Source organism: Lycium barbarum, chromosome 5 (assembly GCF_019175385.1).
Source record: "Lycium barbarum isolate Lr01 chromosome 5, ASM1917538v2, whole genome shotgun sequence".
Taxonomy (NCBI): Eukaryota; Viridiplantae; Streptophyta; class Magnoliopsida; order Solanales; family Solanaceae; genus Lycium; species Lycium barbarum.
The window spans coordinates 22,242,473-22,386,651 of record NC_083341.1 but is presented as its reverse complement, the minus strand read 5'-3'; the positions used below and the strand labels follow the sequence as shown (position 1 = coordinate 22,386,651).

The 144,179-nt window shown below is 38.2% G+C and overlaps 3 protein-coding genes, 1 non-coding gene and 1 pseudogene across 4 annotated transcripts; 1 reads left to right on the top strand and 4 right to left on the bottom strand.

Annotated features, from left to right (window-relative positions):
• Positions 1-28,172: 28,172 nt before the first annotated feature.
• Positions 28,173-30,105, bottom strand: LOC132639316 (putative late blight resistance protein homolog R1B-16; annotated as a pseudogene).
• Positions 30,106-52,699: 22,594 nt separating this feature from the next.
• Positions 52,700-53,632, bottom strand: LOC132639315 (uncharacterized). The gene is made up of 2 exons (XM_060355769.1): positions 53,335-53,632; positions 52,700-53,238 (listed from the first exon to the last, which is right to left on the bottom strand). The coding sequence occupies exons 1-2, from the start codon at positions 53,630-53,632 to the stop codon at positions 52,700-52,702; spliced, it is 837 nt and encodes a 278-aa protein (XP_060211752.1).
• A 441-nt stretch (positions 53,633-54,073) lies between these two features.
• On the bottom strand, positions 54,074-54,727 carry LOC132639314 (uncharacterized). The gene has a single exon (XM_060355767.1). The coding sequence runs from the start codon at positions 54,725-54,727 to the stop codon at positions 54,074-54,076; it is 654 nt and encodes a 217-aa protein (XP_060211750.1).
• A 14,458-nt stretch (positions 54,728-69,185) lies between these two features.
• On the bottom strand, positions 69,186-72,593 carry LOC132640715 (amino acid transporter AVT1I-like). The gene is made up of 3 exons (XM_060357443.1): positions 72,062-72,593; positions 70,860-71,467; positions 69,186-69,968 (listed from the first exon to the last, which is right to left on the bottom strand). Exons 1-3 carry the CDS (start codon positions 72,180-72,182, stop codon positions 69,450-69,452), a joined length of 1,248 nt encoding a protein of 415 aa, XP_060213426.1. The 5' UTR covers positions 72,183-72,593; the 3' UTR covers positions 69,186-69,449.
• A 17,832-nt stretch (positions 72,594-90,425) lies between these two features.
• On the top strand, positions 90,426-90,531 carry LOC132643093 (small nucleolar RNA R71). The gene has a single exon (XR_009583539.1). It is a non-coding gene; the product is annotated as a small nucleolar RNA R71 (small nucleolar RNA).
• The last annotated feature ends 53,648 nt before the right edge of the window (positions 90,532-144,179 follow it).

Genomic DNA, 144,179 nt, shown 5'->3' with positions numbered 1-144,179 from the left:
AAGGAATTGAAGAAATGGTTAAGAAATTTCTCGTTAAAGTGCTCCAATATTCTCCTCGAATGGTGTGGTTGATGAACCCTAGCTTCCAAGTCTTGTAAAAATGGCCAAAGATGAAAATAATTTCTCCAAAGTCATGCTCTTATAGCTCCCCAATATTTCCACATCAAAATATGACCAAAACAGCCCCATATTTTCCGATTTGCAAATCTGGCCTATTTTTGCATTTTTAGCCACTTTTTCATTTTCTTGAATTGAGCCTCTTTTGACTTGGAGGGGGGGGGGGGGGGGGGGGTTCTTGCATCTTTCATCCAACGTTTTTTGGGAAACTAAAATGTTTTTGAAAAAATTATGACTTTCAAAGGAGATAGATACACTCCCCCACTCGCACCACACGCAGTGAGAGATGTAATCACGAAAGGATAGCTCAAGGGTATTGAGGTAATATCGCATCCATTTTGACGTCCTTAATAATTTTTTCTTGGTGTCAAACAACGTCCATAGTTAAACAACGTTGATTCTTCTTAGAAACTTCTAAACATAGAATAAGAATATGCTTCAATTATTTTGTTATGGCTACAACCCATAGCTAGTAGAAAAATTGTATAGGAAATAAAGATTTATTCTTAATTCTTTATTCATATACTTGTATAAAATACAGAGTTCTTGTACAGAAATATACACAGATAAAAATTACTAAATCGCTCTTGAGTATTTCTACGTGGTATCATAGCTGCTGCTTCTTCTTCTTCGTAATGTTAATCTCAAATGTAATGAAATCGACACCTCAATTTGCAAAGGATATATACAATCTTTATGGTATATAAAAATTTTGTGGCATGAGCTCAAAATAAGATTCTCATCCAACCTAATTATGACTATTTTATTTTTCTATTTTATAAATTTTTCTCTTTAACTGTTCTTTCTTTATTGAATTAGCAAAATAATTAAATATTTTTAGGTGCTCATCATCCTTTTCCTCAAGGAAGAATACATATGGTGTTAAGCTGTGTTAGATTTGTTGGAAATTTTATTAAATATAAAATATATAAATAATCAAAAACTTATAAATTGCTACAATTAATGGCACCATATGCGAACAAAAACTCATGTATAGCCTCGGAAATTGTCGCAGTTAATTCATATTTAAAACGAATAATAACCATAAATTTGAGGTGTGAGGGACTTGCATGAGGGCAATATGAATGATTGGAACATGGTATTAGGAGAATAAGTGTTGCAGAAGTGATTTATGGTCTATGGAAATCCTTATAGCCAAGACAAGTTGGAAACAACTCTACAAACTAAAGTTCCAAACATGCGAAACAAGACCTAACTTCAAAAGTATACACCTCCCCATATATAAAGAATTTAGACATAGCTCCTTAATGGAAGTTGTAGCCCCTTGAAGTCTAGTTTCCGACAAATCAAATCCTTCGTATTTGGACATTCCGAAGAGAATTATATACAATTACTGAAGGGCATCAAAGCAGAAGCACGGCAGCGAGGCACGAAACTTAGCACCAACAATTAGCTAGCTAGGCAGAAATTTTGGTGAAGCATGCCCACTAGTGCAAAACTCTACTTGAACTATATAAAAAATACGAGAGGAGAGAAATTAGTTTCACTTTTTAAATATAAGATTTTTTTCTCAAGTCGTCCAAGGTCTCTCCTACTACCAAAGGTAAGTTTCTAACCCGTGTAGGGTTGAATTGTTATTCGTAAACATCGATTCTATTAAGATTATACTTATGAATTGTTAGATTTCCATCAACAATTCAAGAACAAGGTTCTCTCTACAAGTTAGGGTTCTGTGATGCAAGGTACACTTATAACTCGAACTGAACTGCGATTATTTAATTGGTAAGACCAATAGTTTGCATTAGTTGACAGAATCACCACGAAAAATCTGGATGAACTACGAGGTTTAAAAAATAAAAATTAAGAGAATAAAATATAGATTTGTTTAAATTGAAAATAAGTAAAAACGTTAGAATTAATACGAAAAAAATTGTAAAAAAAAGTTGTGCCCACCCGTGAAGGATCGCCATTTAGGGTTTGTGCCGCTGGGTAACTTGATTATTAATTTCCAAACCTAAGGATTATTAGATTGCTCACACAGCATTAGCCGGTAACCCTCAGTACAAATCTTTCATATTAATATTCACCAATTAATTGGTGATTAACCGGTGTGGTAGAATCAGTTGAGTTCTTTGGTCTGTGTGTAATAAAATTAATATATATAAGAATCCTTTTAGCTCCTTTTTTGGTCATCTTTTTCTTGATTGCTTCGTTAGCTGTTTGCTAATAGTAATACTCGGGATGAACAAAAATTTGTACGTTGAATTTATACTCTCTTCGTCCCATTTTAACTGTTTCTTTAGCCTTTTTTACGCTCATTAAAAAAATACAAGATGTATAAACTAAGTTCCATATTTATTAGATTTTTTTTAGAATTGAGCAATATAAAAAAGAGTTACTCCTTCCATCCCATTTTAATTGTTGATTTAACTTTTCACACTTCCACTAAGAAAAATAATAAATACAAGATTAAGTTATCCCTACTTTATAGAGGTAGACTGATTTTTCCTCTTAAAGATTGTGCATATTTCTTTGATATTAAGGGTATAGTTGGAAATAACTGTCAACTTTACTCTTGAATTCCTAAAGTGACAGTTATTCTGGGAGTGATGTTTTGAGCTAAAATGACAGTTAAAATGGAACGGAAGGAGTACTTCTTTAATGTTAAGGGTATTTTTGGAAACAATTATCAACTTTAGACTTGAACTCCTAAAGTAACAATTATTTTGAGTTAAAGCGGCAGTTGAAAAGAATAGCAGAGAGTATTAATTACTATCACAAATTACCAATTAAATAGGCTTAAGGTACAAATCTAAACTACTCAAAAATCTAGTTGTTTTGTATACCAAACAATTGTAATTAAAAAGTCATTTATTATAATTAAAGTTAATTACACTAAACACTCTTATATATCTTATAGCCTGTTTGGTCAAGCTTATTTTTCTCCAAAAGTACTTATTTTTCTCAAAAAGTGCTTATTTTTAAAAAAGTGAGGTGTTTGGCCAAGTTTTTAGGAGAAAATAAGTACTTTTGGGAAATAGCAGAAGCAGTTTTTCATAAGCTAAAAAAATTAGTTTTTCTCCCAAAACACATTTTTGAAAAGCACTTTTGAAGAAAATACACTTAAAAACACTTTTTTAAAGCTTGACCAAATACTAATTGTTGTTCAAAAGTACTTTTTAAATTAATTAGTCAAACGCAAACTACTTCTCACAAAAAGTACTTTTTTTAAAAGCACTTTTGAAAGAAAAGTGTTTTTCAAAATAAGTTGATTTTAAAAGTTTGGCCAAGCTATTACTTAGATTCGAGTACAACCTTCGTATTTTAACATCAAACTTTTTTTTATGAATGTACATAAAAATAAATACACAATTTTTTATTTACTATTTAAATTATATTTTATTACTATATTATAATATACTTAATATAATTATGTTATGATCATCAGTTGCTTTCAAATGCTTAGGTTTCCTGTATTTTAAAAAATGAATTGATTTGTGATGCATTGGCTATTTGCCTACCGCATCAACTTTCCAGGAGTTAATATATATTACTCCCTCCATTTCAATTTGTGTGATTTTTTTTCTTTTTTAGTCAAATCCCAAAGAGAACGATTTTAAACTTCTCACTTTACCTTTTAATAAAATGATTTATAGTCACTAAAATATCTATGACTTATTCTAGATCATAAATTTCAAAAATCTTCTAATTATTCTTAAACTTCGCCAGTCAAACACCTTTCAGTATTATTTGATTCCATATATTGTAATTATATTAAAATAAAATATATAGATCCTAATAAAATTGGGACAGAGTGAGTATAACCTTTAATTGTACTTATTAATTATAGTGAAGTAGTATGATTTGATGTAAATATCATATGCAAATAAGTTTTGACTTTATTAAATGGTGAATAATAATAATACAACAATAATCTCACAAGCGGGGTCCGAAGAGGGTAGGATGTATGTAGCCTATCTTTGTTGGGTAGAGAGACTGTTTCCGGTAGACCCTCGACTCAAAAGCAAAGAAAATCAAAGCAAGGTTGCAAGAAAAAATAGCAGTACAATTGCAAGATACAAAGCAAATAAAGTAAGATACCAAGACAGACTAGAAAGAAAAATAACGGCAGCAAAGTGACATGATAAATATTGCCAAAGAAGCAACAGGTAACAATAATAACCAAGTAGAAGATACTACGCAAGTGTTAAATGGAATACCACTACTAAGACGAGATGGAGAAAAGAAGACTAGACCTTGTCTCTCCCACATATAGGTGCTACAATGCACGACTACCTACTAACCTTCTACCTTAATTCTCGACCTACAAATCTTCCTATCTAGGGTCATGTACTCAGTAAGCCGGAGGAGTGTCATGTCATGCCGAATCACCCTCCCCCATTTCTTCTTTGACCTACTGTTACGCCCTATTTTGAACGGGTCCAAGATAGATTGCAACTTCCCGGTTCTTCTAACTGGTTTTAAGAAGGTTGAGTCGCCACCTTATTTTTTAGGAAAATCAGGTAACTTATATGTATTTGTGTGTCTACTCCATTTTAGTCCACGAAACGTATGAGATTCTAGATAAGGGTTTTATTTACCCCAAGAGAAAGGTATTAAGCATCCCTCAGAGCCTGTCCGAAAGCAGTCCTTAAACTTAGTTTAACTCAACACTAGAGGGGGATTATTTATCTGTTTATCATTATTATTACTTGTTTTCCAAATGCTGTGATTTCATGAAAAGCTACACTAGGTGATAATATGCTAAGTGTATACAGTGTATAAAAAATGTATGTATATCAAGTATCAAGAATTTATGAAGAATGTATATCAATATGAATGTACAAAGGAGTGTAAAGAAAACATACCTCGTTCGTATGGTAGTGTATTTGTTAGTAAAAACAAGTGTATATCTATTGGCACAAAAGGTATATCAGTTGGTGTAAAGAATATAAACAACTATATAAAAGATGTATAAAATATATGAGAGTATGTAAAATAGGTATATCAAGTATATAAAGAATGTGTGTCTATGTATTAAAAGAATGTATGTATATTAAACATATAAAGAACATATTTCAAGTAGAAAAGAGTATATATCAAACATAAAATGTCTAAAGAATTGTATAACTAGGTATATTAGTGCATAAAGAATGTAAAAAATAATCTACGAATATTCATTGGTGTAAAGAGTTTATATAACAAAATTATTAAGAAAAGTGAAGTTGATTTGACTTGTTTCTACCATTTAGTTAAAAAGGTGTTCATTTAATGTATATTCTATCAAAAGAATAAGAAACAAAAGGATAGTAAAACATTTTGGTAAAAAATAAGTATAAGGAATTATGTATTAAAAAATGAGTGAAAAAGATATAATGCCTTTAAAGAATGAAAGATTTGTAAATGGACGGCCTAGTATTTACCTAGCGTAAAAAATGTGGATTTAACTTAACTAAAATATGTATTAGTGTATACGAAACAATATAAAATGTGTGTTGTATTAAAAGTGTATAAATAATATAAAATAAAGGATGGACTAGTATTTTTTCCTAAACGTCAAAAGTGTGAATTTAATTAACAAAATATTTATATAGAGTCAATCTAATCAATTTATGAAAGTGTAGACGGCCTAAGTCTTGTCTAAAGCGAATAACGAACTTTAAATTAAACATATAAGCGACAAGTAGTTAAATATCCGAAGTAATTAAATATCCCCGCCCAACATTAAAGTGAAGTTTTCACTACTCCGAGTTTATGTTTTGTACAATTTTAAATAACGCGCAAAAGTAAATACAAACAGGGATTCGATGAAGTCTTCCGGTTCCTTTCGAGTGTCATCTTCGGGATGTGTCTCCGAATACCTGTATAAACACTTAGTAAAAGTGTTAGTAAGAGAATAAATAACTATCGAATAAATTAAAGAAATAATGAACAAACTTAAAATAAAAACCCGTCTTTTGTACATGGGAGGCCTTAGCAATCGACGGAAATTTATTCATCGGCCATTTGGGTTTAGTATTCGCCCAAATGAATTTAAATAAATTTGACAAAACATGTAACGGTACAGTTGGCCGTCGGAAGTATTTTCCAGGCACAGAACCAACAATGATAGTTGTAAAAATAATATAAAATGTGTAAAATCAGTCCAAACAATTAGCAACAATGCGACAGTAGTAAAACCATTGGAAAAATGATAGAGGTTGTCTGGGAAGTGTCACAAAATAGTTAAAGGAAAATAAAATCAATCCCTTGTGGAGCAACCATCAATCAAACAGAATAACAACAACCCAACATTAACACCAATAGGCAGTAACGAAAATAATAGCAAAACAAATCAGCAATGGTAATACTTGGAGCAAAAATAATCACAAACAAAACTTGAGGATCGTCGGAGAAATTGGAGCTATGCCGGAGCTTTATTCTGTCCGGCCAGATCTGAGTTTTCAAGGTGGTGACTACCATTTTTTAAGGCGTAAACGAGATGGGGGAGAGGGAAAAAAGGGTTGCTCGTAGGTGTTTTATTTCGGTTGCTGGTTGTGTGTGGGTTGTGTTGGTGGTGTTGTTGGTGGAGTTCACCGGAGCTCGGAGCTCTGGCGTGGATGGGTTGGCAGTGGCGAGAGAAGCAAAGGGCGGTGGTGTGGTGGTGTTTGGGGGTCTGTTTGTTGGCTGCTCCGTCGTGGTTTGGTCGGAGTAGGGGTAGCGATGGGAGGAGGTACCAGAAAGTGAGGGAGGAAGAAGCAGTGAGGTGGGGAAGCGAAGTGGGAGCTGTGGTAGTGGTGGTTCGTGGGGTGAAGTTCGCCGGCGTTGGTGGTTGGTAGTGATGGTGGTGACGTGATGGGGCAGTGGTGGTTGATGGAGGTGTTGTCGTGGTGGTATGGTTGGGGGACGAAGAAGGAGGTGTGGTCAGCGTTCACCGGAGCGCGGAGCTCCGGCGTGGCAGGGCTGGCGGCGGCTGTGGGTGAAGAGGAGGAAGGGAAGAGAAATAATATATTAGGAGAGAAGAAGGGAAAAAAAATCTGAAAATTATTGTGTATGGAATAAAAGGCCCTTCCCTTTTCTTTATAGTATAAAATAGTCCCTACTATTGTCCAAAAAATAAAAAAATGGACCCCCTTGTCCCCTTTACCTCTTTTAACTAATGTTTAAAAATGTATTAACCAATGGATCAAGAACCCAACCTATCACCTCAAATGTCAACTTTTGAAAAGGTGACGAGACCTTGACTTGATTGAATTTTTGTTCTGCGTTTAAAAATTAATTGCTCCGATTTTCTCTGCACTGACGAATTGTACTAAAATATAGTTAAATAATAATGTAAGTATAAAATATAAATATTAATGTATAAGATATAAAAAATGTACTGCTATAAAATAAAGAAACAATTATTAATTGCACAAAATGGTAGTATTACGCTGTACATGTGCAAAAATAATGATTCTTAAAAATGACAATAAATTGATAAAATTCCTAAAATAAGGATAATCATCAATAAATTGTCGAAAAATGTAAAAATGTGTAAAAAGCTATTTTGTTCTCTTTAACGAATCAAGACCACCTGAAACGTTAATTTTAAGCACGTCGAGCCAAAATTAGGTGTCAACACCTACCTCTATCTCTCTTGACACCCACTATGGCCAACCTCTCACACCTTCTCACTAGTGCATCCGAACACCTATTCTTCACGTGCCTAAACCATCTCAACCTCATTTTTCTCATCTTGTCCTTCACAAAGGCCACTTTCACCTTGCTCAAATAGCTTTGTTCCTAATACTATCTCTCCTAGTATGTCCGCACATACATCTGAGCATTCTCATCTCCGCTAGCTTCCTTTTAAACACGTGTGTTCTTGAGTGCACAACACTATGCCCCATACAACAATAGGTCTAATCACTGCTCTGTAGAACTTACCCTTAAGCATTGGAGACACATTCTTATCACAAAGGACCCCGAAAGCGAGCCTCTATTTCACCTATTCCGCTCCAATACAGTGCACGACATCTTCATCGATCTCCCCGTTATCTTGTATTATGGAGCCAACATACTTGAAACCTTTTGTCCTGAATATAGCTTGTGTATCAATCTTCACGTCTAACTCCGCTCTGTGCGCTATGTCACTGAGCTTACACTCCAAGTGCTCAGTCTTAGTCCTGCTTAACCCAAAGTCATTACATTCTAAGGTCCATCTCCAAATTTCTAGCCTATGATTTACTCCCCCGCGCCTCTCATCAATCACTACTATGTCACCTGCGAATAATATACACTATGGCACCTTCGCTATATATGTCGTGTCAACTCATCTATTATTAAGGCAAATAAAAACGGGCTAAGGGTTAAGCCCTGATATCCAACCTCATCACGATCAAAAAGTGTTATAAGTCTCCTTCAATTGTTTTTACTCGGGTCTTGGCGCCATTGTCCATGTCTTAATTTCGCTAATGTAAGCCACGGGTACACCTCTAGAATCCAAACATCCCCGCAAAATCCCCTCTAAGGACTTTATCATAAGATTTTTCCAAATCAATAAAGACCATACGTAAGTCTTTCTTTCTACCCCTGTATTGCTCCAACAGTTTCCTTACAAGGTGAATGGCTTCTGTAGTCGACCGTCCCGACATGAATCCGAATCGACTTTCAGAGATGAGCACACGCCTCCTCATCCTCATCTCCACCACCCCCTCCTAAACTTTCATAGTGTGGTTTAGTAGCTTGATACCCCTATAGTTGTTGCAATTTTGGATTGATATTACCCTTGTTCTTGTACAACGGAATCATTATACTCCCATTCTATCCTTCTGGTATTCTAGACGTCTCAAGAATCACATTAAACAAATTAGTTAGCCACTTCATACCTACTTCTCCTGCGTTCTTCTAAAAATTTCACCAGGATATCTTCCGGCCTAGTCGATCTTCCCCTCATCATCTTACCCATTTCCCCCTCGACCTCTGCATACTTTATGTGCCTATAATACCTAAAATTTCTACGACTCTAGGATTGTTCTAACTCTCCCAGGTCAATATCCCTGTCCCTTCCTCCCAATTCAACTAATACAATTTTTTTTTTCATATTATATCTTGAAGGGTGGAACTAATGGGAGAGGCAATAGGGTCCAATTGAATCCCTTTCACTGGTACAATACATATAAGGTAAAACTATTTTTTGTTACATATGAAACTGTGAAATCCCTTTGATTTAAGAGAAAATTCTAGTTTCGTGACAAATGGGGTGTCATGCCCCCGAACTAGCGTGGGACGTGATTGACACCGAACCCTCACTACCCGTTGAGTGAACACTGTACTAACTAAATGAAGGTCGAAACTGATCTCAGTAATATAAATAAAACCAACGTCTTGATTAAACATTGTCAAGAAAACTAAATAAGGAGCATAAAATTCAAAGTGTCGATAAAGCTAACCTACTGCCAAGTCATGAGCCTCTAACTGAAATCTAAATACATAAAGCTTTGAGGCATCCTCGAGAATAATGTAGATGTCTAAAAGTAGATAAAAGAATGGAAAGGATCTCCTACCGCTGGGATGAATCAACGGAGCCTGCTAACCGAGTCTAGAACATCTGCCTCTAGCCACGTGCTTTGTTACCTGCATACTCAACACCTGCCACACGACGTGGAAGGCCCAAACGAGCTAAGTATCTCCAACGGTACCCAATAAATCTCATAGACTACTTCCTCTGAAGGTGGAGCTAGACTTTTTGGGGTAAGAACGTAATAAACAAGGAAAAGCCCATTTCACAAGAAAGCGTGTAAATCATATAAAGTCTTGAAAACTAACATAAACTGATAACTAAAATTGTAAACTGATAACTGAATGGGAAACAAAGTCTGAATCTAATAACTGAAACTGAAGCTAAAATCTGAGTTATTTTAAAGTAGAAGTAACTTTTCTGAGTAAAAAGAAATTTTCACATAATGGCCCTACGTACATGAGGATCTAGCAACACGCATGGGAGAGTATCAGTCTATCTCCGCAGCAAACAATAGCCACTACGAGCGTGTGGGTAGCTAACCCTGGCAGTCGTGGCACACACGCAAGGAGAGGTCGGCTAGCTCTCCCGTCTGAGCCTGGATGTGATCACACCAATAACTGAACATATATTGAGCATATAATTTGCAATCAATTGCACATAAACATGGAGTGTAACACGTAAGCATCCATTTTTAAAAATTGAGTCTACAAATCATATAGCATATACAAGACATCAAGCAACACGTTAAAGTATTCTTGCACTACTATGTATGACCATAATGAATAAGAACGGATTGGACTGAGTACTTAATGACAAGAATTCTTCTTAGGACGTTTTATCGAACACATAGGTTCTACTAGAATTTCTTATTAGAAAAGTCAGCCTTAACTTACCCGTGAAGCTTAACCCAATGCACACCTTCCTTACTGATTTTCTTGTTCTACGTCAGTCAAGCTCCTCCAATCTCATTGCTAGGAAATGTGTATTGAAATTCCTCTGAAAGTAGGTAGCACCAATCTACTGTAACGTGTCTAGGCTTAGTAGTTCGCGTTCAGCTCCTTAATCTCTTAGTTGAAAAACATCTTGATTCAAATTGCTGGAGAATCATTAAAGAATATGACCAGCCATTGATTGCTCACACTATATCATCATATAACATGCTTCTTAGACTTAAAGGTGGATTCTTGATCCACAACGCAATCAAATACTAGAACCAGCAATTCCTATAAGGATTGGAATAAGATGCCTTACTGAAATATGTCACCTCTCTCTATGCATTACAATTGATTTGAGAACTACCATAGCCGTGCCAAATTCTCCATGTTCCATACCTCTTTTTAAATTATCAGCGGCTCTTGTCGAACTAATGTACATATGCTATTAACCCTTTTATTTTCTTTTTCTTTCGGGCCTTAGCACACCAACTCTTCCTCATTATTTGTTGGCTTTTCTCTTGGGCCAGTTTACTATTTCAACCCATTCTAATTCAACCAGGTATATATTGATATATCACAATACTTTGTTAAGACCATATTGATGCATATATCTATTGGGTCGCCTAAATTACGTCATTAAGCTTGTTATTATTGAAGTTGTAAGCCTATAAACTTGCAGTGCTTTACAGGGGGTTCAAAATTATGGTAGATAGCATGTTTAAATCCCAGGCGTGATACTTAATACTTTTTCGGATCCTCTCATATGAATTTCTAGCTTCATCACTGTATCTCACATAAAGTGAAAAATATATTTCCTCATAACTTATTACATGTACGAATTAGACACGTTCTCTTTTATACATTTTCAAAATAAAATTAGTATCATGATTTTCGTGAAACTAGATCATAAGTTTAATGACTTTCCGTGTGATTAACTAGGTGTGTGTCTGCTAGAAGCAAATGAAAAAAATACTTGCAAGTAGAGGTGTACAAAGGAAACTGACAAACCGCACCAAATCGAGAAAAAAAACCCGACTAGTGGTTTGGTTTGACTTAGTTTGATTTTAAAAAGAAAAACCCGACCACCATTGGTTTGGTTTGGTTTTAATTAAAAAAAGTCAACCGAACCGAATCGAACCAACCCAACCCGACATTGCATGTATAAAATTTCAAAAATATTTTATACATAAAAATATTTATGATAATGTAATTTATAAATATTTCTTAAACTTTTTCATAATGTTTTATCTTTTAACATATTATTTCAAGTTTGAATTTAGAATTTTTAATGGTCCAATAAGTTTTATCGTCATAGATGTTAGTAACTCAAAAATAAAACCCAACAAAAATCAAATCAATACTAATGCTAACACAAGAAATTAAGTTCTAACACTAGGAACGACAATAATGTTGGTTATCTATTCTTTAGTTTTATATTGGTTTAGATAGTGAAATACATAATTAAATTTTATTTTTTCTTTAATATTTAGTTGTGTAATTTGTACTTATTAGCCGTACTTATTTTAGCATGACTTAATACTTTTAGATTATGATCATTTTCTATATGCCTTATAAATTTGGTGTATTTATTATAGCATGACTTAGTACTTTTAGATTATGATCATTTTAGTTTATCCAATTTCATTACTTTTTTTGTTGAATATATTAGTACAATGTCATCTCTCATCTCATTTTCTTAAAAAAAATACCTTTATTAGATAGTCGTATCTTCTAGGACTAAAGAAATATTTGAAGTACAGTTCTATGTTTTATATGAAGACTTGACCGAAAAAAAACCCAAAAACCCGAGCAACCCGAAAAAATCGAGAAAACCTGGGATTGAAAAACCCGACTTTTATTGGTTTGGTTTGTAGATTTGAAAATCCGATATAATTGGTTTCGTTTGGTATTTGAAAGCCCCGAACTAATCCGGTCCATGTACACCCCTACTTGCAAGTATAGAGTGGAATTCTAACGAGAGAAAAAAACATACACACAAATGTGTGTGTATATGTATGTTTATGATATGAAAAAATACAAATTGATACAAACATTTTCAATATTTGCTTAAATACGCAGACCTTACCCTACCTTTTGACAGGTAGGGAGGCTGGTTCGATAGACCTAGCTCAAGGAATTTGCTTAAATAATCAAAAAATAATCGGACGTTATTTAGATCGAATTTTGCACCAAATTAAAGAACGCATCCGTTTTATCAAAGCCGATTTGAGTAGTTCAGCCTAAATAGACACCGCGTGTATTAATTGTTCAGAAGTCAGTTTTAACAAGAAAAGATAATTTTCTCTCATTCCCACTAAATTATCTTCCAAATTTCCATTTTGATATTTCTTCTAATCTATCAGCACTGATTATTTAGTCAATTGAAATTAAACCCTTTGATTAACATGTGTTGAAGCCTAACTAAAAGTTGGAGTAGAAAACCTAATTTGTTTAGCACTTATTTGCTAGTTTTTTTGATTAATGTCTGAATAGGTTTTGTAGTCAAATTCATTTAGAAACAGGTTTTTCAATTTCTAGTCAAAGTAGGTTTTGACCTATTATCAATAGAGGTGTTACTGCCAATTTTCATGTGTATTATTTTTTGGAAAGTCGTCGGACAGTTTCTTCAATGGCTGATATCAAACCACATTCTTTTACAAATTCATCCCATCAAAAGCTGAAGAAGAAGCGTGTGAAGTTAACAACACTCCATGTGTAGCGACTCGAGAACTAATAGAGACACAGGTCGTATACCCCGCCCCAAAAATTCATCTGGAAAACCCGTGGCAGATCAAGGAAAAGATTACCCGTGACGAGGTTGTTGTTGGAAAGCTGGTGATTCCATTTTTCGAGACGTTTGAGTACATTCTTCGATACTGGAAGTTTGAAGAGGCCAAAAATTTGGCCAACGGGTACGGTGTTTGTGTTGACATGTGGGATGTAACTGAGGAAAATGACCCTAAGAAGTATGAAGGTGAAAGCGTTTGTTTTAGGAAGCTGCGTAATGATGACTATTCTCTATCGTGCATGGAATTGTTCAATGATCGTGGATTGGATGTTGGTGATGAAATTGGGCTATATTGGGATCCTAGGAATTCAAGTTTTATGTTCAAACTACTTTCTAAGATTAATGCTTAATGGAACTTTATAAATGGTTCAAGAACTAGGACCAAGAGTAACATACCAGTTTTTTTCTTATTATTAATTATTTGATCTCCATTTAATAGTATTTTTTCTTTTATGACATTAATCTCTTTTCACATTTATTAGAATAAGGAAAAAATGAAAAAGTAATTAAATTCTATCTTATTTTAATATATAAGTCTTTACGTATAGGAACTGTAATTGAGAAAAATAATGATTAAATTCTGCATTAGGGGCTAATTCTTGCATTTCCAAATTCGGTATGCTTAAACTGATTTTTATTCTTGAATTTTCATTCCCAAGTTGTTATTGTAGTGCTCTTTAAACAGATGATTTTGGTTCATCCATTCACTTTCTGTTAAATATCTAGCTGATAATAAAATATCTTGGTTTTCCGAAGTCTTTTGTTTTGTGTCGATCAACAAACTTCTTAAAATATAGCTTTGAATGTCTTGGCTCTGACTTTTAACATTGTTGGATGAAGCGTTTCCTCTGTTAAACTAATGTAGCTTTATGTACTCCTATGAAATAACTGTAATTGATTTGAGATAGGCAAGTCTTTTGGTGAGGGATTTTCCATTAGGAAAATATTAATCCTACATCGAGAAGAATGATGTGTTAGTGCAGATGTACAACAACATACACCGTGTAATCTCACAAGTGGAGTATGGAGAGGGTAGAGTGTACACAGACCTAACCCCTATCTTGTCAGGTAGAGAGGTTGTTTCCAATAGACCCTCGACTGAAGTAAAGCAGAAATATAGAAATTTTTGTAAATTGCATATTTTGATACCAGAATAGTTCAGAATTTAATTCGAATGAATAAGGAACTGAAACTCCAAACCGTTCGTGTACAATTTTCCCAACACCTGTACTAAAAAGTCTTTTAATATCGTACTTTAAAGTTCTTACAGCAAGAATTATTTTTATCAGTTTGAATAATTCTTTCGATAGAATCTCGTGTGCGTTTTTCCTACAAGATAATCATTGGCCTCATAATTCTCGATCTGCTGCTCTTAATTTGCCTTGTACTTAAATTTTAGTAACTAACTGTCTGCTCCAAGCACTAGTCATTGTAGTTTTCCACATTCACTTAGCACAAAATGCAGAGCAATTACATCAATAATTAGTTGTCCATTTTGCTGTTTCTGAGCTAGTGACAGCACTAAATGTTTTTGTTAAGTACACTTCTGAGTTTTGAAACAGCAAGCAGATTCATATTTTTTCTTGAAAATGGTTTTTGGGTCATACTATCTAGATGTTGTGCATGACATTGGAAGAAAAATAAAGATGTGAGTAGATTTAAAGACATCACAAAAGGCAAAGTTTTAATGGTCACACTTCGAGAGTAAGGAATTACTTTGCAGAATCTCTATTCTCGGCTAAACAACTCAGATTCAAGAACTCACTATTGCTTATATCTAAGTTGATGTGTGTACAATAGTTACAGCAGGTAAAGTTTAGTAACTTCCGTAATAGTGAGTAAAGTTCAGTTACTTTAATGTGACAAGCAATAGTTTCGTGACTTCACTGTTATAGCAGGTAACGTTCAATGACCATATATAAAATTTGAGCCTTTCGCTGGTTTCTGAGATAAAACCAAAGAATGTTGCAGCTATTCAAAGGAGCTTGTGTTCTGTGCACTGGTAGTGTAAAGAATTTAAAATAGTCTAGCCTTGTTGACACTAAAACGTTCTATCCTGAATCAATTGTATGTATGTGAGGCAAAAGGAACAGAAGCTTCGTCCTGAAAGGTTAGTTCGATGGTCAAAATTCCAACTCGATCATGTATCAATAGCTATATATGTGAGGAAAATGGAACAGAGTTTCTTCTTGCATGAATTATCCATTTGGCTAAAATAATACAGCTACAGCACAAGAGTCACAAGCTTTAGCAGAGCATCTTTACAAAGAGCACGTAAATGAAAAGCACGCGGACAATATCTGATCCATTCTACTAAAGAATGCAAGTGTCAGTTGTTACTAAAATGCACTTCCAAAGTTCATTCAAGAAAATATTGGACAGAAATTGAAATGAAGTCCTGGTAACAATTGATAAAAAGCGCTATCAGTTATTAACCACAATGTTATGAATCAACGAAATGGATAGAAACTGCTGGAAGACGGCATAAATGTCTTGAGGATCGGTCCCTCATTTAAACCCTTTACAGGTTGAAGTTCTGGCCAACTTTTATATGCTCTCTGTAAGAAGATCATACAAGTTAAAGTGATTAGGAAAAAAAAGTATAAAAGGAACTTAATGTGACAAAGATGCTCACAGAAAATGCCTGGAGATGTGTACCTAAGATGACTCCACTTCGCACACCAACTCACTATGTGAGGATTACCTCAAGCTTGTCTTCTCCCATTGTTTCTGCAACATCTTCATTTATCTTTAGGACTGAATCTTTAAGATGGTTGTGTTATGATCCTAACCATGGTGCTGATAATTAGAAGGATAAATAGTGCAGTTGTGGGGAATCGAAGGCGTGTCTGAGTGGTTTTATGCATTTCGTGAATGGGAGAATGGACGATCGAGATTAGAAGTTAATTAATGAGAGGGAAGGGCTGAGATCGTGCCACCTCAACAAGTTGGTTATATATATCTGACAGAGGACAACGACCTCATTATTCAGTATCTGGTAAAATCTAAATTCTCTCCCACTACTCTTCTATTCTTCATCTCTTCTACACTTCTTCTCTTTCTTCCTCATCTAAATCTGATCTTCTTTTTCTTTTCTGCAAATCTCAGCTAGCAAGGAGACTTTGTGACTATCTTAATTTTAGTCAAATGGATAGTTTAATTTCTCTGTAATTGCAATTTCATTTCGTTGATTATAATAGAAAATTGTCCCAAAAAATTGTTGTGTTTTCATTCCATAAATTCAGAAAATCAAATTAAATAATTAAATCGTGACAATTGGTATCAGAACCTTCGATCTTAACCCCTACAATTAAGCAATGGCTGAAGGAACTAGACTACAAACAATGGATGCTAAGTTGACTCAACATGATGAAATACTGGTTGAACTAACAGTTGGACAACTAGCTATGCAATAGACCCAGTTGGGTATTCAAAGAACATTGGAGCTTATTCTCAATGGATTGACTACACTTGAGAAACCACCTGCCAGAGCTCCAGATCTGTGCTATCATAATGGTGGAGGATTACTTCCACTACCACAAGATGGAAGGAACAATAGGCTAGCGGGATTTCCAATTCCTCCTCCAAAATGGGAATTATCTAGTTTTGAAGGCAAGGACCCAAAGGTATGGCTCAGGAAGTGTGAAAGGTTATTTAATCTATATAAGACTGCTGATAATTTGAAAGTGGAGGCTCTTAACTTGAATGGTATAGCTGAAATTTGGTTTAATTCATTATCATTGAGTAAAGATGTGGTGACTTGGGATGCATTTAAGACTGAATTATGTATTAGATATGGAGAAACCTACCAGAAGATGTTGTTGAGGAGTTTAATAAGCTCCAACAGACTCGGTCAGTAGAAAAATTTCTGAGCAAGTTTGAGGATCTCAAAGCTCACATGCTAATTAGGAATCCTGCCCTAGATGAGTCAAATTTCTTGTCTAGTTTGGTGGGAGCAATTAGATTTGCTGTTAAACTATTAAAACCTACTACACTAAGTGGTGCTATTGAGCAAGCAAGATTGCGGGGACAAGCACTTGAAGCTGTGCTAGAAAAGGATAAATCAGAAGTTAAACCTGGTCCCTCTCATGCTAATGCTAGGACTACAGTTGCTCTAGCTAATTCAAAAGCTGCTAATGCTAGAAACCCTGTCAACCCTGCAAATAGAATCAATACCTATAGATTGAGTCCTAAGATGTATGAGAACAGGAAAACCAATCTGTTGTGTTGTAGGTGTGGAGAAAAATACACACCTGGCCACAGGTGTAATAATAGACAACTGAATTGCATTGTTAGAGATATTGAAGAACTGGTGGAGGCTGTAATTGAGGATTCTGAATTAGGTGATATAGTGATAGAAGGTGAGATCCAACAAGAGATACAAGAGGTTGTGTATTTGAGTGCTCTATCTGGAAACTCTTCACGAGTAAACTCAATACTAATGTTTAGCTGGAAAATAGGGGGGGGGGGGGGGGGGGGGGGGGAGTTATTCAAGGAAGACTTGAGGATATTAAGCTTGGTGGATGTGATTTGGTATTAGGCAATGACTGGATGAAAAATACAATCCTTCTAAGTTTGATCAGGAAAAGAGGTGTGCCACTATTGGCAGAAAAAGCAATAATTAAAACAATGCTGCATGCCATTTCTGAAGCTAGCAGTTTGAGCATGATTAATGGGAGTACTATGGGAAAACTACTTAAGACAGGACAGACATCACTAGCTCACGTATTCATAGTCAATGCGATCTCCACATCTGATCAAGAAGAAGTTGCTGAGCCTATTAAAACAGTGTTAGCTCAGTATCATAAAGTTTTTGTTGAACCAAAGACCCTTCCTCCTATCAAAACTCTTGATCAATCCATTCCATTGAAGACAGGAGCTTTTCCTGTCAGTTTAAGGCCCTATCGATACAATTATCATCAGAAGGAAGAATCGGAGAAACAGGTTAAAGAAATGCTCCTCAATCAAATCATACAGCAAAGCCAATCACACTTTCTTTTCACCAGCTATACTAGTTAAGAAGAAGGATGGTACATGGAGATTTCGTGTGCACTATAGGGGTTTGAATGAGATTACAATCAAGGACAAGTATCCAACTCCAATTGTAGATGACTTGTTGGATGAGTTATATAGTTCAAAAATATTTTCTAAAGTGGATTTGAGGTCTGGTTACCATCAAATAAGAAAGAGAGTAGAAGATGTGCATAAGACTCCTTTAGGAATCACATAGGACGTTATGAGTTCAAGGTAATGCCCTTTGGCCTCACCAATGGTCCTACCACCTTCCAAGCTTTAATGAATCAGCTGTTTCTACCTTTCCTCAGAAAATTTGTCTTAGTGTTTTTTTTATGACATTCTGATATATAACTAGTCATTAAAGGAACATGTGAATTATTTGTACATTGTTTTTAAGACATTAAAGGAGCGTTCTCTATATGCCAAGAGATCTAAGTGTTTTTTTGGGCAAGCTAAAGTTGAATATCTTGGGCATATCATAACTACCCAAGGGATATCTACTGATCCCAGCAAGGTTCAAGCTGTGGTCAATTGACCTAAACATACTACACTTAGGGCCCTTAGAGGTTTTCTGGGCTTAATAGGTTATTGCAGAAAATATGTAGCTAACTATAGGGCTATTTGCAGACCATTGATTGATTTACTAAAAAAGGACTGCTTTAAATGGAGTATAGAAGCTGATTCAGCATTCATGGTTCTTATGAAAGCCATGTCAACTACTCTTGTGCTAGCTTACCGGATTATACTCAAGAATTTGTAATTGAAACTAATGCTTGCCATTCTGGCATAGAAGCAGTGCTCATGAAAAATGACAAACCTATAGCTTATTTTAGCAAAGTTTTGGCATTTAAGCACAGGGACAAATCTATATATAAGAAGGAATATATGGCACTGCTTAATACCATTGATAAATGGAGACATTATTTACAGTTCAAGCACTTTATGGTAAGGACTGATCATCACAGTTTGAAATATTTGCTATAACAGGTCACTTATGCTTTGTAACAGAAGGGACTCACTAGACTACTTGGACTTGATTATGAAGTTCAGTGTAATAGAGAAGCCGAAAATAGAGTTGCTGATGCTCTATCAAGGCAATTTGAAGGACAGCAGAATTTCAGTGGTAATACTAGCATTGGACACATTCTAGCCATTAACTCATCAATTCCTGCATGGATGTTACAGATCAGTACCAGTTATGAAGATGATGCTCTAGCAATTGAAATGATTGCTAAATTGACAGTAGATTTTCAAGGCCTCAGTTATGGCACTACAACTCTGGTATACGTGGGAAATCATGGCACCTTGAGGCAACTGCTGGTACAAACCTTTCATGATTCTTCATTATGTGGGCATTCAGGACAAATCGGGACTCTCAAAAGACTAAGATAACATTTCTATTGGTCTCCCATGAAGCAGATGGTGATTCAACATGTCAATGAGTGTGATATTTGCCAAAGAAATAAGGAGGAGAACGTTGCATATCCTAGACTACTACAACCCCTGCCTATTCTAGATCAAGCTTGGAGGCATATAAGCATGGATTTTATAGAAGGGTTGCCTAAGTCTAAGGGCAAAGATGTCGTATTAGTGGTGGTAGACTGGATGACCAAATCAGCACATTTACATGGCTTTGTCTCATCCTTTTACTGCAGTGATGTAGCTAACAAGTTTTGGAAGAAAATTCACACATTACATGGAAGTCCTGAAACCATTGTCACTGATAGGGACAGGATCTTTCTCAGTAATTTTTTGCAGGCTTTATTCCAATTAAAAGGCATTCGACTGTTGTATAGCTCAGCTTATCACCCCCAGACAGATGGCCAAACTGAGAAAGAATAGATGCATTGATAATTACTTGAGATTTATAATTAGTAATAGGCCCCAGCACTGGAAAAACCGGTTGTGTTTGGCTGAGTGGTGGCACAATATGTTGGGTTTAATTGATAAGTTGAATGGGAAATGGAGGGAAAAAAAAATGAGTTGTTCCCTCTTGCTTTATGAAATAAGCATTTGTCCCTCATAGGTGGTGGAAAGAAAAGTTCTCCTACTTAAAAGTAGAAGCACTCCTTCATGTTGCTAAAAGGTCAAGAAGAGGGTCTCCCCTCGCGCCGTTGTCGTCGCTTGGCTTCAGCTTCGGTCTGATTGATTGATAATCTTTTTGGACCAAATTTCATTTAATTTTAATTAATTATTATTTAATTAATTAATTAATTGAAAATCCTTACCCGTTTCTTTCTTTCCCGGATTAATTTAAAACATTTCCCTCCGTTTTTCCAACGGAATTTTCTGAAAGGTTGCAACCTTTTCTGAAAAGTTGCAAACCTTTTCCCAAACAGGCTATATATTTCTGTTGATCCTCAGAATTGTTCCTTACGAAAAATTTCTGATATTCATCTTCTTCTTTTCTGCACTTCTTAAAAAAACTCGTGTGATATACTACCTTCGAGTGGTTCGCAGTCACCTTAATTTGTTGTACCGCTATTTTGGTGAGTAAATCGTTCTATCCTGGGAGGAAAGATTCCAAAACCTCGGGTACATTGAGGGGGATAATTTCCTTAAGGACACACTGTGCATTCAGTGGGCTCGATTTTTGTTCTTAAATATTTTCCAGACACTGTTCTTAGTTTTCCAGTTTCTGTTTTATATTTTCAGAAATTATTGTTACTGTTTTAACGTTTTTTTTTACAATACAGATTAATAACAATCTTACAACAATCTTAAGGAAATTAGTTTTATATATTAAATTGTATACTGTTTTGGAGACTAAAACCTGTGTGGTTTTCTACTCCGTATGAAATTTCGTATTCTGACTTGAAGACATAAAAAATTCGTTGGAATATTAAAGTTCATACTTGTACAACGATTTGAAGAACATAAAGCCTTCATCGTTGCTGTTGTAAAAAGTTTGATATTCTGAGTATTAAGACAGTTTGTCTATTTTGACAGTGAAAAGAAATGGCAAGTGAAACTGCTACTACTTCTGCGACTGTTGCGGCAACAAGCCGCACTGCTGTGCCACCGGCGGAAAAACCAGGGAAATTTTCTGGAGCCAACTTCAAAGGATGGCAGCAAAGGGTGTTCTTTTGGCTTACTACTCTTGGTATGCAGAAGTTCACCAACGAAGACCCTCCTGTGCCTGCTGCTGAAATGTCGGCCAATGAAAAATTTATGATTTCTGAGGCATGGAAACAGGAGGATTTTCTATGCAAGGGCTACATCCTAAGTGCTTTGGATGATGATTTGTAAAATGTCTACAGTGCTATGAAAACTTCTAAAGAATTGTGGGATGCACTTGAGAAGAAGTATAAGACTGAAGACGCATGCTTGAAAAAATTTGTGGTTGCTAAGTTTCTAGACTATAAAATGATAGATAGCAGAACCGTTGGAACCCAAGTTCAAGAGCTTCAACTTATTTTTCATGACCTTATTGCTGAAGGCATGGTAGTTAATGAAGCATTTCAAGTGGCTGCAATGATAGAAAAGTTGCCTCCTTCGTGGAGAGATTTCAAAAATTATTTAAAGCACAAGCGCAAGGAAATGAAGTTGGAAGATCTTGTGATTCGTCTCAAGATTGAGGAAGATAACAAAATAGCTGAAAAGAAGTCGCGTGGAAATTCAACGATTATGGGAGCGAACATCGTTGAAGAAGCTGCTCCAAAGAATAAGAAAAGGAAGAAACCTTTTGGAAAGAGTAAAGAGCAAAACAAGAAAAAATTCAAGGGCAATTGCTATAATTGTGGGAAAGCTGGCCACAAAGCCCCAGATTGTCGTCTCCCGAAAAAGGACAAGGGAAAGGGACAAGCCAATAAGGTGGAGAATAATGATAGCATGGATGATCTGTGTGCAATGTTATCGGAGTGCAATTTGGTTGGAAATCCAAAGGAGTGGTGGCTTGATTCTGGTGCCACTCGACATGTTTGCGCTGTAAAAGAAGCATTTGCAACCTATGCTCCCGCTGGACCCGAAGAGGAATTGTTTATGGGAAATACTGCAACAGCCAAGGTTGAAGGATATGGGAAGTTACTTTTGAAGATGACTTCCGGCAAGGTGCTAACTCTCAACAATGTTCTGCACGTTCCGACAATTAGGAAGAATTTAGTTTCAGTCGGACTACTCGTCAAAAACGGGTTTAAGTGCATGCTGGTTAGTGAGAAAATTGTAATAAGTAAGAATGATATGTTCATAGGAAAGGGCTACCTCACCGAGGGCCTTTTCAAACTCAATGTAATGGTTGTTGAAAGTATTAATAAGAATTCAACTTCGTCTTACTTATTGGAGTCAAATGATTTATGGCATGTTCGTTTAGGACATGTCAACTATAAAACCTTGCGAAAATTGATTAATTTAGAAGTATTGCTTAAATTCGAGTGTAATAAATCAAAATGTGAAATTTGTGTTGAATCTAAGTTTGTTAAACATCCATATAAGTCTATTTATAGGAGTTCAAATCCTTTAGACTTAATCCACACAGATATATGTGATATGAAGTCAATACCATCTCGCGGTGGGAAAAAGTATTTTATAACTTTTATTGACGATTGCACTCGATATTGTTATGTGTATTTGCTTAATAGTAAGGATGAAGCAATTGATACATTTAAGCAATACAAGAACGAAGTGGAAAATCAATTGAACAAAAGGATAAAAATGATTAGAAGTGATAGGGGTGGAGAATACGAATCTCCTTTTGCAGAGATATGTTTAAAAAATGGAATTATTCATCAAACTACTGCCCCCTACACACCACAATCAAATGGAATTGCGGAAAGGAAAAACCGAACATTAAAAGAAATGATGAATGCTTTATTAATAAGTTCCGGTTTACCGCAGAACTTGTGGGGAGAAGCTATCCTTACAGCTAATCGAATACTCAACAGGGTGCCCCACAGCAAAACACAAACTATTCCATATGAACTATGGAAAGGAAGAAAACCCAACTTGAAATATTTCAAAGTGTGGGGGTGTTTAGCAAAGGTTCAAGTTCCTTTGCCCAAAAGGGTAAATATCGGACCAAAAACCGTGGATTGTGTTTTTATTGGCTATGCTACAAACAACAAAGCTTGTCGGTTTTTGGTTCACAAATCGGACAATCCCGAAATTCATGTCAATACGGTAATTGAATCAGATAATGCTGAATTCTTTGAAAACATTTATCCGTATAAAACTGAATGTGAGTCATCAAGTGAGAGATCTAAACGACCGCGAGAAGAAACAAATGAAAGTAAATCAACCAAAGAGGATCCAAGGCGTAGCAAACGTCAAAGGATATCTACTTCCTTTGGACCAGATTTTGTGACATTCTTGCTTGAAAATGATCCTCAAACATTTAAAGCAACAATGTCTTCTTCTGATTCAGCATTCTGGAAAGAGGCAGTCAATAGTGAGATTCAATCAATTTTGAACAACCATACATGGGAATTGGTTGATCTTCCTCCTGGAAATAAACCTTTAGGATCAAAATGGATTTTTAAAAGGAAAATGAAAGCTGATGGCACTATTGACAAATATAAGGCAAGACTTGTGGTCAAAGGTTATAGACAAAAAGAATGCCTTGATTACTTTGACACATATTCGCCGGTAACAAGGATAACATCTATTCGGGTGTTAGTGGCACTGGCAGCCGTATATGGTCTTGAAATCCATCAAATGGATGTCAAGACAGCTTTCTTAAATGGAGAATTGGAGGAAGAAATTTACATGGAACAACCTGAGGGTTTCGTAGTTCCTGGTAAAGAAAGGAAAGTGTGCAAACTTGTTAAGTCACTTTATGGACTTAAACAAGCACCTAAACAATGGCATGTGAAATTTGACCAAACAATGTTGGCAAATGGATTTAAGATTAATGAGTGTGACAAATGTGTTTACATAAAAAATACTCCAAATCATGAAGTCATTGTTTGTTTATATGTTGATGACATGTTGATAATGAGTAGAGATATTGCCGATGTAAATGCTACGAAGCGTATGCTTGCTAGCAAATTTGACATGAAAGACTTAGGAGTTGCTGATTTGATCTTGGGAATTAGGATCCATAAAACTCCACAAGGTCTAGCATTATCACAGTCACATTATATTGAAAAGGTACTTGATAAGTTCAAGTATTTAAATTTCAATGTTGCAAAGACTCCAATTGATGTAAGTTTTGCACTTCAAAAGAATGAAGGTGAAAGTGACTCACAATTGGACTATGCATGAGTTTTGGGAAGTTTAATGTATATTATGAATTGTACACGACCAGATATAGCATGTTCTATTAGCAAGCTGAGTCGATTCACGAGTAATCCCAATCAAACTCATTGGATGGCAATGAAACGAGTCTTGGGGTATTTGAAACACACCCAAAACTATGCTTTGCATTATAATAAATATCCCGCAGTAATTGAGGGATATAGTGATGCAAACTGGATCACCGGATCGTCTGAAGTTAAATCCACGAGTGGATATGTTTTCACCGTTGGTGGAGGAGCAGTGTCTTGGAAATCATCAAAACAGACATGCATCGCCCGCTCTACAATGGAATCTGAATTTATAGCTTTAGACAAGGCCGGTGAAGAAGCTGAATGGCTCCGAAATTTCTTGGAAGATATTCCATTTTGGCCCAAACCTTTGGCACCTATATGTATACATTGTGATAGCCAAGCGGCAATAGGTAGGGCAGGGAGCGTTATGTACAACGGAAAATCGCGTCACATTCGACGGCGACACAATACTGTTAGACAACTACTCTCTAGTGGTGTTATCACTATTGACTACATAAAGTCAAGAGATAACGTATCGGATCCGCTAACAAAAGGACTATCTAGAGAGGCTGTTGAAAGATCATCGAGGGGAATGGGGTTAAGGCCTAGGACAAGTCATCATGGCGGTAACTCTACCTAGTAGACTGGAGATCCCAAGAACTAGGTTCAAAGAGATCAAACAAAGTTATGAATAGCGGTTCAACATTGTCAAATAACTCAACCCATTCTCGTGATGATGACAATGTTCAGAAACAAGGATAAAACTAAGGTTTTTTAATGAATTAATAAAGCATTGAAGGTTTTTAATGATTATCTAAGTCTGGCAGAAAATGACTAGATAGTGTTTCTATAGGACTACACGTTTAGAAATCACCTATGTGAGTGTGAAGTATAAGCCGCTTCAAGGGGAATGATGGTAAAGGCTCATTCTCTATGCATTCACGAAACCAGGCGGTGTTCATGGCTGAAACGAACACAACCATGAGAACCATAGAAGGTTGAGGGTTAATTGTGACTTATGTTGTCTAGTTGTCTAGTTATACAACAAAGCTCGACGGTTCAAAGATATCGCATCTACCGATTGATCGAGTATATCCGATATAAGTTCACTACGGAAAGTTCAAAGGGAAACCTACTTATCCAGATGCAATTAATCTTCGCTTGTATATCACACACTTATCCGTGCATTCCTTTATCTTATAGCCATTCCCCATTCATGTGGGGGATTGTTGGGTTTAATTGATAAGTTGAATGGGAAATGGAGGGAAAAAAATGAGTTGTTCCTTCTTGCTTTATGAAATAAGCATTTGTCCCTCATAGGTGGTGGAAAGAAAAGTTCTCCTACTTAAAAGTAGAAGCACTCCTTCGTGTTGCTAAAGGGTCAAGAAGAGGGTCTCCTCTCGCGCCGTCGTCATCGCTCGGCTCAGCTTCGGCTTCAGATTCGGATGGATTTGGATTTGGTCAAATGATCTGATTGATTGATAATCATTTTGGACCAAATTTCATTTAATTTTAATTATTAATTAATTAATTAATTAATTGAAAATCCTGACCCGTGACCCGACCCGTTTCTTTCTTTCCTGGATTAATTTAAAACATTTCCCTCTGTTTTTCCAACGGAATTTTCTGAAAGGTTGCAACCTTTTCTGAAAAGTTGCAAACCTTTTCCCAAACAAGCTATATATTTCTGTTGATCCTCAGAATTGTTCCTTACGAAAACTTTCTGATATTCATCTTCTTCTTTTTTGCACTTCTTAAAAAAACTCGTGTGATATACTACCTTCGAGTGGTTCGCTGTCACCTTAATTTGCTGTACCGCTATTTTGGTGAGTAAATCGTTCTATCCCGGGAGGAAAGATTCCAAAACCTCGGGTACATTGAGGGGGATAATTTCCTTAAGGACACACTGTGCATTCAGTGGGCTCGATTTTTGTTCTTAAATTTTTTCCAGACACTGTTCTTAGTTTTCCAGTTTCTGTTTTATATTTTCAGAAATTATTGTTACTGTTTTAACGTTTTTTTTTACAATACAGATTAATAACAATCTTATAACACAATACAAACTTTCACTTTAGTTTGCAAAATACACCATTTGAGGCTCTCTATGGTTTTACACCTCTTCAACTGTCTTTAGACCCTCTATTGGACACTCCAGTACCTACTGCTACTGATGTTGTTATGCAAAGACAACTGATGGTGCAATTACTCAAAGACAACTTATCAAAGGCTCAGGAAATGATGTAACTCTATGCTGATGCTAAGAGAACTGAAAGGGAATTCCTAGTAGGGACATGGTTTTTCTGAAGCTTCAATCATACAGACAAACTTCCTTAGCCTTAAGAAAGAATTCATGCTAAGCTGCAAATATTATGGATCTTACCAAGTTATTGCTAAAGTTGGTCAGGTGGCTTGCAAACTCTTTCTACCTCAAACTTCTAAGGTTCATCCAGTATTCCATGTTTTTTTTGGCCTGAGAATAAAATTGGGCAACAAATCAGTGGTACAAACAGTCTTTCCAACAACTAATGATGAAGGCCAGTTCCTGGTGAAGCCAGTCTCCATACTTCAAAGACAAATGATTAAAAAAGGAAATGCAACTGTTGTTAAGGTGTTAATTCAGTGGTCTAATCTACTTCCTGAAGATGCTACTTGGGAAGATTATAACTAAATCAAATCCTGGTTTTCTAGGTTTGTTTCTAATCCTTGAGGACAAGGAGGGTAGGGTATGTTATGATTCTAGCCATGGTGCTGAGTAATTAGAAGAATAAATAGAATAATTATGGGGAATCAAATGCGGGTCTGAGTGGTTTTACTCATTTCGTGAATGGGAGAATGGACGATCGAGATTAGAAGTTAATTAATGAGCGGTAAGGGCTGAGATCATGCCACCTCAGCCAGTTGGTTATAGATCTCTGACAGAGGACAACGGCCTCATTATTCAATAGACGGTAAAATCCAAATTCTGTCTCACTACTCTTCTCTTCTTCATCTCTTCTACACTTCTTCTCTTTCTTTCTCATCTAAATCTGATTTTTTTTTTGTATTCTATAATCTCAGCTAGCAAAGAGACTCTTTGACTATCTTAATTTCAGTCAAGTAGATAGTTTAATTTCTATAATTGCAATTTCATTTCATTGATTATAATAGAAAATTATCCCAAAAAATTGTTGTGTTTTCATTCCATAAATTCAGAAAATCAAATTAAATAGTTAGATCATGACAGGCTGCCAAACAGTGTGATAGACTTTAATGAAGAAGTATCCCCAAAGCTGTCAGGGATCTCCTTAAGCTCAGTACAATAGCGTTTAGATAATTCCTCGAGCACGAGAAATGATTCCTCTCCATTAACCTGCCAGTCAGAAAAAACACCTGTCTCAATGTTCAAATTTTGAGATGTGACTTCTTCCATGTTGCATCCCCCCCCCCCCCCCCCCCCCTCCGCGCGCGCGCGGAATTCTTGCATTGATAGACTCAAGTTTTTAAGGTTGGGTAGTGATCTCCCAATTCTTGACAGTGCATCAGAAGTCAGATCGAACCCTACAGTTGCAATATTTTTCAAGCTCAGAGAGAAGTGAAAATCCCACTGATATGCATGTATATGTTCATGGGGCCGAATGCAATTATTGCATAAACTTGTTCAAGTTCATTAAGGACATCCAATCTTGGGAAACAAATTTGCTTCGTTGAACAATCATTGGTTCACCAATGCTGAATTCGAGGTTTCGGAGATTAGGAAACCTTTTGAAAATATCTCCCGAGTGTTCTGAACAGGAAAGGTTGAGCCAATCTAATTCTCTCAAATTCTCTAATATAGTTGATTTCAATGTCCGAATCAAAGACAAAATAAATAGCGATGGACACATGTTGTAGCTTTGCAAGACTCCAAATGCAAGGTGATAGTACCATGTTTGATTCCTCATTATACATCACCAGAATATCTAAATTCAAGAGGTTTCAAAATGACAGAGGGAGAGATTCTTCATCCAAATCATCGAGCATGCTTATTTCATTCATCTAATTATCCGTCAATCTTATATCCAGCATCTCCAATCTTTTAAGAAGCCTCAAAGGTCTTAAGTGGCAGTTGTATGAAGATTAATGTAATCCAGATATGTATGTTCTATATGTACCTTCAAAGAGAGGAGATGTTTAGCATAAGGATTTTTCTTGTTCGGATTGAATAAGAAAACACTTTCGTCTGAATGATCATAATGAATGGCCATTCCTCGTGGCATCACATCTGAAGAAGATGATCACGACGAAGCACTTGAGCTTATCAAGTCAAACACCTTTAGCTTTTATAGAACAAAAATCATGCATAAGATTATGGAATTGGCAACTCGGGTCCCCACCACCTCTCTCGTGGAAAACTGTTACCAAGCTACTAGAAGTTAACTCATCCAAATAAACCTCCATTACTTCTTGCACACTCTTTAAATCAGTTGGTTCTAAAGGTCCTTCAACACTCAATAAATCTTTCAAAAGAGAGATTACAATTTTTCATCCTTTGGATAGCTTGCAAGGTAAATGAAGCACGACTTTAGGTGGTCTGATAAATGGTCATAACTTAATTGTATAGCCTTCATCACTTCCGCTTCATCCTTAAAAATAAAGGATTTCAAATTATTTAGAACTTCAAGCCATGAAGCCTTATTCTTTTCCTTGCTTGCAATGACTCCACCGATTAGATCAAGTACCAAAGGAAGCCCTTAACATTTTTGGGCTATTTCTTCTCCAACATCCAATAGTTCATCGAGGAAACTTTCTTCTCCGAATACCTTACTCTCTAATAATTTCCAATCTTCACCTTGTGTGAGTAATCGAAGATAAAGAGGTTCACTATGGCGTTTACCTTGCATAGCCACTTCCATTTTTCGGCTTGTTAAAGTAACTCTACTTCCTTTCATAACTTCAGGGAAAGGCATCATTAGCTCATCCCAAGTTGTAGTATCCCACAAGTCATCTAAGACAATAAGGTAACTTTTCTAAACAAGTGTCTCCGTAACTTATTAGCAACATCATAATCTATGTCATCCTCAATGAAGCTTCCTTTGAAACTAATAGCTTGATTGAAAATTTTTTGTAACAACTTTTTCTGATTATGCTCTTGGTCGACTGTACACCTAGCATGAACACCAAAATGATCAACGACGGACTTATCATTATATAATTTGTAAGAAAAAGTTGTTTTTCCAAGCCCTGGCATGCCAATTATGGAAATAACAAGTCTTAAGAACTTTGTCCATGAAATCTTAAGTTATAGAAGTTTCCTAGTGATATCAGTTCATTCATAATAGACATGAACCATGTGATCATCTCTAAGATTGTTTCTCCTGCTTTTATTTTAACCATTTCATAGTCAATAGCAAGCATAGCCCCTCTGAACTTAGTTACCCGACTTGTTCCTTCGTGAGCATTCACTAAGGCATCCCAAATCTGCTTTGCAGTTTTACAACCAGAGACCATGTTATACTCATCCGGTCCAAGACCACAACCAAGGAAGTTTTTTTCCTTAGCATTTTTCTCAAGTATCTTAAAATCATCTGGAGTGTACTCACTCATTTCCTTCCTCACATCATTTCCTTCAGCATCCTTCTTTATAGAAATCTTGGTCCATCGGTGATCCTATCCCATAACTCATAGTCATCAGCTTGTAGAAAGTCCTCCATATGAGCTTTCCACCTAGTATAGTACTTCTCATTGAACAATGGAGGTATATTGAGAGATTGGTCTTCACTGTGTCCAATTGGCGATGCAACATTCATCTTAATCTTTCTTAAGGTGTTAGCCTCTTAAGATAACCCGCTCTGATACCAATTGATTTTTGCACAACCAAATAACACGAGAGTGGGTGAATTGGGTTATTTCTGATTTTCACTTAAGTGATGGACCAGGTTACTTTATCTGTTTCTTAAGACTAATTTGCAGAATAATAAAGAACAGTAAAGTAACAACATAATATTTTTATGTGAAAAGCACCCGACTCACAAGGGTGAAAAATCACGACCTACACCTCCGCAAGATTTGTCCCAAACTTCATTATAACTATAAGCCTCAACAAAATTCAGGTTACAAGAAATACAATCTATGTAGACCGTTGATTTCCCTCCGAGCTGCCTTCAATGTGGAGCTGAATTTAATAAGGTTTTACCTAAAACAATGCTTCTACAAAGATGGAAATAAGTGTAACTCAATCACAATCCTCATACAAGATTTCTAAACTTGAAGACTGCTAACCATATGACTATGAAATATGTTCTTCAATCTGGTCCTTTGTATTAGGCATCACTTCAACAACTAGTCAGAGTCTCTCAAATATGCAATTGCTTATTTGCTTGATTTCTGCTTTTACTCTTAGTATAAGTGTGAGAGTCTCTTCATAGAAGACCTGCATATATGTAGCAAACTGTGAAGACAAACGGGTTATTCACAAACACTTATTGGATAGGACTTGAGGAGTGATAGTGTTTGAGATGGAGGCAACTTCTTTGCTTTCACATGGCTATAGATACGCTTGAAGAGAGTCCAAAGCTTATCCAAGATAAGTATATCTTGGACTCTAAGATCTTGTACACTTTGTCAATATTACGAGACTTCTTCATTCCAAGAGTCCTACCACAACTCGATTTTGGAACGAAACATGAAACTGCATATATACCCGGTTCATTTAGTATGGCCTACTTCTTGCATGTTTATGCACTTGGTCCAGCCCACTTATTTGGCCCATATATTTTTATCAATCATCAAAACGTACAAAGTCCAACAAAGATACTTTTAACTCCTCTCTTGTGTGCTTTGGCTCCGAGTTAAAATACTTGACCAATACTTGTGTTACGTTAAGTTGTTATTCACGCAAGAACTAGTTTTAAGGAGACTTATCTGTATATATCTTTTGGATGACTTGATAGTGTAAAAAATTATTTACACTAACAGTGCATAAAATTTGAACTCTTTTCTCAAATATATGAGTGTGTGATGGCGAAAGCTAATGTTTAGTTGATTGCTCTCCTTCAACCTCCTAATATTTTATTTAGTTTCTATATATATACATTTCGTAAACATATGATTGAGGTGAAAATTTAAAGGACAGATAACTAACACCATAAATAAACCGTTGATTGTTCAACCACTAAACGTCCTGAGATGACTCTAAGGAATTAACATCGCACGCGCGCAACTTATAATTAACACCTTCAAGGATGTGGATTTATTAACCACACATGCACGTGTTACTCCTCGGATTATATGCTTTTGGAATTGCTCCATACATGTGTTTACCGTGTTTGTTATCTACGATTATCCGGCTTGGTTTTATTTTAACTTATAGGAGATGCGGACATATTTGGATGACTTTGTTATCCCCAAATATTTTAAAGTCATTGATGTTCATAACTTAAATGATCATCAAGGAATTAACTCCTCTATATATGTCCAAAAGCGTCTCTTAAAAAGTTTCTGTTATGCATTTGGCTAGAAATAATATGTTGTTCTATAGCTAAGATTTCATGATTTATCATTATGTACGTATATTATATATTATGCCTAGATAATTAGTAAAATATGGATGTACCTGGATGACTTTCTTATATTTTCGTCGTTTTAAAGAAAATATTACGTACCAATAAATATTTCTGTCCTTTCAAGTTAATCCCTCACGTATAGGTAGAGGCAAAAGGTTCCTCTAACGTTATTAAATAGGCCAGTTTATTAAGTAGTAATTTAGTTGTCCAATTATTTTCGTTTTTTTTTTTTTTTCTTTGGTGAGTGTTACATCTCCACTATACATATACACCTTACTTCAGGAAAATTTCTGAAGGACTCAACAGAAAAAACAAATGGATCTTAAGCTTGTTTTTTGTGTTCTATATTTGAATCTCTTAATTCTGCTGTCAATTTAATTTAATTTAATTTTCACTCTATTCTCCTCAGTCTTGAATACTAGCTAGGAGTAATATTTTGTTCAATATTGGTACTACTTAGTACTATATAAATTGTGATTAAGAGCATTTATATATGTTGCTCACCTCATATGGGAGGTTGCTCAAAGGAACAGAGGCTAGGAAAATGGTCGAAAGGTATCATCAACAAGCACTAAAAGAGAAATACTTCTACCCATTTATTTATAAAGAGGGAGCTAAAATCAATCACCAGCAAGCACTAAAAGAGAAATTCGTCTTCCCCTTTATTAATAAACAGGGAGGTAAAAACAATCACTAGCAAGCACGAAAAGAGAAATCCGTCTTTCCGTTTATTTATAAATAGGGAGCTAAAAACAATCACCAGCAAGCACTAAAAGAGAAATCCGTCTTCCCGTTTATTTATAAACAGGGAGCTGAAAACGATCACCAGCAAGCACTAAAAGAGAAATTCATCTTCCTGTTTATAAATAAACAGGGAGCTGAAAACGATCACCAGCAAGCACTAAAAGAGAAATTCATCTTCCCGTTTATTTATAAACAGGGAGCTGAAAATGACCACCAGCAAACACTAAAAGAAAAATCCGTCTTCCCATTTATTTATAAACAGGGAGCTGAAAAACCAGCAAGCACTAAAAGAGAAATCCGTCTTCCCGTTTATATATAAACAGGGAGCAGAAAACAATCACCAGCAAGCACTAAAAGAGATATCAGTCTTCCCGTTTATTTATAAACAGGGAGCAGAAAACGATCACTAGCAAACACTAAAAGAGAAATCCTTCTTCCCGTTTTATTATAAACATGGAGCTGAAAATGACTACCAGCAAACACTAAAATAAAAATCCGCCTTCTTTTTTTTTTTTGGAAAGAGGGAGCTAAAAACAATCATCAGCAAGAAATAAATGTGAAATCCGTCTTCCATTTATAAAAACAGGGAGCTGAAAACAATCAGCAAGCACTAAAAGAGGAATCCGTCTTCCTGTTTGCTTATAAGCAGAGAGCAAAAAACAATCACCAACAAGCACTAAAAGAAAAATCTGTCTTCCCGTTTATTTATAAACAGGGAACTGAAAACAATCATGAGCTAAGGACTAAAAGAGAAATTAGTCTTCCCATTTATTTATAGACATGAAGCTGAAAACAATCACCAGCAAGGACTAAAAGAAAAATTCGCCTTACCATTTATTTATAAAGAGGGAACTGAAACAATCATGTGCAAGCTCTAAAAGAAAAATTTGTCTTCCCGTTTATTTATAAACAGGAAGCTGAAAACAATCACCAGCAAGCACTAAAAGAAAAATTCGTCTTCCCATTTATTTATAAATGGGGAGCTGAACACGATCATCGGCAAGCAGTAAAAGAGAAATCCGTCTTCTCGTTTATTTACAACCAAGGAGCTGAAAGCAATCATCAACAAGCACTAAAAGAAAAATGTCTTCCCGTCTATTTATAAACAGGGAGCTAAAAACAATTACCAGCAAACACTAAAAAAAAAATCCGTCTTCCCCTTTATTTATAAACAGGGAGCTGAAAACAATCAGCAAGCACTAAATTAGGAATCCGTCTTCCCGCTTATTTATAAACAGGGAGCTGAAAACAATCATTAGCAAACACTAAAAGAGAATTTCCATCAGATAATGGCTTTGAAGGAGCAGCTGCGCCATGTTGGCTGCCTTATCTGTTATGTACTAATATTTGCATGTATCTTCTTCTTATTTTTCCTTCCGTTTTTCCTGTGTGCATCTAATGTGAAGCTTTGTTTCCAGTTGTACTAGGATGTTAATAAAACAATAAGATCTGTTTTCTGTCAATATCCAAATTCAGACATGCTATTATTCATACTTAACGAACAGCTTCCTACAAAGCGAATTTTTAAACTACGTCACTGAGTAATTGCCATTGCACGTGAAGCGCTTTGAAGGAGCAGCTGCGCCATGTTGGCTGCCTTATCTGTTATGTACTAATATTTGCATGTATCTTCTTCTTATTTTTCCTTCCGTTTTTCCTGTGTGCATCTAATGTGAAGCTTTGTTTCCAGTTGTACTAGGATGTTAATAAAACAATAAGATCTGTTTTCAGTCAATATCCAAATTCAGACATGCTATTATTCATACTTAACGAACAGCTTCCTACAAAGCGAATTTTTAAACTACGTCACTGAGTAAACAAAGCACAGATAATTAACATAGTATGTTAATATCAAATATAATGTTGGATCAACCATCTGTCAATTAACATTCTACTTTTTGCTGGCTTATATAAGGAGTAGAAGGAATCTGGTGTAAAATCCTTTTCTGGTGTCCGAAAGGATCTACACCAAAAAAGGAGTTTTGCGGCCGGTTCCCACCAGAAATAGCAAAGTACGTGAATTTTAAGAATGACATACGCCTAGATTTTTGACTATTATCAGTGAAGACAACTGCATCTGCCCATGCTAGAAAAGCCCAGGTAGTCACATAGACAGTCACAATGTGACATTTGACACGACTTTGACGTGACATGTAATGTAGCAGAATGTTTGAAATACCTCCTGCCAAAAATTAGAATTGATTATGTATTTTTAAAGGATTTATTAGACTCGCTTCGAAGAAGACCAAGTTTAAGGAAAGCCGCTAGTTATGTAAGAGGGGTTTCAAGACAATTTTAGGGGTGCAAAACATGTGTTTTGCCTTATCTTTTGAGTTTAGATCTATATTGACAATCAGGGGCGGAGCTAGCCCTTCGGGCATGGATTCGGCCGAACCCAGTAGTTTTGGTCCGAACCATATATTTGTATTAAATTTTTTGTCAAATATATACAAATTATTAATTTAGAACTCCGAACCCACAAGCTTTATGATGAATTTACTCCATTAATGGAGATTGAAGCTCGAGCCGTTGAGAGAGAATGAGGAAGAAGAAGTTGAAGATTGAATCACTGATTTCATTCAACTGAAAAATGAGCTGTACATCATGTATTTATACAACTAAGATAACCATCATTAACTAACTAACTAACTCATTAATTAACTAATTTCCACTAACTGTCTAAGTTCTAGTAATTACAGTTTAGTCCCCTAAGTTCTAAATAATGTCATCATCTTCAATACTCCCCCTCAAGCTGTGATGTGCAAAGATATTTAGCACTCCCAGCTTGGACAACAGATACTCATGTTGTGGTTTTCCCAACCCCTTTGTAAGTAGGTCTGCTGCCAGCTCCTTAGTGTTTATGTATCTTGTTTCAATCAGTCCCTTTTGTATCTTCTCCCTGATGAAGTGACAATCAAGTTCTATGTGCTTTGTCCTTTCATGGAACACAGGATTTGCAGCTATTTGCATAGCTGACTTGCTATCACTGTACACTGAAATAGGAGTCTCAACTGCAACTTCTAGTTCCATGAATAGTTCCTGTAACCAAACTACTTCTGCAACTGAGTTTGCCATGCTTCTATACTCAGCCGCTGCTGAGCTCCTTGAAACAACCCCTTGCTTCTTTGACTTCCAAGATATGAGTGAATCTCCATACTTGATGAAAAATCCAGAAACAGATCTCCTTGTGTTTAGGCAAGCAGCCCAATTAGCATCACACAAAATTGTCATTTTCTTTGATGGTTCGCCGGACAACAGAATTCCCAAGCCTACCTATCCCTTGATATATCTAACTACTCTCATTGCAGCATCTAGATGAGACTGTTTAGGTTGATTAAGGAATTGACTTAGAGTTTGAGTTGCAAATGAGATATCTGGCCTGGTAACTGTTAGATAGAGTAATTTTCCTACCATTCTTCTATACACCCCGACATCCTGTAACAATTTATCTTCACTTGAGATACTTCTCTTCTCATCTTCTTCTTTGTTAGCAGCTATCATCTTATCATACTCTATTGTAGTGAGTTTGGTATTGGGATCCATAGGTGTAGAGGCTGGTCTTGCAGCACCTAAACCAGCTTCAGAAATGATCTCTAGAGTATACTTTCTTTGGTGCATAAGTATGCCTTTCTCTGATCTAGCAAACTCTATGCCTAGAAAGTATCTAAGTTCAACTAGGTCCTTGAATTTGAAAATTTTCTGTAACATTTCTTTTGTCTGAGTAATAAGATTAATATTGCTACCTGTAATAAGCAGGTCATCCACATACACAAGAAGGATGAGAATAGATGAATCAGCCTTCTTGGTAAATAAGGAGTAGTCCAAATGACTTTGAACAAAACCAAGATTAAGTAGTGCTTCAGTAAGTTTCATATTCCACTCCCTAGGTGTTTGTTTCAGCCCATAAAGGGATTTGATGAGCTTATACACAGGTTTCTCCCCCTGCACATCAAATCCAGCAGGTGGTTTAAAGCCTTGAGGAAGAGAAATGTAAACCTCATCATGTAAATCACCTTGAAGAGAGGCATTGTACACATCCATTTGATGGACATGCCACTGATGAGAAGAGGCAATAGCAAGGACTGATCTAACTGTGACCATCTTTACAACAGGAGAAAAAGTCTCCTGGTAATCAAGACCCTCTCTTTGATTAAAACCTTTGGCTACCAATCTGGCTTTGTACCTCTCTATAGTGCCATCTGCTTTATACTTGATCTTAAAGATCCACTTGCAACCAATAACTGACTTATTAGATGGTAGAGGCATAACTGACCAGGTATTATTCTCTTCCAAGGCTGAAATTTCAGTCTGCATAACTTGAACCCACCTTGGATCAAGGCTAGCTTCCTCAAAGGTACTTGGTTCAATCTCAGTAGAGGAAGCAACAACATAGGCTTGATAGGAAGGGGATAAATGATCATAGCAGATGTAGTTGGCAATAGAGTAAGGTTGTATATCAGTAGGAATGGTGGAAGAGTAAGCAGTAATGTAGTCTTTTTGCCATATTTGAGGTTTCTGCCTCTGGTGGACAGTCTAGTAGGAGGTGCTGGTGGAGAAGAGGAGGCAGGGACATTTGAAGTAGACATGATGGGAGCTACAGGTGGAGAAGGAAGGGGTGGTACTATAGGAGAACTAGTGGGATCAGGATCCTGAACAGGCTCATCAGCAGATAGGAATATTCTGAAATCTTCAGTAGAGTTAGTGCTGAAAGGGAAGGTATTTTCTCTAAATTAAACATCCCTACTGATAAAGAATTGTTTGTCTTTTAGATTATAGAGAATATAGCCTTTGGTGGTTGGACTGTATCCCATATGAACAGATGGAATACTTCTAGGTTAGAACTTGTCATTCTTAGGTAAAGCAGCAGCAAAGCAAAGACAGCCTAGAACCCTCAGGTGATTCAGAAAAGGTTTCACTTTGTGAAATGACTCAAAAGGGGATTTACCATCAAGTACTGATGTAGGTAATCTATTGATAAGATAGGCTGCTGCCAGAACAAAATGACCCCAGTATTTTAAAGGAATATGACCTTGAAATTTGATTGCCCTTGCTACTTCTAGAAGGTGTCTATGCTTTCTCTCAGCTATACCATTTTGCTGAGGAGTATGGATACAAGTTCTCTGATGAACGATGCCAAGAGAACTAAAGAGTTTTTGACATTCATGATTAACAAACTCTGTTCCATTATCAGTTCTAATGACTTTAACAGAAGCAGCAAACTGGTTTTTCACCATAGTTAGGAAATTCTGCAAGATGACCAGAACATCATATTTGAACTTTATTAAGAAAATCCATAGCATTCTAGAGCAATCATCAACAATAGTGACAAAGAACCTGTTACCATCATAAGTAGGCACTTTGTAAGGACCCCAGACATCACAATGAAGAATATGAAACACATTTGCAATTCTAGAATTGCTAGTAGGAAATGGCAATCTAGTTTGTTTAGCTAGTGGACACACAGTACATTTGTGAACTTCTTGAGTACAAGAATTGAAAGGTAAAGAGAACATATGAGTAAGAGCTTTAGAAGAGGTGTGGCCAAGTCTTCTATGCCAAAGGCAGACATCAGTAATAGAGGTGTTAGACTGAGGAACATGATGTATAGTACTAGAGTTCTGAGCAACACAAGAGTTAATGAATGAGGATCGAGTAATTTTCAGCACCAGTTAATTGCAGTGCAATTAAAACTGCTCCAGAGTTGTCAATTGAACTGAGATATAATGGATGATTGTGATTTAGGTTTTCTGGTAGTGTATTGTCCACCGCCATTGTTGTGATTTCTCAAATTGCTTCTGAGCTGTGAAAAATTGGATCGGTAATCAGTCTAGTGACTGTACCGCTCTGATACCATGATGAATTTACTCCATTAATGGAGATTGAAGCTCGAGCAGTTGAGAGAGAATGAGGAAGAAGAAGTTGAGGATTGAATCACTGATTTCATTCAACTGAAAAATGAGTTGTACATCATGTATTTATACAACTAAGATAACCATCATTAACTAACTAACTAACTCATTAATTAACTAATTTCCACTAACTGTCTAAGTTCTAGTAATTACAGTTTAGTCCCCTAAGTTCTAAGTAATGTTATCATATTCAATACTTTAAATCCTGACTCCGCCTCTATTAACGATATAACAAAATATCAACACAATATAAAATAATGTAACTATAAAAAATTACTATAATATGATATAAATAATTAATGGTTCAGAAACAATACCCCGATCACTTTGGATGGACCGATCGATAACCCTTTTGATTCTAAAATCAATGGATGGAAAAAGAAAAAAACTCTCGCCGAAAAAGGTCAAATGTCTAAATGGTGAGAACGTAATGGGCTTTCTTGAATCTAAGATCATGTAACTGCTACTCCCTATGTCTCAATCTTGGTGGCAGTTTTTGCTTCCCAAGAGTCAATTTAATTCATTTTAAGCTAAATTGGATTAGATCAATTCATAATTTGTAAATCAAAATTTATATGTTCAAAAACTATATGAAAAATATTATTGTATAAATTACAATTGTTCTCATGTCGATTAGATGAAAACATTTATTTTAAAATGTTGGTCAAACTTTACATAGTTTGAATCTCATGAATAGAGCCATATAAATTCGGGTGAGATTTCTTTGTTGTGATGGTAAGCTATTTGAATCCGGAACCTAAATGACGGGGAAAAGGCCAAATGGACCAAAATAATGGCAAAAAAAGGAGTTCCTTTTCTACCTATAGCGCAATAATTTCCTGCGCTATAGGTGTTACACCTCGGAAAAGTCCCCGTACATGTACAAGGAATAGAACGACAAGGGTATGAGTGTGGGGTGTTTTACTAAGCAAGGGGTGATGATTCGTGAATTTTTGGAAATGGAAAAGTTGTAGAATTTCATGCAGCCCAGTGGTCGTATAGTGATTTACGTCCCGTAAAGTGATTTAGGGACTGTAAACCACCATCGTCCTCCAGCCTTTCAAATTCCAACTTTCTGTTAAAGTGTGGGAATGCTTAAATACGACTTGGAATACGGCCCGTAAACTGGTTTACGGACCGTAAACCTCGATCGTAAACTGCAATATTCTTCAGCCAACTTCTCTGTTTTGGACATGCTTAAATACGAACAGGGAGGACGGCTCGTAAACCAGTTTACGGCTCGTAAACTGTGGTTTACGACCACTTTTCACCCCGACTGGAATTCATTAAAGATCAAACTTTGAGTTAATAAAAGAGACCAAAGCCTCATTTTATTTCATTTTTCATCCATACAACCTTCAAGAACACTCTAGAAGCTCTCCAAATATTCATCCACAAAATTCAAGAGATCAAAGGGAAACCAAGATCATCAACATCTAATTCATGAAAGCAAGTGCATGAGACTCTATTGGAAGTCATCTTCTTCAAGAAATCTCAAAAGGGTTGAAATAGGGTTTTGGTATAAAAAGAGTATTGTTGCTCAAGGCTTGTTCCACCATCATCCAAGGTATGTTTCATGACTATACCATATGGTTCAAGGTATTGGAAGGCTTAGATACTTGAAATGTATAAGAACATAGAAAATGGGTCTTGCATGGGTGAATAGTGGCATAATTGAATAGTAGTTGAATGGAGTCATGAATGTTGATAAGCTACGGTTGTGAATATGTTATAAATAACGTCTAGACCATGAAATAAGTATTATATACGAGAAAACGTGATAACGAGCTATAACCATGGATGTGGAGAAATTGGAGGAAAATGGTAGATTTTTCTTAAAGTGTATAAGTGATGATTGTTGAAAGTAATATTGTGAGTGTCGTTACGAATGTATGAGAGTTGAAATGAAACATGGGAAAAGTATTAGAAATGAAGGAAGTGCTATCCAATTTTCCTTAGAAATAGTAGTCCGTTCTTATAATTACTTAGCTAACGACGACATGAATTCTCTTGAAGGTATATACGAGTGCATTAGGGAGAACGAGTAAGCAATAAGAATTGTAAACGTCGAAGGTATGTGAGGCTATTCCCTTTCTTTCAAAGGCATGATCCCTAGCTTACAATTTCATAAATGCTCCCATCTTTTCCTTGCTATCAAAGGTTAAATAGTCTAAGATTCCGAAGCACGATTTCCTTCTTGATATTCCATAAATGTTTTCCAAAGTAATCCCATTTTCCAAAACCAAAGGTTGTGATTATGTGAGCGTTTATGATAACGACCATGGATATTGTTTTCAATAATAATGATGATGTCAAAAATGAGAATATTATTACGCTGACCATGATGAGAGCAAATCTTATGTTTAGAAGTTTCAAGTTTTCGATTTCAAGGACTATATGAGAACGTCGAGCTATTTACTGATTTCTCAATTTATTCATGGATGGTGACTTTATTTCTAAATCTTCCAAAGTATATGAATGGATGCCTTATGAAGTTCATGATTTTATTCTATATTTTATTTTAATGTTATTCTTCATTGATAGTCTCACCTTATAATAATTGTTCCTTCAAGGTGAGACAAAGCGACAATGATTACTCCATAACATAATCGGAGGCTTTCGACCTTACGTCACTCCGACGTACTTACAACTTTTCCTTGGGCTCTCATGTATGCGAAGTATATGGTATAAGTATATGATATGTATATGTATTCAGGGGATATCTGGAAGGTGAGGCGCTATAGACGCATAGCCACCTGGTCAGCTGGCATATCATGATTTCATCCCGGACGCGGGATATATGGGTTATGGATCGGGTCGTACGTTCCTCGGCACTAACTTATTATATTTATGGATCGGGTCGTACATTCCTTGGCACTAACATATGATGACATATGGATCGGGCTGCGCGTTCCGCAACAATTTACTATATGATGCTTTATGAGTATGCATGCATGGATCCGCCTTAAGAGGCAAGCAGTTATCGATTATCTCCTTGTACTTACTTTACTTTCTTATTCTTACTTTATTTCTTGATGTATGCCTTACATACTCAGTACAATGCTCGTACTGACATCCTTCTCTTTGGATGATGTGTTCATGCCCACAGGTAGACGGGAAAGCGGTCCAGACTGATAGGAGTCACTAGCCGAGCTGAAGAGCACTCCATCTTCCGGAGGTGCTAATTGGTTGTTCCTTTTGTGTATATATTTGTATGTCACTCAATAGAGGCTCATAGATGCTCGATGTAGGTTGTGTGGTTCCACAACGTGGGTAGTACGCATGTGTATAAGTATATTGAAATATGTTGTTGTATCAACACGTTATATTTTTGTAATGAAAAGCAAATCCTCTTTTTAAAGTTAACTGGAAATAGATGAATGATTGTTAAATGGATTAGGTAAATGATAGCACGAGCGGTGCTCGGTAGTTAGCCCCGGGTACCCGTCGCGGCCCCTAGCCGGGTCGTGACACAAGTGGTATCAGAGCAGTTCGTCCTAGGAAGTGTCTACGAGCCGTGTCTAGTAGAGTCTTGTTTATCGGGGTGTTGTGCACCACATCTCTAAACAGGAGGCTACCGGGCATTTAGGAAACATGACCATCTTTCTTCTTAATAGATCGTGCGATAGGGCTGTGTTATAAGACTATCTCTCCCCTAACGGTGCGTTGTCATTTCAGCCAAACAGATGAAGGGAAAAGCTACGACGGCCCAGAAGGGCAAGATGGTGGTTGAAGAAGGGCTTGATCGAGAGCCGTCTACGGATATGGAGGAGGGCGAACCCCAGAATAACGCCCCACTTCGATTTTCCCATACCTCTCCCACTTTTAAGGATCAGAGGGAAGCCTCGATCTTAGCTCCAGTACCCCCCGTTCCTTCGCAAGATACCACGGGCCAAGAGATGAGACAGGCCATTCTTTTACTGACTCAATTGGTAGCCGCTCAGACTCAGCGGCAGAATGCGAGTCACGATGACAGGGGTTGGAGAAAGGGAGTTAATTCCTTTGGGTCTGACCGTGAGATTAGAGATGCACCTCCACAGTTTCCCAGACCCAGATTTGATGGACCTGCTTATTCAAGCTCATAACAGAGTCTCAGAGTTTCTCGTTCTCGGGTTCAGAGTGATTCCGGTCAGAAGAGGTCACCAGTACCACGATGTATTCAGTGTCGCAGGTTACATTGGGGACCGTGTCGCCGGGGCTCGGATGTTTGTTATGCTTGTGCTAGGCGGGCCATTTAAAGCGAAATTGTCCATCGCTACATGGTAAAAGTGAGGTTCGGACTACGGGAATGGTAACGGGCTCTTCATTATCGACACGCCCTCCATGGTCAGGGCCACAGGGGCTAGTAAGCAGTGGTAGAGACCGAAGAACGCCTAGTCCAAGCGGATCCCAGCATCATACCCAGGCGTTAGCTGAACGACGGGATCCTGAGTCTTCCCCTGATATTACTCCAGGTATATTGCTAGCACCCTTTTATGATTAATGCGAATACGTGTGCAAATAAGCCATATGGTAAATGTAATGTGACTGACTAAAAAGGATAACAGGTTGAGTATGCTTGCTTCATGAGGCTACCCTATGTTATGAGCAGGTTTGCAAACGAGATCAAGAAGTGTCACTCTATAGGGTGGATTATGATCTGGGTACAATGAGCCGTAACAAGAATTGTTATGTAAAGTATAGCGAGAAGACGCCTAAGGGCATGGATGATATCTTTAGTTGGGCGTATAAGGCCGAGACTACGGTAAAGATAAATAATAAAAGTAGGATAATTAGTAGGAGGAAGGTCAACACGATAGGAGCGAGATGGGGGATGATCAGGACGGATAGAATTAGTTTTAGGCAGCAAGGGACGGATTGACACAGGTGGTGTATCCTAAAGAACAAAGCGGTACTAAGTTAAGAATATGGTTCCTTATATGAAGAGTCAAGGATCGATTATTAAGTGGGAGGAGATAAGATAGCAAAGAGGAAATGTACGAAGTACGAGTGCCTAAAGAATAGTGGCGTGGTAGTTAAAGGAGAACATATCTCCTACAAATATCCCATACTAAGTTAGAACGAGTGAAGTGAATGAGGTAAAGAGTTGAAGAGGAAAAGATGATCATGAGTTATGGGTCTACTGTACGACGATGAAGCGATGAAGTAGAGTTATAACTAATAATGATAGTGGTACAATACGGATATGAAATCGGTTCCAAGCGCAAACAAGAGTAAGAGAATAAGGAGGCATGGGGCGCATTAGCGGCGTAAGAGAGACCTAAGACCTAGGGAAACGAAGATGGCGTTACAAGCAAATTTTGAGCGCCGAAGAAGAAGGCAAGTGACATTAGATGGGTGGCATGGATAGCTAGACCCACTATTAATGTAAGCATCCCTATGGGGCAGGAAGTTGTTAATCGGAGCAGATTCAGATACAGACACATAACTACTGGATGAGCTAAGTAACGTACTATTTTGCTCGGAGTGTTATATCGGGTGCATTTCTTGGTTATAAGACTGTAAGGAGAGTACGCTAAGACTCCACGACTCCACGTATGAATTGTTATAGCCATAGACTGTAGGGGACGGAATAAGTAAGGCGTAGTGTAGCCAGGTGTACGTGGATTTGAGATTTAAAGGTACGAGTAAAACCCTTAAAAGGGGAGGAAGCAAATAGAGAGGACACCAGTGTGAAGGTTGAAATGATGAACCCTACGGGAGTGTATTGACTAAAAACGGTAGAATAAGGACACGCAAAAGCAAGAAGAAGGGGGAAGAAGAAGAGCCGTGAGTCAGCAAATATAGTAAAACAATGGTGACGGGCAGAGGTGGACCCACAATTCTCTAACATTATACCACGTCATCGTCCCTCTAAATTATAAATCTCAGATGAATTTGTAGCGAAGTATAAGGCCGATCTGTGAGACGTTGTGTCCCATAAGGTCCCAAGTGGCGCAAAACGAGGAATAAAATTGCGAAACTCTGATTGCGTGACATGGTTGGAGGAGAGTTGGAATCAGTTTAGGGAGTACTGATTAGTTACTATTACTCTTCCAGCAGAATGGAAACTCTCGTTTCTCTGTCCTTATATTGATTTAATGACTTCCGGGATTGAATACTCTTTTAGCCCAAATGAAAATATAACCCCGGAGAATGTTGTGAATATAGTGGGTGACGGTAGCCCCAAGAGGAAGGCATGCAGGCCTGAGACACAGAATAATTCATGATATTAACATGGGTCTTATTGTAAAGTTACCCCGTTCTTGAGGTAAGGGCGTTAGCGAAAAGGTCATTGAGAAGGATATTGACACTTAGATGAATATGACCATGGATACGGCATACCGATGAATATGACTATGGATGCGAAGACAGACATGGATACAGGTATATGGATGGATGGGTACGAATGTGAATCGCGCAAAAGGAGTATGTAATTCGTAGATATTTACGCGTCGCCAATGAGACCAAGTGAACACTTAGGAGAGGAGTAAGAGGTAAAGTAAGGGTGAGAGAGTCATGATGCCTGGGGTAAGTTGAAGGAGGGTATATGGTAAACGGAACTGAAATGTCGAGTTGGAATTGCTGTGAGAGACAAATGGAATAATTGCTTGGGGCATAGTATAAGTACAGGTTACATACTCACCATAGAAGCTCGAGGATATGACAACCTGCGAGAGCGATAGAATCACGGAATAAAGGGGGAGAGTTAGGTTCCGATGCATTAGATCCTATAAGATCGTATACAACAAGCAAGGTATCTTATAAATATGTTAGAACTCCCACTAGGAGCATGTCAATAAAATGATGCTCAAATGACAAGAAAGTTGATGTATGAGAAAGTACCCTTTGCCACATTAGATAGGTAAGTGCGAGGACTTCGAAATAAGGAGGTGGCTTAAATCAGAGTTTGGTGGCAAAAACAATAATCGGGAAGAAATACTAGGGAAGCCAAAGTGAATGCGGAAGCCAAGTATCCGCACCTAGTCGAATCTCCAGGAAAAGTTCATGATGGTATGTATGCTTACTTTTGACTTCTGGGACGTGTGTGACCATGGACATGTTGGTATAGTGTTATAGCCCTGTGAGGCGATGATATTATGGGTTATTGTGACAAGTTGGTAGTTCCATACGACAAAGTAAACTCCGGCAAAATTTTCTTAGAATCCCCGCTGATTTAACATTCGAGGACGAATGTTCCAAAAGGGGGGAAGAATGTTACACCTCGGAAAAGTCCCCGTACATGTACAAGGAATAGAACGACAAGGGTATGAGTGTGGGGTGTTTTACTAAGCAAGGGGTGATGATTCATGAATTTTTGGAAATGGAAAAGTTGTAGAATTTCATGCAGCCCAGTGGTCGTATAGTGATTTACGGCCCGTAAAGTGATTTACGGACCGTAAACCACCATCGTCCTCCAGCCTTTCAAATTCCAACTTTCTGTTAAAGTGTGGGAATGCTTAAATACGACTTGGAATACGGCCCGTAAACTGGTTTACGGACCGTAAACCTCGATCGTAAACTGCAATATTCTTCAGCCAACTTCTCTGTTTTGGACATGCTTAAATACGACTAGGGAGGACGGCTCGTAAACTGTGGTTTACGACCACTGTTCAACCCGACTGGAATTCATTAAAGATCAAACTTTGAGTTATTAAAAGGGACCAAAACTTCATTTTATTTCATTTTTCATCCATGCAACCTTCAAGAACACTCTAGAAGCTCTCCAAATATTCATCCACAAAATTCAAGAGATCAAAGGGAAACCAAGATCATCAACATCTAATTCATGAAAGCAAGTGCATGAGACTCTATTGGAAGTCATCTTCTTCAAGAAATCTCAAAAGGGTTGAAATAGGGTTTTGGTATAAAAAGAGTATTGTTGCTCAAGGCTTGTTCCACCATCATCCAAGGTATGTTTCATGACTATACCTTATGGTTCAAGGTATTGGAAGGCTTAGATACTTGAAATGTATAAGAACATAGAAAATGGGCCTTGCATGGGTGAATAGTGGCACAATTGAATAGTAGTTGAATGGAGTCATGAATGTTGATAAGCTACGGTTGTGAATATGTTATAAATAACGTCTAGACCATGAAATAAGTATTATATACGAGAAAACGTGATAACGAAATATAACCATGGATGTGGAGAAATTGGAGGAAAATGGTAGATTTTTCTTAAAGTGTATAAATGATGATGGTTGAAAGTAATATTGTGAGTGTCGTTACGAATGTATGAGAGTTGAAATGAAACATGGGAAAAATATTAGAAATGAAGGAAGTGCTATCCAATTTTCCTTAGAAATAGTAGTCCGTTCTTATAATTACTTAGCTAACGACGACATGAATTCTCTTGAAGGTATATACGAGTGCATTAGGGAGAACGAGTAAGCAATAAGAATTGTAAACGTCGAAGGTATGTGAGACTATTCCCTTTCTTTCAAAGGCATGATCCCTAGCTTACAATTTCATAAATGCTCCCATCTTTTCCTTGCTATCAAAGGTTAAATAGTCTAAAATTCCGAAGCACGATTTCCTTCTTGATATTCCATAAATGTTTTCCAAAGTAATCCCATTTTCCAAAACCAAAGGTTGTGATTATGTGAGCGTTTATGATAACGACCCTGGATATTGTTTTCAATAACAATGATGATGTCAAAAATGAGAATATTATTACGCTAACCATGATGAGAGCAAATCTTATGTTTAGAAGTTTCAAGTTTTCGATTTCAAGGACTATATGAGAACGTCGAGCTATTTACTGATTTCTCAATTTATTCATGGATGGTGACTTTATTTCTAAATCTTCCAAAGTATATGAATGGATGCCTTATGAAGATCATGATTTTATTCTATGTTTTCTTTTAATGTTATTCTTCATTGATAGTCTCACCTTATAATAATATTTCCTTCAAGGTGAGACAAAGCGACAATGATTACTCCATAACATAATCGGAGGCTTTCGACCTTACGTCACTCCGACGTACTTACAACTTTTCCTTGGGCTCTCATGCATGCTAAGTATATGGTATAAGTATATGATATGTATATGTATTCAGGGGATATGGGGAAGGTGAGGCGCTATAGACGCATAGCCACCTGGTCAGCTGGCATATCATGATTTCACCCCGGACGCGGGATGCCCGGACGCGGGATATATGGGTTATGGATCGGGCCGTACGTTCCTCGGCACTAACTTATTATATTTATGGATCGGGCCGTACGTTCCTCGGCACTAACTTATTATATTTATGGATCGGGCCGTACGTTCCTCGGCACTAACATATGATGACATATGGATCGGGCTGCGCGTTCCGCAACAATTTACTATATGATGCTTTATGAGTATGCATGCATGGATCCGCCTTAAGAGGCAAACAGTTATCGATTATCTCCTTGTACTTACTTTACTTTGTTATTCTTACTTTATTTATTGATGTATGCCTTACATACTCAGTACAATGCTCGTACTGACATCCTTCTCTTTGGATGCTGTGTTCATGCCCACAGGTAGACGGGAAAGCGGTCCAGACTGATAGGAGTCACTAGCCGAGCTGAAGAGCACTCCATCTTCCGGAGGTGCTAATTGGTTGTTCCTTTTGTGTATATATTTGTATGTCACTCAATAGAGGCTCATAGATGCTCGATGTGGGTTGTGTGGTTCCACAACGTGGGTAGTACGCATGCATATAAGTATATTGAAATATGTTGTTGTATCAACGCGTTATATTTTTGTAAAGAAAAGCAAATCCTCTTTTTAAAGTTAACCGGAAATAGATGAATGGTTGTTAAATGGGTTAGGTAAATGATAGCACGAGCGGTGCTCGGTGGTTAGCCCCGGGTACCCATCGCGGCCCCTAGCCGGGTCGTGACAATAGGGGCCTTAGTATCGATTGTTAAATTTATTGTGGCTCCTAAAGCACAGAAATTCCTGCGCTCAACAATTTGTATAGGTTGATCCCTCAAGCGACATAAAAGTTGACCTCAAGATATCTATAAATATTGAGGGAATCCTACAATTGACAATATTAATTGATCACGCCAAAAGATACATCCCCTAAATGTATACATACCATGAAATTTGAAAAGAACTAGAAATCTCAAGTCTTGCCGCAGGACCAAGCATCATGGGAGCGCCAACAGCCTACAAGATGCTGGAAGCTAGGATCGTTAATTCGACATCATTAGAGCATGTTGGCCCTGCATGGCAGTGGAAGCTGAGGATCATGCTTGGCGCCATGACAGCGCACCACGCTAGGGTCCTAGGGAGGAGTCTCCCAGGTTAAATAAGCTAGGAAGGGACTTCGAGAAGAGAGAAACTAGTAAAAATTGAGTTAGCACTTTCCTCTACCTAGGAGTTCCGTGCCAAGGGTGATTTCTATCACTTTAAATTAAGTTGATGAGTGTTTTTGGGTTAATTACACTCACCAACACTTTTTCTCCATAGACCATGACTAAACCCCAGGCCAATTCCATAACTTGAGAAAGAAAGCATTATTTAAAAGAATCCATAGCTTAGATATGACGTATCGTCGTCATGAATACACCCGGTTTATAATAGTATTATCAAGGAGAATCTAAGAATATCTGAGTACAATTGTGGGGTATACCTCTAAAGCAAGAAAATCAACAAAAAGGGAAAACTGATGGCCGCCACCACGATCAAGAGTGGTTGGTTCACCTCAGCTAAACACAGCTAAGGCCCCGAGAAAGATCATAATAGACCTGTTGCAATACTAATAGTAGCATATAGATATGTACAGAACAGAAAAAACAACAAGTGTGAGCAGAGGCAGACCTAGGATTTGAGCGCGATGAGGGCATCATTATCTTTATTACGCCAATTACTAGCGACAAAGTTAGGCTTGCGACTCTTAAAAAACTTACTGATTACAATAGCAAAGTACAAATTTCAATATTATCAAATATCATTAATTTGGTACTAATATAACAAAAATACATCATCAACTCATACTTGAACTTGACACGTTTTCATTTTTTAAAAACGGTCAATAATAGCATCATTGCTTACAGTTGCAAATACCTCCTTCTTAAAGTAACAAACTAAACAATTAGTTTAAAATTAATCACTAATAGTACTACGTAATTCATCTTTGATGTACTTCATGGATGAGAATACTCTTTCAACAGTTGCAGTCGCGACAAGTAAAATCAGAGCCAACTTCACAAGTAAATAAACAAGTGAATAAGTCTCCACAAGATTTGCATCAACCAGCGCTTTTTCCAAATCACTAATTCCTTTTAAATCAGAGAACCTAGAGTCACCACCTCACATGTGCATTATGAAAGTGTTAAGTTGATTTCATGCCTCGAACCATGGCCTCGGCGAAACACGGCACTCGGTGCCTTACTACATGTGACCGAGCGAACCACATGGCTTGCTGAATCATCATGAGGCATAACATGAACGGAATATAACGTGAATGCATGATGAACCTTTATAAAATGTAACAAGTCATGATAATTAATAAAAAAACTTGTTTAAACGTGAGTGCGGACATAACATGAATGAGCCAAAAATGGCTATACGACTCCAAAAGTCTGACATAACATAACCGACTTGTCTAGTCTATGAAACCTCTAACATAAGTCTGAACATGAAAACATACCCGCTGGGACAAGGCCCCCAGCATACCTTTAAATGCACATCTTATCATGAAAATAATAAATAATAAATGTCTAAGCCCCGAAAGAGATGGGGCTCACCCAAAAGCTGATAAGTGTGAAGTCCTACTAAGTAGATGCGTCGTCCTATAAATCAATACCTGCATTGTGAAATGCAGTCCCTCGGGCAATAAAAGAGGACGTCAGCACATTGAATGTACTGGTATATAAAACAACTGAAAGAAATAACATGGGACATGGAATAACATGATAAGAAGTGAAACTAAAAACTTGGACATGAACATGAGCATGAATATATATATATATATATATATATATATATACATGAGTAAAACATGGTAAGTAGGGAGAGCATTTCATAAACCGACAACATGATATCACCACGTGGGTATGTGGAGTCTAGTACCTCGCCGAACCAGCAGAGCCCTCATACCTTTCCAGGGTATAAGGTGTAACGTGCCTGATGGATCCATTCAGTGAAAAGTTAAGGAATCGTCCTAACTGGGCGGAGTGATCGTTTTCCTATGGTGGCTATGTAGTTTTAGGATATCTGAGCCTTCTCGGTAATTTGTGCAACTTCCAAAATCATGGACATGATATAGTTGGCTAAGAAGCCCTTGATTTTCATGACATAACTTGTAAACATGGTTTCATGAAAGCATGACTTGTATTTAGCATGTATGTATCTTGTATCATGGCATGAGAGTAATTATATAATATAATTGCATGAAAACTTGTAAGACATGTAGTTAGGGGTACTCACGGTTCGGTTTGGATCAGTTTTATTTAAAAAATAACCAAACCAATTAAGTCGGTTATGCAAAATAGTCAAACCAAACCAAAGCAAACTATATCAGTTTTTACCATTCGGTTTTTGTCAGTTTTTATCGGGTTTTTTGATTTTTAAACATACATTGCAGTCACTATCTGAAACCAAACTCATCTGAAATAGAAAACTGGATATTGCCACAAAAGTTTGCCACACCTTTACTAGTTATTACGTTTCTAAAAATAAAAACTTGCCTAATCTTAACTATGAAAACATGGAAATATGCCAAAGTACCTAACAGTAGTACAGGTGACTCACTGGTCTATAGATATAATACTCCTTGGCAGAGCTTGCTATAAACATGGAAATATGCCAAAGTAATTTTTTCAAAAGCATGGTCCAAGAGTATAAAAACATAATATAAACTGTAATTTTTTCATTAAAAAATTAAAATACACACACTTATATATATAAATATAATTTTTAAAATATGTATATATAAAGTCGGTTTGGTTCAGTTTTTTTCGATTATTTTATACTTGAAATCAAATCCAAACCAAATATAGTCGGTTTTTAAATTTAAAAACCAAACCAAATCAAACCAAATAAATGTCGATTTTTTTTCCGGTTTGGTTTGGTTATCGATTTGGTTCGGTTTTTTGGTTTTTCGTATTCAGCCCTACATGTAGTATATTTCTTGAAACATCATAAGGAATTATCAAGAACTTCAATGAAGAATTACTAACAATTTCATACATAATATAATCATGGGACATGGGCCTAGGGTTATCATGATCATGGTCAAAACCCTAGTTTTTGTATAACTTCATAATTTATGGAAGAAGGGCGTAGGGAAGAACAATGATGTTCCCACACGTAGATAGAAACTCTACATACCTGGTAATCCTCCAAACTTGTAATGAAATTATGAACTTTGAATAAGAATCCCAAATCCTAGTCTTGAATCCCTTTAATTAGGTTTTCTTGAAAACTCTATGTTAAGAACATGAAATTCCTTCTTAGAATTCATGGGAAATTAATGGAATTCACTTAGGATGGTCTTAAGGAGCTTACCTTGATGCTTGAAGAAGTTGAGAGGAGAGAACTTTCGTGTTAGGGCTTGAGAGGAATGAGACTTATGAAATAAACTGAATTCTTGTCTTTTTATTGTCTCAGTCGTGACACTGTTATGGTTTGTAATGTTATGGTCTGTAACACTGGACGGTAAGGCGTGTTATGATCCATAACAGTGGACCATAACGTATGTCAAAATTCCAGAGAGGGTCTAAGTTTTGAGGTTGGGTTACGGACATGAGATACAGACCCTATCTTGTGTTACGGTCCATAACGATGAACCGTCCTCTAGTCCAAGTTACGAGACGGTGATTTTTCAAAGCCATACCAGTTACGATATGAACGAGGGTCTGTAAAACATGTTACGGTTCGTCCTTAAAGCGTAATGCTGAGTTTTCCGAACTGAAACATATTTTGAATTCCAACACTCTCCTTCATGGGTTTCTAACCTCCTGAGTCATGAATATGATTTAGTACGGATTTACGAGGTGTTACAGTTGATAACTGAGATCTCAAAGCGTTAATCCACCAAACTCATCTGGATAATGCTTGGTCAATGTCATTATTCTTTCCTTATCAAAATTAGCAAATGAATTAGCCGGATTCAAGCTAGCCATACCCAGAAGCAAGTCGTCACTCACAACATCAAAACAATTGTTAAGCTCTTGAGGTTGTAAATCAATTATCGCATAGAAAAGCTCAACATGTAAGTGATGTGAATAAGTAATGCTAGAAAGTCTATGCTTTGATTTTCCAGGAATATAGAATTCTTCCATCTTGGGCACCAAAATATCATGTTTAGCACAAAATGAAAAGACTTCATCCATGAATTCTTTCCATCCTTCTTCTCTCAATTTTTGAAGCCTTTCCCTTATAAGGCCAAGAAATACCATGGCATTAACAATATCTTGCTCTTTCCTTTGTAAAGTTTTGCTCAGCTTGTTCGACATTACCAACACTTTCAACATCAAGTGAAGCAAGAAAGCAAATTCAAAACCATTAATTTCAATCAAATAAGCTTTTGCATGCAATCTATCACTAGGGTTGGAACCTTCACATTTAATCATCTCAAGAACATGAATAATAGACGAATAAAAAATAACAAAGTTATCCACTGTTCTAAAATGTGATCACCAACAAGTGTCACCTAGCCTTTGAAGCTCCCACTCTTGATTTAATCCTTTTCCACTTTGAATTTCACAACTTTCTAGCAATTGCTCCAACAATTCTTCTTGGTGTTTCCGAAGTTGATCTCTACGTTTAAAAGATGGTCCAACCCCATTCAACATGTTAGCAATTAAAGCAAAGAAATTTTCCACCTCCTTATGCTTTTTAGCAGCTGCTACAAGTGTCAATTGTAATTGACGGGCAAAACAATGAATGCAATATGTTGATGGAGTATCTTTCAAAATTAAAGCTTTAAGATCATTCATCTCACCTTGCATGTCGCCAGCTCCATCATATCATTGTCCACGTATTTTAGATTAACTAAAATTGTGAAACGAAAGCAAAGAATGGATAGCTTCCTTCAATGATTTTGCCAATGTATCACCAACACTAAAAAGACCAATAAATGGTTCATTCACTCCGTTTTTTTTGTCAACATACCGCAAAGCAAAGGCCATTTGTTCATGGTGCGAGATCTCCTTGGACTCATCAACTAATGTTCCATTATAATCTTCATCCAAGTCATCAATTATGGCTTTTATAGTTTCTTGTGCACAAGCACTCACAATATCCTTTTGAATCTTTGGCGAAGTCATCATATCATTTTTTGGAGCATTTTTTAATATAACTGTATCCACTTCCGGAAGCCGATTGCCAAACCATTCCAAAAGCCCTAGAAAAAGACCTTTATTTTTTGGAGATTCACTTTAATCGTGACCTCAAAAAGACAATACATGATCCAAGAGGAACCTTACCACATCGATTGAGGAATTTAAACTAATTCGGTGCTCAATGCTTTTTCTCTCGGGTTGCTTTTTAAAAGCAACTTGAATTGGTTGAGATTGATTTGATAAATCTTGCATCTTACTGAAACACCGATTGTGAATGTCATTCACTTCACCAACATGTAAAGAAAGTCTTTGTGAACCTTTATACCTAGCTTTAAAACCGATTTTTGTGAAAAAGTCACCCATGCTTCCATGAACATGGTCATCTTTGAATAAGTAGCAACACAAATAAAATGCAGCATCTCTCTTCTCACTGTACTCCAACCATCTAGAATAACAACCTTCAAACCAATTCACACTAAATTGGTGCATTTTCTTCCCAAACAAAGTCTTAGGGAAATGATAATCACGAACCGATCGGCAAGGCCCTTTGTGAATGTAATGTCTTCTCACTTGAACCCGTATTCTAGAACTATATTTATAGATGGATATTCTTTCTTCAGGATCATTTTTAAGTGATGTCAAATCGAATACATCTATAAGATAAGAGAAATTACCTCCAATGCCAGAACTTGGTTGAGAAGAATCGCCTCTAACACTAGAACTTGGTTGAGAAGAATTCAACTTCGTCAAAAATTTATCCATCTTAATTCACAAGAACGACAACTTCCTATAAAACATTTAAATAAAGATTTCATTAGTTTTAAGAGTCAATCAAGAATGCAAGTAAAATAATATTCTCAATAGTAGAATCACACCCCTCTCTCAACAGCAAAAAAAAAAAAAAAAAAAAGAATCACACTCCTCCCATCAATAACAAAAAAGAAAACACATAATAGGGGAATCACACCCCTCCAATCAATAGAAAAAATCAAAACACATAATAGGGGAATCACACCCCTTGCATCTATAGAAAAAAAAAAGATTATGTAATAGCAGAATCACACACCATACATCAATAGCAAAAAAAAACAAAAAACACATAATGGAGGAATCACACCCCTTATTTTATTATAAGTTATAACTATATTGTATTTCATACAAAAAAAAATACAAAGAAACTTACCAATTCGCGAAAAGATAACCTTGAGATAAAGAGGTGTTTAGTTCAACGAAATTGAAAATAATCTGATCTTGCCTTGAGAGTTGTGGTATGCAAATACTAGAGAAAAAAAATTAGGCTCATTATCATCAATATATTAATAAAAAAGAGGATAAATAACTAATAAAATTGTCCCAAATCCATTTGAAAAAAAAAAAACCCTGACTTTTCAAGACCTTAAGTTAATTGTATAAAATCCCAAATTTAAGAATATGATGAGATTTTATGGCATAGTATAAGATAATACAATTTTTAATTAAATTAAATCTATAAAGTTGGGTCTTCCTCAATTCCCACTATATAAATACTATTATATAGTTATATGATAAGTAATCTATAATAATCACTAAAAAAGAAGGGAAAGCTTTACCGTAAGAGAAGTATGATCGTTGGTTCGAATTCGATTGCCGGAGAAATTGATGAATATCGACAATAGATTCGACTATGGGTGATGTTCCTAACTTAGTGATTTGTGAGAAACTTGTTAATGGAAGAATGGAAAAAGGGTTTGAGAATGGGGAGAGCCAAAGGAATTTCTTTTTCTTATGGTTACGTTCTAAGTGGAAAGTGGAAAAAGATCTTTTGAAATTTGGGGCTTTTGGGGGATGGATTTAATGAAAAATTAAAATGGGAGGGGGACTAAACAATAAAAAGATTTTTTTAAAAAAATTGAAAATTCTGCACTAAACGTGTACAGTACAGTACTGCACACAGTTTAAAAAAAAAAAGGATTATAGTAGCCAAGAATCGAACTCGGGTCGCGACCAGCGAGTATGAGCTCAGGGTACTCCTACCAACTGAACTACTTTGGCAATTATGTTTGAGAGGTCCTTTTAAAATTTATGATAGTTTTTCAATGTGTGTGTGTGTGTATGTGTGTGTGGCTATATATACATATACATAGGATTTTTTCTGAAGTTATAGGGGGCACGTGTCCCCCAACCCTTCAAGGTGGATCCACCCCTAAGAGTGAGCCTAAATCCCATCAAGATTACTGGCCCGCCCCACCGTTATATCCCGTACAGCAAGTCTCCAAAAATACTGTGCATATCATGCGTGGAGTATAATATATAATATAATTGCAACAACATCTATAAGTTAATAGTAACAGATATACATAATCAATTCAAAACGATATCACGGTGGCACCTATGTGTTGCTATATCATTGTTGGTTGGGCTATTGATGGGATTGAGTTGGCTATAGATGGACTATTAAAATGTATAGTTCAACATTGTAGGTAATGTGTCCCATATATGGACGGTCTGATGAAACACATAACTGTCACTATATTGTTTTATTGAGCTGATCAACATGCATATTTGTTGTCATTCACCTATACATGTTGTTAGAATACTCTCTCTCTCTCTCTCTCTCTCTCTATATATATATATATTAGAGACTTGATATGGGATATGACTTAGGGTGGGTAATGATCTTGTTGGGCGCTAGTAATGACACATGATTTTAAGTCGTGATGACCATTCAATATCCTTCCTAGAATCATTAGCCATAATCAGAGTGGCTATGTTAAAGGAAGAGCCATTACTAAACATTCTTCTAGCTCAGAAAATTGTGAATGATATTAACTAACCTAACTATGGTGGTAATGTAGTGATTAAATTAGATATGTCTAAAGCTTATAATAGAGTTTTTTGGCATTACTTGTGTTTCATTTTAAGAAAATTTGGCTTTGCTAATTCTTGGATTCATTTGATCTACAGGTACATCTCTAATAATTGGTACACTGTCCTAGCATATGGCAGCGGACATGGCTTTAAATCAAGAAGAGGACTTAGATAGGGAGATCCTCTTTCTCCCAGTCTTTTTGTTCTTTCGGCTGAGTTAGTTCCTAAAATGTTAAATACACTTCATAGATTACCTGCTTTCAAATGTATTTCCATGAGTAATCCTGGCCCTCAAGTTAATCATCTTTTTTGCGCATATGACACTATCATCTTCAGTAGTGAAAGAAAGGACACTTTACAAATTATCCTCAAAACTTTGGCAACTCATAAAATAGTGTTAGAGAAACTCATCACCAAGAACAAGTGTTCATACACTGTCACGACCCAAACCCCGTGGGCCGCGACTGGTACCCTAACTGGGTACCCATACGTACCTACCTGATCGAATTCGAACCATACAGATTTTTTTTTTGTTTTTTTTTTTCAAAACAGAAGTACAGAAGTAGGCCGACACAAATACGGCGTGCGCGTAACATACATATATATACATATACCTGAACACACAGACATTTACAGATAAGCCGATAGGGCTAACATACAGACGGAACCCGTAACCCACACGTCTATCTACAGGCCTCTACAGACATACAGAATCATATGGCGGGACAGGGCCCCGCCGTACCCAGATTATACACACATACGGAGTACACAGAAGACAGAAGATATATACCAAAAAGATATGCTCCGAGTCAAGGGAGCTCTTCAGATAGCAGAGTCGGAAACCTACGCTGGCGGCGTATCACCTGGCGCGTCTGTACCTGCGGGCATGTAGCGCAGCCCCCGAAGAACGGGGGTCAGTACGGAAAATGTACCGAGTATGTAAAGCAAAAACGTAACAGATATAAACATAGTCCGAACTAGAGTCACAGAAATATAACGGGCAAAATCCTAAATCAAACTGACGGACAGAGTTATGATCCAGACAGACATACAGAATTGTGTTACACACAAATGAACAGAATTATAGTTCGGACAGACAGACGGAATCATAATACGGACAGACGAGCAGAATCTGGATCCATACGGACATACAGAAGCAGAAGCCATACGGACATACAGAAATAGTCGTAACACAGACGGACAGACTGTAGTATGACGGACAGAATTATGCATGCGGAGTAGCACAGAATCATACAAAATCATACAGAGGCGTGTGCTTTATAAATACAGATGGCACACGTATATATTCATACAGATCCCGGCCCTGTCTGGGGGCGCGGTAACAGAACCCGGCCCTCTTAGTACGGGACGCGGTGGACAGACAGAATCAAATCAGATCATATGCCATCCTGGCCGCCATCCCCATACACAGATCATACAGACATACAGATCCCGGCCCGTACGCCGAGGGACGCGGTGAACAATGCAGAGAAAATATGCACGATAACAGAACCTGGCCCGGGTCGCAGTGAAAGAATGCATTGAGACAGACACGAATCGATAAATGAGAAACCACCTACCTACAGACTCAACATACAGACTCGATCAATCAGAAGGGTGCCAAACGGCGAGCCAAAATCAGAATATCCAGATAGTATGCATAGCACGCGCTCATATCCTAGTTAGGAAGGCACGACAGATTATCAGAATGGGATGCTCGGATGTTCAGAAATAATATTGTATAAATTACACAAAAATATCCATAATATTCACAAAATAATAGTTCAGAAGTTTTTGGAGAAGATCGGACCAAAACAGAAGTATTTTAAAAATCGCACCGGAAGTATCGGGCCTTGTGGGCCCACCTCGGACCAACCCGAGGCTACATACGTAAATTACTGATGATTGACCTTATGAGGTCACCCATACTCATTCGGAAGTGTTCCGACTCCGTTTGGGGAAGTTTTGTACAAAATCTCACTTTAAGGGCAATTTGCAATAAAATAGTTTCAATTGAATTGAAGGAATTGGAGCGGTTTTCCGTCTCGAATTCCGGGGAACGGAGTCGGACCTAAGGCTCGCGGCCGAGCCTACCACATCCAGAACATGCCTAGGAGCGTATAGAAGTGCTTCACATACCTCGATGGCGCCTTATGCTCGCTCGGCGTCAATCCACATTTCGTCCAAAATCTGGAAATGGTCAAGTTTACCATTTGGTTAGTTTCATTCTTTCAATACTCTATCTTTACACATAATTGCCTACCGAAATTTCGGCAGCATTTCCTCTGTATATACGACATCCCCGAGACTTAGCTCGGCTCAATTTAGCAACACAACAACCCAGGGGAGACATCCAAACAACAACAACATCAATAAACACTAAATCATACACTATGGCATTATTAGCCACCTTTCGACACGACGAATCATCTTTCGTTTCAAACTTGCATTTCCAACCGAAACTTATTATTTTCATATCCATTACCTACCAAAATCATTACGACACTCATCGGAGGCATCCATACCATATTCACATAACATTCAGAAGTTACTCAAACATTCAACTTTCTATCAAATCACTATCTTTCCAATCTTTCCTAACTTTCAACATACGAGTTCATAAACGCATTTTCATACTCCAAGTTCATTATCATCAATCAAAATTTTAAGACATTAGGCTAAAGCGACACACTTTCCGACAACGACTTAACAAACAATTCTTCGTTTTTGGCTTAACCATTATCCTTCAATCTACTTCACAAAGCCATACACAATTAACATACAACCAAAATCAAATTCACATCCCATATTACACATAGTACCATACGGCCAACATACTATATTTTCCAACTCTCACTAATTCATCCCACTTTCCTTTCTAATACAATTTCCACCATACTACAACTAACTTACACAAGAATTCAAACCATTACAATCATGCAATACATATATATGCATTCGGCCACCACCCAAAAATTCCAACACACCAAATTTCCATATTTTTCATTCATTCACACATACTACAACATACATACATCATTTTTTAACACAACAAAAGCATGAAATCCTTACCTTTCTTCAAGTTCTTCACTTGGGGTTGAAGTTGTTTTCTTGCCAAAATCTTTATATCAACTTGTAGATAATCTTGTGCTTAGCAATAATCTCTCAAGAGAGGAACTTTTTAAACCCAAGAATTAGCTCCAAAATTTTTTTCTTTCTTTTCCTTTTCTTTCTCCTCTCACCCGAACCCTTTTTTTTTTTTTTTTTTCTTGTTTTGATCTTGTTTCTTGAATGATCTTGTGATAAGGATGCATATATTTATCACATGGTAATTATATAACAACCATGGGCTTGGGCTATGCCTTGTGGCCGGTTGGGCCATTCCCAATTGGGCCTCTTTTCTTATTTTTTTTTTTTTGAGCCCACTTGGCTAATTTTTGTAATTCATGGAACAAGTTTCCAAAATTCCAATTTTTGCCCTTGGCCTCCTTTCGTAATTCCACACCAAGGTATTCCTAACTTACACATTCATGCCAAGTAAGGTCCAATTGTGGCCTTATTCATCACAAGTCAATTTATCCTGAATTTTCCGAATGAACAAAAATGTCGGATGTAACATTCTCCCCCCCTTTAGAACATTCGTCCTCGAATGTTAAATTGACCTTATGGGGCGCCATACTACCCCGGGAGGGTTCTCTTTATAGTCGTCCTTTGCTGACTTTCCGACATGGCTTCTTTACCAACATTATGAGGTAATTTTCCACATCACAGATTCAGATGCCTTCATAATATATCTTCTCGTACCCCACGCAATCGTCGAACCATAAGCTATATTCTTGTAACTGACGAACGCTTTCCCGCCGTCATGGCCCATATCGTTTTTTGTTATACTCCTGAGATTTCTACCACATCAATATAATCCCACTTCATACCAGACACTTCTCACCAACAGATTCAGGACTGGAACCAGACACGTCGAAGCATATCGGACGGATTCGTAATCGGAAGCAGACATGTTAAACTCTGGCGGATGGATTCATAATCAAAAGAAGAGATACGGAAATATGTCAGACAGATCTAAGATCAGAGTCAGATGTATAGAAAGGTATCGGACGGATTTCGAAATCGGAATCAGGCTTACAGAAAGGTATCATACAGAGCCGCACTTAGAATCAGACATGCGGGGATGTATCAGACAGACATGCGATCGAAATTAGACGTACAGAGGCACACCAGACGGATTTACATCCAGAGTCAGACATACAGAGGTGTGTCAGACAGATTCGTAATCGGGGTTAATCGTACAGAGATATTTCAGACAGGCACACATTCAGAATCAATCATACAAATCGTCTTGGGTGCCGTTTATCGACTTTTTCAAAGATTCTTCTTATTTGCCCTTTTTATCTCTCTTCTTCCCTACTACCCATACACTCTTTCCTTTTACAACCATCGCCATCCCAGACTAACTTATGAGGTAATTGGGCTTTCTCTATCCCCTGACCACATTCGGGTCGTTGCTGACTGTTATCCAGATTCGTTCGATTTTCCGAGCGGTATCGCACCTTTTCTTTTTGCCCATTTAATCCGCGTCGGTCTGTGTGGTGTCTGTAAAGGCGCTAATTACTCCATACATTCTCTTTTCCTTTAGATTACCCCAAATTTTCATTTATATCAGTCATACCTACACTTGTGCAAAACTTTGCATTACTTCCCAGGGGGTCACCCATCCCAGAATTGCTCTGGCTTGAGCACGCTTAACTCCGAAACTTTCATGCATTTTGACGCGTTAGGGCTAATATAATTCCGTCGATCGCCCCGCACGACCTTTGTCACGAAATTTTAGAGTAACTCGGGGTCTTCGGAAATTTTCGGAAATTTTTTTGTAGCGGGTCCCACCCCCGGCTAAGTCGTACCACTACCATGTCGCCTTTCTGAATCTTAAACATTCACTTTCATACACATATACATATGATGACAGATAACCCACGGATTTAAGTCTTCGTCACACGAATTCCGCCTCCAAATAATCGGTGGAATCTGATAAAATGTCACCGCAAGGTGTTCTTCGGCCACCGACAGAAGGAACTAAAGTCTGACAAGTATCGCGGGACCTTTTTGTACTTAATCTACATGTTAACCTCCATATTCCTGGAAAAGAATTTGGGCAGAGTTTCCTCTGCATTTCTTACTATCCCAAAACCTGTACACCAGAAATACCAATCATGCCTCACAGGGCCAACTCATATACACATACATACATATCATATCATGTCGTATCGCAGCCACACGGGGCTGATAACTTCAAATGAGAATTATAATGTCGTCGACACTTACCACACGTGCCCAACTCAAACAGCATCGGAGGCACCTTCCTGTTTACTTTCATCCAGGATTTCTAGACTCACACTGACGGTGGGGACATCTCCGTCGCCCTTGCCTTGGGGTCACTAGGTCTCTAATTCCTTTAAATTTCCGTCGTCTTCATAGAACAACGTCTTACAAATATCATACACACATAGGAAGTTCTAAAAACTCATACACTTATAAATAATCAATATCGAGTCTGACCTGGGGAGCTGCCGTGAGAGGTATGCCCACTATCATCCACGCCTGTCTGCTCCCTACCTACCCGGTCTCCATTATCACCCGCATCCGAATCGGAGGGGTATGGACGATCAGACAAATCCTGGCCCACTGGTGACCCAGGCCAAGAACAGGAGAAATCCATAGCACTCTCCGAGGTGGCCGGGCTATCAAGGTTCTCCCTAATAATAAGAGCTGGTGCATACTTGAAAATATCCTCCTGCGTCATCCCAGAAGAATGCTCCGACGGGCCTGCCTCATGACTATCCTCCTCCTCGGAGGTCAGAAGCTCCGGAGGGGTCATCGCCAAATCCTCCGAGAGATCTGTATCGTAGCCATCCTCCACGGGATCCTCTGCTCCAGGGTTCGGGGACTCTGGAGGAGTCGTAGATGGGTCCTCCGACGGATCCGTATCGTAGCTATCCTCCGGGGAATCCTCCGAAGGATCCGTCTCGATCGAGTAACTGGGGCCCTGCCTACTCGGCCCTGGTGACAACCTGGGGGCCTTCTTGGCACCCCCATCCTCATCGTCGGATGCCGTCCTCTTCATTCGTCACCAACCTACAACTACCTGCAAGGAGAGGGTCAGAAACATTTTCCCGAATACCGACACTTCTGCTCCTTTGGAGCCCCGCTGTAGATACAGCAATTCGTAAGGGAGAATCATCCTAACCATACAACTTTAACGCACGATCTAAGAATTCAAAGAAGGGTAACATCCTAAATGCCCTGTAGCTTCCTGTTTATAGATGTGGTGCACAACACATCGATAACCAAGACTCTACTAGACACGGCCTGTAGACATACCGAGGACTAACCGCTCTGATACCACTTTTGTCATGACCCAAACCCCGTGGGCCGCGACTGGTACCCTAACTGGGTACCCATACGTACCTACCTGATCGAATTCGAACCATACAGATTTTTTTTTTGTTTTTTTTTTCAAAACAGAAGTACAGAAGTAGGCCGACACAAATACGGCGTGCGCGTAACATACATATATATACATATACCTGAACACACAGACATTTACAGATAAGCCGATAGGGCTAACATACAGACGGAACCCGTAACCCACACGTCTATCTACAGGCCTCTACAGACATACAGAATCATATGGCGGGACAGGGCCCCACCGTACCCAGAATATACACACATACGGAGTACACAGAAGACAGAAGATATATACCAAAAAGATATGCTCCGAGTCAAGGGAGCTCTTCAGATAGCAGAGTCGGAAACCTACGCTGGCGGCGTATCACCTGGCGCGTCTGTACCTGCGGGCATGTAGCGCAGCCCCCGAAGAACGGGGGTCAGTACGGAAAATGTACCGAGTATGTAAAGCAGAAACGTAACAGATATAAACATAGTCCGAACTAGAGTCACAGAAATATAACGGGCAAAATCCTAAATCAAACTGACGGACAGAGTTATGATCCAGACAGACATACAGAATTGTGTTACACACAAATGAACAGAATTATAGTTCGGACAGACAGACGGAATCATAATACGGACAGACGAGCAGAATCTGGATCCATACGGATATACAGAAGCAGAAGCCATACGGACATACAGAAATAGTCGTAACACAGACGGACAGACTGTAGTATGACGGACAGAATTATGCATGCGGAGTAGCACAGAATCATACAAAATCATACAGAGGCGTGTGCTTTATAAATACAGATGGCACACGTATATATTCATACAGATCCCGGCCCTGTCTGGGGGCGCGGTAACAGAACCCGGCCCTCTTAGTACGGGACGCGGTGGACAGACAGAATCAAATCAGATCATATGCCATCCTGGCCGCCATCCCCATACACAGATCATACAGACATACAGATCCCGGCCCGTACGCCGAGGGACGCGGTGAACAATGCAGAGAAAATATGCACGATAACAGAACCTGGCCCGGGTCGCAGTGAAAGAATGCATTGAGACAGACACGAATCGATAAATGAGAAACCACCTACCTACAGACTCAACATACAGACTCGATCAATCAGAAGGGTGCCAAACGGCGAGCCAAAATCAGAATATCCAGATAGTATGCATAGCACGCGCTCATATCCTAGTTAGGAAGGCACGACAGATTATCAGAATGGGATGCTCGGATGTTCAGAAATAATATTGTATAAATTACACAAAAATATCCATAATATTCACAAAATAATAGTTCAGAAGTTTTTGGAGAAGATCGGACCAAAACAGAAGTATTTTAAAAATCGCACCGGAAGTATCGGGCCTTGTGGGCCCACCTCGGACCAACCCGAGGCTACATACGTAAATTACTGATGATTGACCTTATGAGGTCACCCATACTCATTCGGAAGTGTTCCGACTCCGTTTGGGGAAGTTTTGTACAAAATCTCACTTTAAGGGCAATTTGCAATAAAATAGTTTCAATTGAATTGAAGGAATTGGAGCGGTTTTCCGTCTCGAATTCCGGGGAACGGAGTCGGACCTAAGGCTCGCGGCCGAGCCTACCACATCCAGAACATGCCTAGGAGCGTATAGAAGTGCTTCACATACCTCGATGGCGCCTTATGCTCGCTCGGCGTCAATCCACATTTCGTCCAAAATCTGGAAATGGTCAAGTTTACCATTTGGTTAGTTTCATTCTTTCAATACTCTATCTTTACACATAATTGCCTACCGAAATTTCGGCAGCATTTCCTCTGTATATACGACATCCCCGAGACTTAGCTCGGCTCAATTTAGCAACACAACAACCCAGGGGAGACATCCAAACAACAACAACATCAATAAACACTAAATCATACACTATGGCATTATTAGCCACCTTTCGACACGACGAATCATCTTTCGTTTCAAACTTGCATTTCCAACCGAAACTTATTATTTTCATATCCATTACCTACCAAAATCATTACGACACTCATCGGAGGCATCCATACCATATTCACATAACATTCACAAGTTACTCAAACATTCAACTTTCTATCAAATCACTATCTTTCCAATCTTTCCTAACTTTCAACATACGAGTTCATAAACGCATTTTCATACTCCAAGTTCATTATCATCAATCAAAATTTTAAGACATTAGGCTAAAGCGACACACTTTCCGACAACGACTTAACAAACAATTCTTCGTTTTTGGCTTAACCATTATCCTTCAATCTACTTCACAAAGCCATACACAATTAACATACAACCAAAATCAAATTCACATCCCATATTACACATAGTACCATACGGCCAACATACTATATTTTCCAACTCTCACTAATTCATCCCACTTTCCTTTCTAATACAATTTCCACCATACTACAACTAACTTACACAAGAATTCAAACCATTACAATCATGCAATACATATATATGCATTCGGCCACCACCCAAAAATTCCAACACACCAAATTTCCATATTTTTCATTCATTCACACATACTACAACATACATACATCATTTTTTAACACAACAAAAGCATGAAATCCTTACCTTTCTTCAAGTTCTTCACTTGGGGTTGAAGTAGTTTTCTTGCCAAAATCTTTATATCAACTTGTAGATAATCTTGTGCTTAGCAATAATCTCTCAAGAGAGGAACTTTTTAAACCCAAGAATTAGCTCCAAAATTTTTTTCTTTCTTTTCCTTTTCTTTCTCCTCTCACCCGAACCCTCTTTTTTTTTTTTTTTTTCTTGTTTTGATCTTGTTTCTTGAATGATCTTGTGATAAGGATGCATATATTTATCACATGGTAATTATATAACAACCATGGGCTTGGGCTATGCCTTGTGGCCGGTTGGGCCATTCCCAATTGGGCCTCTTTTCTTATTTTTTTTTTTTTTTGAGCCCACTTGGCTAATTTTTGTAATTCATGGAACAAGTTTCCAAAATTCCAATTTTTGCCCTTGGCCTCCTTTCGTAATTCCACACCAAGGTATTCCTAACTTACACATTCATGCCAAGTAAGGTCCAATTGTGGCCTTATTCATCACAAGTCAATTTATCCTGAATTTTCCGAATGAACAAAAATGTCGGATGTAACATACACTGGCTAGTAATACTACTTTGAGTTCTATTAAAAGAGTTAGGAAAATCCTTCACATGGGATTTGAACATCTCCCTATCAAGTACTTGGGTTTTCCAATATACACTGGGAGGAAAACTCTGAACATCTTTCATGAAGTGATCAACAAGGTGGTTAACATGATAAAGCGATGTCATCTCAAGTACCTCTCCTCAGGAGGAAGAGCAACTCTTATCAGAAATGTTCTCTTAGCCCTTAATGTGCACACACAGGCAGATGTTCACCCTCCGAAAGTCACATTTGAAATGATTGACAAATACTTACCCAGATTCTACTGGACTGGGAATGAAGAATATGGGAAGTATCATTGAGCTACCTATACAAAGAAGGTGGCTCAAATTTCAGAAAGCTAGAGAATACATACAAAGCTTTCACTGTTGAGCAATAGTGGAAATTCAGAACTAGCAACTCTTTATGGTCTAACTTCTTGAAGGCTAAATACTGTAGAGATGAGCATCCTACCACTATTCAATGAAAATCTAGTCAATCTCATAGTGGGAAAGCAATGTCTCAAATTAGGTAAGAGACTGAGCACATGATCTAGTGGAGAAGTAAGAGGGCGGAATAGTGATTTTTGGTATGACAATAGGACCAAACACGGTCCCCTTTGGAAATTCATGGAAGACAATAATATTATTCAACATATATCCATCAAAGAGGTGTTCAAACATGGTGAATGGGATTGGAAAGTTTTTATTCCTCATCCCAGTGATCAAATAAAAGATATTATCAACAATTACTCTTTGACCCTGATTCAAAATGGTTTAGGTATTCCTTATTGGACAGCTTCTGAAATAGGACTCTTCTCTGTGTTCTCTGCTTGGAATCTTCTAAGCATGTTGCTCATATGGATTCAAGATTATGGCACAAAAATGTCCCTTATTGCATTGCATGGAGGGCAATTCATTGTAGATTGCCAACTGATGAGAAAACAACAAATTCAAAATTACTTTTGTTTCTAGATGCTTTTATTGTATTAGTGCCAGAATGGAGATCATTGAACACATGTTCTGCTCTGGACACTTCGCACAAATTAGGTGGAGCTTTTTGCAGGCAGGATGGGTATCAGCATTAGGAACATACCTTAGAGAGCTACTGAACAGATGTTGGAATTGCACTTCCAAAACTCCGGTAGCGGCCTATGTAATTAAGATACTTCCGCCTATAACAGTATGGGAGTTTGGAGATCAAGATACAACTCTAGATATGAAGACGAAAGGCTCTCCATCATCAGATATTCATGTCCCTCATCTCCTTTAAAATATGTCAGCTAACCGAGAGCAACTTTACAAATCTGGAAATACCAGACAAATAGGACAATCTACTCAAGCTTATGGAACACTACTTGAATGACAGCACAACTATACCAATGAAATGGCTTAAACCTCCGATCTCGTTTGTCAAGATGAACTATGATGGATCCTGTGTTGGCAACTCAAATGGATGAGGTGGTTTGATCAGAGATTCCTTAGGTAACTGCATCATGGCTTTTATCCTACCTCTAGGATCTGGTGCCAGTAACATTACTGATGTAAATGCATTTCTTTTTGGCCCCAAGTGGTGCATTAACAATGGGAATAATTGCTGAAACTAGTTCTCTTCTCCTCCGGAACTGTATTTCTAGAAATTGGTCCACACCTTGGAGGATTAAGGAAACAGTTGCAGAAATTAGTAGATTAACTAATGTAATTATTAGGCATTGTTTTAGAGAAGCCAACAAAGTGGCTGATAAACTTGCTTCCATGAGCCATGGTGCTGACATAGTTAGAGTTTATACTAACTCAAATTCCATGCCTAGACAAATCAAGGGGCTCCTAAACATTGATAGATGGCAGTTCACTTCATTTAGAGTTAACAAGAGGAAGCCAGGGATGATCAAAGGGCTCTCGAAATCTTAATTGTATCACATAAATTGGGAAAGAGGGAGTATGTTTTAAGGCAAAGTTGGGTGAACAAATAAAATAATAATTTTATTTTTTTATTATTTTTGTGGGGAAAATAAATAATTTATTTTGAACAAGTAAAACAACTTGTATGTCTTATGAAGAAGTTGTATAGGTTGGTTTTAAATTTCGTCCATTAGGAATATGACACGTAATAAATAATAATTTAAAAAATATATTATATCTGAGCATAAGACAGATCAGAGCCTGAATTGTCACTTTAAAAAGAGAAGGAGGAAAAAACAAAATAATTAATAAAAAATTAAAAAAATACTTTAAAAATAAAATAAAAAATAGGTAGGTTAGTTTTAAAGGAAAAAATGAGTCAAAAGGTGAGCGGAGGAGGGTATTTTTAGTACAATAGGTGGATGAAAAGTATAATTAGATCTTTTGAAATAGTCCAAGGACATTTTTGACCTTTTCCGTATATTCTCTATGTATATAACTGAAAATTATTATTATTTCAAATTTTCGTTCATCGTGGACATCAAAAACAGATAACTGAAGAGTTATTTACATCTAAAAAATTTAAATATTAAAACTAAGGACTTCGCTACAAGTAAGAAATTTTTATTAGTATCAGTATTTTTGTATCCGATAGTATTAGGTCTTAGATAAAAATTACTTGATAAAAATTCTAAAGTAAATTCAAACGAAGGACTTATGAACCTGAATTAATCATTTTTTCAATATATATTACAAATAACTTCAACTATGAAAATCAAGTTAAGATTAGTCATGGAACTTAGTAAAATTTAATTTTGAAAAAATTGAAATTCGTGATTTCAGAACTTATGAATTGAATTTGTGCACACTATATATGACTTATTTGGGAGTATTTGGTTTATAACGTCTACTGAAATTTCCAGAAGAAAAAACAAATGGGTCAAGCTAGGTGGGTTGAGCTACATGTCATTATTTGGCCCATCTAAAACCAACCTATTTAAGCCCAAATAAATTTTTGAGCAGAGTTAGCCAATGACATTCCTTTATTGATTCAACCCATTTTGATCCGTCCAATTCATCTCTAACTACTCATCTGCCACCCTAGACATGACTGATGATGTTTTTCAAAGAAATGTAAGTTCCAGATATAGCAACAGAAATCCCAAAAACTAAAATCAACCCAATAAACATAACTTCTATATAAAAATTCCTTGATAAAGGCTTCTTGATCTTGAGGTAGCATAGGCATGGCAACAATATAGACACACTAACGCCCAAAAATGCGCCTGTAAATATCATGACATATCCGAAAAACGGAACGGCTAACGCCACACTGACTGTGCTGATGACCAAAAATGTTCTGATGAAGTAGCTCACGATAAATTTACTCCTTCGAAATGGTAATGTATCTTCAATAGCAGTCGCAATTGGAGAGACGATGAGAGCGTACTTGGTTAATGGATTGATCAATGTCGTGTATATCGCGATTTTCGAGCTAATTTTTTCAGTAGGGAGATTTAAGGTTATTTGTGACATCAAATTTTGCCCGTACATTAAGTAGCCCATAGTTGCCATTGATCCATATGTGAAGGTGCTCAGTATAAAGCATAAGAGCAGAACCTGATAGAAAAAGAAGAATGAGTTAAGTTATATACTGATTACAATGGAAAATTTATTTACAACTACTTAGTTTAATATGGCGTGCTATCGCAGTATATTTATCATTTATTATAAGTTGCCAATGAAAGCATACTTAGGTACTTTCTGACACGAATCCATATTTAGTCAGGTCTCATATCCTGTTTGATCAAACTTATTTTTCTTTAAAAGTATTTATTTTTTTCAAAAAGTGCTTATAAGTGTAAAAAAAGTGAGGTGTTCGGAATAATATTAACAAATTATCCATGAACTAATGTCTTTAATTAACCGGGTGTGTCACACCCCAAATATTCATTTAGTTTGAAAAGAAGGGAGTATTAATTAAATAGAGTTATCAATGAGTATTAATTAAATAGAGTTATCAATTCTTTCTTTCGTAAGTGACTTAATTTTATAAATATTTTTATATTATCCGGGAAAAAAATTTAAACTACTATAAGAAAAGGGTGGGGGCAACCTGTTAATTAAATGTAGTTGGGTGGACTATCACAAGTTTCAGGATACTTTTGATATGTTTTAAATACACCGCTGTGTAAAAAGAAGGGAAAATAAACTCTATGTCTATTTGGAGAAAATATTTATCCAAAGTAGCTCATATTTCTAATATTACCCGAAATGGCCGTTTTATACATTATTGTACACTCTTATACAAGATTTATACATTGTCTACAGTAAGTGTATAATATTGTATATTGTATTTATAAACACTGTTGCAAAAATAAAATGTTGGGTATGGAGATGCAAATTAAAAATATGGCTACGTGAATGTAATATTTTATGTTGGATTGCATATTATTGAAATTATCCCAAAAACGAAACGGATGGACCACATGTTACAAAAAATATATATACCTTAGGAAATTGGCTCCTATCCTTCATGGAATTGCATATTGTTGGGAAAACAGCATGACCACAATAACAAAATGTGAACATACTCACAGCACCTATCAATCCACTCCATCTCCAAATATCACCTTTCTCTTCAAAACGAACACCATCGACTGCACCAACCCAAAAAACAGCACAAACCAAAATAATAGAGGCAAAAACTCCTCCAAAAGAAACATAAGCCAATAAACCAAAGTTCCTCAGCCATGTTGTTGGCAATATTATAAGAGCAACTAAAATAACAAAGCCTTCTCTTCCTACAATTTTCAAGCTTCCAACATGAATTTTTGCATTTGGGAATAATTTTTGCAAATTGTCACCTTCTAATATGAGGAGTTCAACAGCAATTAAGTATAGCTCAAGGTACAAGAAAATTGATATTATGACTCTCCCTTTGTTCCCAAAAGCAAATTCACCAATGTCAGGATATGTCCTGATTGATGGTGAGGCACTCATACATTTTTGTAAAAGGAAGCCTGTATAGCAACATATAATTGCTACCAAGAAAAGAATCATTAAACATAACCATCCTCCTTGTGAAAGTGCATAGGGTAGTGATATAATTCCAATACCTGTATGAAAGAAGAAAAAAAAGGGGGGGAAATAAATATTTCCACAGTTAGGTCACTTATAAGGTAAGGCAGCCCGGTGCACTAAGCTCCCGCTATGCGCAGGGTCCGGGGAAGGGCCGGACCACAAGGGTCTATTGTACGCAGCCTTACCTTGCATTTCTGCAAGAGGCTGTTTCCACGGCTCGAACTCTTGACCTCCTGGTCACATGGCAGCAACTTTACCATGTGACAAGTTAATTACAGATAAATCTATATAATAAGTATGTAACTAGTTGATCACCTGATATAAATAGTAAGTAATTAACTTGTTATAATATATTAAACTATACTAATAACATAAACCTGATACAAATAGTAAGTAACCTGCTATATTACATTAAACTACACTGATAATGCAAATATTATTTGCACCATAAGTGTATATAACTAAATTAGAGAGAGAAAAGGTTCACATGTTATTGACATGTTTTGAACAAAAGTGAAGCCAAAAGAAAATATTGATAGTAAACCAAATTTCAAATATACGAAACAAAAAATTTAAGTGATTATGAATTATTGGATGTGTCTTGGAAAAAAACATAATGAGATATTTACCAGATAATGCATTAATGCCATTGAAGCATGTTCTAAAGAAAGAGGTTCCTCCTATACTAGGCTCCAGAGTTTGTGGGATCTGATTTTGACTCTCAATTCTCTCCACACTATGGGATTCCATATTTTCTGAGTGCCCCAAACATCCAAATGTGCTACTTTATATATTGGGTTTTGGCAGATTTGTCTAGAAAAAAAATACTCTCTCTGTTTCACATTGTATTTCTCACTCTTTTATTAATAGGTTTAAAAGAGGGTACAATTTTATATTGGAATTGTTCTTGAACTTCAAATCTCTCTATTGACCCTTCATGATACTGCGATGTTCACGGGGGAGGGCGCGTAAAAAAGCAGGACTAACAGACTTGTAGATTGCAAGCCTCGGAAGAAAGGCATATGAAACCTTAAGTAAATCTCACATCAAGGCGGGAGAAAAAAAATGAAGTTCTACGAGACAAAAGTACAAGTTTATGCGCATTTTTGAACTCGATAATAGCGTAGCCCCACGACAAATCTGTGAGGCCTATTGGGTCAAAGGAGACAATACGTATCATCTACTTAGATCGTGATAAAGATGTATTATAGATGAACTCCCTATAGTACCAAAGTCAACATGCCTGCCTGTGCCGGGGGCATTTCTGGTATTTCGAAATTTTTATGCTTAACCTCTGCTTTACTAAATGTTACATTGCGTGAACCTTTTGCCTTATGGATAAAAAGGTTATGCCTGTCTGCCTCTATGGTTTATCCTTACTTATTACGTGGGCCCCCCTCCAACTTTCATTCACACGTAATTGGCAACAAATGTGGGCACGTAGCAGCCTTTGATGCCATCATACAGTGCGCTCCGCATAAATTTGCTATTTCATGTCCAGCTCGCTATTTAACTTACCAGTTAATTACTTAAATCAAATTTTTTTATTTAAAAGTTTGACTATTGATGTAATTAGAGAACTAATAATTCTTTATCTAGAGCTCTAATGAAAAGGAGCAATGTTTCTGAGAATTCCAAAATTCAGTTCTAACGAAGCAATTACTCAGACAGGTAGCGATTCAAATCCATAATTTAGGGGGGGGGGGGGGGGGGGGGGGGAACAAAAAGAATGATAGAAGGTGAGAACTTGGACTTAACCAATGATAAGAGTTGAGACCAAAAAAACCAGAAGCTCAAGAAACAAATAGAGTAAAACTAAAATTGCACTTCATCAGGATAAGAATAAAAATGTGATATTCCAAAAATAATTGAAAAAGTGTATTTAGTAGTTGAAGTTGCATTTGAACATGTATTTAATTTGAAAATGAGTTAAAGATTTTTAAGTGAAAAAATATCAACTTGGTACTCATCTTTTCTCAAATTTGAGACTCATCTTCAAAAAATCAATTCAAAAATTAGTCCAGTATACAACCAAAGATGTTTTAAAAAAAATATGTAACATCTTAATTATACTTAATTTATTTTTTAAACATTAACATTTGATTTTGTCAAAAAATATCGTGAAATTTGTTTTTTACCTTAATTTTCATCTGCGTTTGGGCCCGTGATAACTAGTTCTAAAAGAAAGATTAGCCAAATGTTAGTCATTCCTTTACTGATACATTAGTGGTCCTAAAAGGGTGGATATTTATAAATAAGAATATGACCCTTGGGTTTAATTCTCTTCTATAAGTAATTGCAATATATATATTGTCACATTGAATGGTTATATATTCATTCTTATTGTTTCTTGTTTCCATTTTAGGAATGTCTAGACGGGAACAAACTTGAAGTACTTCAAGTGGGAGTGGCATAGAAAGTAGAGTTAGGAGACAACGTAAAAGAATGCCTCATCGTAGGACTTATTGATGGTCGGCTAAAAAATGCGTATATTTATTCATTGTTTGGCTCACATTCTAATACTATTTATCCTTTTTTTTAGTATTATTATAACGAGTTGTGCATAATATTATATTTAGATGTGTCATAAAATGGTGTGATGACGGAGATATTTGGATCAAAATTGAATTAAAGTGCCGAGAAAGGAGTTCACTTCATATTTGGCATATATGTTAGAATTGGAAAAGGAGTGTAATGCACAAATATCCACGTTGAAGGCTTGTAGGGATTGGACAATTAGTGTTATAATGATGAGATGGTGAAGGCTTCTAATGGAATACCTAGCAGCACTATAAATTTGTCTATGTGGAAGCAATTGAAGCAAACTGCCCCAAAGTCCAATATTCAGCATTTGGATTCCATCTCAGAAGTGTCGTTTTGTTCACTGGAAAATTGTGCGCGTGCAACGCATCGCGCGACGCGGCAGAAAATTGTGCGTGCACAACGCACCTCGCGACACGGGCTGCGTCCCGTCAGGCTTATTTTCAGCAATTTTTCCCGGTGCTAGTTGGAATTAGTTTTTAAAAGTCCAGGCCTATTGGTACCCTATAAATACATATTCTACACGGCTTTTACACAACTTTGGACCTAGAGAGAGCTTGGAGCTGCCGTAGAGGCCATAGTTTTTATTACATAGGGGGTAGGGGAAGGGAAAATGGGGGAGGGAATTACAATGTGGGGATTCGAACCCTCACCAACAAGGTGAAAGTTCAGGTAGCCAACCAACTGAGTTACTAAGTCCCTACGCCGTAGAGGCCATAGTTACAGGGTTTTACCTTCTTTTCTCTGTAATACTCATTTTTACATTTTTATTCGGATGATTTGTTGTTTTCCTCCATGTCTATGTAGAGCTAAACTTTTTAATTCTAGGGTTGTGGCAAAGACATGATAGTTGGTTTGGCGACAATTTCTATCGATTGAATTTCCATATTTTGGGTTGCTTATTTATTCTTGTGCTTAATTGTTTAATTACTTGATCACTATTAGATACTATCTGTGGTGCGTGAATTGAACTAGGAATAGGGAATTCACATACGTAATAAGAATAAATAGGGCTTGCTCGATATAATCGTTTCGCTAATAAGGATAGGAAAATACCCTTTAGCCTTACTTAATTGAATACGGAGAAGTAAATGCTTTTTTGTTACTTTCTGGCGAGCATAGGGATATAGGCATTAGAGTAGCATCTACAGGCTTGTGAGCAACTCGGAAGATACTTATAAAGTTACAATTAACCCGTCAACTAGGAACCCATGAAATAAGATAGGTAAAATTGTCAGAAGACTAACTGGATTGTCGAAAGCCATGACCCTGGAACTTTCTCTCATCTGATAAAGCTTGTAGTCTTCGTCACAATTGTCTCAGTCATAAAATACTCATATTTATTTGTTTACTTTCAGTTATAGTTTAGTCACAACAAACACTTTGATTGTTACCTGCTTGAATAGTTACAACGGAATTTGAATTAGTTGAACAGTATAAAATCTAAGTCTCTGTGGGTACGATATATGGACTTTAAAATCTTATATTACTTGTACGACCGCGTATAGTTGCCAGTGCATTTGGGAGCAACACTTATATTGGTAATGATTCACATTCAAAACTTGAAGTCATCAAAAATAATGTCTCGAGGGCGGTGCAGAATTTCTTAAGTGACCAAAAGACTGAGCGAAGGGAAAGGGAATTTAAATTGGCTCCTAATGCTTCCATACTTGATCATATTCCTTTTTCAGTTAAAACGAGATGAATTGACTCATTTTATAGTGATTTAAATTTGGGAAGCTCCAACTATTTTAGCGGATTCTCCCAGAGAATCGTTGGGTGCTGTATTAACTAATTTATATCACGAGATCTGGCCAAGTACGTCCTTTTGGTATATGTTCAGGCACTAGAAGTCGAGCGAAAGGAACATTACCTGGAGAATATTGTAACACCTCGTAGCTTCGGGCGAAAGTTTGACTCATAAGATGATAATATAATGGAACCAATATGAGGGTTATAGAAAGTGTTTTGAAAACCAATTAAGTCATAAGAAATGTCTTTGGGCAAAGAAAAGTTCGAAGCCATTCTACGGGACATGTTTGCAAGTGAGTTTATAGAAGGTCTTACTTCCAACGACTATAACCCCTTTATTATTTGGGAATTTGGGAAAACTTCCTCAATGAAAGTTGTATCCCTTCGAAATAGCTTTCCCACGGTATATTATGGGTCTCAAACAGAGCTGTGTACAAGGAGTTATGTCCATTTTACCGAACACTGTGCGAAACCGACACCCGCCACTTCTGCAGGCGCGTGAGGGCGCGTGCAATGGCCATGCGTCGTGCACCGATCGCACAAAAACCCCCTCTCTGAATATAGACCTGCATGGGGGTCGTGCGCTGCTTGTGCAGCACGAGCCCATCGCATAACAGGGTCAAAAGTCGGGTTTACGCGTTTTAAGCTATATTTAGGACTTGGGGTTTATTTCCCCAGCCCCCCATTCACGAAAATTCTCTCTAAACTCATAGAGAACAAGTCCCAAACCTCAAGATCTTCCAAGGTAAGTTTTTATCATGATTCTAGGTTGAATTTAAATCCCTAATCCCTTTCTAACTTGAGTAAACTCTTCTAATCCATAGAGTTAGGATTGGAACATTATTGTTGGATGTGGAAACCCTAGAACCCGAATTCAAGAGGATTGGACTTCAAAAAGGTAATGTTTCTACTCTCTAAACATTTATAGTTGTGAATTGATGACTTCTTGGGAGAATAGGGTTTGATAAAGAGGATTATATGAACTATGCTAGAGTTTTGGATTGTTGACTTGGGATTGTTGTATTCATGTGGGTGATGAAGAATGATGTTAATTACACCTAATTAAGATTGTAAAATCACCTAGAAGTAACAGAATGGGAATTGGGTGAAGAAATCACCATTAATGGAGACTGTGGAGCTGCATGCCCACTAAGTGTTTGATAAAATGCTTAGATGACCAAAGCATGAATATTATTGCTAATATAGAATCCCTTTGACTTGTATTGATATAGATCAAAGTTGAAAGGGTTGACGAACATTGTATTACACTCAAAGGCTGGAATTAAGGTATGTGAGGTTAACTATCTACGTTAGGGAATGTTCATGATTCTCCCTACGCCTCATTCTTCATACTTATCAGTAATTTGACTTAGAATACAGTTTAGCCCTAGTTTTATGATATGTTGTAGAACTGTTATCTTCTAGGGTTGCAGTTACAGAATTCGTTCATGGTTATCGATTTGAATATCATGAACTCAGCACGTAATCTTTATAGACTTATGTATTGTTACCACATGAGTCTCAGTCTAGAAATTCAGTATGCTTAGAAACAGTCCGTGTTTTCAATTCAGTCCAACATGTCTATTTCAGTTCAGCATTGTTCATTGTTGTTATGGTCTCAGTCCTTATTAATTAACCATAATTATACATATGTGATTTTGCCCGAGGGCACAGCACAGTCTTGTGTATACGTATACATGGCCGAGGCCATTGACTGACGCACTACTAGGCCGAGGCCATAGCGTGCATTTATTATTGGGCCGAGGCCCCACATATACAAACACAGATAATACAGATGATTCAGATACAGAGCAGGGAGTATTCATATCTCTACTTCCTTGCTATTACAGTTACAGTTATCAGTTTCAGTTTCAGTATTTTATTGCTTCAGTTGCTTTACATACCAGTACAATTCAAATGTGCTGATGTCCCTTTTTATTGCTTGGGGGCCTGCATCTCGCGATGCAGGTAACGATATACAGGTTGACGACTCAGCTATTTAGGAGTGCACGTATCAGCTACTGGTGAGCCCCAAATTCCTTCGGGGCGTTGTCAGCCATCCAGTTATTTCAGTTTATAGACAGCTCTATTATTCAGTACTCTTAGAGGCTTCATAGACACAGTTCAGATAGTCAGATATTTATTATGTTAGCCTTGTTGGCAGTCGTTCAGTTGTTTGGTTTAGCCATGTTGGCTACTTTCAGATATGTTCAGATTGTCTAAGTATTTCCGCATTATGATATTTCAGTGAGACTTTTAGTTAATCAGCATGTGTTAGTTTTATTTTATAAATTAGTTATGTTTTGGTATCACATGTTGATTCAGCCAACCAGTTGGTTCGCTCGGTCACATGCAGTCAGACACCGGGTGCCGTGTTACGTCCAGGCCCAGGTTCGGAGCGTGACAAATATGCAGCTTGTTATTGCACTTCTTTTCTTTTAAAAAAATGAAATTATGTTATTTGTCTGTTCATTAACATATCATGTTTATCTTCTTCTTTTTTAACGGATTGAGACTTAAATAAATTAATAAAATTAAAATTCATGTACATAAATTCACGACATACTGAGAAATGGTTTCAATATTGGTTAAAGTATTTAGATGTGGATGACCTTTCAATTTCATACTAAATGTAAATCAATATTATAAAATATTTGGTTGAATGTGCAAGTTACATGCACAAATTGATTATAGCGTATATTGATTAGTAAAATTTGCATAATTGTCTCTTATATATCCATGTGGCATCAAAAAGTATTATTGCTAACTTAAACAAGGGTGAAAACAATAATAGTGAAAATTATCGAGGTCGTAAAATGTGGTATGTACTGAAAGAAAAAGAATCTCTTGAGGTTATAAACCATTTTTACTCACCTAGAGGAGGGTAACACTGCTCAAACACATAAGCGATTTAGAAACTTTAAATATTTATAAAAAGAAAGTTGCTTGTGAAATTATAGTAAGTTTAGTGGTTGATGATCTTATCCATGTATGTGAACAATATCATACTGCTCATGCCATTTGGGTACACTTAAAAGAGGCGTATGGTCGTACAACAGTGACTCACCTTAGACAGTTGACAATCAAGTTTGACACATATAAAAATTGGCATGATCATAGTATCAAGTTTGCCACATACAACAAATGTCAAATATGATTGTTCAACTTAAAAGTGATGGTCATATTCTCTCTAATGAGTAGCAGGTTCAGGCAGTAATTTGGTCTCTTCCCAATAATTGGGAATATATGAAGGTTAAGAGCCCGTTTGGATTGGCTTATAAGTTGCCTATAAGCTGTTTTCAACTTTTTTGAGTGTTTGGCTAGCCAGGTTAAAGTCATTTTGTGCTTAAAATAAGCCCAAAAAATTAATTGGACCCGTTTGGCTTAGCTTATCTAAACCAGCTTATTGATACGCTCAAATTACACCTATTAATGGTATAACGCGGACGTTGTCAAATATAGTAACCCAACGAGGTTGGGGTCGAATCCCACAGGGAATATGGTGTGAAAAGATTACTAAAGTCATAGATGCTAGGTTCTAGGTCTAATGTCTTAATCCGATAATTTGTGTAAAAGTTGGTTGTTTCTATGACTAATTGCTAAAATATTGCTTTGGTGGAAATTTATGGTAAAAGAAACTAAGGTTGTGTCCCCGCTAGATAGGGTGTATGATCATGGGTATTGATCTTGATATACTTATAATGGATCATTATATGAATGCACTTAATCTCTATGTGAATCTCTACTATTTCCCAATAAATAAAGATTATATCTTTCTATGATTTTCCCAAATATAAGAAAGTGATAATGACGAACGATTAATCATGCCAAGTAAATTCTTCTTATTCCTAAGTGAATTTATTAAACAAAGTTTAAAGCTTTGAGTTCTTGTTAATTATTCTTACCAACCCTAGTTATTTTCCCAACTAAATTAGGGTTTATGGCTTTAATCAATGTTTGCAACCATTAATTATGAATGAAGAATGAAGAATAATTAAACCCTAATAATCCATTATTTGTATATCAATCACAAACCATATCACCAAACACCCATCATTGGGTTCACAACCCTAGTAAGGGAATTTAGCTACTCATGACAAAGAATAAGAAATAAGAAGTTGAAGAATTCATTATTGCTTACTTTGGAATGAAAAAGGAATTGGTAATACTTGAATTGATGTTTGAATCTTCAAAAACTAGAGAGAATTTAATGTTATACGTCAAGAGACAAAAATATAATGAATGATGTCTATTAAAAACCCTACAATAGCTATTTATAGGTTTTGGAGATACAAAAGTTTCAGATTTGCACTTTGGTCCCGTCATGGCGAAATACGGTCTGTAAATCACTTTACGGACCGTAAAATTGGTTTACGCCCAAGTTGGCTGCTCAGTTGTGTGCAACTTCTTCTTTTGAAATACGGACCGTAAAGTGGTTTACGTTCCGTAAACTGCATGGTCGTATTTCAACATCCAACACTTCGACTTTCTGCCAGATGCTCAACTGGTTAAATACGTGATGGAATACGGACCGTAAACTGAAATACGGTTCGTAAACCTAGCTCGTAAACCACCATCTTCTCAGCTTGACTTTCTGGTTCTGTTATCCTTAAACACGACCATGGAATACGGCTCGTATTGTAGAATACGGACCGTAAACTTCAATTCACGACCTAGTTCTGCACTTCAACTGTGATTGTACCGAATCTGTTCCTTTACCTGAAAAACACTAAAAACCACGTAAAATCACATAGGCTTGCTTGATAACAAGTAAAACTTAGAGTCAAAAAGCATCGATTGTGGCGTAAAATCACGCCACATCAACACCCCCAACTTAAAGTATTTGCTTGTCCTCAAGCAGGCCATACCACACAACGACTCAATCTAACACTTAGATATCATAGAATAACAATGTCTACATCGGTTTTGACTTGGAACTTCTGGCATGCATGTTTCCTTTCAACTGACCACCCCAACTGTCTATTGTAAAGCAATATACACAACTTAAGAACGTTATGACTAGCCATGAAGCTTCAATACATGACATTACATTATCGAACATGCTATTGTGCATACAAACGCTACTTTCGGCAGTCACTTTATTTTGTTCAATTCTCCTCCTTATGCCCTCACATAGACCAAAGAATGTCCCAACACACATATATACGACAAGAATGGGACGAAGATGAAAGAGAAGAGAAAAACACTCAACACTCAACACTTAGAAAGAGTTCATATCTACACATGCAAATACCATAGGCTTGCCCTTATTTTCTATATTTTCATCCTAGGATCGTTCGGTTGTGATCACATTAGGACTTGTTTCGGCTTGTAATGTAGGCTTAGGGACGGTTAGGATACTTTTTGGGTATGAGTGACTCACCCTCCTTGACACTACAACATCACTTTACCTTGATTTGCCTCTTTTCTTTCCAACCCCTTTATTTTCTTTCACGTTTTCGACCTCGGTGTGGTTTTATTCCTATCCAACTAGCAATTCTTTTTGCGTTTCAATTTTCTAAATGTTTTTTTTTGAATTGATATCAACTACCACATCGACTCTCTATTAGCAAATTCCACCACCCCCAACCTTTGTTCTCAACATCTACTTCACATTTAATTCACCCCCAACTTAGGCGCTTGGCCTCGTCTATCTCGTAGCATCAAGGAGGGAACGGGTGCGAAGATGGGTAAATATCACAACGGGTGAGGTTTCATTCGGCTAACCAAGAAAAAGGTCAAAAAGGCTAAAAAAGGGACACTAGTGATATTTTCAGCTTTTGGAGAGGCTTATTTAGGCACAGTGACTTATTTACACAAAGAAAGCCTAAGATCATTTCACAACCAAACTAACTTTCGCATTTCAAACACGACCAACCAGGCAAGTTCTAGATTATACATGCGTAAACAGAATTAAACTAACAACTCACACACACATCGGCACAAGGACAATCATTTTTACACTTGTGACCTCCTAAGTAGTCATTCATCACACACAACACCCCAATAATCACAATGTCATATAAAGAATCAATCATGTCAGACAATAACTGTTCTAAGTATGCAATTTTCCAAAATTTCTAAGGGGTCAAACCACAACACATGCCATCAGTTACAAAGTAACACCAAGTAAGTCAAAATTATTCTCTTCAACCTAAGAAACATCCTAAACATGCCAGTTTCAACAGAATAAAAAAACCTCTCAGGAAAAGAACTCTGGCAAAGAAAAGCCGAGGGGGTTCCTAAACACATATTTACACTACTCTACTATCCATTGGTCCCAGATTGGGACGGTACCATTACAGCTGCACATGTAGGGGATTGGAGGAAAAACAAGGCGGTAAGCAAAAAGGACCGGGAGGCAGATCAGTCCGGTGATGACGACGACACTCAGCTAGAGTTGAGTCCGCGCCGTGCTTATGGGATTGATCCAGTAGGATCCGTGCTTATGGGATTGATCCGAAACACCTGTCGTGGGAACCTCAGGCCCAGTAGTAGCAGCACCAAACTCGTACCCTACTGGATCAATCCCATAAGCACGGCTCGGACTCAACTCTAGCTGAGTGTCGTCGTCATTACCGGACTGATCTGCCTCCCGGTCCTTTTTGCTTACCGCCTTGTTTTTCCTCCAATCCCCTATATGTGCAGCTGTAATGGTACCGTCCCAATCTGGGACCAATGGATAGTAGAGTAGTGTAAATATGTGTTTAGGAACCCCCTCGGCTTTTCTTTGCTAGAGTTCTTTTCCTGAGGGGGGTTTTTATTCTGTTGAAACTGGCATGTTTAGGATGTTGCTTAGGTTGAAGAGAATAATTTTGACTTACTTGGTGTTACTTTGTAACTGATGGCATGTGTTGTGGTTTGACCCCTCAGAAATTTTGGAAAAATGCATACTTAGAATAGTTATTGTCTGACATGATTGATTCTTTATATGACATTGTGATTATTGGGGTGTTGTGTGTGATGAATGACTACTTAGGAGGTCACAAGTGTAAAAATGATTGTCCTTGTGCCGATGTGTGTGTGAGTTGTTAGTTTAATTCTGTTTACGCATGTATAATCTGGAAGCGGAATTATCCTTGCCCGTCGACACAATGCCGTGATAAGGCACGGAAATACCATGTTCTGGTTGGGCTTGTGTGCCCGGACATGCAGCTCCTCAGCTATCAGTTCCCCAATATCCATCGGGTACCTTGACATGAAGGAGGCAATAGTGACTGCCTGATTGGTGGAAAGGGTATTATCTGCCTGTGTTGGAGTGATCCTGTACCGCAGCAAGGTCCACCAAAATTTGGCCTCTGTGGACAAATAACTTTTAGTGATCTTGACCTTCCCATCGTTAGTCCATTTCTGCTCATGTGGTTCAGATGTGATAAGTGCTGCAGTCCATTCCCTGACGGATTTGTTGTCCTTCCTGTCTCGTTTGTCTAAGAACAGGCTCAGATCAGTAGGAGCCACAAAATCATCACCAAACAGGACCCTGTTGATGGCTTTGGAGGAGATATCAACCAGGGAGTTTCGGACCGTCACATTTTCCAGCATTGGGATCTGATGCCAGGCAAGACTTGGCTTTTTCATCGACCTCAAGACGGCCCCATAGGATGCATAGAACTCCCGCACAATATGCGGAGCATACTCTCCCGGCTCATGAGTGAATGCATCTAATTTGTATCCTTTGATGGTATCATCCAGCTGTGGGTGAGCTGAAATACCATCGAAAATCAGCCGCCGTTCTTCAAATATTTTCCTCGACGGCTGCCCACCAGTGTCAGACCCGACCATCCCTTGGTCATACAACTCCTTTGACCCCTTTACCGAGAACCGCAGCTTCTCCTCCTCCAGCCGTTTGGTCCTTACGACAAGCTTGCGACCCTTAGGCGGCGTTCCATCAACCGGATCACTGCCCTCACTCAACCCTGCTGAGTCACTCTCTGGTGGAGTTTGGGTGGTAGCCCCCCTGCTTGATGCTTCCGCGTCGGAATCCCCCTCTTCAGACTGGGAGGCTTCCGACGTAGATTTGGACGGGGTCATAGGTGAGGGCTGTGATGTGGTTGCCGCTGTGTCTTGGGTAGGCCCCCCCTGACTTTTGGTGGTGGTATCACCTCGGCGTACTCGGATCCTGATTGTTCCCCTTCCGAATTGGAAGGTTCATCCATCAATCTTGAATCCGAGCGCGTTTTCCTTTTCTTGCCCGTGCCTGGGGCCCCCGCTTTGCTTGCTTTCCTTTTCTGACCCATTCCTGCAAAAGACACCACATATTAGTTACCATGGAACATCCAACCAAAGATAAGATAGTTTGACTGTGCACAACATATATGTTCTGTCTGTGGTCGTAAACACAAAAGACGGACCGTAAACTGGTTTACGGTCTGTAAAGTGTGATTGTAAACTGGGCAGTTTTCTCGATAACATTCTGTTCCTTCATTAAAACTTAAATACGGACCGTAAACTGAAATACGGTCCGTAAAGTTAGGTCGTAAACTGCTCTTTCCTTGTGATAACATTTTGTTCATTCAGACACGCTTAAATACGGACCGTAAATTGTAATACGGTCCATAAAACGTGGTCGTATTTCGCACCACAGACAGTTACATATGCTGATTTCACAATTTTATTTCACATCTTGGTTTCATGTTGTTTTGGGGGATTAGGTTACTCAGACTTCACCTATTGTTTTCCAATTTTTTATCATTCCCGTAGGAGTCAAGCCATTGGTGGGCAGACCAAAATTTCAAATTTTAAATTTGAAGTATGGAATGCCCTCCAACCCATTTGGGTTTTAAGAACAATTACCCATGAGAATTTACAGAGTGTAACATATTTGTCCCCTCAAAAGATCATTAACCAAGGTAGCAGCACTTAATTTCACAACCCAGTCTAAACAATCACTTACCACTAAGTTCAAGTTCACAGATAAAAATAAGAATGGGGAGCATGAATCATACCTTTCAATGATGAATCAGACCACTAGAAGCACAGAATTTTAGAGCACCACTGCAATCACACACGAAATTAAACCTAGGGCAGAGGGAGATTTCGAATTCTTGGTGAGATGGAATTGATGGTGGGCTGGGTTTTGATTGTGGGTGGAGTTTGTGTATTTATGGTGGTTAGGAAGATGAAAAATGATGGGTGAAGGTGGGGAGCGTGGGAATATGAAAGGGGAGGGAGACTTAATTGTGGGAAAATCGTGGGGATGAAAGAAGACGTGAAGATGGAGGGAAGGGAAATCGTGGGGTTTGATTCATCTGCTCTTGATTTAAATCGTGGTGTATTTAAATCGCTGCTTTATGTTTCATTTTTTTTTATATATATCTCTAAATACGGTCTGTAAACTAGTTTACGACCCGTATTTAGAGTGGTTGATGAGGGCAGAACACTGCAATGCTTCATGTTAGTTTACGATCAGGTTTAAGGGCCGTATTGTGAAATATGGTCCGTCCTCCATGATTGTAAACTAGAATCTTCATTACAGTGCTCACTGTTTAGTGACATTGTTAAATACGCCCTGGTTTACGGGCCGTATTGTGAAATACGGTCCATAAACTTCAGGCGTATTTTGCAATGTTGCGAAACAGTGTCTTACAACTGAACTTCCCTGCTTTTCAGCAGACTTTTTTTTGTGATATATTCCTGCACCAAAACAACCATTACCCTATATGTAAAATAAAACAACAAAGAGAAATAAACATTACACTTAGGTTGCCTCCCAAGAAGCGCTTGATTTAACGTCGCTGCACGACGGTGGTGACCAATCACTCATTCTCTTGGTACACCAGATCATTGTTCGTTCCGAGGTGTTTCAACCTGTAGCGATCAACAATCCTATCCTCCGAAATCATTCCGTGATAGTGCTTCAATCTCTGCCCATTCACCTTAAATGTTCGAGTACCATCTCCGGACTTCAATTCAACCGCTCCATGGGGTGAAGCACTTACCACCTCAAACGGACCAGACCACCTGGATTTAAGCTTACCCGGTAGCAACTTCAGCCGCGAGTTAAATAGCAATACAGAGTCACCCTTGTAGAACTCTCGCTTCAGAATAGTCTTGTCATGGTATTGCTTCATCATCTCTTTATAAAGGGCTGCACTCTCATATGCCTGGTACCGAAATTCATCCATCTCATTTAATTGAAACAACCGCAGCTTGGTTGCTTCCTCCCAATCGATATTCAGTTTCTTCAGCGCCCACATAGCTTTGTGCTCAAGTTCAACCGACAAGTGACAAGCTTTCCCGAATACAAGCTTGAAGGGTGAAGTCCCAATTGGAGTCTTGAAAGCAGTCCGGTATGCCCATAGAGCATCATCGAGCTTGCGGGCCCAATCAGTTCTATTGGCATTCACTGTCTTTGCTAGAATACTTTTGATCTCCCTATTGGACACTTCAACCTGTCCACTTGTCTGAGGGTGATACGGCGTTGCCACCCTATGCTTCACACCATATTTCTCCATTAGTCCTGCGAACGCTTTATTGCAAAAGTGGGATCCACCATCGCTGATTATTGCCCTCGGAGTACCAAAACGAGTAAATATGTTCTTTTTGAGGAACCCCATAACACTCTTGGCCTCATTATTGGGTAAAGCCACCGCTTCTACCCACTTTGACACATAGTCCACAGCTACCAAGATGTATTTCATGCCACCAGAACTCACAAAAGGTCCCATAAAGTCAATCCCCCAGACATCGAACACTTCCACCTCCATAACAAAATTCATAGGCATCTCTTGCCTTCTGCCGATATTCCCTTGCCTTTGACATTGATCACAGGACCGCACCAAAAGATTAGCATCATGAAAAATAGTCGGCCAGTAATAGCCGCACTCAAGTACCTTGGCTGCAGTCCGGTTTCCGCTATGATGACCCCTAACAGGAGAGTCATGGCATGCTTTTAGAATTGCCATCACTTCACTTTCCGGAACACAGCGCCGAATGATGTTATCAGCGCATGTTCGGAACAAATAAGGCTCGTCCCAATAGTACTGCCGAGCATCCCGCAAGAATTTCTTCTTTTGGTAAGTTTTGATATCATCGGGAACTATACCTGTTACCAAATAATTGGCAATATCAGCATACCACGATGCTACCTCCATCGACACAGCCAACACCCTTTCATCTGGAAAAGCATCATCGATATCAAGCTCATCAGAAGGTCTCCCAGCTTCTTCAAGCCGAGAGAGATGGTCAGCTACCTGGTTTTCAGTACCCTTTCGGTCTTTTACCTCGAAATCAAACTCTTGCAGCAATAGTACCCATCTGATCAGTCGCGACTTTGCTTCCTTCTTTGCCATGAGGTATCTCAAGGCTGCATGATCAGTATAAACCACAACTTTGGACCCCAACAAGTAGGCCCGAAATTTCTCGAAGGCAAACACAATGGCAAGCAGCTCTTGCTCCGTCACTGTGTAATTCATCTGTGCAGCATTCAGCGTTCTGCTAGCATAATAGATCGGGTGCATAATTTTATTGTGCCTCTGCCCAAGCACAGCACCTATTGCGAAACCACTAGCATCACACATCAGTTCAAATGGTAGGGACCAGTCAGGAGCAACAATAATAGGAGCAGTAGTGAGACGCTCTTTTAATTCCTCAAACGCCTTCTGGCACTTCTCATCAAACACAAATTTAGCCTCTTTTTCAAGAAGCTTGCACAAGGGATTGGCAACTTTAGAGAAATCTTTGATGAAGCGCCTGTAGAACCCAGCATGCCCCAAGCAACTTCGGACACCTTTGACTGAGATAGGTGGAGGAAGTTTGGAGATCACATCAATTTTTGCTTGATCGACCTCGATTCCTTTTTCAGAGATTTTGTGACTGAGGACGATTCCTTCCCTCACCATAAAATGGCATTTCTCCTAGTTTAGCACCAGATTGGTCTCCTTACACCTTTTGAGCACTTGACCCAGATGGCCAAGACAGTCTTCAAATGAATCACCCACTACCGAAAAATCATCCATGAATACCTCCAAGAATTCCTCTACCATGTCAGAGAAGATTGACATCATGCACCTCTGAAAAGTGGCTGGTGCATTACACAAACCAAACGACATCCGGCTGAATACAAATGTCCCATAAGGACAAGTAAAGGTGGTCTTCTCCTGATCCCCCAAAGCGATGTTGATCTGGTTGTAGCCCGAATAACCATCAAGGAAACAATAGTAGGAACGCCCTGCTAACCTGTCAAGCATCTGATCAATGAAGGGCATAGGGAAATGGTCCTTGCAAGTGGCTGTATTTAGCTTGCGATAATCCATGCAAACTCTCCATCCGGTGACAGTTCTGTTCGGGATCAACTCATTCTTCGCATTCGGCACAACAGTGATGTCGCCCTTCTTAGGAACACATTGGACCGGGCTCACCCATTTACTATCAGCAATCGAGTAAACCACGCCTGCATCTAGCCATTTGATGATCTATTTCTTGACGAACTCTTGCATATTTTCGTTTAGTCGCCTCTGATGCTCTACACTTGGTTTGCTGCCCTCATCCAACTGAATTTTATGCTCACAAATCCCAGATGGGATACCTCGAATATCTGCTATGGTCCAACCAATAGCACGCCTATACTCCCTCAATACCTCCAAAAGCTGCACAATCTGCTCCTCAGTCAATAAGGCTGAAACAATCACCGGTAGTGTATTGTCCGGACCAAGGAACTCATATTTCAGGTGTGATGGGAGCTGCTTAAGCTCCAACTTAGGTGGCTCAATGATCGAAGGCTTTGCTGGAGGAGTTGTTCTATTTTCCAGATCAAGTTTCAGCTTCTTTGGGCGGTATGTGTATGAGCCCAACCCAACAAGTGAATTAACTGTCTCCTCATAGCCTTCCATGTCTTTAGCATCGAAATTCATCAGAATACCAGCCAAAGCCTCACCCAAACTCTCTTCTTCCATCTTGAACTCCACTGATTCATCAACAACATCGAATGAATCAATTACCGAAATACTCTCGTAAGCACTTGGTAACTTCATCCCTTTGCTAGCCTGAAAGGTCACTTCTTCATTGTTGACTCGGAACTTTATTTCATTTTTTTCAGAATCCATCAAAGCCCTCCCTGTAGCAAGGAAAGGTCTCCCCAGAATGATAGGAATGTCCCGATCAACAGCACAATCAAGAATAACAAAATCAGCGGGCAACATAAAATCACCAACCCGCACAATTACATCATCAACCACCCCAACAGGTCTTTTGATAGACCTATCAGCCATCTGCAATCTCATTGTAGTCGGTCTTGGCATCCCCAAACCTGATTGTTTATATATAGCAAGGGGCATCAAATTTATACTCGCCCCATTATCACACAAAGCGCGAGCAAAATCATGGTGCCCAATAGAACAAGGAATGGTGAACGCCCCAGGATCTCCCTTTTTCTGCACAGTTGTAGTTAAAATGATGGAACTCACGGTGTGATTCAAACTCACGGCGTCATGCTGCACCGTTTTCTTCTTTGTCAGCAATTCCTTCAAATATTTTGCAAAACCCGGCATCTCCTTGACAGCTTCCAAGAAGGGAAAATTCAGAGATAACTGCTTCAGCTGATCATAAAACTTCTCAAACTTAGCATCTTCCTGCTTCTTTACCAACCTCTGAGGAAAGGGAGGTTTAGATTTGAAAAGCTATGTCAAAGGGTGGAGAGCCCCTTTTACAGCCTGCTTGCTCGTGTTATCAGCTTCCCTAATCATCTCTGGAATATCAACCACCTTCCTGTCAGTAGGAATCTCATCAGTGATAGAGGGTGCTTCAGAATGCACCCCATTCTCATCATCTATCGGCTCAAGATCAATCACCTTCTCAGCAGCTCCCTGTATTGTTTTACCACTTCTAGTAGTAATGGCAAACACATTGTTCAAACCGCCTCCCCTATTCTTCGGATTTGGGATGGTGTCACTTGGAAGTCCTCCCTTTTTAGGAGGGTGCTGCTCTCTAGAAACATCCCTCATCTGCGACTCAAGCTTCTGAATAGCCGCTGTATGAGAACCCACTGTTTCTGTCAGCCCAGATAAAGTCCTTTCAGACTTCGATTGATTTGCCAGAATCTTCTCAAGCATTGCTTCAACTTTCGAACTACCCTGTTCTGATGACTGCCCTTTTGGTGGTATATAAGGATTGGAACTCTTGTTCCCAAAATTGATGCTGTTGTTGTAGCTCCCTTGGTTCGCACCACCATAGTTATTGTTGTAGTTCCCAGAGTTGTTGTAAGCACCTTGACCTTGCTGAGGTCTCCATTGATTCTGATTTTGATAGCCACCTTAGTAATTTTGTCTTTGATAACCCCCTTGAGAGTTATTAACATAATTGGCATCTGCAACCTGCATGGGTGGCCCATCAAGGAACGGGCCATCTTGAGCATGGTACATCCCTTTTGGCAAAACTACATCATCCTCACACACATTTACCTTTTTGATCTGAGATTCATCGAACTTCTTTGTCAGCAAGGAAATATTTGTTGCAAGTTCTGCCAATGTTTGCTGGGTATCCTGATTCTCCTTCACTATATTCTGGAGCATAGCACTACCATACGGTACCACATCAGCATTGTTTGAGTGCCAAGACTGATTATGAGTTGTCAGCTTGTTAAGTATGGTGGTCACTCGTCGAAAGGTCTTGTTCATAAAACACCCATCAGCTGCATTGTTAGCTACTGACTGTGTCACTGGATCTAACCCTAGGTAGAACTTCTCCATCAATATATTTTCCGGAAAGCCATGATTCGGGTTCTTCTGCAAATACTCTTTGAACCTCTCCCAGGCTTCATATAGTTGTTCCCCCGGTCGCTGCTTGAATTCATATATCTTGTCGCGAATCTCAGCCTTCTTGCTAGGGGGGTACCACTTTGTAAGAAAAACAGCTACCATCTCTGCCCATGAAGTAATCGAATTTCGGGGCAGCTTCTCGAACCATGTTCTTGCCTCCCCAACTAAGGAATATTTGAATAACCTCAACCGAATAGCATCTTGTGAAACATTGTTCTGGATGTGATTAGCACACACATCCACAAAAATTTGCAAATGACGTTGAGGGTCATTCTCAGTAGAGTTCCGAAAGTATCCCTTCAGTTTCAACAACTGGTATAAAGATGAGTCAATTTCACAGTAGCATCTCCAACTCGAGGTTGAACAATAGCAGATGCATAGTCCACCTCATGAACAAGTTCAGCAAAAATATTCTCATCATCAGATTCATTCGCCTGATTATTCAACCGATTCACCTGATTACCAGCACGCTGATTCTGCTGATTTTGATTCATGTTCACCTAGTTTACACATAGTAGCAAACAAGGTGTGATGGAATAAGCAAAAGACTTTAATCAAAGCAAACACTATTTAGTAATTTCAAAACCGTATTCCCTGGCAACGGCGCCAAAATTTGATACGCTCAAATTACACCTATTAATGGTATAACGCGGACGTTGTCAAATATAGTAACCCAACGAGGTTGGGGTCGAATCCCACAAGGAATATCGTGTGAAAAGGTTACTAAAGTCGTAGTTGCTAGGTTCTAGGTCTAATGTCTTAATCCGATAATTTGTGTAAAAGTTGGTTGTTTCTATGACTAATTGCTAAAATATTGCTTTGGTTGAAATTTATGGTAAAAGAAACTAAGGTTGTGTCCCCGCTAGATAGGGTGTATGATCATGGGTATTGATTTTGATATACTTATAATGGATCATTATATGAATGCACTTAATCTCTATGTGAATCTCTACTATTTCCCAATAAATCAAGATTATATCTTTCTATGATTTTCCCAAATATAAGAAAGTGATAATGACGAACGATTAATCATGCCAAGTAAATTATTCTTATTCCTAAGTGAATTTATTAAACAAAGTTTAAAGCTTTGAGTTCTTGTTAATTATTCTTACCAACCCTAGTTATTTTCCCAACTAAATTAGGGTTTATGGCTTTAATCAATGTTTGCAACCATTAATTATGAATGAAGAATGAAGAATAATTAAACCCTAATAATCCATTATTTGTATATCAATCACAAACCATATCACCAAACACCCATCATTGGGTTCACAACCCTAGTAAGGGAATTTAGCTACTCATGACAAAAAAACAAGAAATAAGAAGTTGAAGAATTCATAATTGCTTACTTTGGAATGAAAAAGGAATTGGTAATACTTGAATTGATGTTTGAATCTTCAAAAACTAGAGAGAATTTAATGTTATACGTCAAGAGACAAAAATATAATGAATGATGTCTATTAAAAACCCTACAATAGCTATTTATAAGTTTTGGAGATACAAAAGTTTCAGATTTGCACTTTGGTCCCGTCATGGCGAAATACTGTCCGTAAATCACTTTACGGACCGTAAAATTGGTTTACGCCCAAGTTGGCTGCTCAGTTGTGTGCAACTTCTTCTTTTGAAAAACGGACCGTAAAGTGGTTTACGGTCCGTAAACTGCATGGTCGTATTTCAACATCCAACACTTCGACTTTCTACCAGATGCTCAACTGGTTAAATACGTGATGGAATACGGACCGTAAACTGAAATACGGTCCGTAAACCTAGCTCGTAAACCACCATCTTCTCAGCTTGACTTTCTGGTTCTGTTATCCTTAAACACGACCATGGAATACGACCCGTATTGTAGAATACGGACCGTAAACTTCAATTCACGACCTGGTTCTGCACTTCAACTGTGATTGTGCCGAATCTGTTCCGTTACCTGAAAAACACTAAAAACCACGTAAAATCACATAGGCTTGCTTGATAACAAGTAAAACTTAGAGTCAAAAAGCATCGATTGTGGCGTAAAATCACGCCACATCACTTATAAGCTGAAAACAGCTTATAAGCCAAAAAAAATAAGTTGGACTACCCCAGTTTTTTTTTTTTTTTTTTAGTTTCCAGCTTATAAGATGCTTCTTTTAAGCCCATCCAAACAGGCTCTAAGTGGACCCACAATGATAGCAACAAATTTTTTCTGATGTTTCTGGCATGTTTATGTTGAAGACAAGAGGCTTGGTGTTGTTAAAGCTACACCTATAGTGCGTATGTGCCAAAATCAAACGGTACAAAGTTATCAGGCTTCCAGCGTAAATAGTTAGAAAAATGACGGAAAGGGTAAAGAGACTAGAGAAGGACCCTCCAACAAAATGAACAAGCCAAATTTCAAGAAGGGAAAAAGATTTTTCTAGAAGAAAGATGAAATGCTACAACTACCATTTTTCAGGCCTTTTTTCTTGTGAGAATACTGGGCTGAAAAAGGTAGCATTTCAAAATGCATCTCTAAGTGCTACATGTGTTTCTAGCACTGTTTTACTAACTAAATCTTATCCTGTGTGAATCTCAGGATATTTCAGTTTCAAAAAAGGGCGAAATAAAAGGAGGAGAGTCTTTTTATGAAATGTTGAATTCAGATGACCAGAAAATGTCTTAATACATGTTTGATAATCATATCGATAAATGTATGGTCCTGTTCCAAGTGGGAGTTCTCAAACCCTATATCTCTTTGAGGAATTTGAATTTTAATTACGTAAGAGCATCAGAAAAGGTACTCCTAAACGTTCTTATGATCTTGAGGATTACGTTTTTTGAGTATCACCTTCAAAAATGGATGAGCGAAATTTTGTGAATTGAAAAGGGTTAAATTATACTTCTTTATTATGCGAACAGGATCAATTTTATCTTCCGTTATAGTTTTCTTAAAAAAATAAATTTGTTGTTACTTAAGAGACTCAAATATACCCCTCATCCATCAAGGTTGTCTAAGGTGGACACCAAATCCCCGCGGCACTTATGTTTTAGTGATGTGGACACATGTGACCATGAGGTGGCATGCCACATGTGTCTATGTCACCAATATATTAGTGACACGTGAGATTGGGCGTCCACCTGGGACAACCTTGACGGATGAAGGGTATATTTGAGCCACTTAAATAACGACGAAGTTAATTTTTTACGAAAATATAACGGAGGATGAAATTGATCATTTTCTGAAAAAGAAATTTAATTATTTTCCCTAAAATAAAATGTACTACTATTAGTAGATAAAGATAAAATACAGTAGCAGCTTTGAGCATTGTCACGATACAGTAATCAAAGATTTATATATCTTTCTGTATGTGTCATAATTTTTTTTTTTTAATCTGATAAATAAAGCCTGCTTTCTTTTTTCATTTTATCCCACTCAGCTCTGTAATGAATCTGTAACATCAGCTTTTTGACGTCCATTCTATAAGTTTCTTTTTCGGCTAAAGGGCTTAACTACTTTTTTTTTTTCCCTTTGGAATATTTTAGTGACTATTGCTAATAGTCAGTAAATCGAAATACTTGGGCGTTGGTTGGTTTGGAGATAAGTTACGTAGGTATGAAATATGCAGAAATTAGTAATGACCTCTCTTGAGATTTAAATAGTTACTGTTTTCTTCTTCTTTTTTCTTCTTCTAGCTACTAGCTTTAAACCTCCCTTAGACTTATTCAAATGCAATTGCTTTTGTCATGGAAATTTTGATTTAGAACGTGTTTGATTTAATAAAAGTTAATTTATAAAGTTTTATTTCTAAACTATCTTTGAAAAAATATTTTTGACGTTTGGTTGGTGAAGTTGAAGCTGTATTTCTTAGAAAAGATAATATCAAATATAAATGATCCATGTGTTTCAATTTACATGGCTTACTTCCCTTCTTAATCAGTTTAAGAAAACATTCATCTTTCTATGAGTTTTAATTCCATTATTTTCATTCTATCTAATGTTTAAGACCATAAGATTCAAAGGATGTATTTGATATCTTATATACATCCCTAATTTAAGATCATAAAATTCAAAAGTTTTCTTTACATTTTTAAATTTTGTGTCTAGTCAAACTAAGACGCATAGCTGAAATGGATGGAGTAATAATATTTGCATATCGATGAGTGTTTTGGTTAAATATTTTTGTACCAAAGATTTAATAATAATATATCAATGTTATTTGAAGCAAGTAATACATATGAAGTTTAAAATCTAGCGCCAGGCTGCTGCTGCTGCTTCTTCTTCTTCCTCCTCCTTGAGTAGTTGGATTGATTTAATTGAAGAAAATTATAGAATATCATTGTCGGGTTGAGCTTGACAAAGTGAGTATATTAATTTTTGAAGATTTGGGTTGAATGGTGCATTGAAAGTTACTGGGTTGAGCTTGACAAAGTAAATATATCAAAGAGTCATTTAAAGTTGTTTTTGGATCAATTTTGAAAAAAAAAAATAAGGTATTTTGAATTGTTAGACAACAAGTTATGGTGATCGTTAGGCTTTTGTCCAAAAATCATGACTAATCGTCAGAATTAGAAAAGATTCTGGTGTCCGTAAGGATTTGGTCAGTAATCCTGATAGTCAGCATTACTTGTTGTTAAGGGAAGTCTTGCCCAATACAAATGAAAAACTAGTAACCAGCCAAAATTTGCTCCAAGTTCTGGAAAAAAAGTTATTCCTGCATCCTTCCTTTTTTTTTTTTTTAAAACAACGTCAAAATTTAAAAAAAAAACACTAAAAGTTGCTATTTCTGCAAATCATCCAAAGAAAAAAGGTCATACTTATTGGGGAAAGAACGTCGGTGTCCCTGAAAACAAAAACATACCCGCCCATACCCCTCTTAATTTCATGCCCCTGAAACTATTTACTCGAAATGCCCCTAAAATTATGATACTAACATGATATATAAATATACTAAGATGATATCACATTCATTTATTCAAAAGACACTTTTCTCAGAAAAACCTTTATGATATCATCATCTTATATACATATATTGTGATGGTATCGTGGAGGACTCCTTCAGTCTTTCAATGAGATACTCCTCGATCCTCCGTGATACCATCGTGGTACATAAACATATTGACACGATATATGGAAGACGGCTTCAGTCCTTCTCTTAGTCCTCCGACCTCCATGATACCATCATATACTGCGATGGTATCATGAAGGAAGGTTTTTGGGCGAGGGTTACTCGAGTAAATATTTTCGGCCGGTTGAATAAGGAACCAAATTAGTTTAGAAGGGACATCGGCGGATAAATATTTTACATTTTAGGGGATTTTATTTGGTTTGGCCCATCATTTAGTATACACTAGGCCCAATGCTTAATTTACGATCCCAAATTCCTTTTAGGCTCAGCAAGAACTTGAAATAAAATTATGATGTTAACATACACTTGAGTTATTTTATTTTATCTTTATAACTACACAACCATGTGATCAGAAGTTATCACAAGCAACAAAGATCTCAAACCCCTTCAGATACATTCATAACACTGAAGCTGCTATATCACCCAAAAATTATGAATTATTATTTAAAAAAATGAACCTTAACTCCAGTTAGCCAGTGTAGCGGATTGAGTACCAACTCACTATTAGAGTGACTATTTTGTATCATATGCATACAAGTTCTCCTTTTTTTTTTTTTTTTTTAATGTATCATATGCATACAAGTTCGCAGGGTCATCGTGTTTAGAGGATCGGTGAGGGGATCCTTTGAAACAAGAGCTTGTGGATTTGAGAGTTATGTTACGGTTATACAATGTAAAGTGGGCGTAAGGGCTCATGGATGAGTTGGTATGTTCGGTTATTTCATAGGCTAATGGGGGCCAATGGTTAACTAATAGAAATGGCGCAGTGATGGGCAAGAGTGAAGTTTTAGCACTCAAGGATTTATCGAGTGTTGCATCTAATCTTGGACAAGGGATGTGGGCGTTTGTCTCTGTTGTGTAAGTTTCGGCTAGTTCCTGCTACTACTGTTGTTATGACCCTGCTGGGTTGATCAAATGAGAGGATAATCACATGATTTGATTAGAGGTGCTCTAGTTCGGTAATTAAGGATTGCCTTACGGATTATGAATTAGTTCAGTGGTGGTTTGGGGTACTGCATCGACAATGATTGATTTTCGATGGGATGACCAGGGTTGGTCAGTAATTTCTAGTGGAAAGACTTCTTGAAGAATGGTTTACGCGATGCACCGGATTTAGAGTGGTTCCCAGTTTGAAGTTCGAGTAAGACAAAGGAAACTCTCGGTTGTCTGAGTGTGCGGCATAATACTATCTCCAGGATTGACTCCGCTAGTTAGCAGGACTTATGATTTTGCGGTACGCTTTTGAGTGGGGTTGAGTGATGGTCGGTCGGTGGCGGTGAATGTGATCTGAATCGAATAGAGAAAGTGAAGAATTAAGATAAAGGTATAGTTGCTCGAGAATCGATAAGAGTAAGGTACGTCTTCAAGATTGCTTGGGTTAGGTATGGATTGTGGTGTTGTTGTCTTGCATCTATCAGATGAGGTGTGATTGTGAAGTACGCTTAAAGAAGGAAGTCTACAGAAATGGACTAAGTGTTATGACGAAGTTCCGTGAGGTTTCGTGATCAGCAACTGGTTAGAAGCAAATTTCAGGTGACCGACATGCTAAGGTTTATGGAAAGGTGTCTGTGTTATATCAAGATGGGTAATTTCGTTGCACTCTTCATTGGATGAACTAGAGTTGTCTAATAAGAAGGAATTTTGGGAATCTCTATAATTTGAAGGTTAGAGTTATATTGTCGAGATGAGACCGTATTCGTGGAAGTGGGTTATGTGTAAGTATTACTAAATGGATAGCTTGGGTGAGCATTTTTGGTATATTAAAGACTTGGGAATAGTTGTGCAAGGTTGGTTGATGTACCGTGAAATTACGGCACATTTGATGCTAATTCCTTAGACTTTTGTGACTCTTTAAGTACTTTTGGTGTTACTTTTCTTGTGTTTGTGTAGTTTTTTAGGATAAGATGTTTGAAGAGTATAACAGAGCAAAGTGGAGCAAAACAGACCAAGGATGTAGGGGAGCATGACCTGCGAGATGCAGATGAAACGCAGAAGATGACAACCATTTTGAAAAATTTGGTAAATTGGAAGCAGCACCTGCGAGGCGCAGGTTCAACCTACGAGTCACATTTGATGTCGTAGATGCTGCCACCCACACAGTGAAGTTGGCACAACTTGCGAAAGTTTGGCGCAACCTGCGGTTTGCAAGTTGCACTTATGACACGGCCTGCGGCTCGCATGCTATGCACGCAGGGGTATTTTTGTCCAAACTAGGTGCACGTTTTTGGGATGTTATAAATACTCTTCAAGGTTTTTGTAAAAGGCATTCTCTATTCAGATTTCGTTTTCTCTTAGTATTAAAAGCATTTAGTGTTGGTTGTTGGAGACTTTAAGGAGAATGTTGTACTTTTGTCATCATCTTCTATTACCTTTGTAAGCATTATGAATATTTATTTTACTCCTGTCTTTATTTAATGAAAATGAATAGCTAATCCCACTAGCTAATGTTGTGGGACAAAATGTGTTAGTTATGTGATTGGTTTTTGTATTCCAACTATATTTGTATGTTAAAAGGTGTTTCTACTAGCTCTTCAAGCTTGAACTGCTTTTAATGGTGGCCAATATTATTTGTGCCTAAATACCTTTACTTTGCTTGGAAAAGAAAGTAGAAGTTAGAAAAAGAGTTAAATAGCAAGAATTTGGGGCTTTAAACCTCATCTAATAGCTTGACCTAGGAATAGAAAAGCTACTTGAAACGAAAATGGGTGTTCACATGTGTAACATTCTAAGGCTTGGAAAAGATTAGTAATGAAATTTACCAATTTGGTTGAAAGACTTTTGGTAAAGTTAAGTAACCCATTGTTTATTACATCTAAACATGTAGATAAGTTGAATTGACACCCAATTGCATTACTTTCCGTTGGAACTATAACCTTAGTCCTTTTACCAATAGATTAAATTTCACAACAAGATTTCTCTAGCAATTAGTGCGACAAACATAAAATCAAATATTATTTATACCCCCTTCCCGAGAAATATAGACTATTATTTGAGCATTACACTTGCTAAGTACATTTCTTCGTCGTATTCCTTGTGGGATTCAACCCCAACCTCGTTGGGTTTTATATTTGGCCAACGACCGTTTTATTCCTATTTTAAGGGTGTAATTTGGGCTTATCATTGGTGCAAGAGATTATGAGATTTGATGCTTTAGAAATTGTGATAGGTGTATCGAGGAGAAGTTGATGTATTTAGAGTTCATGGGGTTCAGTTAGATTTGTGTATCAGGTGAAAGTTGAGGAAACATGAAGATTGAAATCATAGGTATAGTTCTTCGCTACTAAGTTGACGACTGGGATAGAATTCAGCCTTTGGAGTCGAGGTGACGACACAGGATTGAGTATTCATGATAGAAGGATTAGAATTAGTCACCACAAATGTGTGATAGGACTGTCATTGGTTTTGTAAAGGTTGGAGTCAGTTCGGGTGACCAATGGTGATATTCGGGGAGTTGTGCATTTTTCGGATCAAAATTGTTTAATTTGAGTCAAGGACTATGTTTATATTACTAGAAGGACTTACGGGTTTTCTAGTAAGTCACCTTCAAGGATTCGATGGAATTCAGTTCAGAATCGAGGATTGCCAGTGGACTTAATGATATCTTACCAAGGGCAGCTATTTGGGACAGTTATAATGGTCTATGTCGGTACTTGACGATGATTTGAGGAGCTTCCTTTATCTATATGAGGTTCAGTCTTTGGCTAATGGATTGGTGAGGCTTGATATTTCGGAATGGGCAAGGTTCTAGCTTGTGTTGAGGCGAGGTAGTCACTTTTGGAGCAGATTTAGTTACAGCAGTTTGATGATGTAAAGCTGTGTAAGATTGGAGATAAGGTGTTGAGTGGTGAGGCCAGGGAGGCAATTCTAGATGATAAGGATGTTTTGAGGAATACGGGGCGCTTTCCTCGTGTAGGTGGCTTGATTCGTTTGATTTTGGAGGAGGCTCTTAGTTCCAGGTATTCTATTCGTCCGGATGGTACAAAGATGTATCGTGATTTGAGATAGCAATATTGGTGGGATAGGATTAAGAGGGACATCGCGGATTTCGTTTATCAGCGTTTGAATTGCCAGCAGATTCAGTATGAGCACCAGAGACTAGGTAGTATGATTAAGAAGATGCCCATTCCCTAGTGGAAGTGAGAGAGGATAGCTATGGATTTTGTGGTTAGTCTTCTGAAGACCTTGGGCAAATTTGATTCAATTTGGGTTATTGTGGATAGGTTGACTAAGTCTGCGCACTTCATTCCGATTCAGATGACTTACAATTCAGAGAAGTTGGCACGGGTCGACATTAGAGAGATTGTCCAATTTCATGGGGTACCCATTTCCATCATTTCATATAGAGGCACTATTGACACCTAATATTTGACCTCCTATAATTTATTTTAATTATCAGAGTCTTTGAATATCAAACAAAGTGAAATATGTGTTTTTGATAAGTCAAAATGATTTTATAAAATTGTTTCGATAATATTTTGCCATTTCATCTAGCAAAATAACTTCAATAATATTATAAATTGTTAAAATTATCGAAGGTTTAATTGACAAGTATTTTGCTCCATTTAATTCAAGAAATCTGATTAATTAAATAGATTAGTTATTTCTACTTCTCAAATCTTAATTCTGCATAATCAATTTGCATTTGTGTAATTTTTAGATTTAATCATAATTAATTAATTGTTTAATTTTGGTTATATTTATAAATTTCTTACCATGTGATTAATTGCGACCACAATTGAAATAATCGATTGTCGGTTGACTGTGACTTCAATTGAAATAGCCAACTTCATGGCTTAAGTCAATTAAGGTCACATTTTGCAAAATTAGCCTTTAATTGGTTAAATAGGGCCATAATTGAAATAGGCAAATTCATGTCTTAAGTCAATTGAGGTCATTTCTGTATAATTAGTCTTTAATTGTTGGAGGCCATAACTGAAAATAGGCTGAATTGATGAAATCACCACTAAACTTGACACATTTTCGTACTTGAGTCCTTGAACTATTGCCACACTTAAAAACACTCCTAGACTTGGCTAACTACATTTTAATTCACCCCCGCGTTGACACGCCACAGCAAGTGGAATGCACTCTTTGTACACTTGGCATTTTCGTCCTATGTGTCCTCCACGTAGATAAATTGTTTTTTAAAAAAAATGGTAAAACTGATTTTTATTTTTTATAAAAAAGTTGGAACAATGGATTTTTTTTTAAATCTGGAAATTTTGATTTAAAAAAAACGCTGGAAAACTAGAATTTTTTTAAAAATGTGGAAAAACCATTTTTTTTAAAATAATCCCGTCCAGATTTTTTAATAAAAAATCAAGTCCAGATTTATTTTTAAACAAATAATCCCAAAAAATTAGATTATTTTTTAAATCTAGAAATTTTTTATCAGTTTTCAACTTTATTCTTAAAAAAAAAAAAAACCAGTATTCCAGATTTAAAAAAATCAATTTTCCAGATTTTTTTTTTAAAAATAACCAAAAAAAATAATAATCAGTTTTTCAGATTTTTTTTAATAAAAAATCCAGTCTAGTTTGATATTTAAAAAAATGGGTTTTCCACATTTTAAATAAAAAATAGTTTTTTCTAATTTTAGAAAAGTCCACCTTTTAATGGAGGAAGGGGATAATTTAGATGTTGGAATAGGAAAAACAAATTTAAAGGGAAATGTAAAAAAAATTGATTTTTCTTTTTAAAAAAAATAAAAAAAGCTGATGTGGCAGCGACTCACGCTCCTATTGGAGTTTGAGCACACTTGTTGTGCCACGTATCAACGTGGGGGTGAATTAAAACATAGTTAGCCAAGTCTAGTTGTGTTTTTAAGTGTGACAATAGTTCAGGGACTAAAGTAAGAAACCGTGTCAAGTTTAGGAGTGTTTTCATCACTTAAGCCTTGAAAATAACCATCTCCACGGTTTCAAATTAATAAAGGTCATAATTGCAAACTTGAACTTGTTGCATAATTATCCGTGCCTTTATTTTGGTCAATTGGTTAATTAATTGCGATTAGTCACGATTAAGGAGTATAAATTAATTAGCTTTTTCAATTATGGCTATTTATAACTAATTAAAATACAGTGTTTTAAAAGGCGGGGGCGTAAGGCGGGGCGTTTTACATACGCCTCGACGAGGCGTAAGCCTCGAGGCATGGGGCGTAAGCCTCGAGGCACGGGGCGTAAGCCCCATGGGTATTTAATTTTTAGTATTTCTTAAAATAATATAATTACAATAAATATTTTTAAATAGGTAAAATTACATAAAAAGAAATAAAAGAAAACTGTAAATAAATGAACTATATATATATATATATATATATATATATATATATATATATATATATATATATATATATATATATATATATATATGTATGTATATGTATGTATGTATGCCTGTATATGTGTGTGTGTGTGTGTGTGAGCGCGCGCACGCGCTCTTGATCCTCACAAAAAAATGATCAAAGCAATCCATTATACACCGCTTATAACTTGTAATTATATATAACATAATTTTACAAGTATAAACAATACAATGAAATAAAAACTATTATGAAATGCAAAACAATTCTAACATTTTAACTTTCAAACACGGAAAAAAACACAGTTTTTTAAAACACTATTACTATCATACTATTCATTTTATCTCCCTATAAGCAAATAATCAATAAAATTTATCAATATTACAATTAAAACATAACTTCTTCATGAACAAAAAATAAAATTATATGATAATTCTGATACATAGGACTTATGATCAATGACAAGTGAAAATGTACAATTCCGCTATGTGTTTTTTATTTTTTTAAAATTAAGTGATATTCACCCTCACGACGTTCTCAAATAGCAAATATCCAATATTACAACTTGTTATATGAGTTACACCCAATCTTCTATTTCTATAGATGAAAAACTATTAAGTAGCATTATTTTGTTAAACAATTATGAGGGTGAATGATTTTAATTAAGGAATTTAAAATATAATTTGTGTAAGAACTGTTAGGCGAGCCCTGGGCGTTGGGCGTTAGGCGTGTTTAAGGCGTACGATTGGGCGCTTAGGGCGTAAGCCTTATAGGAACTAAGCCCTGCACGTTAGCCCCAAGACGTTTTGCCACTGCCTTGCCCCGAGGCGAGCCTCGGGGCGAGTCCTGACACTGCCTTTTAAAACAATGTTAAAATATAGTTAGCCAAGTCTAGTGGTGTTTTTAAGTGTGGCAATAATTCAGGGACTAAAGCAAGAAACCGTGTCAAATTTAGGAGTGTTTTCATCACTTAAGCCTTGAAAATAACCATTTCCATGGTTTCAATTCAATAAAGGTCATAATTGCAAGCTTGAACTTGTTGCATAATTAGCCGTGCCTTTATTTTGGTCAATTGGTCAATTAATTGCGATTAGTCATGATTAAGGAGTATAAATTAATTAGCCTTTTCAATTATGGCTATTTATTTAAATAATGTTAAACTTTCCCCCCCACACACAGAGAGATATATACACACACACACACAAAAACATATACACAGATATACACATGTATAGCATATACATGTATATCGTATATGCTACCCCCCCCCCCCCCCCTTCTTTCTTTTAAATCAGCCAGGGCCGATCCAATAAGGATCTGACCCGGCCCAACACTTCGACTAAAGGGGTAAGACCTCTATCATTTCTTCATTTGCTCGGTACCAAACGAACCCTTGTGATAAAAGAAGGGTTTCACCCTTCAAAACCCTAGCGCCGCCCCTTACCCTTTCTCTCTCTAGGCGTCATCGCTGCCAAGAATGGTAAAATTTTAGGCGGAAACAGCGTTGGCACAGTCCTGCTCGTTTACTTTGGTAGGAGCATTAATTGCTCTTACCCCTTTTTCCATCATTTCTTCACCAGACAATATTTTTCTTACTTTTCCTTTTATTTTCACTGCATTACGGGTCAACAAGTACAAATCCCTTAATGGGATTTTTCTCAATATGATTTCAAACCCTCAAATCTCATTAGTTCGTCCAAGACTATGAGGATTCGTTGGGGTTTGATCAAATATTACCCTCTATATGTTTATGTGCCTAAATTCTAGCCGTTGAATGTGGTATTGCAAGGGAAATTCCTAGAATTTTGCCAAAGTCCTACATCGGATTCATCCAGGGTTTGAGACTTTTTGGGGTTCTATATAAAGAACCCCCAATTCACACTTTATCAACACGAAATATCTCTTACATATTCAAAAACACTCTAATTACCTAGGATTTAGCAGTTTTTGCTGAAATCTTTACTTATTAGAGTGAGTTTAAGTTTTAAATATTCTTCTTTGTGTTTTTGTGTGTGTGTGGCTGAGCTGAGGTTGAGGAGAAAAGGGTCTCCAAAGGTCCAATCTCGACACTAGGCTGCGCTCAAAAAAGGTAATTCACCTTCCTTTAGTTATTTTTAATAAATTGTTTGAGTGTTTTAAACTGTTTATGTGATTTCTTTGGCTAGTTTAGTTCCTGTTTGTAGTTGTTTTAGTTATATTATGCATGCTTAACTTTAGATTAATCCTGTTTTAGTTTAGTTCTGTATTTGTTTTAGCTTTGTATGCAAGTTTAGATTAATCTTGCTTTAGTTTAGTTCTGTATTTGTTTAAGCTTTGTATGCAAGTTTGGATTAATGTTGTGCTTTAGGTCTACATTTGTTCACTTGTATGTCATTAGATTTGTCACAGACTTAGAGCAGATTAGGTAATCTGTTAATCATGTTTACGTACATTAACTTCTTCTATGATTAGTTGGTTTAAATTAGTTTAGGTAGGTTCTGTTTTGGTTAGTCATATGTCTATGGTTTCCTCAGTGTGGTCTGTATGCTCAATAATGATTAATCACACCTACCTTAGGTCTGTAGCTTGCTTAGCTATATCACACATGTTCCTTTTGGCTAAGTTATGTATCAACTAGTTTGTAGTTTACTCAATCATGACTCTGAATGATAATCACATATCAGTTTAGCTCTATTATGTTCCACATGCCAGTTTTATTTGAGATCTTGTTGTCATTAAAGTTCAGTACAGATATGTATGCCTGTTTGAATGCCTTCTAGTCAAGATTCTTGTTGGATGTATCAGTTATGTATGGTCATGTATGCTGCTTCAAATATCTCTCTAGCAGCCCAGTATGAGCATGTTTGCATTTATGTGTTGTTTTGGTTGAGGATTTGTTGTTTATATCAGTTTGACATAAGCTTATCACCCATTTAAGTCATGGTAACTTGGCATAAATATGACATATGAGTATACCATTCAAAGAAATGAGTTTGGCATGATTAAGATTAGGCATATGAGCTTGTCTTCTGTTTCCACCTACTTGCAGTTGAACTGTTGGCCTTGTCTGGATTACTTGAACCCCTTAGGCATGAGTTCACATTCAAATATGACTTGTTTGATTAAAATAGCATGATTAAGGACTTTAAGTGACAATGTTTATCTATGCTGGCCCAATATGATTTTACTGATGTCCCTGTTTGACTTATGAGTTGACTTAGACAAATATTGGCACTAATCTAAGATAAATCCACTTAGCTAAACTAAGTTCAAATGGTTTCCTAACAAGTCCAAATAGGGTTAATAAGGTTTGAACTTAGTTGTAATCACCTAAAAGTTTGTAGTAACTTCAAATAGACACTTTCTTTGCTTTGTCATGTTATAACCAGTTTAAGTTAAGGTTCATTCAATGATTGTGTTAGTCTAATATAGGATTGTCACGACCCAGCCCCGTGGGCCGCGACTGGTGCCGTATTTGGACACTCAAACGGACTTACGTACCAGATCAACATATCAAAGGTTTATTCAAACTTAACATACATCATTTAAGCAGATACTGGAAACAAATATCGTCTTAAGCAGTCACCCGTACAGAACATCATATCAAATCCTGTAGGCTGGCGGAATAGACATCGCCCAGATATACACACATATACAAACAAATGGGCCGTTTTGGCCATAATGGCAAACGAGACCGCATTAAGACGCAGATCATAATCACAAACGAACAAACATGACCCATGACCCACAAATATGACTACAGGCCTCTACAAACCATAACAGAGACATATGACGGGACAGGGCCTCGCCGTACCCAAATAGTCATATATATATATACAGAATATGCATAACAGAAGATATGTACCAAAATATGAGCTCCGGATCAAAAGGAGTACTCCAAGTGGTAGAATATGTATCCTATACCGGAGGATCACCAAAACGAGCGTCCGTACCTGCGGGCATGAAATGCAGCCCCCAAAGAAAGGGGGTCAGTACGGAATATGTACTGAGTAAGAAAAGCATGAAATACAGAAATCCGAATCATAACTAAAGTGTGGAGTACAGAATGTTGATACAGAATCGGTATATCAAAACCTGGGCTGAAAATATATATGTATATCATGCAAATAAAAATCATGCATAGGGCTCAGGAATGTGGTCGCCACTCCGACGCTGGCACCACAACACATCATACTCCAGAAAGTTTCAAATCTCCATACAATATCCGAACATATCATATCATCAGAACATATCGCATCATCAGAACACATCATATGCCATGTCACATCATAACGCCGTATATAAGCAGTACCCGGCCCTACGGCGAGGTTTCGGGGACCGTAACACATCATACTGCCGAATATCACATAGTGCGCACGATCACTAAACCGGCCCGGGATCCGGTGAACGATATCATATAGTAAGCACGAGCGGAGTAGTGCGGAAACCATATGCATATACATATTTAAATGAATTCCAAGACTCGACGAATAAATACATATACATACTGATATTAGAAGGCTCAAAGTTAAGCATCGAGTCCATCGGAATTAGTATACAAAAGTTGCGAACTTTCAAATTACAAAACTTTCGAAAGACACATCATAGGTTATTTTCTGAAAATTTAGTATCATTCATATTGAGGAACTTTCAAATGACATTATAGGGTAATTCAAACGGAGCATTAGAAACATATGCACATATTCGAAATATACATATCCAAACTTAGACCATATCAAGTATTTTTCAAATCACATCCGGAACGTATCGACTAATACTTCAAACATCATGGGCATGTGACAAGTCATATGGAATAGTTTATGGAAATCAAGGACATAGGCCATCCTAGTGGCTATAGGAGTAGAATATTTCTTTAGAGCATACATATATGTCATTCGTTTATTGCATAAAGGTCATGCCAAAAAGGAAGAACGGTAAGCTTTACATACCTCGACCGCTCAATAACAAATCTCGATCGCTCGCCAAACAAATCCCGACTCAAGTCTCGGGCTCTCCAATATCTACAATAATATTATCAATTACCCAAAAATTAGCTACTAGTACTTAGAATTTTTAATTCTAATTAGTATTTGTCTACCGAAATTTCGGCAGCATCTCCCCTGTAAATTCAACATCCCCGAGAATTTAACTCGGCCAAATTCATCAACAACCATACCAACAACCAAACCAATAACATCAAAAACCAATTTAAAAAGCATTCCACATTAGTAACCTTCCTTTCCAACATAATTCATCAACATTCAATTCAATCACGAACTTTCAAGCCGATATCGATTCTTACATATCCACTACCAATTCAAGCTCATTCAAGTGCAATTCAAACGCATTTCATACCATTTTACAAAGTATACAAAAAAAAATCCTCCAAGACTAGAATTCATCCGAAATCTCCAACCTTCGACACAACATTCACAACACATTTTTCATCTTCCCATTTCATCAACAACAACCACAATTTACACCTTAACAATTCCATTTCCATAATTACATAAATCTACAATAAAATCACAAAATTGCCTATAACAACTTAACAACAATTTTCATGCCAACTTAAACTAGAATTCTTCCATTTGCATAAAAAGGCCATTACAACACAATTAACATAATAAATAAATTTTCTTTATCATTCCTCTCCATCAACACCCATTTTCGGCCACACACACACATACCCATGACACAAAATTTTCATACTCTACATTCATTCCCACATACTACAACATATATATAAAATTCTTCCAATATAAAAAGAAGTAGAATTCTTACCTTTTCCAAATTCTCCACTTGGTAAAAAAAAGTACTTTCTTGCCCCAAAGTTTATACCACGTTGAAGAGGGTTCCGGGCTTAGTAAGAATTCAAAGGAGGTGAGGTTTGAACCAAATATTTGAGCTCCACATTTATTTTCTTGTAGTGGCCGAATGGCCCTTTGTTGATGCTCTCAATTTTTTTCTTCTTGAAGTTTCTAGTGTAGAAGACTTATGGCCCCCTTTTTCCTTTATTTATTTCATTGGTCTTGAATTGTCATGGGCTTGGGCCCTTTTCAATGGGTATGGCCGGCCACTACTACTTATGGGCCTCTTTATTATTATTTTTTTGATCCCAATTGGTTATGGTCCATATTTTGTAATTCGCGAAACTAATTTTCAAGATTCCAAATTTTGCCCTTAGCCTTCCTCGATATTTTCACATCAACATTTCATGGACAACACACATATATTAAATAAAGATCAAATTATCGCCTTATTTCTTACAAGTCAAATTTATTTCGAATTTTTCGAACATGCGAAAATGCGGGATATAACATCCTCCCCCCCTTTTGAACATTCGTCCTCGAATGTTAAATTAGCCTTATAGGTCTTATAAACATTTTGGGGGAGGTTCTTTATATGGACAGCACATATAAATCATTCATTAATCAACATAAACAATTACGGAATTTAGATTACCTGAAAGCATAGGAAACAAGTGAGGGTACTTCTTCTTCATCTCGTACTCCGCTTCCCAGGTCATTTCTTTTCTATTATTGTTTCGCCACAAGACCTTAACAGAGGGTATATCTTTGGTGCGTAGTCTCCTCACCTGACGATCCAGAATAGCTACAGGTTGTTCTTCATAAGACAATTCCTCCGTTACCTGAATATCTTCTAGGGGGAATACTCTGGAAGGATCACCAATACATTTACGGAGCATTGACACATGAAATACCGGATGTACTGCCTCCAGATCGGATGGTAAGTCTAGCTCGTAGGCGACCTCGCCTATCTTTCGAATAATCTGATAAGGCCCAATATATCGCGGACTGAGCTTTCCTTTTTTACCGAATCTCATTACACCTTTCATAGGCGACACTTTCAGGAATACCCAGTCTCCAATCTGGAACTCTAACGGTCGACGTCGTTTATCTGCATATGATTTCTGTCGACTCTGTGCTGCTATAACCGTTCCCGAATAAGTTTTACCTTATCGACTGCTTGCTGGATCACATCTGGCCCGATCAACTTTGTTTCACCCATATCGAACCAACCAATCGGAGATCTGCACTTTCTACCATATAAGGCTTCATACGGTGCCATCTGGATGCTGGAATGATAACTATTATTATAAGCAAGTTCAATAAGCGGCAAATGATCATCCCAACTACTTCTGAAATCAATAACACAGGCCCGTAGCATATCTTCCAGCATTTGAATAGTACGCTCGGCCTGTCCGTCGGACTGAGGATGGAATGCTGTGCTAAGACTCACCTGAGTCCCCAATCCCTCCTGAAATGACCTCCAGAAATTTGCTGTAAACTGAGCACCTCTGTCGGTTATAATAGATATAGGAACTCCGTGAAGCCTTACTATTTCTTTAATATACAATCTGGCATAATCCTCAGCCGAATAAGTAGTCCTGACCGGAAGAAAATGGGTTGATTTCGTCAGTCTATCAACAATAACCCATATAGAATCATACCTGCGTGGAGTGCGCGGTAAACCTGTAATGAAATCCATATTGATTATTTCCCATTTCCAAGCTGGAATTTCCATTTCCTGTAGCAGTCCACCGGGCTTCTGATGCTCGGTCTTAACTTGTTGGAAATTTGGGCACTGAGCAACGAACTCTGCAATATCTCTTTTCATACCGTCCCACCAATATAAACATCTGAGATCATGGTACATTTTAGTTGATCCAGGATGAACAGAATATCGAGCATAATAGGCCTCTCCCATAATCTGTCGCCTCAGCCCTGCAATGTCAGGCACACATAACCTGCCTCCATAAAGTAATACTTCGTCAGGTGAAATTTCGAACTGGGTCTTTTCCTTTTCAATGGCTGTATCTCTGTACTGTACCAGAATAGGATTCTCGAACTGACGCTGTTTTACCTCTTCCATAATTGATGATTCAGCAACTTCTCGGATAGAAACCCCAATATCTCCAGAATCGGCCAAACGGAATCCAAGGCTGGCTAACTGATGAATTTCACGAACTAATTCCTTCTTCTCTGGCTGGACGTCGGTCAAACTGCCCATAGATTTGCGGCTAAGTGCATCTGCCACAACATTAGCTTTTCCAGGATGATACAAAATATCGACATCCTAATCCATCTTCTTTGCCGCAAATTCAGCTCCTTTTGCTTAAAAATATACTGAAGGCTTTTGTGTTCCGTATAGATATCAACATGGACCCCATATAAATAATGCCGCCATATCTTCAAAGCATGAATCACTGCGGCTAATTCCAGATCATGGGTGGGATAATTTCTCTCGTGCGGTCTGAGTTGTCGGGAAGCATAGGCTATAACTTGACCGTGCTGCATTAATACACAACCTATCCCAATACCAGAAGCATCACAATAAATGACATACCCATCTGGCCCCTCTGGAAGGGCTAGAACTAGAGCTGTAATTAATTTTTCCTTCAGCAACTGGAAGCTGCGTTCACAAGCATCGGTCCACTGAAATTTTGCTGCCTTCTGAGTTAACTTTGTTAATGGTGCCGCAATAGAAGCAAAATTCTCCACAAATCTCCTGTAATATCCAGCCAATCCCAGGAAACTGCGTACCTCAGTCGGTGTCGTAGGCCTAGGCCAATTCTGTACAGCCTCGATCTTCTGTGTGTCGATCCGAATACCATCTGCTCCAACGATATGCCCCAAGAATGCCACTGAAGTTAACCAGAATTCATCTTTGGAAAATTTAGCATATAATTTCCATTGCCGGAGTGTGCCAAGTACTGTTCTCAGGTGATCTGAACGCTCCTCTGCTGATCGGGAATAAACCAGAATATCATCGATAAACACAATCACGAACATATCCAGAAACGGCCTGAATACCCGATTCATCAAATCCATAAATACTGCTGGAGCATTAGTTAGCCCAAAAGACATCACTCGGAACTCATAATGCCCGTACCGGGTCCTGAAAGCAGTCTTTGGAATGTCTGCCTCTCGTACCCGCACCTGATGATAACCCGAACGCAAATCTATCTTCGAAAAATATTTGGCACCCTGCAACTGATCAAATAAATCATCAATCCTGGGAAGGGAGTATTTATTCTTGATAGTCATCTTATTCAGCTGTCTGTAATCAATACACATCCGCAACGACCCGTCTTTCTTTCTCACAAATAATACCGGCGCTCCCCAGGGAGACGTACTGGGTCTGATGAAGCCTTTTTCTAATAGATCTTTCAGCTGCTCTTTCAATTCTTTCAATTTGCAGTTGCCATTCTGTAAGGAGGAATAGATATAGGCTGAGTGTCTGGCAGCACATCTATCGTGAAATCTATCTCCCGCTCAAGGGGAAGACCTGGAAGCTCGTCCGGAAACACATCTGGAAATTCATTAACAACCGGAACTTACCGGAGTGTAGGTGCTTCTTCTTTAGTATCATGCACTCGAACCAAATGATAGATATACCCTTTCTGAATCATCTTCTTAGCCTTGAGGTATGAAATAAACTTACCCCTCGGCGATGCTGTATTTCCTGCCCATTCTATAACTGGTTCCCCTGGAAATTGAACGCGAAGTACCTTATTCTGGCAATCAACATTAGCATAACAGGAGGCTAACCAGTCCATACCCATAATAACGTCGAATTCCATCATATCTAATTCTACCAAATCGGCCTTAGTACAACGGCCACATATAATCACAGAACAGTCTTTATATACCTGTCTCGCTATAATAAAATCCCCAACTGGCGTAACTACCTCGAACGGTTCTATAGGTTCAGGCGTTATCCTAATTTTACTAGCAACGAGGGGAGAAATATATGATAAAGTAGACCCTGGATCAATCAATGCATATACGGCTCGAGAGAAGACCAATAATGTACCTGTGACCACATTTGGCGACGCCTCCTGATCCTGTCGGCTAGCCAATGCATAAATACGGTTCGAAGGACTGCTAGAATCAGAAACCCCACCACGGCCTCTACCGCGGCCCGCCGGTGCTGTAATACCCCGCCCCGCAGGGCGCATAGCTGAAGGAGTAGAAGACGAACCAGCAGCTGATCCCATCGACTGAGCTGCACCACCAGAACCACCCGCCAACGGACAGTCTCTCATAATATGGCCCTGGCAGCCACAAGAAAAACAGGCACCTGTAGCTCTATAGCACTCTCCTGGGTGAGACCTCCCACAATAAGAACACTGGGGCATGGGTGGCCTGGACTGACTGGGACCTCTGCTCGTCTGAGAACCTGAGGCTCTGGAACTCTGACCTGCTCCAGACTTCCCCGCACCGCCAAACCGTCTACCTGTAGACTATGTACTCCGGCCTGATGGAGGAGGATATCTACTGGACCGCTGCTGCTGAGGCTGCCCGCCTCGAGACTCTCCAGAATACCCAGCTGACCTAGCCCGCTTGGGCGGTCTCCTATCACGATCTCTGCTCGACTGGTCCTCTCTATGTCGGTCCTCCATCCTTGCGCATAATCCTGTAACCGGGCAATGTCCATACCAGTCTGCGATGCCATCTCCATACAGCTGTCAATCAAATAACGATCCAATCCTATCACATGCCGGTGCATCCGAACGGGCATCTCAGCTACTATGGCAGGGGCATATCAAGCCAGAGAATCAAACTCCAAGCTGTACTCTCAGAAACTCCTGCCTCTCTGCCGCAACTGCAAAAATCTATCAACTCTTGCCCGCCGCAACTCTGGGGGCAAAACGTGGCTGAGAAAGGCGGCTACAAACTCGTCCCATACGGCCGGTGGAGCATCCTCGCCTCTGGACAGCTCCCAAGACTCGTACCAATTAATCGCAACATCTCGCAATCTGTGAGAAGCTAACTCGACAGACTCGGTCTCAGAAGCCCTGACCAGTCTCAACGAGCGCTGCATCTGTCGAATGAAATCCTGGGGATCCTCCTCGGGCTTGGACCCGTAAAAATCTGGAGGACCACAAGTCAAGAAATCACGAACCCTCAGACTGTCACGTCTGTCCATATCATCACCCCCTAGCCCGCGTCTGCGAGCCTGTCCTGCTACCAATGTCGTCAACAACTGAACAACCTCTCTCATCGCCCTGTCCTCCGCCCCTGGCTGAGGAGCTGGAGGCTCGGGCGCTGGAGCTACTGGTGGAGCCGCTTCAGGATCCTCTGATGATGATGGCGTAGCAGAGCCCGCTGACTGCGGCACAATATCGGGCATAGTCTGAACACTAGCTCGAGTAACCCTCTGTATTAGGCTGGTCTCTCCTGCCACTACTTTGCCCTTCTGGGCAGCCGTCGTCTTCTTCGGAGGCATCACTGTAAACATAACAATTGGTCAGAAGAGATCATCCTAATAGCACAGCTCTATCGCACGATCTAAGATCCAAAAAAAAAGGTAACACCCTAAATGTCCTGTAGCCTCCTGTTTATAGATATGGTGCACAACACACCGATAAACAAGACTCTACTAGACACGGCCTGTAGACATTCCGAGGACAAATCGCTCTGATACCACTTCTGTCACGACCCAGCCCCGTGGGCCGCGACTGGTTCCCTATTTGGACACCCAAACGGACTTACGTACCAGATCAACATATCAAAGGTTTATTCAAACTTAACATACATCATTTAAGCAGATACTGGAAACAAATATCGTCTTAAGCGGTCGCCCGTACAGAACATCATATCAAATCCTGTAGGCTGGCGGAATAGACATCGCCCAGATATACACACATATACAAACAAATGGGCCGTTTTGGCCATAATGGCAAACGAGACCGCATTAAGACGCAGATCATAATCACAAACGAACAAACATGACCCATAACCCACAAATATGACTACAGGCCTCTACAAACCATAACAGAGACATATGACGGGACAGGGCCCCGCCGTACCCAAATAGTCATATATATATATACAGAATATGCATAACAGAAGATATGTACCAAAAATATGAGCTCCGGATCAAAAGGAGTACTCCAAGTGGCAGAATATGTATCCTATACCAGAGGATCACCAAAACGAGCGTCCGTACCTGCGGGCATGAAACGCAGCCCCCGAAGAAAGGGGGTCAGTACGGAATATGTACTGAGTATGCAAAGCATGAAATACAGAAATCCGAATCATAACTGAAGTGTGGAGTACAAAATATTGATACAGAATCGGTATATCAAAACCTGTGCTGAAAATATATATGTATATCATGCAAATAAAAATCATGCATAGGGCTCAGGAACGTGGTCACCACTCCGACGCTGGCACCACAACACATCATACTCCAGAAAGTTTCAAATCTCCATACAATCTCCGAACATATCATATCATCAGAACATATCGCATCATCAGAACACATCATATGCCATGTCACATCATAACGCCGTATATAAGCGGTACCCGGCCCTACGGCGAGGTTTCGGGGACCGTAACACATCATACTGCCGAATATCACATAGTGCGCACGATCACAAAACCGGACCGGGATCCGGTGAACGATATCATAGTAGTAAGCACGAGCGGAGTAGTGCGGAAACCATATGCATATACATATTTAAATGATTTCCAAGACTCGACGAATAAATACATATACATACTGATATTAGAAGGCTCAAAGTTAAGCATCGAGTCCATCGGAATTAGTATACAAAAGTTGCGAACTTTCAAATTACAAAATTTTCGAAAGACACATCATAGGTTATTTTCTGAAAATTTAGTATCATTCATATTGAGGAACTTTCAAATGACATTATAGGGTACTTCAAACGGAGCATTAGAAACATATGCACATATCCGAAATATACATATCCAAACTTAGACCATATCAAGTATTTTTCAAATCACATCCGGAACGTATCGACTAATACTTCAAACATCATGGGCATGTGACAAGTCATATGGAATAGTTTATGGAAATCAAGGACATAGGCCATCCTAGTGGCTCTAGGAGTAGAATATTTCTTTAGAGCATACATATATGTCATTCGTTTATTGCATAAAGGTCATGCCAAAAAGGAAGAACGGTAAGCTTTACATACCTCGACCGCTCACTAACAAATCTCGATCGCTCGCCAAACAAATCCCGACTCAAGTCTCGGACTCTCCAATATCTACAATAATATTATCAATTACCCAAAAATTAGCTACTAGTACTTAGAATTTTTAATTCTAATTAGTATTTGTCTACCGAAATTTCGGCAACATCTCCCCTGTAAATTCAACATCCCCGAGAATTTAACTCGGCCAAATTCATCAACAACCATACCAACAACCAAACCAATAATATCAAAAACCAATTTAAAACGCATTCCACATTAGTAACCTTCCTTTCCAACATAATTCATCAACATTCAATTCAATCACGAATTTTCAAGCCGCTATCGATTCTTACATATCCACTACCAATTCAAGATCATTCAAGTGCAATTCAAACGCATTTCATACCATTTTACAAAGTATACAAAAAAAAAATCCTCCAAGACTAGAATTCATCCGAAATCTCCAACCTTCGACACAACATTCACAACACATTTTTCATCTTCCCATTTCATCAACAACAACACAATTTACACCTTAACAATTCCATTTCCATAATTACATAAATCTACAATAAAATCACAAAATTTCCTATAACAACTTAACAACAATTTTCATGCCAACTTAAACTAGAATTCTTCCATTTGCATAAAAAGGCCATTACAACACAATTAACATAATAAATAAATTTTCTTTATCATTCCTCTCCATCAACACCCATTTTCGGCCACACACACACATGCCCATGACACAAAATTTTCATACTCTACATTCATTCCCACATACTACAACATATATATAAAATTCTTCCAATATAAAAAGAAGTAGAATTCTTACCTTTTCCAAATTCTCCACTTGGTAAAAAAAAGTACTTTCTTGCCCCAAAATTTATACCACGTTGAAGAGGGTTCCGGGCTTAGTAAGAATTCAAAGGAGGTGAGGTTTGAACCAAATATTTGAGCTCCACATTTATTTTCTTGTAGTGGCCGAATGGCCCTTTGTTGATGCTCTCAATTTTTTTCTTCTTGAAGTTTCTAGTGTAGAAGACTTATGGCCCCCTTTTTCCTTTATTTATTTCATTGGTCTTGAATTGTCATGGGCTTGGGCCCTTTTCAATGGGTATGGCCGGCCACTACTACTTATGGGCCTCTTTATTATTTTTTTTTTTATCCCAATTGGTTATGGTCCATATTTTGTAATTCGCGAAACTAATTTCCAAGATTCCAAATTTTGCCCTTAGCCTTCCTCGATATTTTCACATCAACATTTCATGGACAACACACATATATTAAATAAAGATCAAATTATCGCCTTATTTCTTACAAGTCAAATTTATTTCGAATTTTTCGAACATGCGAAAATGCGGGATATAACATCCTCCCCCCCTTTTGAACATTCGTCCTCGAATGTTAAATTAGCCTTATAGGTCTTATAAACATTTTGGGGGAGGTTCTTTATATGGACAGCACATATAAATCATTCATTAATCAACATAAACAATTACGGAATTTAGATTACCTGAAAGCATAGGAAACAAGTGAGGGTACTTCTTCTTCATCTCGTACTCCGCTTCCCAGGTCATTTCTTTTCTATTATTGTTTCGCCACAAGACCTTAACAGAGGGTATATCTTTGGTGCGTAGTCTCCTCACCTGACGATCCAGAATAGCTACAGGTTGTTCTTCATAAGACAATTCCTCCGTTACCTGAATATCTTCTAGGGGGAATACTCTGGAAGGATCACCAATACATTTACGGAGCATTGACACATGAAATACCGGATGTACTGCCTCCAGATCGGATGGTAAGTCTAGCTCGTAGGCGACCTCGCCTATCTTTCGAATAATCTGATAAGGCCCAATATATCGCGGACTGAGCTTTCCTTTTTTACCGAATCTCATTACACCTTTCATAGGCGACACTTTCAGGAATACCCAGTCTCCAATCTGGAACTCTAACGGTCGACGTCGTTTATCTGCATATGATTTCTGTCGACTCTGTGCTGCTATAACCGTTCCCGAATAAGTTTTACCTTATCGACTGCTTGCTGGATCACATCTGGCCCGATCAACTTTGTTTCACCCATATCGAACCAACCAATCGGAGATCTGCACTTTCTACCATATAAGGCTTCATACGGTGCCATCTGGATGCTGGAATGATAACTATTATTATAAGCAAGTTCAATAAGCGGCAAATGATCATCCCAACTACATCTGAAATCAATAACACAGGCCCGTAGCATATCTTCCAGCGTTTGAATAGTACGCTCGGCCTGTCCGTCGGACTGAGGATGGAATGCTGTGCTAAGACTCACCTGAGTCCCCAATCCCTCCTGAAATGACCTCCAGAAATTTGCTGTAAACTGAGCACCTCTGTCGGTTATAATAGATATAGGAACTCCGTGAAGCCTTACTATTTCTTTAATATACAATCTGGCATAATCCTCAGCCGAATAAGTAGTCCTGACCGGAAGAAAATGGGTTGATTTCGTCAGTCTATCAACAATAACCCATATAGAATCATACCTGCGTGGAGTGCGCGGTAAACCTGTAATGAAATCCATATTGATTATTTCCCATTTCCAAGCTGGAATTTCCATTTCCTGTAGCAGTCCACCGGGCTTCTGATGCTCGGTCTTAACTTGTTGGAAATTTGGGCACTGAGCAACGAACTCTGCAATATCTCTTTTCATACCGTCCCACCAATATAAACATCTGAGATCATGGTACATTTTAGTTGATCCAGGATGAACAGAATATCGAGCATAATAGGCCTCTCCCATAATCTGTCGCCTCAGCCCTGCAATGTCAGGCACACATAACCTGCCTCCATAAAGTAATACTTCGTCAGGTGAAATTTCGAACTGGGTCTTTTCCTTTTCAATGGCTGTATCTCTGTACTGTACCAGAATAGGATTCTCGAACTGACGCTGTTTTACCTCTTCCATAATTGATGATTCAGCAACTTCTCGGATAGAAACCCCAATATCTCCAGAATCGGCCAAACGGAATCCAAGGCTGGCTAACTGATGAATTTCACGAACTAATTCCTTCTTCTCTGGCTGGACGTCGGTCAAACTGCCCATAGATTTGCGGCTAAGTGCATCTGCCACAACATTAGCTTTTCCGGGATGATACAAAATATCGACATCATAATCCATCTTCTTTGCCGCAAATTCAGCTCCTTTTGCTTAAAAATATACTGAAGGCTTTTGTGTTCCGTATAGATATCAACATGGACCCCATATAAATAATGCCGCCATATCTTCAAAGCATGAATCACCGCGGCTAATTCCAGATCATGGGTGGGATAATTTCTCTCGTGCGGTCTGAGTTGTCGGGAAGCATAGGCTATAACTTGACCGTGCTGCATTAATACACAACCTATCCCAATACCAGAAGCATCACAATAAATGACATACCCATCTGGCCCCTCTGGAAGGGCTAGAACTAGAGCTGTAATTAATTTTTCCTTCAGCAACTGGAAGCTGCGTTCACAAGCATCGGTCCACTGAAATTTTGCTGCCTTCTGAGTTAACTTTGTTAATGGTGCCGCAATAGAAGCAAAATTCTCCACAAATCTCCTGTAATATCCAGCCAATCCCAGGAAACTGCGTACCTCAGTCGGTGTCGTAGGCCTAGGCCAATTCTGTACAGCCTCGATCTTCTGTGTGTCGATCCGAATACCATCTGCTCCAACGATATGCCCCAAGAATGCCACTGAAGTTAACCAGAATTCATCTTTGGAAAATTTAGCATATAATTTCCATTGCCGGAGTGTGCCAAGTACTGTTCTCAGGTGATCTGAACGCTCCTCTGCTGATCGGGAATAAACCAGAATATCATCGATAAACACAATCACGAACATATCCAGAAACGGCCTGAATACCCGATTCATCAAATCCATAAATACTGCTGGAGCATTAGTTAGCCCAAAAGACATCACTCGGAACTCATAATGCCCGTACCGGGTCCTGAAAGCAGTCTTTGGAATGTCTGCCTCTCGTACCCGCACCTGATGATAACCCGAACGCAAATCTATCTTCGAAAAATATTTGGCACCCTGCAACTGATCAAATAAATCATCAATCCTGGGAAGGGAGTATTTATTCTTGATAGTCATCTTATTCAGCTGTCTGTAATCAATACACATCCGCAACGACCCGTCTTTCTTTCTCACAAATAATACCGGCGCTCCCCAGGGAGACGTACTGGGTCTGATGAAGCCTTTTTCTAATAGATCTTTCAGCTGCTCTTTCAATTCTTTCAATTTGCAGTTGCCATTCTGTAAGGAGGAATAGATATAGGCTGAGTGTCTGGCAGCACATCTATCGTGAAATCTATCTCCCGCTCAAGGGGAAGACCTGGAAGCTCGTCCGGAAACACATCTGGAAATTCATTAACAACCGGAACTTACCGGAGTGTAGGTGCTTCTTCTTTAGTATCATGCACTCGAACCAAATGATAGATATACCCTTTCTGAATCATCTTCTTAGCCTTGAGGTATGAAATAAACTTACCCCTCGGCGATGCTGTATTTCCTGCCCATTCTATAACTGGTTCCCCTGGAAATTGAACGCGAAGTACCTTATTCTGGCAATCAACATTAGCATAACAGGAGGCTAACCAGTCCATACCCATAATAACGTCGAATTCCATCATATCTAATTCTACCAAATCGGCCTTAGTACAACGGCCACATATAATCACAGAACAGTCTTTATATACCTGTCTCGCTATAATAAAATCCCCAACTGGCGTAACTACCTCGAACGGTTCTATAGGTTCAGGCGTTATCCTAATTTTACTAGCAACGAGGGGAGAAATATATGATAAAGTAGACCCTGGATCAATCAATGCATATACGGCTCGAGAGAAGACCAATAATGTACCTGTGACCACATTTGGCGACGCCTCCTGATCCTGTCGGCTAGCCAATGCATAAATACGGTTCGAAGGACTGCTAGAATCAGAAACCCCACCACGGCCTCTACCGCGGCCCGCCGGTGCTGTAATACCCCGCCCCGCAGGGCGCATAGCTGAAGGAGTAGAAGACGAACCAGCAGCTGATCCCATCGACTGAGCTGCACCACCAGAACCACCCGCCAACGGACAGTCTCTCATAATATGGCCCTGGCAGCCACAAGAAAAACAGGCACCTGTAGCTCTATAGCACTCTCCTGGGTGAGACCTCCCACAATAAGAACACTGGGGCATGGGTGGCCTGGACTGACTGGGACCTCTGCTCGTCTGAGAACCTGAGGCTCTGGAACTCTGACCTGCTCCAGACTTCCCCGCACCGCCAAACCGTCTACCTGTAGACTATGTACTCCGGCCTGATGGAGGAGGATATCTACTGGACCGCTGCTGCTGAGGCTGCCCGCCTCGAGACTCTCCAGAATACCCAGCTGACCTAGCCCGCTTGGGCGGTCTCCTATCACGATCTCTGCTCGACTGGTCCTCTCTATGTCGGTCCTCCATCCTTGCGCATAATCCTGTAACCGGGCAATGTCCATACCAGTCTGCGATGCCATCTCCATACAGCTGTCAATCAAATAACGATCCAATCCTATCACATGCCGGTGCATCCGAACGGGCATCTCAGCTACTATGGCAGGGGCATATCAAGCCAGAGAATCAAACTCCAAGCTGTACTCTCAGAAACTCCTGCCTCTCTGCCGCAACTGCAAAAATCTATCAACTCTTGCCCGCCGCAACTCTGGGGGCAAAACGTGGCTGAGAAAGGCGGCTACAAACTCGTCCCATACGGCCGGTGGAGCATCCTCGCCTCTGGACAGCTCCCAAGACTCGTACCAATTAATCGCAACATCTCGCAATCTGTGAGAAGCTAACTCGACAGACTCGGTCTCAGAAGCCCTGACCAGTCTCAACGAGCGCTGCATCTGTCGAATGAAATCCTGGGGATCCTCCTCGGGCTTGGACCCGTAAAAATCTGGAGGACCACAAGTCAAGAAATCACGAACCCTCAGACTGTCACGTCTGTCCATATCATCACCCCCTAGCCCGCGTCTGCGAGCCTGTCCTGCTACCAATGTCGTCAACAACTGAACAACCTCTCTCATCGCCCTGTCCTCCGCCCCTGGCTGAGGAGCTGGAGGCTCGGGCGCTGGAGCTACTGGTGGAGCCGCTTCAGGATCCTCTGATGATGATGGCGTAGCAGAGCCCGCTGACTGCGGCACAATATCGGGCATAGTCTGAACACTAGCTCGAGTAACCCTCTGTATTAGGCTGGTCTCTCCTGCCACTACTTTGCCCTTCTGGGCAGCCGTCGTCTTCTTCGGAGGCATCACTGTAAACATAACAATTGGTCAGAAGAGATCATCCTAATAGCACAGCTCTATCGCACGATCTAAGATCCAAAAAAAAAGGTAACACCCTAAATGTCCTGTAGCCTCCTGTTTATAGATATGGTGCACAACACACCGATAAACAAGACTCTACTAGACACGGCCTGTAGACATTCCGAGGACAAATCGCTCTGATACCACTTCTGTCACGACCCAGCCCCGTGGGCCGCGACTGGTTCCCTATTTGGACACCCAAACGGACTTACGTACCAGATCAACATATCAAAGGTTTATTCAAACTTAACATACATCATTTAAGCAGATACTGGAAACAAATATCGTCTTAAGCGGTCGCCCGTACAGAACATCATATCAAATCCTGTAGGCTGGCGGAATAGACATCGCCCAGATATACACACATATACAAACAAATGGGCCGTTTTGGCCATAATGGCAAACGAGACCGCATTAAGACGCAGATCATAATCACAAACGAACAAACATGACCCATAACCCACAAATATGACTACAGGCCTCTACAAACCATAACAGAGACATATGACGGGACAGGGCCCCGCCGTACCCAAATAGTCATATATATATATACAGAATATGCATAACAGAAGATATGTACCAAAAATATGAGCTCCGGATCAAAAGGAGTACTCCAAGTGGCAGAATATGTATCCTATACCAGAGGATCACCAAAACGAGCGTCCGTACCTGCGGGCATGAAACGCAGCCCCCGAAGAAAGGGGGTCAGTACGGAATATGTACTGAGTATGCAAAGCATGAAATACAGAAATCCGAATCATAACTGAAGTGTGGAGTACAAAATATTGATACAGAATCGGTATATCAAAACCTGTGCTGAAAATATATATGTATATCATGCAAATAAAAATCATGCATAGGGCTCAGGAACGTGGTCACCACTCCGACGCTGGCACCACAACACATCATACTCCAGAAAGTTTCAAATCTCCATACAATCTCCGAACATATCATATCATCAGAACATATCGCATCATCAGAACACATCATATGCCATGTCACATCATAACGCCGTATATAAGCGGTACCCGGCCCTACGGCGAGGTTTCGGGGACCGTAACACATCATACTGCCGAATATCACATAGTGCGCACGATCACAAAACCGGACCGGGATCCGGTGAACGATATCATAGTAGTAAGCACGAGCGGAGTAGTGCGGAAACCATATGCATATACATATTTAAATGATTTCCAAGACTCGACGAATAAATACATATACATACTGATATTAGAAGGCTCAAAGTTAAGCATCGAGTCCATCGGAATTAGTATACAAAAGTTGCGAACTTTCAAATTACAAAATTTTCGAAAGACACATCATAGGTTATTTTCTGAAAATTTAGTATCATTCATATTGAGGAACTTTCAAATGACATTATAGGGTACTTCAAACGGAGCATTAGAAACATATGCACATATCCGAAATATACATATCCAAACTTAGACCATATCAAGTATTTTTCAAATCACATCCGGAACGTATCGACTAATACTTCAAACATCATGGGCATGTGACAAGTCATATGGAATAGTTTATGGAAATCAAGGACATAGGCCATCCTAGTGGCTCTAGGAGTAGAATATTTCTTTAGAGCATACATATATGTCATTCGTTTATTGCATAAAGGTCATGCCAAAAAGGAAGAACGGTAAGCTTTACATACCTCGACCGCTCACTAACAAATCTCGATCGCTCGCCAAACAAATCCCGACTCAAGTCTCGGACTCTCCAATATCTACAATAATATTATCAATTACCCAAAAATTAGCTACTAGTACTTAGAATTTTTAATTCTAATTAGTATTTGTCTACCGAAATTTCGGCAACATCTCCCCTGTAAATTCAACATCCCCGAGAATTTAACTCGGCCAAATTCATCAACAACCATACCAACAACCAAACCAATAATATCAAAAACCAATTTAAAACGCATTCCACATTAGTAACCTTCCTTTCCAACATAATTCATCAACATTCAATTCAATCACGAATTTTCAAGCCGCTATCGATTCTTACATATCCACTACCAATTCAAGATCATTCAAGTGCAATTCAAACGCATTTCATACCATTTTACAAAGTATACAAAAAAAAAATCCTCCAAGACTAGAATTCATCCGAAATCTCCAACCTTCGACACAACATTCACAACACATTTTTCATCTTCCCATTTCATCAACAACAACCACAATTTACACCTTAACAATTCCATTTCCATAATTACATAAATCTACAATAAAATCACAAAATTTCCTATAACAACTTAACAACAATTTTCATGCCAACTTAAACTAGAATTCTTCCATTTGCATAAAAAGGCCATTACAACACAATTAACATAATAAATAATTTTTTTTATCATTCCTCTCCATCAACACCCATTTTCGGCCACACACACACATACCCATGACACAAAATTTTCATACTCTACATTCATTCCCATATACTACAACATATATATAAAATTCTTCTAATATAAAAAGAAGTAGAATTCTTACCTTTTCCAAATTCTCCCCCTCTCCCCCTCCCTAACCCCCCCCCCCCCCCCCCCCCCGGCTCTCTGTGTTTGAGCATGACTCTTTTTTCTTTGAACATTGATAAGTGCCTCAAATGGACTACATGAAATTGTAGTATATTATTCCCTTTTGAAGCCTAGACTGAACTTTAAAGTTGTTGATATTTGCTGGTCTTTTATGTGAAAATACACATGCTCTGCTTGCTTATGATCATGTGAGGCCGTCATTGAGAGTAAATCGCTTAATGTGCCTGTCTACCTGGTAAAGAGCTTAAGAATCTTATTTTCTTGCACCTGTGTTTGTTCATGTCAAATTAACCTTGTATAAAGTTCATGACCATAACTAAGACTTCAATAAAATATTGCATCTCTATTTCTCTATGAGCTTGTTGGCACTTGTCTGAACATCTGTACTCGATTGGATTAAGTTAAATATCTATATGATGCATACTTGGGGAAGACACTTTCTTTTGGGTATTTTAACTGCTTGAGTATATTAATACGCATGTTTGTATAATTAGCATATGTGAATACTTAGTCTATGTTGAATAAATAGTTAGGTCCTAGATACCCTCTAACCTTGAATTTCCTTTTGCCCGTTTTGTGTTGCATGTGAAAACAAAATTGGCCACTTGGGCCATTTTCTGTCATTCGAAACCTGTTGGGCCTGAGGCCCAACTCTCATTTCTTGATCGAGTCCAAAATTGGAGAAATGATTGAAGGCCCAATCATCGGTGAAAATGGTCAACTTGTGGGTTTAGGTAGGCCCACCAGCCTACCCCTTTCCCCATTTTTTTTTATCTATTTCAATTTTTGCATATTATGTGTATATTGGTTGTATATTGTAAAAAACTATTATACGTATTGAAACCCTTATGTATGGTAGAACTTAGGAAACACGCCTAGTTACTAGGAAATCGCCTCAAATGATTTTCCAAACTCGGCTAAATGCTAAGTATAAGCATGAAAATGGGTAAATTAATTTTGTGATAAGTCTTTTCAAGTGCAAAGCTGAATCAATAATATGGTTTAAGTTAAATGGTTTTTGGGACAAAAGCAAATCATATCTTTTGGCCTTATGCCCCTTTGTGGAATTTGGAAACGAAATGGACTAGTGTAAACATAGTTTTTGGGCCTTAAGCACACTGCAAACCGTTTTAAATCAAAGTTACATAACAGTTTTTTGCCTATTGGGTCTTAACGAGAATTGGACCGAGACGAATTTGGACTTAAAATAAACTTGGACATCTCTTATAATCTGGGCTAATTTTTGTGCAAATTTAAACTCAAAACTTTTCCCAAATGAATTGGACGCCTTTCTAACTTATGTGGACTTAAGAAATTTCAAAAAAAGAAACAAACTTTTTGGGCCAAAAGCCCAAACTTAAGGCTAAAAAAAAGACGAGGAGATATACTTGGACCGAATTGAGAAAAGTTGGCTTTGGTAGGAATATTGTTGATCCAATTGAGCTTCAATGAACTAAAATGGATCTAATAAACTCTTTTATTTACTTATTTTTCTATATATGTAATAAAACTTATAAGAACTAAACTCATATCATTAGGACCAAACTAGTAGCGACTCTACTCGGGTGAAATTCCGAGTGTGTCTTGGTCCGGAAATGAAGTGAGTTGAACCCTTATATGAATTTTAAACCAAAATCGGTTTTTTTCCAATGGGGGACATTTCGCCAAAAATTAAGATTATGATAAGTGTGACAATTTTGTAAGGAAAGGGCATTTCAAGCAAATAATTACAATAATCAGACATTGAAGCTCGTAGGTCAACCGTATTCTACGGATCCGTAATACTAGAGTGCTTAAAACCTTCCCTAGGGGATCACTAGAACCATTACCTCAAACTCTGATTTTTAAAAGGTTTTTTCTCTTGTTTTAATAAAACCTTTTTACTCGATTTTCCTAATTTTCATTATAAAATTAGGTGGCGACTCTAAAAACACAAAATCCAATTAGAGCACCAACAACCCCTTAGTTGCTTTTATACACCCAGCGTAAAAGTGAACCGTAACAGATGGCGACTCCGCTGGGAATGTTCTAGGTTCTAACCATAAGAATTTCAATGTAATGTGATTTAATTATGCATATTTGTTTACTTTCTTGTAAAATATAAACTCTCATGCATTTCATATCATATCTGCCACTTCTGGCAAAAAGCATGGTTTCAAAAGGGGACACGCGGGCTCGTGGTTTAGCCTTCTCTAAAAAACCTGAAACACCCCTTCATTGGAACACATTGAACGCGAAGTTGGTGTGCGGTCACCTAACAGCCGACAACGGTTCATCCCGAGTAGTCCGCTCGGGTCCAAGGTCACTTTAAAAAACCCACTCTTGCATATGCCTAGGGTAGAGCTTAGCCAAATCCAGAGAAGAACCAGAAGGGTTTGGATATTTGAGACGTATCTAAACCCGTTAGGAAGACCATCTCGTGTCAAATACTGTCTATGACCCGAAAGACACTGCATCTCATTTATGTGCTAAATGGAAACATTTTGTCTGCCTATGTGTTAAACCATTTCCTATTAGGGGGTGGTGTAGGGGAACATTAGCCTTGCCTTTATTTTCTGTAGATGCCGATCGATTTGCAGTTTGACATTGTCACTTAAGTACCTGACTTGTTGAATATATGGTGGGGGTAGAATGAACAATGATGAAAGAAAGAAAATCACCTACCACTTAGGAAACCTACCCTCTATTATGACGCTGAAGGGTTGTAGGGAGCTAATTGAGGTGATTACTGGGTTTTGAGACCGAGATAGGATGGTTTTTCGATTTCGGGTTAATGTGTAGATGGACCTGACTTTGGAGGAGTTGCGAGATGTCATAGATAGTCTGGGGACTTGCTTGAAAAGAAGAAAGAAACTAGACAACCACGTCTTAATCCCAGAAAAGCCCACCCACAACCAAATATTGAAAATGTTATCCTTATCCCATGCCAATTGGACATTCAGTCCAACCATACCCTTTAGAGAGTTGTATAAAAGATTCGGTAACCCAAGTGGATTTGTTGAACAACCAGCCGAATTCAAAATCTATGCCGAGCGAGAAGCCACCCAACCCTTAGCCTTTGCCATTTGATTTTTGGGACTCATGGTCTTCCCTAAGGTTGGAACCTTAGCCATAGACACCCAAGTCATCTCAGTCACCCATGCTCTCTTTCATGGCGTAACCTGAAATGATGAAACCAAATACTTTGACTTGACCTCATCATTTTTGCCGATATGTACTGAGTCCTGAGCCTGTGTAGAAACCACTTTAGGTACTTCCAAGGATGCAATGTACTTCTACAATAGTGGATCCTTAAAACATGAACGAAGTTGGGGGTACCTAGTATTTGAGTAGGCCGGCAGAAAGGACGACCTTCATGCCCTTTACTTTAACTTCGGGAATCAGACCAAGTAAGGTTGAGCCTTCATCTTTTCCCGAATTAGGGAGGATAACATACAATGGATGTTCAATGACTTCATAATCGATATCGTTGTGGTTAAGGGAAGGAAATGCTAGTTCTTACCACTCATGGGAATTCGAGGGATTCACCCTTATGCACCTTATAGGGTCTTGAGGCAATTTGGTAGGACCCAAGTCATACCCCAAGTTGTAAATATTAGGGAGTTTATCATTGACTATGATGGTGACAAGATTTAGCAGGCCAGGGATTGTGTTCGAGAATGGAATGGTCTCGTATCTTGGGGCCCAGACACTTTAGCCCCCGATAGGTTTCATCCGGGTTGTGAAGAAAAGTATAGAGATTGGTTGAGGGCTGACTTGCAAGGTACTATCACTCCTAAGCCCATCCTTTACAATTGTGTGCAAGACAAGGCCTCCAAAGCCGAGATTAGAGCCCTCTTGATCCAAAAAAGGGACGATGATAGGGATGCTAAGTACTTGGAAAAAATAGAGCACGATCAAGCTACCATAGAAAGCTTGAACCATGAGTTGGAGTTCACCCATGGCTGTTTGATAGAGCTCGATGATCGGATGAAGAAGAATTTGGATGACATTGCACCGATGAGCTTCATAGAGAAAGGGTTTCTAATGGAGGCCATGTTGAAATCGACTTACCTCGATATCCAGACCGCCCTCCGAAAAGCCAAGCAGGCGAGGAACCATAGGGCTTCATCATCGGTTGCTGGAGGATACTTCTGCTAATTTATTTTTCTGTCTTGTTATCTTTTGTACTCCTTCGGGAAAGAATTTTATTAATGAAATTTATGATTATGGGGCCAATGGTTTGGTACAAATGGTACATTTATGTTTCAACCTATTAGAAAACCTTAGGAACGCGAGTAGTATATTTATTCTTATTGATATGTTCCTATGTGATTATGTTTTTCATATGTTTCATTTGAATGATTGATGGATCTCACGTACCGATCACCATCCCAAAGCTAAATCAAGAAATAGCTCGAAAGCCCAATTGATTCAACTAACCCTAGTCACGTTTCTAAAAGGTTTCCACGAACACCCCGGAGCACACTACTATCAAAAGGGAAAATAAAGGATCGCTTCATAGAAAGATTCAAGATTTGGAAAGAAAAGTCCGAGCGATCAAAGCCAAAATCAAAGAGGCCGACAAGTTGATATATTCGGCGGAAAGCCCGCCTAAGGAAACCACTAGTTAAAGGCATCTGTTACACCTCGCACTTTTAGAGAATGAGCGTGCCACGTACTTCACCGTATTAATGGAGTATTGGAGGCATCCCATGAAGTTTTGGAAGGTACATGCTATGGGAAGTACGTAACAATGAAGTAAAAAATGAATTACGATCTCGCAAGTCGTAATCGGGAAGGACAACCTTGGAACCGAGGGACATGACCATTATCAAGTATGATTAATGATGAATATCATGTATGGAGAGTATCAGAAGATTCTGGGACCAAGCAAATCAAGGAAAATAAGTTTGTCGAAAATGTGGAAAAAAAGTTGGCAGAATTTTGGGTCAACTTTAGAGGGTTATATCTCCAGGTATATCAGGAGTTTTAAGGTGTTTCAAAATCCTAAAATGAAGTTCGTCGAGTGTAGTTTCCAACGGAACAAACCATTCGTCAATACGACATTGAAGTAGGGAGTTATGGGCGTTTTAAAATGGACAGCCAGAGGAATCTGAACCTGGACGGAAAATCCGGAAAGCTCACTTAAAAGCCCACTTATGTGGTGACCCAGCCCAATCCGAGTTTGGAACCTATAAAAGGGCCTCTACACTTCATTTTACTCATTTTTCTTCAGCTCCACAACCCTCTAGATATCTCTTAACATCTCTACACCCCACTAGAATCTCCCACACTTCTTTCTCCATTATAAGAGTGTTCTTGAAGGTTCTCCACCATTCCAAAACATTCTATATCCATCACAAAAGAGGATCAAGATCCCAAACCCTAAGCTAATTCATGGAGAAGGATTGTTCTTGTCTCTACTTAGTATTATGATGAATTTGGTCTTGGAAGAAGTTGAGTGGGGTGAAGTTCTTCTAGTGTAAGGTATGTTCTCCATCCTATTTCTCATGATTAAGTTGATTTGAAGGATTAGCAAGTCCTATAAAAGAAGAGAATCATAGTAGAGAAGTTGCAAAGTATTAAAGTGAAGATGATGACTATGAAATAAATTTTAAAGGAGATTTTGGATTAAATTGAATATAATTCTTTGATTATGGTATTATGGATATTGTTATGGTTGGTTGAGAAATTGGGAAAAACATCCTGCAGGATGTTTTATGGAGTATATTGGTGTTGATGATGATGTTGTTGATATTAGTATTTCTATTGTTGTTGTTTTGTTGGTATTGTGATTTCGAGCTAGGGATATAAACAGCGGAGATACTGCCCGAGTTTCGGCTGCTTTTAAAAGGAATTAATTTGAAACTTAAGATAAGCATATGACGATAAGCCTAACAGTGGTATAAATTCTCTTGAATGTAGATTTATGATCTTGGAAGGATAAGCGTTAAGTAGTAGGAGACCAAAAAGGTACGTTAAGGCTAGTCCCTTTTTTTCAAACGGCATGATTCCTATGTTATGATTCCATATATGTTTTCATAACCTTCTTACTTTCAAAAGTTAGAAGTTCATGATTCTTAAAAGCTTCTTATGATACTAAAGATGAGATGTTTTCTATGATGAACATGATGATGATGATTGTAATTCTAGAAGTTTCAAAGCTTATGGATTTGATGCTATTATGAGATTATTGAGTTTATTTCATGATTTCCTTGATTTTATTCATTGTTATTGATCTCACCTTATAATAATTGTTCCTTCAAGGTGAGATGATGATTGTTCCATAATATAGCGATGATGATTGTTCCATAATATAATCGGAGGTTACCGACCTTACGTCACTCCGATAGAGTTGTAGCTTTTATTTGGGCTCTCATGCATGCTTTATGTATATGTATATGTATGATTACACCAGCCCTAGTTGGCCGGGCAGACACCACTACGGTGGGCGTAGTGGGCGGCTTATGGATAATGATAATAACATCGTGTCTATATGGCACGGGAAGACACCACTAGTGGGCCGCGTGAGATGATTACCCCGGACGCGGGAGGCCCAGATGCAGGCTAATGATGATAACACCGTGCCTATATGGACGGGCAGCATAACATCGTACGTATATGGTCGGGCAGTTTACTTACATATACATATATTTATAATGTTGATTTAAAAAGTTAAAGCTGGCATGCATAGTATCCGCCTAAAAAGGTAATCAGATATACAGGTTATCTCTTCATCTCATGCTTCTTTATTCTAGTTTATGTTGTTATTCATGCCTTACATACTCAGTACACTGTTCGTACTGACGTCCTTTCTTGTGGACACTGCGCTCATGCTCGCAGGTAGGCAAGGAGATGGATCAGATCCGTCGGTGCTTTATCAGCGGATTCTCAGGAGCACTCCACTTACTTCGAAGCTGCAGTCTATTGGTATTGGTCTTCATGATCACCTGTATTCTATGTACAGGCTCGTAGACATGTGTATACAGTTAGACGTTTCATAACCCTACCGGTTCATGTCGTTGTATAATATTTTAGTAGCCTTGTTGGCTTGTGGTGATGGGCATAATTGTTGAAGATTATATAGAGATGTGTCGTTATATTGTGATATATGTCCTTATAGATTATGATATCCATGAACTATCTTTATGGTCCACCTAGAAATGATTATAAAATGTATGTTTAGAGGTGATCAGTGTGTTAGCTCTGGATGCCCGTCATGGCCCTCTGGTTGGGTCGTGACAAAAGTGGTATCAGAGCAGTTCATCCTAGGAAGTGTCTACGAGCCGTGTCTAGTAGAGTCTTGTTTATGGGTGTGAAGCGCGCTACACTTATAAACAAGAGGCTGCAGGGCATTTAGGAACTATTGACCCTTCTTTCTCATCTTAGATCGTGCCGTAGAGCTAAATTATAGGATGTGATGTCCTTGATTCTAACCCTAAATGTTTTGATTACGGATAAGCAGTTGATTATACCGCTATGAAGTAATTGAGGAGAATTGAAGTTGTTACTCCGAAAGGTATGTTTCCTGCCTTACTGATATTGATAGACTTTGATATAAGAACTTGAGCTAGATGTTATGGGTATTTGTGATCATCCTGTGAGGCATTGGATGTATTTCCGAGGCTGTGTGCAGAAACGAGGCAGTAAGAAGCAAAGAGGAAACTCTGCCAAAATGTTTACAAATTGAATTATTTGAATGTCTATGCTATAGATAAAGAATGAAGGGAAAATGTGACAATCGGATATTTGGTAAGTCATGATTGAATGAACCATTATGAGACGCTTTCAAAGAGAAGCTTTAGAATGATTTTAATTTAAGGGAAGAACCCTGGAGGGGGGAAATGATTAAAGGAGTTGGAACCAGTGCATTCGAAATTTTGGAGAATTGAGTTTTATTGAAGATATAGGGAAAGTTAATGCTAAGAATTCAAATGTAGTACTACGATTTATAGATTGGTGAGTAAGAGATAATGAAGAGATATTGATAAGGGAAAGGAAGTTAATGAGTTGGGGAAAGTTTTACTCTAGAAGTTTATACCTATACATAAGATTAGGACGGGTTGATGACAGGCACACATACTCGTATTATCGAACTTTCCTATATGATGTGGGTTTACATTGGGATTTAGATGTCACTAGTCATTCGACTTCAAGGGGATTCTGAGTATTTGATAGTTTGTACTATTTTGAGAATTATTATGGCTAGTTAACTCGGGTATTAATGACGACCTTGAACTCAAGAATGAGAAATGATTAGGTAAGTTAGATTGTAATTATGATTGTCTTCTGGATTGCTTATATAACTTCTAAATGTGATGTTGCTTGGCCGACAAAGGAAGTAGAGATTGTATCAACCTTAGGAATAGGTGGTATATTTCTAGTTAATCCTTATAAGAAGGCTTTACCTCAATATTTTTCAGACGGGTGTTGTGAAGATTATTGACTATGGAGAAATTAGGTGCGATGTCGGTTTACGTGTAAGGAGAGAAAAAAATAGGTGTACAAGTGAAGATAAAATATCGCAAGGATCGATTCGGTTGCTACAGGAAAGTAAAGGATGTGAGGTTGATTATTGTAGACAAAGAAACAAGGTACAAGTACGAGTAAAGATTTTTAAGTAAAGTTATATCGCCGGGATTCACAGTTAGGGCATAGAAAGATATACTAGGAAGACCTACAGATTTAGACATACGAAAAGAAAAAAAATATGAGGAACCAGAATAGCCCGAGGGAAATTAGAAGCATATGAGCTTTACAATTAGAATTCTCTGGCTAGCTAGGCAAAAAGAGAGGGGAGATGTATTAGAGCCACAGATTCAGGACAAAATCAAATAACAATGGAATATCTCGCAAGAAAGGGTGTTGAAAAGCGATAAAAAGATAAGTCACGAGTGGTTACATCGAGTACTATGTATACCCTTATGATTGATGTTACGACAGGTTAAAAATATCGATTGTGTTGTATGTCAAAATTGAGATAGCAGGCGTTACGGAAAGTATCGGAATCGTGTTTTCTCAGGAATTAAAGTCGGATAGTGGTAATGCAACCAAATATGTAAGCACGAGCATTAGGAAGAAGATGGTTATGATATCATGAAGGGGAGAGAAAATTGGACAAGGAAAATGTATACCCATTGAGGGTCAGGTAATATATATTTGAGGAAAAGGTTAGGATGAAAGCAGGAAAGTAGATGATAGGATCATGTTTAATAAAATCAACGGGAGATAAAGTAATGTTGTACGTGACAAAGGATGAATGTGAGGATCCTAGAACCAACCTATACGTTTTCATAACCAGAACCAAGAAAGTTGTAAATAATAGACAAAGGTGCGTCCTTGAGAAGAAACAAACAGGTCTTATGAGAGCGACGAGGAAATTTTAAACTCCTGAGATTTAACCAGGAGAATGGATGTGAACCCATGATTGGTATGCCTATTTAAGGGGAGAAAGTACCTCAAGAAGAGATTTTCAGCATCAAAAGGGATTCGCACTCGTAACAAAACACTCCAAAGTTTTCTAACCTAAGAGTAAAGAATGACTAATGGAAACAGGCGTTTACGAGTAAAAGAACTAAAGGAAAGAGGAGGTGTCAACGAAATGGTTAAAGGGAATTATGTGGTCGCCGACAACAAAGAGAAGGTTAATGAGTTAGTAGGCTTTCCAAGAGGAAAACAAATTGAAATTATAAGACAATGGTTGTGTAAAGATGCGATCATGAAGAAAATCGAGAAAATTCGATACACACACACACACACACACACAGATATATATATATATATATATATATATATATATATATATATATATATATATATATATATATATATCTGTGTGTGTGTGTGTGTGTACAAGTTGTAGTATCATAAAGGAAGATAAAGACTCGAAGAAAGAGGAAAGGAAAGGATGTGCTTTGTGAGGATTTCATGATAAGAACAAGAACCGATAGAACACTAGAAGGACTATGATGCATAACTGTGATGCCAACAAGTAGTTAAGAAGAATTACGGGCAAAATGAGCTAAGCTAATGAAAGGACGAGTCGTGGGAATGGATGGTGGAGAGTATCAACTTTTAATGGTATAGTATAGACATAAATCGGAATGGGGAACCTAGAGCAAGGAGAATTTCAAGGATATTAAGAAGATAGTCGTGGAAAAAGACTAGGGCTAAAGGAGCGTGGTATAGTTGGACACTCCATAAGGGGCCTAACGAACTCCGATGTCCCTATTAATTGATTAGCCTAGGGGACTACTAGTCATGAAAGGTAGAAGTGAATAGACAATAAAAAAGGCATCAGAATTGTATCCGATATGTATGAGCATTTTGATTTGATCCAAGAACTCAACTATAAAAAAGGAAATAAGTTAAACCATGCGATGAAAAGAACTCCGACATTATGAGGAAATAGAGGAGTTGAAGGATCGCTAAGGTCGGCCAGATGACTATCAAAGACGGTTAACACTCAAAGGTTACGAGTATATGAAAACATATTTTAAAAGGGGGGAAGAACATATTTAATTCTAAGATGAACTACAATATTCCCAAGTTCAGAAGAGGGAAATGTACTGGCTTGAAGGAGCAAAAATTCAAGATGAACCAATATATCAAGAATGCGCTAAAGAAACGTAAGAATGGACTAAATGTAAGTACATAATGAGATAAATGTGAAAAAAGAGGCATGACAAGATGATGAAGGTTTAGCGAATCAAGAAGAATAAGTTTCGTCAATGCGATACGTTGCATTCCGGACTATGACTCGAATCACCAGCGCCAAACAAATTTTAGGTACATTAGATATGTAGTAAAGTACTCCAAGGGGTGATAAAAGGAGTAAGAAAGGCCGCATGTGACCAGGGATAAGTATAAGGAACAATCGGGATTACTAAAAAAAACTTGTAGCACTAGAAGAGATGAAAGCTTTAAAAGAGGAATACTTATAGGAAGTTCAATAATCTTCAAAGGAAAGGAAGATACCGTGCCTAGGGATAGCAAGACAGCATTACTGCCTGAGATTAGGGAGTACCTCATAAATCGTGAAATTCCAAGCTGTTGGTTATATCAATTGTGAAAGTGTATGACATAGAACCATATAAACAATCGCCATGATGAAATGGCTAACAGAATAGTGCAAGGACAACGATAAGGAGTCCAAGAAGAATGGAGGTTAGTTTAAGTCTCAATTATTCACTGGTATAAGAGAGCCAAGGACTTAAGGAGGTAAGCATACTTGTATATGGAGGAAATTATGATTAAGTAGGACTTTATCTTAGTTCCATGTTCATGAGTTTACTTTGTAACTATGAAAAAACTGTGGAGAGAAAATTGGAAGAAAGGTTCAAATACGAATATGATAATATTGTAAACAATTAAGGAGTCCGACCAAGGAATTAAAAGGAGATGATATGGTATGTATATAAGGTCGACTAGTACAACAAGAGATAATTTAAAATAGCACCAAAGAAGCAAGCAAGGAAAGGTGTCATAGCTGAACAAGAGAGTTTGTATACGAGCAGAGAAATAATGAGCAAGGTAAAAGAGTACAACAGTTAAGAGTGCTCAAAGACCGACAGGGAGCCATAGTAATCATGAGTTAAGACCATCTTAATGGCAACATGTCCTAGGACGGTAACTAGATATAAGTTAACCACTGGGTACATACATAAGGACATGAGGATGTGAAACTAATGAATGAGTTCGACAAAGAATTTGGAGAATATGAAAGAAGAATAATGAGCCCATAGTATAAGAGCATGTAGATCAGGAACTAAGGAGGACAACCATTTGAAGAAACTAATGAAAGCATCATAAGCTCGCACGCTACAACATTCGAGGACGAATGTTTCTAACGGGGGAAGGATGTTACATCTCGCACTTTTAGAGTATGAGCATGCCATGTACTTTACCGTATTAATGGAACATCGAAGGCGTCCCATGAAGTTTTGAAAGGTACAAGCCATGGGAAGTACGTAACAATAAAGTAAAGGATGAATTACGATTTCGTAAGTCGTAATCGGGAAGGGAAACCTTGCAACCGAGGGACATGACCATTATCAAGTATGATTAATGATGAATATCATGTATGGAGAGTTTCAGAAGATTTCGGGACCAAGCAAATCAAGGAAAATAAGTTTGCCAAAATTTTGAAAAAAAGTTGGCAAATTTTGGCTCAACTCTAGAGGGGTATATCTCCAGGTATATCATTAGTTTTAAGGTGTTTCAAAAGCCTAAAATAAAGTTCGTCGAGTCTAGTTTCCAATGCAACAAACCATTCGTCAATACGACATCGGAGTAGGAAGTTATGGGCATTTTAAAACAGACAGCCAGAGGAATCTGAACCTGGACAGAAAATCCGAAAAGCTCACTTAAAAGCCCACTTATGTGGTGACCCAGCCCAATCCGAGTTTAGCACCTATACAAGGGCCTCTACACTTCATTTTATTCATTTTTCTTCAGCTCCACAACCCTCTAGAAATCTCTTAACATCTCCACACCCACTAGAATCTCCCCCACTTCTTTCTCCATTATAAGAGTGTTCTTGAAGGTTCTCCACCATTCCAAAACATTCTATACCATCACAAAAGAGGATAAAACTCCAAAACCCCAAGCTAATTCACGGAGAAGGATTGTTCTTGTCTCTATTTAATGTTGTGATGAATTTGGTCTTGGAAGAAGTTGAGTGGGGTGAAGTTCTTCTAGTGTAAGGTATGTTCTCCATCCTATTTCTCATGATTAAGTTGATTTGAAGGTTTAGCAAGTCCTATAAAAGAAGAGAATCATAGTAGAGAAGTTGCAAAGTATTAAAGTAAAGATGATGACTATGGAATGAATCCCATATATATTTCCATAACCTTCTTACTTCCAAAAGTTAGAATTTCATGATTCTTAAAAGCTTCTTATGATACTAAAGATGAGAAGTTTTCTATGATGAACATGATAATGATGATTTTAATTTAGAAATTCCAAAGCTTAAAAGTGAAGATTTTCATTTTAATAACAAAGCAATTTATGCATCAAAGGACAGGAAGAAACTTTATTCAGTTGATCATATTCAATGGTAGCTAGAGATTATGAGGCATAGGATGCTGCCCACATACATAAGCTGAGGAATTCAGAAATCACAACATAGCACCAACAAACAAAGTGAAGGCTACACCAAATACCAAATGGAACAGTGTCATATACCACATCTTGAACACAACTCATGGTTTGTGAGTAAGCAAGCCTCATTTTCCTTTTATCAACACCAGCAGCTATCTAAAAGAAGGGAACAAACAGGACACAAAGCAGAAATTGTATGCATTTTAAAGCTGAGAGATGTAGTCACACAAGGTTTAATTTTCAGATCATTTTTAGCTTTCTTTAACAGGGTTGAACATGATATTCATTTCCTTTAATTTTTAACAAAGCAATTTCTGCATCAAAGGACAAGAAGAAACTTTATTCACTTGATCATATTCAATGGTAGCTAGAGATTATGAAGCATAGGATGCTGCCCACATACATAAGCTGAGGAATTCAGAAATCACAACATAGCACTAACAAACAAAGTGAAGGCTACACCAAATACCAAATGGAACAGTGTCACATACTGATGGTACACAGGGTTGATCAGCCACCAATAAAAATTATCTAGGCATGCTAACTACACTAGAAACAAGTTTAAAGAAAAGGGAAAGCAATGGGATCATGTCCAAGTCAATAGTCACTCAACAAGTTTGAAAGAAAATGAGAAGATGTAAGATTTATGTCTTCAAAGACCAATGGTCAATAAGAAAAGGGTTTTGACAGGTTAAGACCTCTTACTCATTCATATCCATAATGTTGGAACAAAACAATGTTCATTTTTCAAACATATATATGGGGAACAGTAGGTCAAGCAACTGGCTTTATACCTGTTTATTGTATCTAGCAACTCAGCAGATTAAGGCATCTCAAAGAGTAAGATACATGCATAGTAAACACAACAATTTAAAATAATGCATCAATCAGCCCATCCTCATAATGTAGTAACACACACCAAAGTGTATAGCAGCAGCATTTCTCATAATCAAGATAGTAGTCCATCAAGACAGCAGCCCTGGCCACTGAAATGAAGCAGCTGGCAAGTTTGAAGAGCATTTTGAGCATAGTAGTAGACATAGCAACCACCACTTTCCCTCAGGTTCTAGCAAAGTCGCTGCCAGTTTCAGCAGCCAACGTAGCAACTCAAAGAGGTTTGTGGAATCCCCAATTCATGCAAAGGAAGAAGGGGAGAAGAATGAGTATTTGTACACAAAGGTTGTAACAAGATACTATAAGATACAATATCATCATTTTGGTTTAAATTCTAATGAAAACAAATTAAGGTGACAAAGAGTCAAGGTCTCAAAGTTTTAGGGAACTAATGGGCAAATTCAAGAAATGTTCAGAAACAGTTCTAGAGAACACAATTACTTAGCTCTCAAGGTTCTGGGAAAGCTTAATTTCTTTAAAAGATACTTTAAAGCATAATCTTGGCCAATAACAGGGCAACAACCGATTGAATCATAGTACCATATTCATGAAATCCCTAAAAGTCTATTAATGTTGTGAAAAGACAAGGATTCAATCCTTATAGCTAATTAACCTATCTGTTTTCAACTAAAGAAAGGCAATCCCAAACGATGTACAATATACTTCAAAAACCTTCTTTGACATGGGCCTATCAAAATAATCATGCTTCAATCTTTTTAAACAAATAGCAAGATAATGGCTATTCATAATATTGTCCACCAGTAATATCTTGTCCTCGCAGCTTAAAGACATGGTTATATTATACCATCACAATCTAAAGTAAGCTAGGATATGACATAACAACAATAATGTAGTATAAATGAAGCTCAACTAGACAGGATCCCATTTCTACAGATATTTTAACCTCCATATTTCAAGACACTTAAACCAAAATCACATTTACCTCTGCACATGAATATGAAATGGCATTGCCATCAAAGATTGACACTAAGCTAACTAAACTATGTTATGCTTAAATTATTAAGGCCTAATTCTTATAGATTCAGAGTCAATTATTATTAAGTAACCTTTCAAACATTGTAAAAGAACTTCCAGACTAGTTTGTCAAACAAAGGAAGAAACTGAGAAGGCAACTGAACTATGTTATGTTCAAATTATTAAGGCCTTATTCTTATAGAAAGTTTAGACATGAAAGCAGAAAGATATGGATTAAAACTTTTAAACTCAAAACTATTTTGGCAGCATGGAATCTAAAAGGATAGTCAACATAAGGATGAGACTTAACTGAAACAAAACCTTGTGAAACATATATCGATAATCTGACAGGTAACAATCTTACAACACACATTTTATTCCTACTTTTTGCCTGTGGTGAGCTAGCTAAAACATATGAATAGAAAGATTCTAACTCTACAACCCTCCTTCTACTCTTGAGGAAAAGAAAGCATAACCAAGCAAACACAATCTAGAAGCCAAGTCAAGCTATACTCACAAAAATTGATCAACTAACTAGGATGAATCCAAAACAAACATAACACAGAACCAAACAGATGGGATACCAAGAGAAAAGCACAGGAACAGAGCTAAAAATGAAAAAAAAAAGATTGGGAAATCATTAAATTTCCAATGCTTTACTCTTCCAACTATACCATACCAATAGCCAGAGGTCCTAAGAGGTTCAATGCCACCATTCACACATAATTTAGGATCACATGAAAGGGAAAATAAAGAATCAGACTTCTTATTTGTATAGCAAAACTAAAAGATAATAACTTGAACAGGTGTATTACTATTCATAGCCCACATTGAATACGTTTAGAGATGTTTTCTACTAACTGATGTTCAAAGGGAACAGGAAATTCTTAACATTAATCACATAATCCTACCAATTCAATTAGAGATATAGCAACAGATTTAATTCAAACAGAACCTAATAGGGAAGAAAACTACTTCTTTCAAAACAAAGTCAAGAAGAAAAACTAACCTGTCTCAAATTTGAAGGAGAAAAGCAACAAAACTAAATGAATGCAAATAAGATTAAGACGAGGATTGCTCATATAATTCTAACAGAGCATTCCAAAACTAAGCTAACCTATAGTAGAATTCAGAATGCACACAGAACTTAACAAAAAAGGAAAATAAAGCTGAGACAAAGAAAAATTACCTTTTTGACGAGCAGCGATGGGGGCGACGAAGAACTACCTTTCACCCGAATCGATTTCTGACGAACGAAAACGACTTTCAAAAATTAAAGTATGAGCTCGAACTTCCTCGAAACTCAAGGCTTTTGCCGAGCTTCTAAGTGTTCGGACTCTTGAGGGTTGTCAAAAACCCCCATTGTGGGTGTACAAACCTATTGTGGCTATGTTCTACTCTGAAAATCTTCCCTTCAAAAATGAAGAGAAGGGTTTCTATTTATAGGACCCAAATGAAGTATGACCGTTCATAAATTTAAATTCAAAATGCCAAACCTACAGGAGAAGTTAAGCAAAAATCCGTTGCCAATTGAAAAGATAAAGTACAGTTACCATTGAAATGAGCTGGAATTGTACGCTCAAGGCACTGAACCTCAGGGTTCATTTTTTTTCTCTTTCCACGTTGAAAGGGGAAATGTAATGCAATAATGTATGGATGCAATGCAATGACATGCAAATGTTGTGTACACTTGTACTCCGGACGGAAATATCGACAACTCGGTAGTACAACCCAGTGTGACTCGAGAAGTCTAAGTGCCACCTGTCTATGATCTTTGCCCAACAGACAGACGGGACCCCAGATCTTTGCCCACGGGGGGTTCTCACCGGCACCACTTTGAGGGACCTGTAGATTCCATGCACTCACTCAATCAACGATTCCAGAACTAATATCGGATATCGGCTTCTCACGTCACGCAAGTAAAAACTGAGCCCAGCTCATCACACTGTTTCATCATGTATCATCAGTATCTCAACAATATATCATGAAGAATGAGAGTGCATGAAATGTATGTTTCCATATCAATAATTATGCTCAATATCACAAGTACCAACAATGGGTACGCCAATAATATATCCAAATCACAAGTACCAGCAGTCGGTACGCCAACAATATATCCGAATCACAAGTACCAACAATGTGTACACCAACAATATCATAATCAAGATGCAACAACATATGTCAATGTCTACTAACAATACGTGGCATCAAGCCAACATAATAGAATAATCAATCAACACATAACGGGATGGCTTGTCCCAAACACACAACAAGGCCCAACCTAAGACAATATCCATTCCAACTTCAAACCCGAAGGTTCATATACTTTCTCTGACGATATAATCTGAATAAATGCTTCGCTATGCGAAGTATCACCAAAGTGAAGCCATAACCTACCTGGATGGCCGAACAACAACACCAACAAATCACTTTATCGCCTTCCCCTTTCGCTGAGCCTCAAGATCAATAAAGTCTAGACATAATCGAAATCTAGATTAGAAATCATGAATAATGATACTAATATTGCCATCATTCAATTTAGGTCAAATCTAACCCTAGTATTTGGGGAAAACGGACCCACAAGGTCAAAATGGGAAATTCGGAAGCAAAATATCAAATTAAGCACTAGATGATCATAACCCAACCACTAATTGCTAAATTAACTCATAGATTTATCCAATTTCGAATTTGAAGCAATACCCCCAATTTAGGTATAAACCCTAGCTCTTTGATTCCGAAATTCAACATTAAAAATGGAAGATATATGATTAACAACCTTAGATTCATCAAAAACTAGCATAAACTCCAACAATTTCACCATTTATAAGCCTAGATAGAACATTCCTTATCTCCAATTTTATCTTCCATTACTAAGGAATTACTAGGGAAAAGAGTAATCTATGATGATTAGGATTAATGAAATAGAAGAGAGATACCAAGATTTACCTCCAAAAGTATTCCCCAAATATCTCCAAGAACAGACCCCAAAAGCTCTAATTTTTAAATGGACATAAATGAGGGTCTAAAGGCTTTTAACACTTCATTAATTATACATACTGCCCGACACCCGCTTTGGCGACACTGGGACCGCCCCAGAGGAGCCGCTTCAGCGGTCAAGCCTAAAATCCTTAGACCGCTCCAGCGGCAGGTTTACGGCTCTAGCGGTACCGCTGCCGCGGTGCTGGTGCCGCCAAAGAGGGCACCAGACACCAGAAAACTCACCCAAGTTCACGATTAAATCCGATTTTCTGACTAATTTCCGAGGCCATCTGCTCACATACCATACACATTGACACACATAAAAACACGCTGCGAACGCGCTCGTAGCCTTAGAATTTCCAACGGAGATCTCATTGATCGAGTCAACCCCCGATACCTTAATTCTAATTTCCCAACCCAAGTCCTAAAATCCATCCGAGTGCATTAGGAACCGAACCAGATATACACACAAGTTATAAACAACCATCCGAACCTCTCGAAATTGACGGATTCTCGAAAAAGGTTCGTTTACCCAAAAGTCAACTTTGGGTCAGCTCGTTTCCAGTTCAAGCCTAAATTTCACAAAAGTTGCCTGAATCCGATCAAGACACCTCAAGAAGCGTGCCAATGATTCTCTCGGGTAAAAGATGAGCTAATCAATGCTCGAAAAAGGTCAAAGATATCGAAAAGACTATAACGACCAAACAGGTCGTTACATCAGATACCAATTGAACCGTCGCCTCGTCCTCGAGCGAATTAGAGAAAGGAAGCGAGAAAATACCTGAATCAGTGAACAACTGGGGATATCGGCTACGCATGTTGGACTTGGTCTCCCAAGTAGCCTTCTTAACAGGACGGTGCTTCGATTGCACCTTCACAGAAGCAATCTCTTTCGACCTCAACTTTCAAACCTGCCTATCCAAGATCGGAATAGGCTTCTCCTTATAAGTCAAATTCCTATCAAGTAATAAAGAATCCCAATGAACGATGTAAGTACTGTCGACATGGTACTTCTTCAACATCGAAATATGAAAAATCAGATGAACTCCCGCCAACCCGAGTGGCAATGCCAACTCATATGCCACATCACCCATACGAACAACAATCTCAAATAGATTAATATACCTGGGGCTCAACTTGCCCCTCTTACCAAACCTCATAACACCTTTCATGGGTGAAACCTTTAATTGAACCTGGTCACCCACAACAAACTCCAAATCTCGGATCTTTCGGTCCGCATACATCTTTTGCCGACTCTGAGCTGCTAAAAGCGTAGCCTGAATAACTCTCACTCTATCAAGGAAATCTCTCAATAGATCTGTAGTCCAAGGTCGAGCCTCGCACCCGTCAAACCAGCTAACCGGAGATCTACATCTCCTACCATACAAAGCCTCAAAAGCCGCCATACCAATACTCGAATGATAACTGTTATTGTACGCAAACTCTACAAATGGTAAGTGCTGATCCCAATGACCACCAAAATCAATAACACACAATCTCAACATGTTCTCAATCACCTGAATGATTTGCTCGGACTGGCCATCGGGCTGGGGATGAAAAACTATACTGAGATCCAATCGGCTACCCAACTCCTCATGAAACGTCCTTCAGAATCGGGAGGTAAAGATAATACCTCGATCAGATATAACAGAAATAGGGACCCCATGCAACCTCACAGTATCCCAAATGTACATCTTGGCTAACTTCTCTGCGGTATAGGAAACCTAAACTAGAACAAAGTGAGCAGACTTAGTCAATGATCAACTATCACCCAAATAGAGTAAAACTTGCCCAGGGTCTTCAAAAGGCCTACAACAAAATCCATGGTAATCCTCTCCCTCTTGTACTTGGGAATGGGTATCCTCTTAAGCACACCACCGGGTCACTGGTGCTCATACTTTACCTGCTGACAATTACCATACTTAGCCACAAATTCAACTATATCTCTCTTCATCCGACTCCACCAATAGTGCTGTCTTAAACCACGGTACATCTTAATCGCCCTCGGATGAATGGAATAGCGAGAGCTATGAGCCTCAGACAAGATCAACTTAATCAAATGGCCAACACGAGGAACGTACACGAGTCCATTAATCCTCACAATGGCTTCAGAATCAATCACGGCTTACTTAGCCTTACCTCTCAAAGCTCTATCTTGAATCTTACTCAACTGAGCATCCTCAAACTGATGAGTCCTAATCCGATCCAATAAAGATGACCTCATCTCTATACAAGCCAAAATCCTTCCTGGGGCTGTAATATCAAGGCGAATGAAACTTTTGGCCAGAATCTGAACCTCCATGGCCAACAGACGCTCGGAAATAATCAATCGAGCTAAACTCCCCGTACTCACTGCCTTGGGACTCAAGGCATCAGCCACCACATTGGCTTTCTTGGGATAGTACAGAATAGAGATGTCATAGTCCTTCAGGAGCTCTATCCATCGGCGCTGCCTGGAATTAAGATCTCTCTGAGTAAACACATAATGAAGACTACGGTGATCGGTGAAAACCTCACACTACAC

Excerpts from the sequence above, each read along its gene's own strand:
- LOC132639315 (XM_060355769.1), bottom strand. The coding sequence starts at position 53,632 with ATGCAAGGTGAGATGAATGATCTTAAAGCTTTAATTTTGAAAGATACT. Across the intron at positions 53,239-53,334 it reads GTGGGAGCTTCAAAGGCTAG|GTTCCAACCCTAGTGATAGA; the intron begins GTGACACTTGTT and ends TTAAATGTGAAG.
- LOC132639314 (XM_060355767.1), bottom strand. The coding sequence starts at position 54,727 with ATGGATAAATTTTTGACGAAGTTGAATTCTTCTCAACCAAGTTCTAGT.
- LOC132640715 (XM_060357443.1), bottom strand. The coding sequence starts at position 72,182 with ATGGAATCCCATAGTGTGGAGAGAATTGAGAGTCAAAATCAGATCCCA. Across the intron at positions 71,468-72,061 it reads TGGCATTAATGCATTATCTG|GTATTGGAATTATATCACTA; the intron begins GTAAATATCTCA and ends TCTTTCATACAG. Across the intron at positions 69,969-70,859 it reads ATAGGAGCCAATTTCCTAAG|GTTCTGCTCTTATGCTTTAT; the intron begins GTATATATATTT and ends TTTTTCTATCAG.